Raw genomic sequence first — 103,302 nt, forward strand, 5'->3', positions numbered from 1 at the left:
ATATGACCTCTGATGTCTTTTTCAGTTCTGCCACTTTCTGTTCTTAAAAACCAGAAGTTCTCTTAGTTTCTGAGTGGTTTGGGAAGATTATTCTTACCCTGACTTTAATGTCCCAAGTCTGGGACACCCTGCAGTTTCTTGTGTACCTTAAGAAAAACTTAGTTTGTCAACAGTTGTGGAATGTATTTCTATTCTGAACAAAAAGTCCTTTTTTTTTTCCCCTCCTGATTTATACTATGTAACAGCAAATAACTTACCACACCCAAGTTTAATGTAAATTGTAAAAAGCAATGTTCTCTATTTTAGAGATTGGAGTTTCCTAATTCCTCATTCTTTCAGACTAACAAATCCTACAAAACAACCCATCACTTTCACCATAGGGAAGGACTCTGGTTAACTTGAGGGAAGACAAAAGCTGACTTAATAATACCAGAGACAACCTCATAAAAACCTTTTTGCTTTGCCAGAGATTTCTAATATTATAAAAGGAACACTTCTGTAGTAACATAGTTACTTTAAAATAGGTTTATATATCCAGAAAATTCTCTGAAGCATTAACAAAATAGCCAAAAAATTTCAGGGTTGTTTTTTTAATAATTATACATATGTTTATTTAATCAACATAAGAACTACTACCCAAAACCAAAGCATAAGGTTCTCATTTCAATTAAATATTAAGACCTTCTAATTTTCCCATTTTTATAAAGCGGGCTGGCAAACATTTTCTGAAAAGGATCAGATAGTATTTTAGGCTTTGCAGGCCTTAAGGTGTCTGTTGCACTACTCAAAGCAGCCGCAGACAACAGGTTAACAGCCCAGTGAGTGACACGCCAGTCAATATTTACTTATGAGCACAGATATGAAATTGCACATAACTTTCACATGTCATGACATATGAGTAGTTGATTTTTTTTCCTCAGCCGTTTAAAAATGCAGAAAACATTCTTAGCTTGTGGAAAACCCAGCAACAGGCAGCAGGCCAGATCTGGCCCATGTACTATAGTTTGCCAACATGTGCTCCAAAATAATACCTTAAAAATCTAGTCACCTTAGAATTTCAAATCGTTACTTCCCAGAGACTTAAAGTAATTATTCAAATCTTCATCAGTAACTTCTTTTAGATCAGCTGGTCTCCACTTTGGACTCTGGTCTTTATCTATTAAAACTGTCAAGTGAAGACATAAAAAATGTTAGTATGTTTCCTTCCGATATTACCCAATTTTAATTACTAAATTGACAGAAACTACCTTACACAAGACATATTTTCTCTAGCACATTTTTTTCTGCAAAGTTAAAATTTTTGCATGTGTTCCATTTTTCTTTTAAATTAAGGCTCCATAGGATTTGGATGGACAGTAACGTACTGATGATGACTCATGCGGTCACTTCCTACTCCACTAAGTCTGATGCCTGCAGCTTGAACACAGCCTATGAACTAATGTGGCTCAAGCCTTAGTCCTCTTCAAACAAAATTGTAAATGAAATCTTGCTGTTATAAAGCAGCTAAAACCTGAGTTGGTATGGTTTAAAGGGAAGGCAGGGGAGGGTGGAGGGCCCAGATCTGCCTTCTAAACTCCTCCGCATTGAATTGAAAGGAAAATTACTTGAAGTAGAGGGAAGGGGGTGACTTTATGCATAATTCAATGTGGATACTGCTGTTCTGCTGAATCCTCTAGTTCACACAGCTCTGAATTAAAATAGCAGACTGTCTTCAGGTTATCCTAAGAAACTACTTCTCTTATTTCGGTGTAGTCATCATTTACTGTGGCCACATAGCATCCCCATGGGATCATAAGGATGAGGCAACTGGCAAACCTGTCCTTTAAAAAGGGAAGGGGTTGTCCGTTTCCTGGTTGTGAGAGAATACTACTGTATTACAGTCATTACTGCTTGGGAAAACTTGGTGACAGGTACACAGGATCCTTCTATATTATTTCGTACAAAAAAAAATAGTGGGGGGGACTATACTTAGTATGGTTGTGGTAGAGAATTTTAACCATGCTTAAAATGTGCATAATTCTTGGGGATACCAGAGGTTTTTTTGTTGTTTTTAAGATTTATTTATTTTAGAGAGTGAGCAAACGAGGGGGGAGGAGGGACCAAGGGAGAGGAAGAGGGACTCCCGAGCAGAGCACGCGGAGGGCGGAGGCTGATGCAGGCTCCATCTCACGACCCTGAGATCTGACCGGACGCAAACCAACACCTGGATGCTTCTACCGCCTGCACCACTCCAGTGTCCCACACAGGAGGTTTTTGAGTCTGGGCTGCCTAGCTACAGGTTTCTAGCTGGTATCAGATCAATGGTAACACTGATGTTATGATCCCTGCCAATCTGACAGTTTTACATTCCCCAAACAGCATTAAGTAAAAACAATTCTGGAACATTCCTTTCTTCAAGAATCTCTTCCCTTAAAGCCCTCTGGCCAAAGCTATCATGGTATCTTCCTCTCTGACAGTCTGCTGAAGGGCAAAAGGAAAGAATATTAATAAAATCTGTATGTCGTTCTCACACAGACGGAATTTTTTTTTTACTCAGCACAGATATAACAAGTTCCTGCCATGTAGACAGCTCGGGTTCTTTCAAGTCTCACGAGGCACCCACTCAAATTCCTTTTGGTAACTCAATAGTTCTGCTGAAATCTGTATTTATTTTCTTCTATAACCAGGAAGAAGCTTATTCTAGCTGTTAAGAGTAAGAATTTTTGACAACCATTCCCCTAAATTTGCTAGTTTATTTTATCTAATTTGCTAACATATTTTATAATTAGCAAACTGTAGCCAACATTCGGTTACTATGCACGCACAGCAAACAGGCTGACCCAGATAGATGCTGCTTGCAAAACAGGGAGGCTGTGCTGAGAGACGAGGCGGTGTATTCTCTCTTCATTACAAAGTGGCTTGATAAGCTCCTGCGTTATGAATCATAGCTTTGGTGCTGCTCGGTTTCAACTGCTTCCGTCAAATAACTGACAGTGTGCATGAGAACCATACCTTTGATTTTCAAGTTTAAGAGGGCTGCTATCACATAAAATGAATGCATTAAAACCCAAGGGACACACAGGTTCTCCTCATATCAAAGGTCCAGCCTCTGAATTTGCAGGGAATTAGTGGGAAAATGCACATTTTACTTGTTTTTATAAAACATACAGCCATTTCCTCTGACTCAACTCCGAGTCCTCTAAAAGGATTTGAGCCTCTGCTTATTTCTGGCATTGGGCTGTAAGTTCAGAGAATTCTACTACAGCGACCAGTCTTTATCAAAGCTCACACACAGCTCGGAGAATATAATCCTTTATTCAGATAAAGGATGTACAGAGTCTCTACTATATTAAAGCCATCCATAAAAACATTAAAAAATCAGATATGCAAAATACATTCAAGGGGAAACTCGCTCACGTAACATAAACGGCAGCTGTTACTTATGGGGATACGGGCTTATACATACACTGTTCACAGACTTGCTGCGAACAAAAGATAAACCATTTCACTTTCTCTAAATATGCTAACTTTGGAGATGATAAAAACAAATTACTAAGAACATTAGCAGATGTTACTAATTATGTCATTTTTTTTTCAATGTCAGTGTTTAACTCTCAGGTACAGGCGAAGAGGTAACAGTAGGGAGTGGCCAGGCCAGTACTAGAGAGAGGAGGGGGAGGGGACCTGAGGCTTCTTACAAGGGAATAAAAGCAGTTTTCCAAGGCTCCAGCAGTAGAATGAGTTTTCAGACCCAGCTGTACTTAGCAGAGGCAGTCCATGCGACTGGAGAAGCAGGATTACCTCTTACATACAAATGAGGGAGTGGTGACACAGGTTATGTGAATTTTCCAAGCAATACTGATTTCAAAGACTGACATTCCCTTATGCGCCAGCTGGTAATAAGAAAGGAACAACTTTGCAATCTTTACGAAAGTGGAATTTTCACTAATAAAACAACTATTATCTTTGATTCACAGTATATGCTCACAAATCCTATTTCCATAATAGCTAGGAAGAAAACAATCATCACTTACCTGCCCTAACACCTTCATAAAAGTCATGGCCTCCCTGAAAGAAAACTGAGATTAAATGGTGAATCTCCAGGCATCCTTATTCCCAGTGCTGATCTGTCTTCTCCACTCCCATGGCCACAGCCTGAAATCAACAGAGACTGGACCGCCCGTAGGACCCACTCTCTTGGGTGGACCCGCCTCCGATCCTGGTCTGCTCAAGCCCTACAACTTTTCACCACTTTACTGTGGTCACTTTCCCCTGAAAATGCCCTCATCTCCTTCAAGGCATTTTCTCCCCTTGAGTCTGTCCTGGCAAAATCCCAGCACCACCTGCCCCTACCATTTGCATCTGCCTGCTTTCAAGGGACTAAATCTTGGTGCAGAAAAATCTGTGATTGGTTTCATTTAAAATTCATGCCCACAAATCTCAAACAGGCATGGAAAACTGCCCAATGGTCCATGTTCTCCTCAATTCCCAAGATAATGATTTCAACTGTCTTCTGCCTTCTCAACCTCTACCCCTGGCAAATTTTTCTCTCACTGTATTCTCAGCTAATGACTTAACTTCCTACTTCATTACAAAAAGAGAAGTGCTAAGCCATGAACTTTTGCAGCTTCCCACTCCTAAACTACCTGCAGCCCAACTACACCCATCTGTACCATGCCTTCCCTTTCCTGACTACAGAGAAAGCTCTTTCAAAGGCCTGTTCTCCTCCCCTCCTCCACCATTCCTACTCATCTCTCTCTTCTCAAGGACCGTGCTTGAGAAGGTCATCTATCTCTATTTTTACCCCTGGCATCATCAGTGTAGGCAGCAAAACTCAATGACTGACTGCTGTTCAAATATCTGGGATCAGACGAATGGATAAAGATGACGTGGTAGGTATAAACAATGGAATACTACTCAGCCATCAAAAAAGAAATTTTCCCATTTGCAATGACGTGGATGGAACTAGAGGGAATTATGCTAAGCAAAATAAGTCAGTCAGAGAAAGACAATTATCATACGATCTCACTGATATGTGGAATTTAAGAAACAAAAGAGGGATCATAGGGGAAGAGAGGGAATAATAAAACAAGATGAAACCAGAGAGGGAGACAAATCCTAAGACTCCTAATTGCAGGAAACAAACTGAGGGTTGCTGGAGGGGTGAGGGATGGGGAGTGGGGGGAAGGGGGGATGGGGTAACTGGGTGATGGACATTAAGGAGGGCACATGATGGAACAAGTGCTGGGTATTATTTAATACTGATGAATCACAGACCTGAACCTCTGAAACCAATGATATATTATATGTTAATTAAAAAAAAACAGCAACAAATGTCTGGGCTCACCCGCTGCCTCTACTACACAGGAACGACGTGACCTTGGGCTAGTTAACTTCTCTAATGCCAAGTTTCCTCATATGGAATGGCAATACCACACCGTCCATGGGAGGGTTATCTTACTGCACATCCCAGCACAGTGCCTGACATACAGTAAGTGCTCAGTAAATGTTAACTACTATCGGTATCAACATCATCTTTTGTCTCTACTGGGTCATTCCCTATCACTTATAAACATGTTCCAGCATCTTCCACCTTATAAAATAACAAGGAACCTCACTTGATTCCACAGTCCCAGCTTCTACCCCATTTGTTTCGAGAAGAGAAAGTCACATACGTAGAGCTTCCCCTGGTCCACATCCCATTTACTCATTTCCTCTCCAACTTGCCACACTAACTTCTGCCCCAGTGCTCCTCCGACACGGCGTGCCAAAATCCCCCGTGACTCCAGTGTTGCTGTATGTTAAAGATGTCTTCATCCTACCCTACTAAACACTTCGGTAATACTCCCTTCTCCTTGACACACTCATTTCTTGCTTTCACGACCCCACACTCTCCTGGTTCTCCCACCTGTGTCCTTTATCTCTTTCACTGCTTTTTTCTCTAATCCACTCAAAGCGCTGCACTTCCTGGGGCTCAGATCTACCTCTATCATTCTCCCTCTGCATGACCTTATCCATGCTGTACCTGACACATCAGCATCTGACTTACCAGTTCTGTTACATATAAGATGTCGCTTCTCTACTCAAAAGCATCCAGTGGCTTCCCATTTACTCAGAACAAATGCCAAGTTATATGTGCTCTGGTTCCAGGTTATATGTGCTCTGTGCAGCCCTGCTCTACCCTGTTGACGCTGACCTCATCTCTCTCACTCATCGACCCCCCTTCTCCTCGCACTCCGTCCAGCTTCCCGCGGCTCCCGGATAGGCAGGCGCACCCCTGCCTCAGCTCTGTACCTGCCTCTGCCTGGATACTTCTCCCCAGACCCTTGCACAGCTCCTTCCCTCACTTCCTTCAGGTTTTCACTCAAACAACATCTTCTTAGTCAGGTCTTCTCCGGTAAATCCCATCTGTAAGTTCAACCACACATGCCCCCCACCCCACCTGCTTTATGTCATATCCTCCTTCGCACTTTACTTTCACTCCTAGGTACTTACAGCCATAGACTGTGTACTTCACAGCCTTCCCTGTTTACGATCTCTCTCCCCCACTAGACAGTTCCATGAGGGGCAGAGATTTTGTCTATCTGGTTTACCTATGCATTCTTGGTACCTCTACCAGTGCCTAGCACATGGTAAGCTTTTTTATTTATTAAGTAAATAAATCTCCAAAGTTCTTTATTCAGAGAGAGAGAGTGCGCGCGCGCATGGACTGGAGAATCTCAAGCCGACTCCCCGCTGAGCACAGAGCCTGACACAGAGACTTGGGGCTCGATCTCATGACCCATGATGACCTGAGCTGAAATCAAGAGTCGGATGTTTAACCGAATGAGACACCCAGGCGGCCCCTCCAAAGTTTCTTTTTTAAAAAAGTGGTTCTAATGTCTTTCAGACTTAAATCTCTCACCCACACCTCCTCCAAACTCCAACTCCTAAAGGCACTCTTTCCTTCCCTCACACTCATCAGGACCTATCAGTTTGTCTCTTACACTGGTCCTCAAAACCATTCACAGGGCGTCTGGGTGGCTCAGTCGGTTAAGCATCTGCCTTCAGCTCAGGTCATGATCCCAGGGTCTGGGGATCGAGTCCCGCATCGGGCTCCCTGCTCAGCGGGGAGCCTGCTTCTTCCTCTCTCTCTGACCCTCACCTGTGCTCTCTCTCTATGCTTTCTCTATCTCAAATAAATAAAATCTTAAAAACAAACAAACAAACAAACAAAAAAACCATTCACTCCTCTCCAGTGCTACCACCTTCGTCTAAGCCACTACTACTCCACAACTGGATTACTGCAGTAAACTCGCATCTGGTCTCTCCATTCACTCTTGAACCCTTCCAAACCCATCTCCACCTAGCAGCAGCAACTACCTTCTTAGAGCAAATGCAACCAAATCATCCACTGCTGTAACCCAAGAGACTTCTCAACACACTTGTTTTTTACACGCTAGGTCACAGATGAGCTGACAACTCCAAGATGTCTTCCCTTTTTCTCTCCCACTCCCTCCTGCCCCTGCATCATTCTCTTCTATCATTAACCTGTATGTTTCCTTTGGAGCACTAATCACAATTTGTAATTATTTTACTTATTTTGTTTCCTTGTTCTTCATAGTCTCAGTAGACTATAAATTCCACAAGAACAAGGACTAGTCATTCTTTCTACAACGTAACACCTAGCACTGTGCCCGGCAACACAGCCAGCATACTCGCTGAAGGAAGGAGCTGATCAGTCCCGGCAGGGCAGTGAATGTATGGTGGAAAACATGGACTGTGGGGTTCACTGGGCAGTGGTCAGGAGAGCAGGCCCCAGAGTGAGCCCACCTGCTTTCACATACATGTGTCTGCCGCTTAAGAGCCATGCCACTTAGGCACGGTACCTCTCTGTGCCAGTTTCCTCCTCTGTAAAGTGGGGACAAGAACAGCTCCTATCATTCTAGAAATAGTGTCAAATGCAATGGAGAGGATACCTATGAAGCGCCTGTCATAGTACTTCTCTTAACAGCAGACTTCAGCTGCTACTTACATCTTACTAGAAGTGTGACTTCAAGATTAAAGTGACTAACAGAGTTTTATTTATAGTTAAATGAACTACTTTGAATACCTTAATGACTATTTCAAGATATGAAAATCCATTAGGGAGACCTACTTTCTAGTTATTAAACAAAGTATTTCCTTTAGGCCATTAATTAATCTAAGGGCCCTCTACATATAGCCCAAAACCAATGATTCTGCTTTCAAAGAGTTTGTCATCTAGAAGAAGTGTCTATGACTCTGAAATGTCTCATTAAATTAATATTCTATGTCATTGGTCTATTTCAAGTGTATTTACAATGTTATTCTCAATGTTTAATCTATTAATTAAGACACGGAACAAACTAGTAACACCCGTTCCTTCATTTTACATAGACATACACTCCTCATTTTACCAGTGAGGGGATTCGGATTTACAGAGTTCATGTTTCTTGCCCAAAGGTCAAAGAGCAGGCCTGAAAAATGGTTTATTTCTATTTTGAACCCCACCTGAGATCAGAGGCTTTCTTACACTTAACACACAAATGTAACTGTTGTTTCCTAAGAGCTCAACTCAAGAACAGTGCTAGTGTGATAGTCCCGCGCCCCTTAAGCTAGCTGGTCTGTTGTGCTTCCACAGAGCAGATTAACAAGTAGTTTTAAGGGTTTTGTTTATAGTTTTCTGTATTTTACATGCTCTACAATGAACATCTATTACTTTCATAAATAGAAAATAAATATATTTTTAAATTCTTACCATACAAGCTTGACTCAGCCGATATTCCATAGTAAATACTTCTTGCAAGGTCTTTGAAGAGCCCTCGATGAGCTGCCTTAGTGTGATCTTTAGGGATGTCGGGGACATTTTATTAATTATCTGTGGGAGAAAATTTTTTTTACTAGTCTTAGCCCAAATGTTCCTTTATTACCTATAACAAATTAGCTGAGTTTTGATATAAATCTTATTAAAATTTGCTCCTTAAACAGTACTTTCACCTGATAGTTTCATAAAAGTGAGATTATGCCATAACCTCATCCTGTCAAAGCACCAATGGTTTTCTAATCTCCTGTAATAACGAAACAAATCATTCCACCAGTGGAATAAATGCTATACCCATAAATTAACAAAAAAAAATCCATATTTTTGTAGCTGCCTGCCATAAATTATGATCCCAACTAGGTAAGCAAACAGTAATTATGCTGAAGTAAAATTAATATACATCTTACAAACAACTGAGGTATCAGAGAACATTTTACTTTATAATATAAAAAAGGTACAGTAGAAATATAGCTCTTTCCTTCCCATTTTGCGACTATAGAGAAGTGTTTGAACTGAACTACACTCTTTATCTAAAAATAAATCTGCTTACCTTAAAAGTAAGAAGAGAAAACAAGACACCACAAGATGGTCTTCTATAGTATTTAAATACTTAATAAAGGAAGAGTAACAGGCCGGACTCCTTGGCCACAGTGCCATGACCCCTTCCTTCTGAATTTAAAGATGGTGTTACTAGTGTTCTGACGCACGTGTGTGACTGTGACCAGCAGCTGCTGCATATGCTACGTAATATGCTACATAAGTCTGCTGTGTATATCTATCATGGGCTATGTAAAGCTGATGCTTGCCCTGGTCTTCATAACTGCAATACAGCTTTCAGGCCTACTGTTGAGTGATTGTCTCAAAGGCAGAAATTGCAGTTCCTGAGTTCAAAGAATTCCCCCCATCAAGATTCCAGGTTCTCTGCAGCATCCTCAAGTGTGGCATGCAGATTCAGAGAACACGCCGAACGGACAGGGCAGGATCTGACCTAACAGCTGCTGAAACTTACACAGATGACTACTGTACAGGAAAAGTTCAGGGAAGCCAGTCTCCTACCTACAGTCACAATGCTGAAGAAAAGATGAGAAAGAGAGAAAAGAAACTAAGCCTTCTCATGCATCTGATTCATCTTCATCGGAACTCACCCTTCTGCCCTCAGCACTGCATGCACATGATCTCACTTAATGCCCCCGAAGCACTCCCACTCCACGGTCTCCCCTTTCTGGTTACAGACCACGAGGATGATGGCGCCTGCACAGCAGTCTGCATACTGTGCTAGGAGGGCCCTCCTTTTCACAGGCAAGTAGACAAGGGGTCCATTTTGCTGACAAAACTGGTTTTCTCTAGCAAGAGCAATGACACAGGTGAACCACATGACCCAGGTGACCATCTGGAAGAGCTTCACTCACGGTGTTGAAAGCGGTACTTAAGGAGTGACATAACCACGTTCTATCTTTTCTAGTCTACAAAGTCAATGAAGCTATAGTTCCCTTTCCAAAAGGCTGTAGTATATATGCCCACAATCACGTACCTCAGCACTACCATTATGACTAACTGCACTCTATATACAATCTAGAATTCTCAAAACACAAACTCTCTTTGCCATACTTCCTCAGTTGGCTACCAATTACTCTCATTAAAAAGGCCACTTAACAGGAAAACCATCCCATCTACAACTGCACCAGAGATAATAAAATACTTAGGAATAAACTTAACCAAGGCGGTGAAAGACTTGTATGCTGAAAGCTATAAAACACTGATGAAAGAAACTGAAGATGATACAAATGACAGAAAGATATTCCACGCTCATGGATTAGAAAAACCAGTATTGTTAAAATGTTCATACTACACAAAGCAAGCTACAGATTTAATGCAATCCCTATCAAAATACCAGCAGCATTTTCCAAAGAACTAGAATAATGTTAAAATCCATATGGACCCAAAAAAGACCCCAAACAGCCAAAGCAATCTTGAGAAAAAAGAAGAAAGCTGCAAGTATTACAATCCCAGATTTCAAGATAATACTACAAAGCTGTAGTAATACTATAAAACAGTATGGCAATGGAATGGAAAGAGACCTCAGAAATAAACCCACACTTATATGGACGATTAACCTGTAAGAAATGAGGCAGGATATATATACAACGGGGAAAAGATAGGCTCATTAATAGATGGTGCGGGGAAAACTGGACAGCTTCACGCAAAAGAAAGAAACTGGACCACTTTCATACAGCATATTAAAAATAAGCTCAAAATGGATCAAAGACCTCAATGTGATACCTGAAACCACAAAACCCCTAAAAGAAAACATAGGTAGTAATTCTGACACTGCCAGTAGAAATATTTTCCTATATATGTCTCCTAAGGCAAGGGAAACATAGCAAAAATAAATTAGAGGGACTACAGCAAATAAAAAGCTTTTACACAGTGATGGAGACCATCAACAAAATGACAAGGCAACCTACTGAATGGGGGAAGATACCGCAAATGATACATCCAATAAGGGATTAATATCTAAAATATATAAAGAACTTCTACAACTCAACACAAACAAACCAATTAAAAAACAGGCAAAAAACATGAACAGACATTTTTCCAAAGAGGACATAAACATAGCCAACAAACACATGAAAAGATATTCAACATCACTGATCAGCAGTGAAATACAAATCAAAACCACCATGAGATACAGTATACACTTGTCAAATGGCCAGTATCAAAAAGATAAGGAACAAGTGTTGGTGAGGATATGGAGAAGAAGGAACCCTCATGCACTGTTGGTAGGAATGCAAACTGGTGCAGCCACTGCGGAAAACATTATGGAGGTACCTCGAAAAAATTAAAAAGAGAATTACCATGTGATCCAGTAATTCCACTACTAGGTACTTACCCAAAGAAAACAAAAACACTAATATGAAAAGATCCACACACCCCTATGTTTATTGCAACATTATTTACAGTAGCCAGAATACAAGAAGGAACACAAGTGTGAATGAATAAAGAAGATGTGGTATGTATATACAATGGCGTATTACCCAGTCATAATAAAGAAAGAGATCTTGATTTCTGCAACAACATGGATGGACCTCATGCATATAATGCTAGTGAAATAAGTCTGAGAAAAAGAAATACCATATGATTTCATTCATGTGGTATTTAAGAAACAAAACAAATAAACAAAGAAAAAAAAACCAGACTTAAATACAGAGAACTGGTGGTTATCGGGGGGCAGGGGTGAGTGGAAAAATGGATGAGACAGACAGGAAAAAATGGCCACAAAGTAAGGGCTCCAGGTGTTTGTGCTGTGTCATGCATACATAAATACACCAGAAAAAAAAGGGAAGAAAATTTCAATTGAAAAGCCTCACTGGTTAAGACATTTAATGAATTAGTAATTAAAGAGATTTCCTATTAACAGACACCATGTTAGAAAATAGTGCATTGACAACCCAAGGAAAACTAGTTTCCAACAATTCTTAGTATACTGGCAATCTGGCACAGAGACTCAGGGTTTGAACTCTAGAGTCCACAACTCAGTGGTAGAATTCCAGCCCCACCACCTTCTACGTGATTGATCTTAGTTTCTTCATTTCTCAGATGGAGACTGTAATACTGTCCACCTCAAAAATGGATAGTGCAAGGAGTCAGAAACCAAGCCAAACAGGGAAGGGAAGGAAGGGATGGAATATGTACTGAGCACACTTCCCTTAGCTCACAGGTGCGCACACTGTACAAACGTGGAAACCAGCCCGGTAAGAATTTATCCAAGGTCACTCAGAGAGGAGTCCAAACCCCAGCCTGACGATCCCAAAGCCTACTTCACTCTACACACAAGGTTATAGAGGTAATCAATGCCAAAAGCTGATGAAAAGTCAAGAAGAACAAAGATGGAGAAGACATCATGTCAAGTGATAGAAGTTAATAAAAACTTACTTGTGTAGTTTTGGTGGAAAGTGGGGGGGGGGAGAGACAAAGGATGGTAGCTTGAGGAAAAACTGTTAAGAGAAGGCTTTTTCTTTTCCTTTTTAAGATTTTATTTATTTATTTGACAGAGAGAGAGAGATTACAAGTAGGCAGAGAGACAGTCAGAGAGAGGGGGAAGCAGGCTCCCTGCTGAGCAGATGTGGGGCTCAATCCCAGAACCCTGGGATCATGACCCGAGCCGAAGGCAGAGACTTAATCCACTGAGCCACTCAGGCACCCCAAGAGAAGGCTTTTTCTAAGAGCAGGAAAGCTTTTGAAAATAAGGGCAGTAGGAAATGTGCATTCACCCAAGAAGGTAAAATTTTACAGATAACTGAAAGACAGAGAAGACTGATGGCCAAGTAGCTCCTCAACGAGGCAGGAAAGGATGGAATGAAAGCACAGATGGGGATGTTTCCCTCAGCAAAAAGTGAGACACAGGTCAGAGGAATCAAAAGGATGATGCAAGAGGGTTAAAGGAGCTCATGTAATAGAACCTCATTCATTACAAAGGGAACACGGAGACTATTCCAGAAAACTGGACAAATGACGAGGACTTGGATCTTCAGCTATGTCAGAAACGTGTATGGATACAATCATGTAACCACACAACCTGGTGAACATAATTCTCCTTCTTGGTAAAACACTGGTTAGTGTCGTAACTAAATTATCCGGCCCTTTAAAAATAAGCTGTCTCGTGTAAGCCAAAGAGCCAACTTCTTTTTTCCTATATATATATTTTTTTAAATTCTTTTTTTTTTAATTTTATTTTTTATAAACATATATTTTTATCCCCAGGGGTACAGGTCTGCGAATCGCCAGGTTTACACACTTCACAGCACTCACCATAGCACATACCCTCCCCTTTTTTCCTATATTTTTATCAAATAATTCACATTCTCCTCTCAATTCAGTATTAGTAAGCATCTACTATGCATCAGACACTTCAGAGGAGACAACAGTGAACAGGACATGGTTGCACTCAGAGCGTTATCAGCATTATAGTCACTGCTTTTTTTTTTTTTTTAAAGATTTTACTTATTTATTTGAGAGAGAGACAGTGAGAGAGAGCATGAGCGAGGAGAAGGTCAGAGGGAGAAGCAGACTCCCCATGGAGCTGGGAGCCCGATGCGGGACTCGATCCCTGGACTCCGGGATCATGACCTGAGCCGAAGGCAGTCGTCCAACCAACTGAGCCACCCAGGCGTCCCATTGCTTTTTTTTTTTTTTTAAAGATTTTATTTATTTATTTGACAGAGAGAGATCACAAGTAGGCAGAGAGGCAGGCAGAGAGAGAGAGAGGAGGAAGCAGGCTCCCCGCAGAGCAGAGAGCCCGATGTGGGGCTCGATCCCAGGACACTGGGATCATGACCTGAGCCGAAGGCAGAGGCTTTAACCCACTGAGCCACCCAGGCGCCCTAGTCACTGCTTTTTTGGTAAGAATCCTAGGAACTCTTCTTAAATTTTACCAAATCTTAGGGATTTCCAACAAAAGAAAAACTCAGGATACCCCCTCTATCTCTCCCCTCAGCATCTACCAGAACACTCAGTAACATACAGTTTGATATGCTTTATCCAACAAACCTATACTGATACAATTAAAAGAACAACATTTTCAACAACCCTTTAATGATACAATTAGAAAAATTATACCAAGTTGGCCTCAGGCTTCTTTGAAGGGACAATACAGACATATAAGCTCCAAATCCTTCTCTGATTTAGAGATGATCTTAGAAAAGAAGCTACAGAGGTTTTTCTTTATAAAAAAAGGATGTCACTTATGACATTCTCTAAAAGCCTAGGCTGTCAGATTTAACTCCAAAAGAAGGAACCCCGTGTATATTTGGATCATTTAAATTTACTATACTATGAACGGTGAATACTTTTCTAAATAATCTTACATATTTTGTACTTATACCTATAAATTTTTTCCAAGTGTTCAGATTGACAATAAACCAACAGAAATACAAAATACCTGAACTAAAGCAAGTCAGTCTAATTCATAGCATACTGAAGTTTCACAGAAACATTTTTATTTTTAAATATATTCTTTATCATTCTGAAGGGTCCTATTATATAAAGACCAAATAGTACTTTAAAGAAATGGGAACTGGTACTTCTTTTATCTACAGCAAAGGCTTAGAGCCAGTCCAACAAGAGTGCTTTCTGCAATCATATCTTAAGACTTTTCCAGTAATTTCTTAAAAGCCTTAGCAATTTAAATAAAATGGCAAAGATAATGTCTGAAGAATCAAGTACTGCTCTTTCATGATCTCCCAAATGCTCATGATAGTGTTTTAGGGTCACTGATAATCCATCAGTGGATCCATCACCAGAAAGCTGTTTCCTGTTTACACATATTGATGTATTTTCCCCTTTATGGTTTACTGTCCTCCTTCTCCAAAGACACAATGTACCCAGCAACACTGCCATTAAATTATTCTTACTCATAGCAATAAACAGTACAGTGTAATGGGGACCTTCAGCAAATCGAATACCTACTTCTATATGTCAAACTGTTTTTTAATATAATTTGGTATGTTATTTTGATTTTTTTTAATAATTAGCTTTACTCACATGTAACTTAGATATAAAATTCACTCATTTTAAGTGCAGAGTTCTGTAACTTTTGATAAATGTATACAGTTGTGCACTACTCCTACAATCAAGATTTGGAACATTTTTTTTCTTTAAGATTTTATTTATTTATTTGACAGAGAGATCACAAGAAGGCAGAGAGGCAGGCAGAGAGAGGGAGGGAAGCAGGCTCCCTGCTGAGCAGCGAGACTGATGTGGGACTCGATCCCAAGACCCTGAGATCATGACCTGAGCCGAAGGCAGCGGCTTAACCCACTGAGCCACCCAGGCGCCCCGGGATTTGGAACATTTTCGTCACCACAAAGTTCTCCTTCCCTCAACTCTATCCGCAGATAGCTGATGTATTTTCTATCCCTGTAATTTTGTATTCTCTAGAATTTCATAAAAATAAAATCAAAAGTAAGTAGTCCTGTGTGTCGTGTCTGCTTGCTTCCACCTGGCACAGTGCTTCCGCGACTCATCCATGCTGTTTCACCCAGCGCTAACTCGTCCCTTCCCACAGTTAAGCGGTATTCCAGTTCTTGGCCATTATAATAAAGTTACTATGAACGTGTGAGGAAAAGCATCTGTGTAGCCATATGTTTACATTCTTCCTGGGTAAATCCCTCGGGGTGGGACTGTTGGGTCTCACAGTAAATGTACATGTAACTTAGGAGGCTGCCAAATGGCTTTTCTGCCAGCAACGTGTGAGTCGTCGGCGTTCCATATCCTTGCCAACACTTGGCGTTGGTAGATCTACCTTTTACATTCTAGCCACTCTAGCAGATGCGACACCTCACTGTGGTTTTAATTTGCATTTTCCTAATGATTAAAGATCTTAAGCATTTTTGTGTGTGCTTACTGGCCTCATACATGTTCTTTGGTGAAGTGTCTAGATTCCCATTTTCTAGGTGCACAGTTTGTATTCTCATTAACTTACAAGTCTTCTGTATACACAATAAAGCCCTGTTAGAAGATATGAGTTCGGCAAATATATTTCTTCCCAAATGTGGTTTATTTTCTTCATAGTGCCTTTCAAAGAAGAAAAGTATTTAATTATAATGAAGATCAATTTATTAATTTTTTTCTTGTGTGGCTCTTGCTTTTTGCATTAAAATGTCTTGGCTAACCCAAAGTCACAAAGATTTCCTGTTTTCTTTTAGAAGTGGTACAGTTTTAGCTCCTGAATTTAGGTGCACAATCCACTTTGACTTGCATACAGCGGAGTTCAGAGCATGTTACTTTGAGACAGGACACTTAGGCATATTGGTTATTTCGAGTTAAAGGCACTTGAGAAACAGTATGACCCTCCCTTTGTTCCAGGAAATAAAACTCCTATGTGAAAGATGCCCTGTGTGTAGCAGAAGGAAGACATTTTTTCACCAGAGATAGGGAACATGCGGCCAAGACATTTATACAAATAACCCTTGTTAAACCAACCCTTACCTTCCCAGTTACTTCTTCACCATTTACTACCACTAGACCAACCTCCTTTCTCTTGTTAATTTTTCACAAATTTGTCTAAAAGGCATAATATCTTCCTGCTCTGGTTATTTGTTCATATCTTCATTCTCTTATGCAGGCTCCCATGTATATGTAAAAATTTAATATCTTTTTTATCTTTTTTCCTATCAATCTATCTGGCTTATGTCCGTTTAATTCTTAGGCTGGGCTGGATACCCTCAGAAGACATAGGAGAATTTTCTCCTTCCCTACAGGTAGAAGAGAAGAGTCAAGCACTTTTTCGTCTCACATATGGATATTCAATTGTTCCAGGACCATTTATCGATCTCTTTCCCCACTGAATTATCTTGGGAGTTCTGGACAGCCTTTACTTTAGTATTAATTTACCCCCCCACCGCCACCAACTAAAGTGTAAACCTTCTGGCTGATGGCAATATGAAGTCTCCAGACCTTTGTGAATCCTGTTAACTGTCCAAACTACTGTTTTCCTCTGGTTCTTTCCTGGTCTTGTAGAGTTTTACCTAAAAAACGTATAGATCAAGATTCTGAAAATTCCTGCAGGAAGGAAACCAAATCAATCTTAGGGCTTTTCTGTTTGTTTCCTTGCTCTCGGGAAACAGTCCTGTGCTATCTGCATTATCCAATATTAACAAACACTTGTTTCATATATTTTGTCCAGTTTTCTAGTTGTTTACAACAGAAGGACAATTTCTGTAGCACTTAATTCTTCATGAACACCTGTCACTTAATTTTTAAAAATAATACAGTACATGGCTAATTCTCAAAGCTTACAGAAAGATTAGTAATCTTTAAAATTTAATTTCTCTAATATTTTGCTGTTCTTCTTTCTTAAAATCTATACCTAATTATCCTTAGTTTTCCTTTTTCCCCAAATTTTTCATGTGTATGATTTCTTTACAGGAGCTTTTCATATTCTAAAATACTAACTTCAAGTATAAACCTGAGTTTCTTTTATTCTTCACAAAATGAGCATTCAAAAGTAAACAAATACATAAATCCCACACTGGTAATTAAAAGAAATTCCAAAGAATTTTAAAAGTTATCTAATATTTTAAAAAGGAACTTATATGCCCTTTAAGCCTTTGACACAATAGGCTATCCTCTCCTCTCCTCTCCTCTCTCATATCGATCACTAAGAATAAACACCTAAAACACAAGTCAACAACAGCACGGGTTTCCCTGGCCATTTGCTCAGAAACTCCTTCCTGGACACTAACTGGACACCCTGTTCCTTGTTCTTATTTTTCTCTCTGGCCATGGACTTCCTACTCTAGCACTAAGGACTAGTGATCCTACTGAGATACCTTTCCTGGGCGTAGTGTCCTTGCTGACACAGTTGCGCTTTGGGAGGGTAGGATCTCAATCTCTTCTACTCATCTTTCTTTGATTACTGATATCACTTGCAATTTTAAAAAATAAACACTTTCTCATTGGCACTGAAGAACATTCTTTACTTTGGCAAGCCTGCTAGTCTTACTACCAGAAAAGAGAGATGAAGCAGGAGAGCATGTCCTACGGCTCAATCGTGTTAAAAAACCAAAAACCATGTGGATGGAACTAGAGGGTATCATGCTTAGCGAAATAAGTCAATTGGAGAAAGACAACTCTCATATGATCTCCCTGATATGAGGGAGAGGAGATGCAACATGGGGGGTTAAGGGGGTAGGAGAAGAATAAATAAAACAAGATGGGATTGGGAGGGAGACAAACCATAAGTGACTCTTAATCTCACAAAACAAACTGAGGGTTGCTGCGGGGAGGGGGGTTGGGGGGTGAGGTTACGGACATTGGGGAGGGTATGTGCTATGGTGAGTGCTGTGAAGTGTGTAAACCTGGCTATTCACAGACCTGTACCCCTGGGGATAAAAATATATGTTTATTAAAAAAAAACAAAACAAAACAAAACAAAACACCAAAGACCCACTGGTACACTTAAAAGATATAAATTAAAATAAAATGGAAAAAAAAAAAACCTAACTAAAAAAAATGGGCAAAGGACTTGAACTAGACATTTCCCAAAGAAGATACAAATGGTCAACAAGCATACGAAAAGATGTTCAATCTCACTAACCATTAGGGAACGTAAATCAAAACCACAATGAAATGTCACCTCATAGCCATTAGGATGGTAGAAAAAAGATAGAGAATAATGAGTTGGCAAACTTTATACACTGTTGTTGGTGGGAATATAACATGGTGTAACTGCTATGGAAAACAGGATGGAGATTCCTCAAACAATTAAAAACAGAATTACCATATAACGCAGAAATTCTGCTTCTGGGTATATATCCAAACAAATTAAAAGCAGGGTCTTGAAGAGATTTTTCTTAAGATTTTATTTATTTATTTGAGTGAGAGACAGTGAGAAAGAACATGAGAGGGGAGAAGGTCAAAGGGAGCAGCAGACTCCCTGTGGAGCTGGGAGGCCCAATGTGGGACTCCATCCCGGGACTCCAGGATCATGACCTGAGCTGAAGGCAGTTGCTTAACCAACTGAGCCACCCAGGTGCCCTTAAAGAGATATTTGTACCCACGTTTACAGCAGCTTTGTTCACAAAAGCGAAGAGGAAGAAGCAACCCAAATTAAGTGCCCATCAACAATGGATGAGAAAAATGTGGTATATACATACAAGGGAATATTATTGAGCCTTAAAAGGTCATGAAATTCTGGTACATGCTACAACATGTGTGAACCGTGAAACGTCATGCTAGGTGATATAAGCCAATCACAATAGGGCAAATGCTGTATGATTCCACTCATGTGACGTATCCAGAGTAGTCATATCTGTAGCAACAGAAAGTAGAACAGTGGTTGCCAGGAGCTGGGGTAAGGGGGAAATGGGGAGTTGTTATTTAACGGGTATAAAGTTTCACTCAGTTCTGTAAGATGAAAATGTTCTGGAGATTGGTTGTACAACCAGGTGAATATATTCAACAAAACTGAATTACATACTTAAAATGATGCAGATGGTAAATTTTATATGTATTTTACCACAATTAAAATGTACATACATGTACACAAGAGCATGGCAACTGGAGACTTAGGTTAAATTTTCCCTAATGTGAGCTACGCATCAGGACCTCTAAATTGCCCATATAGCTTACACGGACGGTCTAGCATCATGAACAACCTATACCAAAAGGGAGATTTAAAGGTGAATAGAAGGGGTGCCTGGGTGGCTCAGTGGGTTAAAGCCTCTGCCTTCAGCTCAGGTCATGATCCCAAGGTCCTGGGATTGAGCCCCGCATCGGGCTCTCTGCTCAGCAGGGAGCCTGCTTCCCCCCGACCCCGCCTGCTTCTCTGCCTACTTGTGATCTCACTCTCTGTCAAATAAATAAATAAAATCTTTAAAAAGGGGGGGGATTAGAGGAATTCCAACCACAAGCATTAAAAAAAAAAGTACTGAACTTTGAAGGAAAATCTAAGAAAGGACATGAGGAAACATAAACTAAGGTACTATGAAAATTCCATCAGTTGTAAGGAATTTATGAGCTACTCATATTTGTTATTTTTTTTAACCCATGCTATCCTTCAGTGATTAGCAGCAAAAACTTTAGAAATCTAAAGGATTAAAAAAATTTGTTTTTATTTAATGATAAGCAAGTATGTGGAAAAGATGATGTCCTTCCCCATGGGCAATTGTGGAAAGGAACCCTTATACATAGAGAAGGTGGTTGCAATCTGGACCATAAGAAGACTAGATCCTTAGGACCTACAGAAGGAGACAGGAGTCCCTGAAGGGCTCACAGGGGTTAGGAGCAACCCTAGAAGCTTACTGACACAAGTATTAGAATCTTTTAAAAAAAAATTGTTCAAACATTTGATCTGCAAACCTTTCACTGAGGCAACAAAAGCTATTTTCTCCTTCAGGGCTACTTTTTGGCGTATGTTTCTGGCCGAGATAATTAAAACGAACCTTGCATGTAGGCTCTATCAGAGAAGCCTCAGCGGGGATTTTGGATCTTCACGTCACGTTGTTTCTAGCAGATACTAACATTCTGGAGCCACATCTGAACTACACATCAACTGAATAAAAATCAAAACCTGTCCTTCTGATGAGAGTGCTTACCATGACCCTAGCCTAGGGTGATCCTCGCTGTGATGGGCGGCTTGCCAGGTGCCCTCCTCTGGGTGCGGACTAATCATATTGCCAAAGGAATAGGAAGAATATTGAAAGAATATTGAGTTCTATCCCTCGGTTCTGGGGTAGGCCAGTGGTTTTAAAATAATATGCCATCTTGCACATCTGTACTGCTTTAAAGTGACATCATACAGGCATGAGGTAATGTGCTGCATGACTATGTTCAAACGAAAGTACTAAGTGTCTACTTAACCGCTTGGGGAGAAAAACAGGAATGCTAGTTTCTATATTGCTCTGGAAACAAAAGAACCAGCTTCACATCAGAATCCCTGAAATATAAAATGACTGTGTAGATTTATGCGAGCATTCCTAAAAGCTGTTAAAATTCACATTAATTTACTATGGTGAGTTAAGACAGCATATGACTGGGCAATCTACTCTAATTTATGCCTGGCCTTGAATGTTAATAGAATTCTAATTACTAAATAAGACCCTACGAGACTAATTTGGGATTTCCACGTTAAGAATATAGTTCACAATGGGAGGGGTGCCTGGTAGTTCAGTCGGTTAAGTGTCTGCCTTCCGCTCAGGTCAGGGGTTCCAGGATGGAGCCCCCCCATCTGCTTGGGCTGTCAGGCTCCATGCTTTGTGAGGAGTCTGCTTATCCATCTGCTTATTCCTTCTGCTCCCCACAACCCTGATGTGCAAGAGCAGCTCTCAAATAAAATCTTTTAAAAAGAGAGAGAGAGAGAGAGAGAGACAATATAGTAACAATGGGGAAGTGTTTTTATCTTCACAGGTGAAACTTCAAATATTTTGTCAGTAAGTTTTCTGACTACTGAAACGTGACAATTATATCTACAAACTGAAAAATACTATCAAATAAGGACAAGATATTAACAGCTTTTCTATAAAGCAGAAGGAAACACACTTCTCTTTGTGTAGACGTCTGAAATGTTCCGAGTCGCACGCTCACAGCTCCGAGCATGGCAGTACTCATGCACTCCTTTACACAAAACGGCTTTTGTTTTGCTGTTACCAGTCGAGTCACATTGTAGAAAAATCAAAGTGTGCCTAACACTGAGAAACACTGCTTAAAACTCAGCTCTGAGTATAGAAGGGCCTCTTACTAGTTTAAAAAGAATCGTTTTGTTTTGGTTTTTAATTAAATCTACTGCTTAGAAAGACCATATACTGATCTGTTGCATATTCAACTGAATTTATAGATTCATGGCAGAATTACATTATAAAAAAAACTATACTCCAGTAACCCAACACTTCTAATAAAAACGTCCCTAAATGCTTCTCCCCAGGACAAGGAGGGCTCCCTGAAGAAGAGGCATGCCTGCTGACGTCTCTCTCTGCTACAGTCATGGGACCTAAAAACAGCTCAACTTTGCTATCAACATCCGGCAGGGAGACAAGGCACTTGGTTTAGATACAGGTTTTGTGAAAATGCTTTCTGAGACTCAAGTGAGTTCAGGAAAAAACAAAAGACAACCCCCCGCCAAAAACTGTGCAGTGGTTCATGTCCCCGCCATGGAGCTCGGACACAAGAGGCTCTGGAGAGGCTTCCTTACCACAAGGTTTCACCACACTCAGGACAGAAAAGATCCATATATTACCTTCAACTGTTCTAGGGCAAAAGATGAACCATCTTGCTGTAAATTCTCAATTATCTGTTCCACAGTATTGGCCGAGAACCACCTATAAAAAAGGAAACACATGATTTCACCAATCTGCAAGCAATTTCTTCTTTCCAAAATAGAAATGAATCTAAATACAGGCTTTCCCCAAACTCCATTTCAATGAAAAATTCAATGAAATAAAACCTTGCTTCTCTGGGTAAGCGTTTGCAGTCCATTTTTATTAGTGCAAAATAAAGCTGAAATTTTCTCTTAATGCTTCCTTGCATCTATTACATATAAATAAATACCTTAACTGTGAAAAATTGATGCTTCTAAAATGTAGAGACAGTTGTGTTATTTTCCAATAGTTTCTATCCTTCCCTTTGTTCCTTAAGCCAGTCTATCAATGTCTCAAATCACTACACAAAACATCTTTTGCTGATCAGCTTCATAAGTCCATAAAAAATGACTTTACGAAGATAAAAGATAATTCAATTGTTATTTTCCAGCCTCCATTCCCATAAAAAAAAATGTTTTGCACTAAAATGAATCAGCGAGATAGATTATTTCACTATAATGGACTTATATTCTTCCCAAAAGAGTAGGAAAGAAGCTACTTTAAACAAAATAAATACAAGCACCATGCCATCTGATCTCAGAATGCAATGCATTATTGAACACAATGTAATTACAGTGTTAGCAAATTCAATTTAATGCAGTCCTTACAAAAGAACAGACATACTGAGACCTCTAAGTACCTGTTTATGTTGTCCATGTGTTCCTCAAGTATAAAAGACTTGTCTTGATCAATCTTGGACTGTTTAAAAAAGAAAAATCTTGTAATTTACTTGAAGCAACCTGAATCATCTAAAAACCTTTTAAAATGTTATCCTATTTAATGATACACTTTATGACAGATTATCACTTTCAGTCAAATTATATCCAACAGTCTCAGAAATAGTAACCACATGTTCAAAACTCAGGGGGTTATTCCAGACTGGTTCTCAAAAGTGCTGACAGCAAAACATGTTCTTTTATTTTTACTGCTGTATTATTCTATTTGCTACATTATCACTAAAGTATGGCAACGAATTAAGGATGTGAGGGACCGGAGAAGTGACCCTGACCAACAAATTTCCATTTGATACAGAAAACTCCCACAAGTTTCAACATGTCTGCAGCATGACCTCAGGGAGAGAAAACATGAGCGTGAGAAGGAGCTCGCAGTGCCTGAATAAACGTAATCAGGATTTTTTTTTAAATTTGGGGCCAAGTCCGTCCTCTCACGTTTGCAGTTCTGGTGACTCCCTCTTCCACTTCTTTTCTCAGGCCGCAGCTTGCTGGCCCCTCACAGTCAGGTTCTGCTTCCATGGAACCCCAGTTTACCAAGTGTGGAGCAGACACAGTTGCTACAGGTATGACTGGATCCCAGCAGAGTGTGTCTGGCTCCATGTATCTTTGTGTGTTTGGATACAATGTTTTTACTGACAGGACTAAGTCTGAGTTACTTTGGGGAAAGTTCTAGTGTCTTTTATTTTTTATTTATTTTTTTTTTCTTTTTTAAACCGGTGCTGTTATAGGCTACATTTCTCCCATGCTGTACTTTTATGAATTTGGTACTTTGGACTGAAATCCAAAATTTTCATTTATCTCTCTTGTGATCCGTGATTTAAAATAAGAAATACAAGGAAACCTGGCTGGCTCAGTTGGTACAGCATGTGACTCCTGACCATGGGGCTGTAGGTTTGAGCCCCACGTTGGGTATAGAGAGATTACTTAGAAATAAAATCTTGGGGCACCTGGGTGGCTCAGTGGGTTAAGCCTCTGCCTTCAGCTCAGGTCATGATCTCAGGGTCCTGGGATCGAGCCCCATATCGGGCTTCCTGCCCAGGGAGGAGCCTGCTTTCCCCCTCTCTCTGTCTGCCTCTCTTCCTAATTGTAATCCCTCCTGCTGTCAAATAAACAAATATATTTAAAAAAAAAAAGAAATAAAATCTTAAAAAATGAAATAATAAATATATATTCAGTCTTTGCCTATATATTTGTCCTTTATTCCTGGCTCACAGCTCCCCAAAACCTTGAAATTTAAGAAGAGCATCTTTTGTTGTATTTGATCATTTGTCCCTAAATTAAGGTGAAACGGGCCCTTTGTTATTCATAACAAGCCCCATTCCATCACAGGTACGTTAAGGAGGTGACTTTCAGAAAGCTCCTAAGAATGGGGCTGGTCTCCAGGGAAACAACCTGTGATTAGAAGAGACGAACTTTCAGTCCCACCTTCTAATCAAGCCCGCTCCAGCACTACCACTATCTCCTGCCTCCCTCCACTTCCAGTGAGGGAAAAGGGGTTCGAGATTGAGTTCCATCACCAATGGCTCATAACTTAATCAATAGTGACTATTAATGAGGCCGCCACAGAAGTCCCAAAGGATGGTGTTTGGAGAGCTCCGGGTTAATGAACACATCCACAAGAGGGGAGAGGGGCGCCTGGGTGGCTCAGTGGGTTCAGCCTCTGCCTTTGGCTCAGGTCATGATCTCAGGGTCCTGGGATCAAGCCCCACATCGGGCTCTCTGCTCAGCAGGGAGCCTGCTTCCCCCTCTCTCTGCCTGTCTCTCTGCCTACTTGTGATCTCTGTCAAATAAATAAGTAAAATCTTAAAAAAAAAAAAAAATACAAGTGGGGAGAGTAGCACATCCCACCCTCACTGAGACAGAAGCTCCTGGACTTGAGACCCTTCGGGACCTTGCCCTGTGTACCCTTCAGCAGACTATCCATTCATATCCTTTATTGTATCCTTTGTATTAAACCAACAAACACTAAATGTTTCCAAGTTCTGTGAGAAATTCTAGCAAATTATCGAACCTAAGAAAGGGGTCATGAGAACACTGATTTATGACCAATGAGAAGTACAGGTGACAAGACAGGCCTTGTGACTGGCATCTGAAGTGAGGTCAGTCTTGTGGGAATGAGCTCCTAGGGTGCGGGATCACTAACCCAAGGAAGAAAGTGTCACTCCCGAAATAAACGAATTACAGGACACCCAGGTAGTGCTGCGCTGAACTGCTCCGTGTATAGAAAAGCCACACACCTAGGGTCAGAAGAGTTGTGAATGTGGTAGTAGTGTGAGAATAACAGAAAACACAGGGAGTGTTTTTCCCATACATTTATTACCTTTCACACTGATACTATTAAACAGGTCACTCTAAACTTGAAGGGTTTTTTAAATCCATAATCCTTTACCTAATTTTTTTCTTAATTTCAAATCAATTTGATCAAAATGCTATCAACATTGTCATCCGAATTACTGGGAAAGAAACAAAAAGGCCAAGATGACTTTATCTCTAGACTAATGCCCACACATTTAGCAGAACTCTCTGGTAAGGCCCTTCGACTCCCACTCGCTCCGACCCATGCTATACAGACAACATGAAAGACTGTCAAATGCTCTAACAAAAGCTGATGAAACCATCCCGGGCTCCGCGTTTGCACTCGCCGCACTGAGGCTTTAGGGCCTCTGCCAACCCGTACTCATGTTCTTCGGTTCTGAACAAATTTGTAGACTATCTTTCTAAGTATGTCCTCCCCTTTTTCTTCTCTATTACGAATTCCTAATAATGAGATATGAACCTGTTGGAATAACACCTCTAATGTTCCTTCCTCTCCATTTTCCACCTTATTATTCTTTTTGTCCTCCTAGAGTTTTCCTCAACCTTCAACTATAATCCAGTCTGTTGTGGGTTTTTCCCTTTTGTTATCACGTTTTTTAAAAAGTCTTTGACTGCTGTATTCCATCTGTTCTTATTTCACAGATGAAATATTTTCCTCTTATCTGAACAATTATAGTTTCCACAACTATAGTTTTTCTTTCTTTTTTTAAGTGTCTTTTTCCCGGCACTGCTTGCTTTAAGTGCCTTTTTTTGCTTTGACCAATTTGTTTTTACACTTGGCATAAAAAAATTTCAGCATGAAGTACTAAAATTAAGGAGCTTCCTGTATGAAGTCCATCGCAGTAATAGGGCTATCAATTGTCTGATGCAACACAAAAGACTGGGCAAAGACCTGGATGTTCCTTGTGGAGGGGGGTCCTCAAATGTCAACCTCTACAGGTTTTTTCCTTTTTCTTCGAATGTACTGCTTAGGAGTGGGATGGTGCTACTGACCTAATGTTTGTGTCACCCCAAAATTCACGGTGAACCTCTAATACCCAAAGTGATGGTACTTGGAAGGGGGGGCCCTGAGGTGATTAGGTCAAGAGGGTGGAGCCTTCACGAAGGGATTAGTGCCCTTGTAAGAAGGACCTGAAAGAGCTCACTCTGCGGCGTGAGGACACAGAAAGAAGGTGTCTGTCCATCTGCAAACCAGGAGCAGGTGCTCACCGAGAATCTAATTATCTGACACCTGATCTTGGAGTTTCCAGCCTCCAGACCTGTGAGAAATAAGTTGTGTTGTTTAAGCCCCCCAGCCTGTGGTGATTTTGTTATAGTCGTCAGACCAAGACAGAGGGTATTAATAGTTTGGAAGCCAACTAGGAAAAGAGGCTGGAGGTCTTCCTGTTTATTATGTTCTGCCTCTTTTTCGTGGAGCACTTTCATTTCGTCCTCCCCCACAGTCAGCTGGGCCGGTCTGATCGGACCGAAGTAGTAAATTCCTACTCTTCAGCCAAGCGATGAAAGGGGAGTTGGTGCTACAGCAGGGAGAATTCTGGAGGCCCAACTGCTCCTCTCGTTTCTCTGCCCGTCTCCACGTCCCCTCTTCTGGGGACTCTGGCACCTCAGCGGGCAGAAGGAGGGAGCTGCTTGCTTCTTCCTGGCTCCTCACCGAAGGAGAAGGTAACTGCGGTATTCGCAAATCTAGGGGGGCTCTCCTCGTCCTTCTGTTTTCAAGCTTCCAAAATATTGACCTCTCATACCTACCTGCTCCTTTTCTGTTTTGTTTGTCTTTGGGGATTTGTGCCTCTTCCATTCTTTTTTACAATTTTAGTGAGGTTTTAGAAGACAGCATGTATTCTACCCATCATGTTTTACTAGAAGTCATGTAACAGTTTTAAAGATTTTTGGCTCTTAAAAGAAAACTTAAGTTACAGAACATTAGTCAGGAATTGAAAGTGAACACTGCATTAGACCTTGTCATTATGTATAGATATGCACCAGAGTTTCACGTTAGCAGCTAAACAGCACCAGCGCTGAGCCATCCATTACAAAAATGTCACAGTGCGCTGCAGGAAGTCCTTGCGAGGACCAGTCACAAGGCTACATGCTGAAATTCACCAGCAGTCAGAAGAAAGGTTGTGTTGTTGTGCTGCAAAGAAGTCATCCTCTTGGAAGGCTATCCAGCAACTCTGAAGCTCTGATCCTTCCATCAAGCTTTCACGTTAATAAATCCCAGCACCTTTGTATCCATAAACTATCATATTCACCAACTGCTAATTTTTCAATCATTCCCCCTGCCCTGTGAATTAAAATCTGAAGCTAGAATACTGACAAGATTACCTTGGCATGGTAAGCATCCAAGACATCTGCAATATTTTCTTTTGAAGGAGATTTTAGGGCTAACAAATCTTCTTCTAACATGCCCAACTAAAAGGGGGGAAAAAAGGAAGACAAATTTGAACCCCAGTATAAAACAGAGACTTTTTTTTAAGAAACCTTGTACTCTTTTTAAAAACACTTGTCTTAAAATTATGATGTGCTCTCTTCAGCTGAATCAGGCAATTTTCTCTGAAGTTAAATGCACACACATTCCCACACAGCAAATGTTGCCTTGCAAAGAACTAGACAAAGATGGAAGAAACTAAAGAGGAGAGAGACATTCGTCTTTGTTTCTCTCTATTAAACACTTGAAACGCAGTACTGCAACCAAAGATGTGAATGATAAACTTTAATTAATCTTAACTAAAATTGCCACAGGTGATAACGGGTACTACCGTCAATGCACAGCTCTGTAAAACGGCCACACTTAGCTTTCCATCCACATCCCTGCTCAGCCAAGTGAGACTTTCTACTGTTTCCAAAACACAGCTAAGTCTTCCTGCCCACTCGCTTGCTCATTACGTTTCCTCTTCCTAGAATGCCTTTCCTGACGCACTCATCTTGAAGCCCAGCTGAACTGCAACCTCTATGAGGAAACTTCCAGTTTTCTTCCTTTCAATCCGCTGAGTACTTTCTCCATATTCTTTGTCTCATATTCTTTGTCAGATGAGACAGATGGTTATTTACCTTTTATCTTTTGTACCCACCTCTAGTGTCATCCCTAACATTCATGACCCATTTCTGTTACCCTGTGCAGGGCCTGCGAGTGGCAGTCTACACACTGTAGAAATTACAAGCGGGCAGACCGACAAAGAAGGGAGTAAAGTGCGGATCAGTGCTCTCTCCCATCCTTACTAAATTCCACTCTAATAAGGGTATCCCTCCAGAGTAGATAATGGAGTCCCACGGTTGCTGCGCTTTACAGCTAAAGGGAAAGATGGGGCAGCCACCTACTCAAGGTGACTACAGACATGGAGAGAGATCTGAAACTTGAAACAATGTGATAGAAGAGTCTCATATTTTGTCATGACATTCTTTCTCCTACACCAGAACATCCCTCACTCAGGATCAGATATCTATCTGGAGATCGATGTGCTTCCTCCTGGAAAACTAAGTTCACCCCACAGTTCCAGAAACAGCACACACTAGCAAGGTGGGTTAGCTGATGTAGGTTAACTGGCTCGTGGGTTGAAGGGTAATAGAAGTCTGTTCGAGGAGAGTGAGCTCCCAGCTGAAGCAGAATAAACCCCAAATTTCTTGCTGGAAATTCTGAGATAAAACCACCTAGGACTGGATTTTCTGCTACACTAACCACAAAGAGATTCAACTACTATGGGAGGAACTACCATCCCCACTTAGAGATGGGCAAACTAGGGGACAAAGAGGCTCAATTCAAGCTAGGATTTAACTCTAAGGTGTCTATACATTCTTTGCCATAGTGCTATTCTGTGCTAAGAAAATTGGGCACACTGTTAAAAAAAAAAAAAAAAAGGACAAAGCTAATAGTATGTATCCCTTGCAGCAGCCTTTAGAAAAGTTTTTAAAACCATATTTTACAAATTTAACTCTTAAATGCACTAGCAGGGAAACTCACAACCAAGAGGACCTTTCAAAAATGTTTTTATAAAATAAAAGCTTATCTTTTCATATATAATTTTAGATTCTTCTATGTTAGAATTCCTTAAAGTAGGTATTTTTTTTAACCAAAGTGTAATTATTCATGAAAAAATATTCACTGACGGTACCAAGCAAAAACAGTCCTGAGTCCAGAAATATTTATCTCCATTTTATACATGAGAAAACATGATTGGAGAGCTTAATTACCTTCCCAAAGGTCAGAGAGCTTTAAACAGTAGATCCTGGATTCAGACCCACATCTAACCAAAGCCTGGGATCTCAACCACTGAGACTCCCTTCCCATGCAATACAAGTTATTCCAACAACAAAACATATAATCCAAGTAATTACCTTTTCAGAATCTACAAAATGTGTAGCAATTCCTGCTGCATACACATCTCTTCCTTTCAGCCTGAATCCTGTTAATGCAAGGAAGTAGCCAAGTCTTCCTCGAAGTCGTGGCAAGAAATAACCTCCACCCACATCAGGGAACAGTCCTGTTATTAAATAATGAAAAGAGATCGTAATGATTCAAATTAAAAAGACAAATAAAACTCTGAGATCAAATGGCCATTTCTCTCTGGTATTTGAATCTATACTAGAAATATTACTAAGTACTTTCCAATGCAATAAATATCACAGAAGACATCTATTAAATTGTTCTAACTTGAGTATTTTTCAAATTTTTCATGTTTCATTTCTACAGAAGTCAATAAAGTATTTGATGGCATAATGTTCTGTATATATGTAGTACACATTAAATGTTACCTAAAATTTCCTTATCACTATTTTTAATAATCTCTGAAACAGTAAAAAATGAAAATGAGTCATTGAACACTACATCAAAAACTAATGATGCAATATATGTTGGCTATTTGAACTTAAATAAAAAAACATTTTCTTTCCAAATGATAAGCAAAGAAAAATATGCATAATCTAAAGCTATATTATGTGAATATTCATTAATACTATTCAAATCATAGTTTATTCTGTTAATTATCTAGCATTCAAGATACTTTATTATTTATTTATTTTTATTGACATATAATGCATTATTAGCCCCAGGGGTACAGGTCTGTGAATCGCCAGGTTTACATACTTCACAGCAATCACTATAGCACATACCTTCCCCAATGTCCATAACCCCACCCCCCTCTCCCAACCCCCCTCCCCCCTGCAACTCTCAGTCTGTTTTGTAAGATTAAGAGTCTCTTATGGTTTGTCTCGATCCCAATCCCATCTTGTTTCATTTATTCCTTTACTACCCCCCAAACCCTCCATGTTGCCTCTCTACTTCCTCATATCAGTGAGATCTTATGATAATCGTCTTTCTCTGACGGACTTATTTCACTCAGCATAATACCTTCTAGTTCCATCCATGTCGTTGCAAATGGCAAGATTTCATTTCTTTTGATGGCTGCATAGTATTCCACTGCATATGCATATATATATGTGTGTGTATATATATATACACACACACACACACACCCCACATCTCCTTTATCCATTCATCTGTTGATAGACATCTAGGTTCTTTCCATAGTTTGGCTATTGTGGACATTGCTGCTATAAACATTTGGGTGCACGGGCCCCTTCGGATCACTACATTTTTATCTTTAGGATAAATATATAGTAGTGCCATTGCTGGGTCATAGGGTAGCTCTATTTTCAACTTCTCGAGGAACCTCCATGCTGTTTACCAGAGTGGCTGCACCAGCTTGCATTCCCACCAACAGTGTAGGAGGGTTCCCCTTTCTCTGCATCCTCACCAGCATCTGTCGTTTCCTGACTTGTTAATTTTAGCCATTCTGACTAGTATGAGGTGGTGTCTCATTGTGGTTTTGATTTGTATTTCCCTGATGCTGAGTGATGTGGAGCACTTTTTCATTTGTCTGTTGGCCATCTGGATGTCTTCTTTGCAGACATGCAGAACATGTCTATTTATGTCCTCTGCGCATTTCTTGATTGGATTATTTGTTCTTTGGGTGTTGAGTTTGCTAAGCTTTTTATAGATTTTGGATACTAGCCCTTTATCTGATATGTCGTTTGCAAATATCTTCTCCCATTCTGTCAGTTGTCTTTTGGTTTTATTAACTGTTTCCTTTGCTGTGCAAAAACTTTTGATCTTGATAAAGTGCCAACAGTTCATTTTTCCCCTTGACTTTGGTGATGTTTCTAGGAAGAAGTTGCTGGGGCTGAGGTCAAAGAGGTTGCTGCCTGTGTTCTCCTCAAGGATTTTGAGGGATTCCTCTCTCCCATTGAGGTCTTTCATTCATTTTGACTCTATTTTTGTGTGTCGTATAAGGAAATGGTCCAGTTTCATTTTTCTGCATGTGGCTGTCCAATTTTCCCAACACCATTTGTTGAAGAGACTTTTTTTTTTCCCATTGGACATTGTTTCCTGCTTTGTCAAAAATTAGTTGACTATAGAGTTGAGGGTCCATTTCTGGGCTCTCTATTCCATTCCACTGATCTATGAGTCTGTTTTTGTGCCAGTACCATACTGTGTTGATGATGACAGCTTTGTAACAGAGCTTGAAGTCTGGAATTGTGATGCCACCAACTTTGGCTTTCCTTTTCAACATTCTTCTGGCTACTTGAAGTCTTTTCTGGTTCCATATAAATTTTGGGATTACTTGTTCCATTGCTTTGAAAGAAAAAATTGATGGTATTTTGATAGGGATTCCATTAAACGTGTAGATTGCTTTAGGTAGCATAGACATTTTCACAATGTTTGTTCTTTTAATCCATGAGCATGGAACTTTTTCCCATTTCTTTGTGTCTTCCTCAATTTCTTTCATGATTACATTATAGTTTTCTGAGTACAGATTCTTTGCCTCTTCAGTTAGGTTATTCCTAGGTATCTTATGCATTTGGGTGCAATTGTAAATGGGATTGACTCCTTAATTTCTCCTTCTTCTCTCTTGCTGTTGGTATATAGAAATGCAACTGACTTCTGTGCATTGATTTTATATCCTGACACTTTACTGAATTCCTGTATAAGTTCTAGCAATTTTGGAATGGAGTCTTTTGGGGTTTCCACATGAAGTATCATATCATCTGCAAAGAATGAGAGTTTGACCTCTTCTTTGCCAATTCGGATGCCTTTTATTTCTTTTTGTTGTCTGATTGCTGAGGCTAGGACTTCTAGTACTATGTTGAATAGCAGTGGTGAGAGTGGACATCTCTGCCATGTTCCGGACCTTAGTGGAAAAGCTCTCAGTTTTTCCCCACTGAGAATAGTATTTGCTGTGGGTTTTTCATAGATGGCTTTGATGGTATTGAGGTATGTACCCTCTATCCCCACACTGAAAAGTTTTAATCAGGAAAGGATGCTGTACTACGTCAAATGCTTTTTCAGCATCTATTGAGAGTATCATATGGTTCTTGTTCCTTCTTTTATTAATGTATTGTATCACATTGATTGATTTGCAGATGTTGAACCAACCTTGCAGCCCAGGAATAAATCCCACTTGGTCGTGGTGAATAATCCTTTTAATGTACTGTTGGATCCTATTGGCTAGTATTTTTTTTTAAAGATTTTATTTATTTATTTGACAGAGAGAGATCACAAGTAGACGGAGAGGCAGGCAGAGAGAGAGAGAGAGAGAGAGGGAAGCAGGCTCCCTGCTGAGCAGAGAGCCCGATGCGGGACTCGATCCCAGGACCCTGAGATCATGACCTGAGCTGAAGGCAGTGGCTTAACCCACTGAGCCACCCAGGCACCCCTATTGGCTAGTATTTTGGTGAGAATTTTTGCATCTGTGTTCATCAGGGATATTGGTCTGTAATTCTCTTTTTTGATGGGATCCTTGTCTGGTTTGGGGATCAAGGTGATGCTGGCCTCATAAAATGAGTTTGGAAGTTTTCCTTCCATTTCTATTTTTTGGAACAGTTTCAGGAGAATAAGAATTAATTCTTCTTTAAATGTTTAGCAGAATTATCCTGGGAAGCCATCTGGCCCTGGGCTCTTGTTTGTTTGGAGATTTTTGATGACTGCTTCAATCTCCTTACTGGTTATGGGTTTGTTCAGGTTTTCTATTTCTTCCTGGTTCAGTTGTGGTAGTTTATATGTCTCTAGGAATGCATCCATTTCTTCCAGATTGTCCAATTTGCTGGCATATACTTGCTCATAATATATTCTTATAATTGTTTGTATTTCTTTGGTGTTGGTTGTGATCTCTCCTCCTTCATTCATGATTTTATTTATTTGGGGCCTTTCTCTTTTCTTTTTGATAAGGCTGGCCAGGGGCTTATCAATCTTATTAATTCTTTCAAAGAACCAGCTTCTAGTTTTGTTGATTTGTTCTTCTGTTCTTTTGGTTTCTATTTCATTGATTTCTGCCCTGATCTTTATTATTTTTCTTCTCCTGCTGGGTTTAGGCTTTCTTTGCTGTTCTTTCTCCAGCTCCTATATATTTAGGGTTAGGTTGTGTATTTGAGACCTTTCTTGTTACTTGAGAAAGCCTTGTATCGCAATATATTTTCCTCTCAGGACTGCCTTTGCAATGATTTTGAACTGCTGTGTTTTCATTATCATTTGTTTCCATGAATTTTTTTTCAATTCTTCTTTAATTTCTTGGTTGACCCATTCATTCTTTAGAAGGATGCTCTTTAGCCTCCATGTATTTGGGTTCTTTCCAAATTTCCTCTTGTGATTAGGTTCTAGCTTCAGAGCACTATGGTCTGAAAATATGCAGGGAATGATCCCAATCTTCTGGTACCAGTTGATTTGTGACCCAGGATGTGATCTATTCTGGAGAATGTTCCATGTGCACTAGAGAAGAACGTATATTCTGTTGCTTTGAGATGGAATGTTCTGAATATATCTGTGATGTCCATCTGGTCCAGTGTGTCATTTAAGGCCTTTATTTCCTTGTTGATCTTTTGCTTGGATGATCTGTCCACTTCAGTGAGGGGAGTGTTAAAGTCCCCTACTATAATTGTATTATTGTTGATGTGTTTCTTTGATTTTGTTATTAACTGGTTTATGTAAATGGCTGCTCCCATGTTAGGGGCATAGATATTTAAAATTGTTAGATCTTCTCGTTGGACAGACCCTTTGTGTATGATACAGTGTCCTTCCTCATCTCTTATTATAGTCTTTGGCTTAAAATCTAATTGATCTAATAAAAGGATTGCCACCCCAGCTTTCTTCTGATGTCCATTAGCATGGTAAATTGTTTTCCACCCCCTCGCTTTAAATCTGGAGGTGTCTCTGGGTCTAAAATAAGTTTCTTGTAGACAGCATATTGATGGTTTTTTGTTTTGTTTTGTTTTTTAATCCATTCTCATACCCTGTGTCTTTTGATTGGGGCATTTAGCCCATTTACATTCAGGGTAACTACTGAGAGAGATGAATTTAGTGCCATTGTAGTGCCTGTAAGGTGACTGTTACTGTATATTGTCTCCGTTCCTTTCTGGTCTACTACTTGGAGGCTGTCTCTTTGCTTAGAGGACCCTTTCAATATTTCCTATAGAGCTGGTTTGGTGTTTACAAATTCTTTCAGTTTTTGTCCTGGAAGCTTTTTATATCTCTGATTTTCAATAATATCCTAGCTGGATATAGTATTCTTGGCTGCATGTTTTTCTCATTTAGTGCTCTGACTATATCATGCCAGCTCTATTCTGGGCTGCCAGGTCTCTGTGAGTAAGTCTGCTACCAATCTAATATTGTTACCATGTATGTTACAGACTCCTTGTCCAGGGCTGCTTTCAGGATTTTCTCTTTGTCACTAAGACTTGTAAATTTTACTATTAGGTGACAGGGTGTGGACCTGTTCTTATTGATTTTGAGGGGGTTCTCTGCGCCTCCTGGATTTTGATGCTTGTTCCCTTTGCCATATTGGGGAAATTCTCTACAATAATTTGCTCCAATATACCTTTTGCTCTTCTCTCTCTCTCTTCTTCTTCTAGAATCCCAATTATTCTAATGTTTCATCTTATGGTATCACTTATCTCTCGAATTCTCCTCTCGTGGTCCAGTAGTTGCCTGTCTCTCTTGTGGTCAGCTTCTTTATTCTCCATGATTTGGTCTTCTGTATCACTAATTCTCTCTTCTGCCTCATTTATCCTAGCAGTAAGAGCCTGCTTCTGACTTTTTTTTTATTGCACCTCACTAATAGCTTTTTTGATTTCAGCTTGGTTAGATTTTAGTTCTTTTATTTCTCCAGAAAGGGCTTTTATTTCTCCAGACAGGCTTTCTCTAATATCTTCCATGCCTTTTCAAGCCAAGCTTGCACCTTTAGAATCATCATTGTAAACTCTAGATGTGACATATTATTAATGTCTGTATTGATTAGGTCCCTAGCCTTTGGTACCGCCTCTTGTTCTTTTTTTTGTGGTGAGTTTTTCCGCCTTGTCATTTTATCCAGATTAAGAATATATGAAGGAGAGGATAAAATACTAAAAGGGTGGCAAAGTCCCCACAGAAATGTATGTTAACCAAATCAGAAGAGACCCCAAATCATGGGGGGAAGAAAGGGGGTAAAAAGAAGTTAAAAAAATTTTTTTAAAAAAGAAGAAAATATAGATATTAGACTGGTGAATGGTACAGAGCCACCTACTTAATTTTGGGAGTACTTTGGTCTCTTAGAAGAAACTACCTCCCAAAATTTTAAAGAAAGAAAAATATATGTGTGTGTATACACACACACACACACACACACACACACACACACACACACACACACAAATAAAGGTAAATACGATGAAGGGATGAAATATGACTGTAAAGATGAAAATTTTAAAAAAATTCTAAAAAAGGAGTTGATAAGATAAGCTGGTTGGGAAAAGAAAGAAAAAGTGGAGAAAATTTGCTCAGGCTGAAGACTAGAACAAAGTCCTCTGCTAGATTTAGGGTATATTTTGATCTATTAGAAGAAGTTGTATCCCAAAAATTTTTAGAAGGAAAAAATTCCATGTGTATACAAAAAATAAAGTTAGATACATGAAGGCTAAACTATGACTATAATAATGAAGGTTCAAAAAGATTTTTATTTTTTTATGAAAGCTACTGTTAAGATAAACTAGTTTAAAAGCATTAAAAGAGGTAAGAGTAAAAGTTTAAAAAAATTAGAATAAGAAAAAAATAAAATTAAAAAAAAATTAATTAACTTTGCAAGACTAAAGAATCATGCGGAGAAAGCATGAATTCCATGCTTTGCTTTCTCCTCCTCTGGAATTCCACTGTTCTCCTTGATAAGTGAGCTTGGTCTTGGATGGATTTCTTGCTGATCTTCTGGGGGAGGGGCCTGTTGTAGTGATTCTCAAGTATCTTTGCCAGAGAGGCAGAATTGTACCACCCTTGCCAGGGTCCGGGCTAAGTAATCTGCTCAGGTTCGCTCTTGGGAGCTTTTGTTCCCTGAATGCTTTTCGCTTTCTGTAGAATTCTAGATGATGGGAATGAAAAGGTGACCTCCCATTCTCCGGCCCAGAGGAGCCGAGAGCTCGGGGCCCCACTCTGCAGAAAAAATCTCTCAATCACTCCCATCTCCCTGGTCTCCAGCCGTGCGCTGAGCTCACCCAGCCTGTGAGCAAGCGTCTCTTGTCTCTGGCACACAGCCCCGCCTGGAGTCTCCAAACCCAGCAGATCACTGCTGCTCTTCCTGGGAGGTCTCCCCATATCTGCTACTTGTGGGATCCCTACTCAAGAAGCAGAGGCCTGAAGTGCCATGGATCACAGTTTAAGGTAACCCCAAGCTGAGAGCTCACTCCTGGGCTCCATATCTGTAGCCGGCTTCCCTGCTCTAATACCTGCAAGCTCTGTGGCACTCAGACACCCCTGATCCTTCGGTGACCCATGGGACCTGAGACCACACTGTCCCCGCTAGGGCTCCACTCCCGCTTAGTCTCTGGAACAATGTCCCTCAGTGGAGCAGACTTTTAAAAAGTCCTGATTTTGTGTTCCGTTGCTCTGCCGCTTGCCCGGAGCCAGCACCCCGCCCCCACCCCGTGGTCTATCTTCCCATTGCTTTGAATTCACATTCTCCACAAGTCCTACCTTTCAGAAAGAGGTCGATTTTCTATTTCTAGAATTGCTGCTCTTCTTCTCTTTGACCCCCTGCTGGATTTGTAGGTGTTCGGAATGGTCTGATAAACTATCTAGCTGATCTCCTGCTACCTGATGTCATCTCAGTCTGCTACTCCTCCGCCATATTGACTTCTCCCTAGCATTCAAGATATTTAAAGTGATGCAATAATCTTAGAGCTATACCAAGAATGTTTATACTTAATAAAATCACTTGCATTTACTCTTTTCTTAGCCACTTTTTCTTTTTTTTAAATTCCCTTATTCCCTCTACTGGTAACAACTGAAAATAGCATATATGCAAATACATGCCAGTATATGACTTCTTCATATTTAAGAGGTCCTTAAACAACTGTGATCCTCTAGTTTTATAATCCAGATATCTATTCTAAGATTGCTTCATTTAATGAAATTGAGATAAAAATACAAGCACCCAAATTCTTTCCAGTTCTACTTGCCAAAACATTCCTAGACTTGAAAAAATTAGCAGCATTCTACTGTATGTATCTTGTAGCACCTCAAACAAGATAGTTCTAAATTTGAATTCATGACTTCCTATCATCTCTCTTCTAGTATCACTTACCTCAAAAAGTCCACAACCATCCAGTTTTGACACCTTCTCATACCACCCTTTTAACACGCCCCAGTGATTATGACCTACTGATTCCTTCTCCTGAAATTTCTCCATATACTAGCCAGAGTGATCTTTTTAATAACACAGATCTTGATAAGAGTTTTGCCTTCTACTGCTTAAAACTCTTCCATAACTATTTCTCTTAGATTAAAACCAATACTTTATCAGTCTTCAAGGCCCCCACAACCACTTTCTCAAGTATATCTCTTACTACTCATTTACCACATTCCAGCCACTCTGTTCTTCCTTCAGCTCCCCAACATTGTACACTCTACATGCATTCTACACTATATACTACCTGCCCCACAGCCTCAGTAGCGCTCTGCCCAAGTGAAAACACATTTTGTCCTGAAATACGTTCCTCTGTCCCAGGTACTACCTTCTCTCTTTCTGCCCGTCTCAATGGCCGTTTTTTTCCATTCCCCCTTGCTGGGTCTACTTCCTTTGCCTGACCTCTACATGCTGCTATGCCTAGCCTTGATCTTAGGCCATTCCTACACACACAATTCCTTAGCATTATGGCTCTAGATAACATCTATATGCTGATAAATCCCTTTTATGGACTGAGTTGTGTCCCCCACAAAAAGTTTTCACTTTATGAAAAACATTATGCTAATAAATTGTACAAATTTCTTAAAAGATGCACCCTAAGTTTGTACAAGAAATATATAATTTGAATAGCCCTACATATATTAAAGACTTTGAATTTATAGTTGAAAACCTTCTGCCAAAGAAAATTTCAGGTCTAGATGGCTTCACTGATGAATTCTACCAAACACAGAAAAAATTATACCAATTCTACAGATATTCCTCCAGAAAATGCCAGCATTACCCCCATACCAGAAGGAAGCAAGGACATTACAAGAAAACCACAAACCAATGTCTTTCATGAACACAGATGCAAAAATTCCAAATAAAATTAGAGTATATCAAACCTAACAACATATAAAAAATATAACACCTCATACCCGAGTGAGATTTATCCCTGGAATGCAAGGCTAGTTTAATGTTGAAAAATCAGTCAAAGCAATTCACCATTAACTAAAAAAGGAAAACCAATAATCACCTCAACTGACGCAGAAAAAGTTTTGGCTTTTTAGATTCAAAATCCATTCCTAATAAAAACCCTCAGCAATTCCAGAATAGAAGAAAATATCTTCATCCTGATAAAGTGTACCTACGAAAAACTTACACTTAACTTCCCACTTATTTGAAGGCCTGAACGTTTTCCCTAAGATCAAGAAGAAGGCAAGAATGCCCACAGTCACCTCTGTTCAACACTGTAATGGGAGTTCTACCCAGGGTATTAAGGCAAGGAAAATAAAGAGTATCCAGATTGAAAAGGAAAATGTAGAAGTGACTTTATTTGTAAATGATGTAATTATTTATATAAAAAATATAATACAATCTATAAAAAAAATCTACCAGAACTAATAAATGAGTTAGGAAGTTTGTAGGCCCACAAAGTCAATACACAATCAATTGTACTTCAGGTGGCAGTCCAAGATGGTAGCTTAGGAAGATCCTGAATTCACCTTCTTCCACAGACACAGTCAATCTACATCTACATGTAGAGCAATTCCTGTTGAAAAAGAACTGAACAGCTTCTGCACAAAAAAATTATGGGGGAACCTCATATACAACAGCAGGAGAGACAGAGATACAGACAGTAACCACAGGAAACCATTCCCAATGTAATGCCTTATGGTAAGGAGGGACATCAGTGAGGGGCCCTTGCACAAACTCACCCACAGTGGAGGAAAAAAAAAATGAAACAAACACAGCTGTTTAAAGAGCAATTAGAATGTAAGTGACGAAAATCTACTTACTAACCCTACAGCATCCACCAAATGGGCAAGGAACTGCTGGAACTCTCTGGGGTCAGAGGTGTCAACAAGCACCATATTTTACATTCCACCCTCCCTCGCCCCCCCCACCAATCCACCTTCACAGTGCAGACAGGAGCAGGGCCTGGGCACTCTAGCCAAGCTACTAGGACTGCCCTAGCAAGTCTCAGATTCCTAGCCCACACACATTCTAGCTGTCTGCTGAAGGTACCCACCCCAGCCACAGGTGTTCTGTCAAGGTAACCCCAGAGCAGCACACTCTTAGCCCAGCCCTGCTCCAGCTCCAACTAGCCAATGCTGCCAGGCTTACCAGTCTACATAGAGGATGCTCCTGCTCAAGGTCACGCCTCCAAGACTGAGAGAGGTTGGTAGCTATTCTGATGCACAGAAACAAACACAGAAAGTCAAACAAAATGAGGAGACCGAGGAAGATGTTCCAAACAAAGAAGAAAAAACCCTGGGGGGGGGGGGTGTGGGGAAACCTTAAGGAAACAGAGGTTAAGTAATTTATCAGGTAAAGCACCTGATAAAGATTTCAAAGTATTAGTTGTAAAGATGCTCACTGCACTTAAGAATGAAGGAAATTCAACAAAGAGAAAATACAAGAACCAGAAGTGAAAAATAACTGAAATGATACAGAAGGACAACTCAGCATTTGGCAGATAGAATAGTAGAAATTACCTAATCAGAACAACAAAAAGAAAAAATAATTTTAAAAAATTGAGGGGAGCTTTAGAGATGAAAACATCAAGTGTACATATTATTTACATTATAGGGGCCCTAGGAGAAGAGAGAGAAAGGGGCAGAAAACTTATTTGAGGAAATAATGGCCGAAAACTTCCCTAACCCAGGAAAGGAAACAGACATCCAGGTCCTAGAATCAAAGAAAGTCCCAAACAAGATGAACCCAAAGAAACCCACACCAAGACATAATAATTAAAAGTAGCAAAACTTAAAAATAAAGAACCTTAAAAGCAGCAAGAGAAAGACAAAGTCACATAAGATGGAAACTCCGTAAGATAATTCTATCATATAATTGTATCATATAATTCAACATCCATATAATTCAACAAGCTGTATCATGCTCTTTGATTTCAAACTGTACTACAAAACTATACAAATTAAAACAGTATGGTACTCACACAACAACAGACACATAGATCAATGCAATAGAATAGAGAGCTCAGAAATAAAACCACACATAAATGGTCAATTTATCTACAAGAATGAAGGAAAAAATACAATGGGGAAAAGATAGTCTCTTTAATAAGTGGCATTAGGAAAACTGGACAGCAACACACAGAAGAACAAAACAGGACCACTTTCTTACACCACACACAAAAGTAAATTCAAAGTGGATTAAGGACCTAAATGTGAGACCTGAAACCATAAAAATCCTACAAGAGAGCATAGGCAGTAATTTCTCTGACATCAGCCATAACAACATTGTTCTAGATATATCTCCTGAGGCAGGGGAAATAAAAGCAAAAATTAAACTACTGGAACTACATCAAAATAAAAAGCTTCTGAACAGTGAAGGAAACAACAAAACTGAAAGAAACCTACTAAATGGGAGAAGACATTTAAATAATCAACAAAACTAACAGGCAACCTACTGAATGAGAGAGGATATTTGCAAATGACATATGTGATGAGGGATTAGTACCCAAAATATATGAAGAACTTATACAACTCAATACCCCAAAAAACAAATAATCCAATTAAAAATGGGAAGACATGAACAGACATTTCTCCAAAGAAGACATCCAGGTGACCAACAGACACATGAAAAGATGCTTGACATCACTCATCATCAGGGAAATACAAATCAAAACTACAATGAGATACCACCCCATAGAATGGTTAAAATCAAAAATACAAGAAACAAGTGTTGGCAAGAATGTGGAGAAAAAGGAACCCTCTTGCACTGTTGGTAGGAATGCAAACTGGTACAGCCACTGTGGAAAACAGTATGGGGGTTCCTCAAAAAGTTAAAAATAGAATTGTCCTATAAGCCAGTATTTGTACTATTGGGTATTTACCCCCCAAAATACAAAAAACACTAATTTGATGGGATATATGTACCCCTATGTTTATAGCAGCATTATTTACAACAGTCAAATAGTGGAAGCAGCCCAAGTGTCCACTGATAGATGAACGGATAGAGAGATCACTGACACACACACACACACACACACACACACACACACACACGTAGAGGAATATTCAGCCATAAAAAAGAATGAAATCTTGCCATTTGTAATGACATGGATGGAGCTAGAGAGTATAATGCTAAGCAAAATAAGTGAGTCACAGACAAGTACCATATGTTTTCTCTCATATATAGAATTTAAAAAACAAATGGGCAAAGGAAAAAGAGAGAGAGAGAGAGAAACAAACCAAGAAACAGACTCAACTACAGAGAACAAACTGGTGGTTACCAGAGAGGAGGTGGATGGGGGATGGATAAAATAATGGGTGGGTTTTAGGGATGGATTTAGGAGGCTACTTGTGCTGAGTACTGAAATACTGGGTGATGTATAGAAGTATTAAATCAATATATGATACACCTGAAACTAATATAACATTGTACATTAACTTTATTGGAATTAAAATAAAAACTTAATTTAAAAAGTGAAATAAAATTTTATAAGAAAACCACAACGAGATACCACCTCACACCTGTCAGATTGGCTATCCTTCAAAAAAGCCAAAAACTACTGTTGGTAAGGATGAGGATAAAAGGGAACCCTCATGTACTGCTGGTGGGAATAGAAATTGGTGCAGCCACTGTGGAAAGTACTGGGATTCCTCAAAAAATTAAAAACAGAACTACCACATAATCCAGCTATTCCGCTTCTGGGTAGATATCAGAAAAAATGTAAAAATACCAATTCAGGGAAATATATCTGCCGCTTTGTTCACTGAGGCATTAGCCAAGACATGGAAGCAACCAAAGTGTCCATCAACAGAAGAAGGGATAAAAAAAGATGCGGTACACATGCACATACAATGGAATATTTGCCACAAAAAAAGGAATGAACTCTTGCCATTTGTAATAGTATGGATAGAGCTAGAGGTATTATGCTAAGTGAAATAAATCAGAGAAGGACAAATGTGATTTCATGTGATTTCATTTATGTGTAGAATCTAAAAAACAAAACAAAACAGAAATATAGGAAACAAACTTTCGGTTAACACAATGGGGATGGATTGGGGGCAAGCAAAACAGACGAAGGAGATTAAGTAGTACAAACTTAAACTTACAAAATAAGTAAGTCACGGAGATAAAATCTACAGTGTAGGAAATATAGTCAACAATATAATAACTTTGTATGGTGACAGTTGGCTCTAGACTTCTTGTGGGAATCATTCTGTGATGTATAAAAGTATAGAATCACTATGATGTACACCTTAAACTAAGATACTGTACGTCAATTATGCTTCATTAAAAAAATAAGTGGTATTTCTCTATACTGGTAACTAAAAGTCAGAAATGAATTTTTAAAATGGTAACAAACAATATGAAATAGTTAAGGAAAAATCTGACAAAGGGTATGTAAGACCTATAAACTACAAAACTTGGCTTAGAGATATTAAAGAAGACCTAAATAAATGGGAGATATACCTTGCTCTCAGGTCGAAGATTCTATATTGTTGTCAATTCTCCTTAAATTTTAGACAATCCTAATCGAAATCCTAGCAGGCTTTTTAAGTTGAAATTGACAAACTGACTCAGAAATTCATATTGAAATACAAAGGATCTTTATAGCTAAAACAACTTGTGGGAAACAACAAAATGGGAGAATTATCGCTACCTGATTTCTACTATTAAGCAACAGTAATCAAGACTGCAGTGTTGGCACCAATATAACACATACCAAGGTCCAAAAGCCATCAGTGGAGAAACAACAGCTTTTCAAAATGTAGTGTGTGAATGCCTGTATCTCTATGTGCAGAATCATAAAATTTGATCTATATCTTTGATCCGTATTTTACAGCATGCACAAAAATTTCAAAACGGGGGCACCTAGGTGGCTCAGTAGGTTAAGTGTCCAACTACTGATTTTGCTCAGGTCATGGTCTCAGGGATGTGAGATCGAGCTGAGCGTGGAGCCTGCTTGGGATTCTCTCTCCTCTGCCCCGTCACCTCCGCCACACTCTCTCTCAAAAAAAAAAAAAAAAAAAAAAAAAAAAAATGGATTGTAGATCTGAAAACAAGACCATTTTCTCCTAACAACCGGTGTGTTAGTGTTGCTGGTTAAATATTCTTTTCTTTTGTGTTTCTGGATCCGACTACTAAGTTAATATAACTTTCAGGTATCTTCCTAATTTCTTTTTAAGGATTCTTTCATTGCTCTATCTCAGTAAGATTCCATCAATTCCTTTAACAACAGTGTAATCTGAAATGCATCCAAAGATAATTCTAAAAGTAATCATGAAAAATTGGGGGTTTTACCTATTGCTGTTTCTGGCATCGCGAAGAGAGAGTTTTCAGTCGCCACTCGGAATCGCCCGTGAATCGAGAGACCAACTCCCTAGGAAAATAAGGCAAAAAGAGACTTTTCAGTCGCCGCTCGGAATCGCCCGTGAACCGAGAGACCAACTCCCTAGGAAAATAAGGCAAAAAGTTGTTTAAAGACACTGTAAAAAGTATATGCAAACTCATACACACACAAACATTTTAAACCAAGTAAACTATCTTTATATTCTACAAGAATTTCTTTTAGGAGATACACTGGAGAAAAACCCTAAAATACATAACTTCAGGAGTGCTGGAAAAAAAATATATGGGTGTTGCTGGTATCTGGAATAGACTGTTTTAGCTAAGATGTCTCCAATCAGCATTTCGTGTTTTGCTTAATATCCTCTTCCCCCTTCCCTCTACTTCAAATCCAGTACAGCATGACAGAACAGTGACTGTTCCCAGAACCGCTGACTGTTGTCACCGGTGGAACCTGTCATCAAAAGAGCACAACCAAGCTATTCTAGCTAATTTCAGTGGCCTCGACTAGCATATTAACACACATATTCACATGTTTCATCATTTATTACGTAGTTCCCAACATTAGTAACATCATTTTTCTCAGATACAACATTTACCAGGGTCAAATGTACAACCTCTTAAAAACTGATTATGAAACTCAAGTTTTAGAAGATAAGATTTGGCTGGAAGTCTATCTCTACTTTGTTGAATGTCACTAAAAAGGGAAAACTTAACAGCAAGCTTTGAATAAACATATTTGAAAAAAACACAGTTGAGTAAAATGAGTAAGAGTATACCTGTGACGACAAAGTACCCAGTTAACACCAGGGCTCACACTACGAACGCAGTCCCTGTATTATGTTCTTTTCTCATTACTCAGAACTTCTGTTAGACTATCTTAGTTCTTCTCACTTTTTTTTTTTTTTAATTTGTCAGAGAGAGAGAGAGAGAGAGCACAGGCAGACAGAGTGGCAGGCAGAGGCAGAGGGAGAAGCAGGCTCCCCACAGAACAAGGAGCCCGATGTGGGACTCGATCCCAGGACGCTGGGATCATGACCTGAGCCGAAGGCAGCTGCTTAACCAACTGAGCCACCCAGGCGTCCCAGTTCTTCTCATTCTTGATCCTTTTTAACCAGTGTAGTCTTTGTCAGCATAGTATTAAATGAGTTAAAACATATAAAGTGCTTAGAGCGGTATCAGGCACTTCAGATTCTCTAAGCATTAAATAGAAAGGGCCTCATTTCTATCTGGTTCTTTTAATCTTTCATCACAGTTTCATCAACGCTTTCAAGTGTTTTCATACTCAGTTCAGCCATTTAAAAGTTCCTGAAACTTTTCCCACGTTGGGTGTAGAGATTACTTAAGGGTTCTTGAAACTTTAAAACCCTCTTACGTCACAAAAACACACACAAAGTTCTTATAAATTTTATAAACTTATAAAAATTACTTATAAAAATCTAGAGATCACTTAAAAATAAAATCTTTAAGAATAATAAAAACATAAACCTTCTTGAAACTTTAAAACCTCTTAAGAAACACTAAAACATACACACATTTCTTATAAATTTTACATGCTATATGCACTAAGCTTAAATTTTAGAAGACCATGTAAATAAACAAGAAAATGAATAAAATTCTTCAGCCACTACCTACATCTCTTAGTGTTAACACTTATAAGTTAAATCCACAATGTTTGATAGTCTTCGTACAGGCAAATATCATGTCATAGGAGTTCGATGATGACACAGCCAACTGACAATGCTGACCCCAATTCAACCATATATACTGCAAGATTAGGAAGTCTTACGAATTTTAATGAAGAAAGCACTACTAGTTTAAGGATTACTTTATTATTTTAGAAGTCCTTGGTTCATATTCTCTCCACTTTCAGTTTATCACATTGTAGCTGCAAGTTATTAATGCTCAGGAATGTCCTGCTAAGAACTTAAGAGCTGGACTGGATCCCCAGTTCTCCAACTTTCTTCTTTTTTGAGTCCTAGGGCTTAGAACTGCCTCCCTGGGGCTGCACAGCTTCAGGCCTCAAGGACTGACCCTGCTTCAAACCTCCTCTGGTCATTGCCGCCCACCTCTTTTAATTAACTCTGAATTCCACAAACAGCAATGGCTATATCCCCCATTACCAAATATTTACATATAAAGGTAAAATCTGACCACAACCCCAATCCTAGCCTCCTCCCTCTTTCCAGAGAAACAGTTATTACTAATTTGTTACGTAACCCTTCAGCTTTTTCCCTATGTATCTCTAATACATATCTGAACAAATGTGGACACTTATCTGAGACACACAAACACCCGAAACTGCGCATGGCCTGTAAGGCTCTACGCAGTATGGCCAGCCTACCTCTCACTTCACCTCCCGTACGTGTACTTATTCCACTAACCACAGGGCCTTCCTGCCCTTCCTCCAAAATTCCAAGCCTTTATAATTTCAATTAATCATATAATTTTAAAGTGAGGAAGACATACGAGAGAAGGCCACTGTCTGCCCTATCACTGCCCTATATATAACCAAAGACTTCGCCCTTCCCTGAGCAGTGGCTGAGCTAGGGATGGGCACCCAAGGGCAGCCGATCGAGGCTAACCGGAACTGTAAGGCACAGGGAACAAAGGAGAGAACGAAAAGTGCACTAGGCAAGGTTCTCACTCTAAGGTATCTAAACTAAAACACGGTGGGCTGCTGCGAGTTGACGACAGCCAACGGTTAAAGCTCATTTGAAATCTGAACTGAAAAAGACATGACCGCCAAGCTAGAGCAGCAGTTACACACGGTGACGACGAATACACCGAGAAGGCTGCATCCGGCGCACACAGCACTGAGAACAAAGCAAACCTAAGGAAGCAGCAGACATAGCTCGTAGTTCAGTTTTCAGACGTCTAGCAATGCCGCCGATTTTTGTCTGTGGATTCCCATTTCATCTCTGCACCTAATAGCTGCTCCGTTCTCTTTCCTGGATCTGGTTGAGTCCGTGCTCTTTCCAGTTATTAAAGTCTCTTGCTACGTTTTCAGTTAGAACCAGACCTACATCCTGTCACGCCCCAGCGTCACACAACATAAGCTGCCCGTGCGCCTCGTCCTGCTGACACTGCGCTTCCAGACCAGCCCCTCCACCACATCTTCTGAAGCACCCCTTGTCCGGCAAGAGAACCATTTAACAGCCCAGCTTTATCTACCTCCTGAAATCAAAAGACAAAGAAACTTACGAGCCCCGTATTTTTTGACGTAGAAACTACAGATTCAGTTATCTTGTATTAAATGATAAAATGAACGAAATCAAAGACTCTAAGATTTTAGAAAGAACTTATTAATAATGAGCTTTCAGAGTAAGAGATACTTGACACAAGTACCATTAAGAGCCAATTTTAAAGACCTTTTAATTAGGAGGAAGGCTGGAAAAAATGCTAGCCACTGCCCTTGGAGGTACTAAGAATATAAATGCTGATCAGCACTGAAAAGGATGTAGGAACTCTGCAGCAGATTCAGAGCTAATTTTTGTATCTTATATAAAAGAACCCACTATAGATTGTTTACAGTAAGTCCCCCTTGGAACTTTCAAAATTTACTGTTACACACTTTTTAACCATTAATCTGAGCTGGTACCCTTTGCTAGACGAAAAAGCCTTCAAAGTCTTCAATTTTATTCTATTAATGGTTACACTGTGCAGACTCATTCCCCAAATGTAAGATGTCATTCTAATTCCTAACTCTCCTCAAACACTCTCCCCCTGCATCCCGCCGAACCCACTACTCGAATCTCCGCTCATCTAAACTGGGCATCTCACAGCATGTGGCGGAGCTGCCTCGTCCCCACTTCAGGAAACACATGACTTTGAGACACCTACTCGCCTGGTCTTCCTTCCGTCACAGGAGTTGCTCTTTCTCTTCTCCCTGACACACAGACGCGACCTGCCCCCACAAATGATCGGGGTCATCCCTCTACTCCACTCACCTGCACTCGGTTCACTCCGGATTCTCTTCCCGCGTGATGCCTTCCAAGAGCCCAGGAACTCAAGCACCATAACATTAAAGATTTAAAAATCATTTCGCCATCCTGATTTCTCTAGAATTTTACATCTAGCTGCCTACTTAATGTCTCCACTTAAACATCTAGTACTTTTCTCAATGTTCAGACATCAGAAGTAAATCTCTTGATACCTCCTTAAATGTGCGACTCCCTCGGTAAATCCCGCCACCACTCACCCAGCTTCTCAGGCCAAAAACCTCAGCATCATCCTCTTTCTAATTTCTTAATCTAACCTATGAACTGGTCTTTATAGCTCTGACCCCAAAATATACTTTGGATCGGTCCACGGTTCCCATCTGCACTGTCACAACCCTAGCTGAAGTCACTAGGATCTCCTGCCTGGGCTGGGCGCTCGTGCCTCCGCTCTTGCCACAGTCTATTCTCCACACAGCAGCCAAGTAAGATTATTAAGTGTATATTGGTTAAGGTTTTCTCCTGCCCCAAATTCTCCAGTAACTTCCCAATACAGTATTACCAGAAATTACTCTTCGTGGCTGATAAGGCCATGGCCTGAGCCCTTTCTAGCGCCCTGATCTTGGAATTTACAATTCTCTACTTTCCTCACTTGCACTCAGGTCAGCCACACTGGCTTTTAAAAAAGTTTTCTGGGCGCATGGGTGGCTCAGTGGGTTAAGCCGCTGCCTTCGGCTCAGGTCATGATCTCAGGGTCCTGGGATCGAGTCCCGCATCGGGCTCTCTGCTCAGACAAGAGCCTGCTTCCCTCTCTCTCTCTCTCTCTTTCTGTCTGCCTCTCTGCCTACTTGTGATCTCTGTCAAATAAATAAATAAAATATTTAAAAAAGTTTTCTTAATTGACATATAATACACATTCAAAAATACACAAATAGTAACAAATGGTAAGTATACAGGTCCAAGGAATTACCCCGAAGTTAACACACCCATGTAGCCAGAATGTAGATAAAAATGATCAGAAATTATTTCATGTACCCTGTCAGTCATTATTCCCTCCATCCTTGAGGCAACCACTACCCTGGCTTCCAACAAAATAAGATTTATGCTTTCTGATTTTATCTCAATATAATCAGAATCACAGAGTATATACTACTTGTCTTTCAGCCACTTCTGTGTGAGATTCATTCATGTGTGCAGCCATCACTTTTCATCGTACAGCATTCCTTTGGACGAATAAACAGCTTATTGATCTATTCTACTATAAATAGCGAGTTAGGCTTTCTGGCTTTGAGCTACTGCAAATAATGATTCAGTGACCATTCTCATGCATGTCTTTTGGTGCGTAAGTGCACACATTTTGTTTGGGTATATACCAGGGAGTAAAACTACTGGGTCAAAGGAAACAAATTCAATTAACATCTAAAAATAACAATTTTCCACAAGATGGGATTGGGAGGGAGACAAACCATAAGAGATTCTTAATCTCACAAAACAAACTGGGGGTTGCCAGGGGAAGGGGGTAGGGAGAGGGTGGTGGGGTTATGGACATTGGGGAGGGTGTGTGCTATGATGAGTGCTGTGAAGTCTGTAAGCCTGATGATTCACAGACCTGCATCCCTGAAGCAAATAATACATTATATGTTAAGAAAAATAATAAAAAAAATTTTTAAATACATAAATAGATTTTTTAAAATGGCAATCTTCCAGGGGCACCTGGGTGGCTCAGTGGTTAAGTGTCTGCCTTTGGCTCGGGTCATGATCCCAGGGTTCTGGGATCGAGCCCCACATCAGGCTCTCTGCTCCACAGGAAGCCTGCTTCTCCCTCACCCACTCCCCCTGCTGTGTTCCCTCTCTCACTGTGTCTCTCTCTGTCGAATAAATAAATAAAATCTTTAAAAAAAAAAAAAAAAGGCAATCTTCCAAAGCAGTAGTACCAATTTTCTACTTCACCAGCATTATATGAGTCTGTTATTCCCCATCCTCAAAAATACTTGAACTTGTCTTTCATAATTTTAGCCATTTTAATGAGTATATGTTAGGATTTCATTGTGATTTTAATTTCCACTTCCTTGACTAATGCAATTGAATGTTTGTTGTATTTGTTTTCTGGATATCCCTATGATATGTCTACTCTGATCTACCGTTCATTTTTGCACTGGATTTTTGTATGGACTACAGAAGTTCTTTATACATTCTGAACAGGATTCCTCTGCCAGACACTTGCATTCCAAGACTTATTTTTCAGTCTGTGGTTTGCTTTTTCACTCTTAGTGATGTCTTGGAATGCAAAGTTCTTAATTTTGAAGTCTATAATTTGTTATTTTTGTTTATGGTGCATTTATATACTATTTGAAGTAATCGTGGGGCACCTGAGTGGCTCAGTGGGCTAAAGCCTCTGCCTTCAGCTCAGGTCATGATCCCAGGGTCCTGGGATCGAGCCCTGCATAGGGCTCTCTGCTCAGCGGGGAGCTTTCTTCCCCGCCTCTCTCTGCCTGTTTCCCTGACCACTCGTAATCTCTATCAAATAAATAAATTAAAAAAAATCTTTTTTTTAAAAAAAGGCAAAATTTAGGCAACCTAAAACTTTTTCTTTTTTTTTTTTTTTTAAAGATTTTGTTTATTTATTTGACAGAGCAAGAAAGCACAAGCAGGGGGAGCAGTAGAAAGAGAGAGAGAAGAGAAGCAGGGTTCAATCCCAGGACCCTTGGAATCATGACCTGAGCCAAAGGCAGACGCTTTACCATCTGAGCCACACAGGCACCCCTAAGACTGTGTTTTAATTAACAGACATAGATGAATTTTTAGACTGCTCAGTAAAGGGGAAAGGCTGGCACAGCTTTATTTAAGGCTTTATTTTTTTTTTTTAAGATTTTATTTATTTATTTGACAGAGAGAAATCACAAGTAGGCAGAGAGGCAGGCAGAGAGAGAGGAGGAAGCAGGCTCCCTGCCGAGCAGAAAGCACGATGCGGGGCTCGAACCCAGGACCTGGGATCATGACCTGAGCCGAAGGCAGCGGCTTAACCCACTGAGCCACCCAGGCGCCCCTATTTAAGGCTTTAAAAAAGACCTTATTATAATTAAAAGCACAGTTAAATCCTTCAAAATTATGTTAATTAGCCGTTAGAAATAAGCATCATTTCTGTATTTCCAGATAATATACTATTTGAAACAAAAAGCAACATTTTTAAAAAATGGATAAAGATTTTTTAAAGCTTTACTTGTTTATTTTAGAGACAGAGAGAGAGAGTGCTCATGCATGTGCTGCTATGCACAAGAGCTCGGGCAGGTAGGGGTGGCAGGCAGAGAGAGAGGGAGAGAATCTTAAGCAGACTCCCCACTAAGCACGTGGACAAGCTTGATGCCATGACCCTGAGATCATGACCTCACCCAAAATCAAGAGTCAGATGCTTAAGCGACTGAGCCACACAGGTGCTCTGATAATTACAAGGATATTTAAAGTTAACTTAAGATAAAGTCAACCACTCCATAATTTATATTAATGGCAAGATTAACCCCCCAGTAAACAAACAAGGACATATATAGAACAATTAAATTAGGAGCTTGAAAAAGAAATGTTCCAGATAACAGTACTGGGTCACTGTTAAATTTCTTGATTTTGGTGTCCTTATTCTTAGACAATACCTACTGAACAATTTAACAACAGTTATCATGTCTTCAACTTTCTCTCAAATGGTTAAAAAGAAATTCTTCATAGAGGTAGGAGAAGAAAGAATAAAACAAATGTAGAAATCACAGGGAATATGAAGAATATATAAAAGTTCTCTGTATTATTAGTGCATATTTTCTATAAAATTTGAAGCTGCTTCACAAAAAGTTTTTAATTAAAAATAAATGTTACAAAGTAAACAAAGCCAACAACCACAGTTATGAAAGCAACTCACTCAGAAAGGCACACAATGGGGTGATGTGACTAAGGCTCATACAAAGGGTCATGGGTTTAAATTCTCATCAGGGACAATGAGGAAGCTCCTGCCCAGGACAAACACTGCATCACAGTATCAGAGTATGGGAGAGTCGTCTCTCATCATCATTCAGGATTATAAGCAGAGCTTTGAAATAGGTACACATTTTTGTTAGAAATTTAAATAGGTTTCCATCATAATTTCATTACAATATGAAAGTTAATATCATGACTATAAGTTTCATAATGTATCTCTAGGACCACATGCCTTAGATTTGCAGTCTGACCAGTAGCCTCCACAGTAAAAACAAAGACTTTATTGTGCTTCTTGCATTAATAGGCTAGTACTGCATATTAATGATACTAATATATTGATTATATAATGTTAATGTATTTTAATAGACTGCAGAGATCAGCACGAAATGAAAATTTCCCTCCTGCTGTTGATGCATACTTCACATTATATTTGGATGTAAAGGATATTCAGTAGAAACAAATAACTGAAGTAGAAATATTTACATGTTAACAGTCTACCATTCTTCAGGTATAGTTTTTAATAAAAAAGCCAGGAGGACACTTGGAAGTTGTTAAAAGAGTAAATCTTGAAAGCTCTCATCACAAGGAAAAAAAGATTATTGTTAACCATTTGTGGTGATGGATGTTAACTTACTGTGGTAATCATTTTGCAGTATATACACATAACAAATAATTATGTGACATACCTAAAACTAATACAATATTATAGGTCAATTATGTTTCAATTTTTTTAAATCCAGGAAATAGAAAAATTCTAATATGTCATACTTAAAGCATACATTTGAAATAACCTGAAAATACACATCTCCTAGATTGACACTCAAGGTTTTTTACCTCAATGAGCACATCCCCCAATATATGCATATTTATAATTATACATGTACATGTGTCCAATATAACACATACATATCACATATAAATATATATTAATGATATATGATCAGAAATTGTGCAGCTAAAAGCCAGCCTAACTCTCCCCTAATAAGGCAGAAGGAAATCATAGAGTACCAAAGGAGGGAAGGAGACTCTACCCCTCTCTAGCAAGAAAAAGAATATAATCATCTACACTTGGAGAAAGTCAACAGTGAATACAGATAAAAATGAATAAACTATAAGTACATATTCTACACACTTAGAAATATCCAAGGGAAATTTCCTAATTCTTCCTTGCACAGCCCCTGCAGTCTTACTACTATTTCATATTCTCTTTTCTAATTAGTCTTCCACTTTTAGTATAATTTTATTGCTTTCTCTGTAGAGAAGTTCACCTGTCAATATAGTTCTTTTTATTTTTACTTCCCAAGGCAAATGCACTGCAGTACCTTTCTTTAGTCCTGATGGTAACCCTTTACCTTTGCATATCAAATTCAAGTCTACTTTCATCACACTTGCAACTGGCAGCTTCTACCCTAAAACTGCAAAGGACAAATGAGAATCACAGAGCCCACTAGGTATTTATCCAAAGACTATAAAAATAGTGATTCTAAGGGGCACATGCACCCCAGTATTTATAGAAACAATGTCCACAATAGCCAAATTGTGGAAAGAGTCCAACTATCCATCAACAGATGATGGATAAAGAAGATATGGGATACACACACACACACACACACACACACACACACACACAGTGGAATATTACTCGGCCATCAAAAAGAATGATACCTCACCATTTGCAATGATGTGGATGAAACTAGAGGGTCTGGTGCTAAGTAAAATAAGAGCCAGAGAAAGATAAATGCCATATGATTTCACTCATACATGGAATTTAAGAAACAAAACAGATGAACATAGTGGAAAGGAAGAAAAAATAAGATAAAAACAGAGAAGGAGGCAAAGCTTAAGAGACTCTTAACCACAGGAAACAAGCGAGGGTTGCTGGAGGGAGGGTGGGTAGTGAGATGGGGTAATGGGGGGATGGGCATTAAGGAGAGCACTTGATGTAATGAGCACTGGGTGTTATATGCAACTGATGAATCACCAAATTCTACCCCTGAAACTAGTACTATACATGTTAACTAAACTGAATTAAAAAAAAAAAAATCACAGAGCCCGATCTGTATGTGAGTTATATTGCTATATCTGAAATTAGGTCACCCTGACATATACAAGCTGACCTAGCAATAGGAGTATCTATCATTAGACAAGAATGCTACAAGAAACAAAAATTACAGGCCAATACTCTGGGTGAACAGTGCAAAAATCCTCAACAAAATACTAGCAAACTAAAATAAACATTACATTAAAAGAATCACATACCATGATCCAGTGGGGTTTATTCCTGAGATGCGAGGCTGGTTCAAAACATGCAAATCAATCAATATGACATACCACATTAACAAAATGAAGGATAAAAGTCACATGATCATCTCCATAGATAAAAATCATATGATCATTTCAATAGATACAGAAAAGTCACATATGACAAAATCCAACATTGTTTCATGATAAAAACCGTCAATAATTTAGGTATAGATGGAATGTACCTCAACATAATAAAGGCCATACATGACAAACCCAAAGCTAACGTTATACTCCACAGTGAAAAGCTAAAAGCTTTTCCTCTAAGATGGAGAACAAGACAAGGATATCCGCCCTTGCCACTTTTTACTTACCATAGTACTAAAAGTCCTAACCCAAGGAATTAGGCAAGAAAAATAAATAAAAGGCATCCAAATTGGAAAGGAAGCAATAAAATTGTGTTTAGGGATGACATGATCCCTAAAACTTTTAGAAAACTACAGACTTCCCCCTCAAACAAACTATTAGAATAAAATAATTTCATAAAGTTTCAGGAAACAAAATTAATACATGAAAACCAATTGTATTTTTTCTACATGCTAACACCAAACTTTCAGAAAGAGAAGAAAACAATCCCATTAACAATTACATCAAAAAGAAGAAAAGGGGCGCCTGGGTGGCTCAGTGGGTTAAGGCCTCTGCCTTCGGCTCGGGTCATGATCTCAGGGTCCTGGGATTGAGCCCCACGTCAGGCTCTCTGCTCGGTGGAGAGCCTGCTTCCCCCTCTCTCTCTGTCTGCCTCTCTGCCTACTTGTGATCTCTGTCTGTCAAATAAATAAATAAAATCTTTTAAAAAAAAAAAAGAAGAAGAAGAAGAAAATACCTAGAAACAAATTTAACTGAGGAGCTGAAAGATACACTGAAAACTGCTAAGACACGGGTGAACGGAATTGAAGAAGACACAAATAAATGGAAAAATAGTCTGTGCTCATGGATTGGAAGAATACTGTTAAAATGTCTGCACTATCCCTAGTTTGGGGTCTGTTCTTTGGTACATTTTTTTTTTAATTATTTCTTATGTATATCCAATGTATAAAATAAACTTTTAGTCATTTGGAAAAAAAAAAAAAAGAAAAGAAAATGTCCATACCATCCAAAGAAACCTACAGATACCATGCAATCCCTAATAAAATTCCAATGGCATTTTTCATAGAAATAGAACAACCAAAGTTTGTACAGAAACACAAAAGACCCCAAAGAGCCAAAAACAAACTTGAGAAAGGACAATGATGGAGACATCACCCTTCCTGATTTCAATATATTACAAGCTGTAGTGATCAAAACACAACAGCACTGGCATTTAAAAAAAAAAGAAGAAGAAAAAAAAAAAAAGCCACACAGATCAAATGGAAAATAGAGAACCCAGAAATAAAGCCACATATATATGGCCCATTAATTTTCAACACAGGAGCCAAGAATATACAATAGAGAAAGGACAGTTACTTCAATAAAGGGTGCTGGGAAAACTGGATAGCCACATAGGAAAAAATGAAACTGGAACCCATCTTACAGCATACACAAAAAATCAACTCAAAATGGATTAAAGAATGTAAGACCTGAAACCATAAAACACCTAGAAGAAAACATGGGCAAACTCCTTGATATTGGTCTTGGCAAAGATTTTTCAGACGTGACACCAAAAGCGAAGGCAACAAAAGCAAAGCGAACAAGTGGGTTACTCAAACTAAAAGCCTCTCCTCATCAAAGGAAACCACGAGCAAAATGAAAAAACCTATGGACTAAGATAAAATATTTGCAAACCATATATCCAAAAAGGGCTTCATACCCAAAATACACAAGGAACTCCTACAACTCAACAGCAAAAAAACCCAACAATTTGATTAAAAAATAAACCGAAGAGACATTTTCCCAAAGAAGACACAAAAAAATGGCCAAAAGGTACACAAAAAGGTGTTCAACATCAGTAAAATGAGGGAAATGCAAATCAATACCATACTGGGATATCACCTCACACCTGCTAGAATGTCTATTATCAAAAAGACAAGGGGGCACATGAGTGGCTCAGTTGGTTAAGCGTTTGCTTTCACTCAGGTCATGACCCCAGGAACCCCAGGCTCCTGGGATTAAGTCCTGCATCAGACTCCCTGCTCAGCGGTGAACTTCCCTCTCCCCCGGCTCCTGTGCATGTGTTCTCTCTCACTGTCTCTCTCTCAAAAAAATAAATAAAATCTTAAAAAAAAAAAAAAAAGGACAAAGGATAATAAATACTAGCAAGGGTGTGAAGAGAAGGGAAACCTAGTATACTATGGGTGGGAATGCAAACTGGTACAGCCACTATGAAGAAGTGTATGGAGGGATTCACTGAGAAATTAAATTAGAACCACCGTGTGATCCAGCAATTCCACTTCCGGACAATACCGGAAGAAAACAAAATCACTATCTCCAAGAGTTATCTATACTCCCATGCCCACTGCAGCATTATCCACAACAGTCAAGTTATGAAAACATCTACCCACAGATGACTGGATAAAGAAAATGTATATGTGTGTGTATGTGTGTGTGTGTGTATTTGTGTATTGGAATTTTATTCAGCCTTAAAAAAGAAAGAAATCCTGCCATTTTTGACAATATGGATGAAGTCTGGAGGGCATTAAACTCAGTAAAATGAGTCAAAGAGAAAAAGACAAATACTGAACAGTATCACTTACATGTGGAACATTTTTAAAAATTAAAAAAAAAACAAACACAGTCTAACTCATAGAAACAGAGTAGAACAGTGGTTGCCAGAGACTGGAGGGGTGGGGAAAATAGGAAGAGACTGGTAAAAGGGTACAAAGTTTCAGTTATAAGATGAATAAGGTCTGAGGTGGGAAGCCTTTCACAATGTACTTGTGTACCAAACCATCACATTGTATACTTTAAGTATATTACAACTTTACAAGTCAATAAAAACCTGAAGAAAAAGGACAATAAACATTATGTCTAATCATAATAATTATGATTCTTATGTCTATCATCAAAATATTCCGACTCACTGGACAAAGGTTGGTCATTCTAAAATCATTCTTTTAGGGCCGCCTGCGTGGCTTGGTGGGTTAAAGCCTCTGCCTTCGGCTCAGGTCTCGAGCCCCGCATCGGGCTCTCTGCTCAGCAGGGAGCCTGCTTCCCCCCACCCCCACCTGCCTCTCTGCCCACTTGTGATCTCTGTCTGTAAAATAAATAAAATCTTAAAAAAAAAATTAAAATCATTCTTTTAGAGAGAGAGTAGCTTAGCATATATATAAGCCTTTTTCAAGGTTTTGTTAATGACTTCATATTTCATCTTTTGAAAGCTTTCTTGGATTTTCCATTTAAAAATGGCATGGTCTTGGGGTACCTGGGTGGAGCAGTCAGTTATGCATCTGCCTTCAGCTCAGATCATGATCCCAGGGTCCTGAGATCAAGCCCCACATTGGGCTCCCTGCTCAGCAGAGTCTGCTTCTCTCTTTCTCCCAGTGTGTGCGCACTCACACGTGTGCGCGCTCTCTTTCTCTAGCTCTCACTCTCTCTCAAATAAAAATCTTAAAAAATTAATTAAATTAAATTAATAAAAATGTCAAGGCCTAAGGGCACCCAGATGGCTCAGCTGGTTAAGCAGGCGACTCTGGATTCTGGTTCAGGTCATGATCTCAGGGTCATGAGACTGAGCCCCATGTCGGGCTCTGAGCTGGGCAAGGAGCCTACTTAAGGTTCTCTCTCTCTCTGCCCCTCCCCTCCCTGTGCTTGCTCTCTCATAAAAAAAAATAAATTTAAAAAATGGGATAGCCCACGCATGTCTCCGTGTTTTCATTATACAATGTAAACACATTAAAGAGTACTATATTAAATGATGGTGGTGGTGGTGGGGAGAAGTATACCCAAGTAAGGTGAACTCAAAGTTTCTTCAAAAATCTTTAGTTAATAAAATCATTGCATCTCTTTTTTCGTAAGGGCTCAGGTTCTTAAGTAACTAAAAAGTATTACAAAAAAACCAGCATTTTATAATTAAAATCATTTCTTAAAATGTCAATTCAAACATCACTAAATATCAAAAATATCAAATATCACTAAAACAGAATACCTTTTAAAACTGAAGATGCAACTATTTCCTCAAAGACCTTTGCAGGACCTTAATATAATTTAATTTCTGAGGACTATCAATTCTCCTCATTAAAAAAGGACATCTCAATGACATTTAGGAGTGATTAAACTTAATCTGATTCAGTAACTAAGCACTAGTCAATTTTCCACGTGGTTAGCTTGTGTCCCGCAAAGTCACCGGGGTATTGTCTACACTCACTATTCCCATTCCAATGTCCACTTTTCTACTACTTTGAACATACCCCTTTCTAAAGTATGCCTTAAAGCTGTAAATTTTCCAGGGTGCCTGGGTGGCTCAGTTGACTCAGGTAATGATCTTGGAGTCCTGGGATCGAGCCCCACATCAAGGCCCACATCGGGCTCCCTGCTCAGCAGGACGCTTGCTTCTCCTTCTCCCTCTCCTCCAGCTTGTGTTCCTTCTCACTGTGTCTCTGTCAAATAAATAAAATCTTTACCCCCAAAAAACAGAACTTTAAAATTTCCATTATTTTCATCACAAAGCCTTTTGCCAGCAGCATCTTACCACTTTGAGAGAGACAATACCATATTGCACCCATGTTTTGAGTTGGCTTGGGGGAGTTAACCTGATTTCTATTGTAAAATGCATTGTGAGATGCATTGTGAGAGAGGAGAAACGAAGGAATGGAGAAAAGAAGAAAGGAAGAAATCTGAAAGCTCTTTAAATCGAGTTCAGTTGAGAGGGAAATATGGGTGGTACTAAGCATATGGAGTAAAAATTTAAACACTGTTCTGTTCTATATCTACCTAAAAGTAATACTGGTTTTTAATCATTTGTCTTTCTATATATATTAACTTGAGAAAATATTAATTCAGATATTTAAAATAAAGGGCAAAGGAATTAAAAATCTTTCTACAAAACAGAATGAACTATTCTTTTGCATTTTTATTCAAAAAAATTGTTCATCTCCTGCAGAAACACTGGAATGACATAACCTTATATAACTGTGACCAACCAAGTGAAGCAGCACAAGCTGGGATGGGGAGGGAGACCAACCGTAAGAGATTCTTCATCTCACAAAACAAACTAAGGGTTGCTGGGAGGTTAGGGGGGTAGGGAGAGGGTAGCTGGGCTATGGAAAAAAATAAAAATTAATAAAAATTAAAAATAAATAAAAATAAGAAAATTTTAAAAAGAAACATTCATTTTTTTACTTTAACAAAGACCAAAATATTGAGTAAATGTTCAAATCTGAAACATAATGGAATCTAGCCATCCCATCTACTAAGCACTGTGCTATTTACTCTTCATGATAGATAACAAAAGATGGTAAAAACTATTATTGTCCTTGATAGAAAAAACTTTTTCTATAGTAAAAAGAAAAAAAAAAGCTCTATGGTGCCATCTTTTGGACTGTTCAAGTTTCCTTAACAAAATTCTTTCTTACGTTACGAGAAACAATTTATTGATCAGTATCAAGATAGGAATAAACAATTACCATTTGTACACCTTAAGCCATATTTGCTCTTATTCTATACTTCTGTATTAGGATTTAAAGATATATTTACATGAAACAATTTTATGTAACACTAAAATTCTACTAACAATTCTGAAAATAAAGGATTTTTAATAACACACTACATGTTCTCAGCACCTGTGGTAGTGGTTCCTAAAGTGAGTCACCCCCACTATCAGGAGCATCATCATCTGGGAACTTTTTAGAAATGCAAATTCTTGGACCACACTTCAAAGGGACTAAACTGGAATGAAGGTGGGAGGAGTCTGCATTTCAACAAGCCCTCCAAGTGATTCTGATACAGCTAACCCGTGAAAAACAATGTCCCAGGAGATTTTGAAGGTCCACAGATAATCCTGACCCACACACTGGTTAAGAATCACTAGTAGATCCGCGGTTCATAACCTCAGCTACACACTGGGATCACCAAAGAGTTCTCAAAACACCAGGGTCCCATTCCAGTACCTGATTTAATAATTCTGTGAAGTGAGTAAAGCCTGGGCACTAGAACTCTTAAGTATCCCAAGGGATTCTAAAATGCAGCCAAGGTTGAAAGCCAATATTTAAAGCATTGTATTTTCTTTTCTTTTCTTTTTTTTTTTTTACTTTATTTATTTATTTGACAGAGAGAGAGATCACAAGTAGGCAGAGAGGCAGGCAAAGGGTGAAGCAGGCTCCCTGCCAAGCAGAGAGCCCAAGGCGGGGCTCGATCCCAGGACCCTGAAATCATGACCTGAGCTGAACGCAGAGAAGCTTAACCCACTGACCCACCTAGACGGCCCCAAAGCATTATACTTTCAAAAGGAAGAGTTCACTAAGAGTCTTAGATTAAGCACAGTTTGAACTGAGATGTGAAAAGTTAGCCTTTAAAACCATGATACAGGGGCACCTGGGTGGCTCAGTGGGTTAAGCCGCTGCCTTCGGCTCAGGTCATGATCTCAGGGTCCTGGGATCGAGCCCCGCATCGGGCTCTCTGCTCAGCAGGGAGCCTGCTTCCCTCTCTCTCTCTCTCTGCCTGCCTCTCCATCTGCTTGTGATCTCTCTCTGTCAAATAAATAAATAAAATCTTAAAAAAATAAAAAATAAAAAATAAATAAAACCATGATACACTCAAAATACCACTACAAAGAAAAAAGAAATGAAAGAACTGGTTCAATTCAAGTCTGTAAACTTCACATTTTCAAAGGATACATAAGATGTCCATTACTTAAAGTGGAACTGTTTTAATAAATAAATAAATACTGTGCATTCCTGGTTGTTGAGATGGTTTAAATAAAAAAAAAAAAAAAAGAGAGAGAGAGAATAATGACAGCCTTTGCCCTTATAGACCTTCTAACATATTTGGGCATATTTCATAATAACAAAGTATAAATGCCAAATCTGAAGTACAGATTGAATCCAGAAGTCAATAGAGGAAGAAATCACATCTAATCATAGTAGTATTTAGGATGGTCACAAAATGGATTAGAACTTCACTCTAAGAATGAATTACATATAGAGTATTTGCAAAGCATGCTGGTGGGCAGAGTTGATGGGAGAAAAGACATATATGGGTTGTTGGGTTTCTTGGAGAGTGGAAGAGGCTGATAATATGTAATATAAAAGAACCATGTTCATTAAGGGATTTCTCATGACTTGACTATTTTGTCAACTTTCCCAAGGATGGTACATAACTGGTACCATTCTAGAAACACGGGACAAATATGAGAGAAGTTAATTCATGACATACAATGGATGCCTTGTGCCATGGTTTTCACACTTAGCATGACCCAGAATCACTTGGACAGCTTGTTAAAACAGACCACTGGGCCCCACCCTTAGAGTCTGACTCTGGGGTAGGGCCCCAGAATGTGTATTTCTAACAAACTCTTAAATGTTGCTGATACTGCTAGTGCAAAAATAACACCTTGAAAATCACTGCCTTAGGGCACTAAAACTTAATTCTCTGGTGGTATTCTCATTAAGGCTAACATGAAGTATATTTTCTTTTTTTTTCATTTTTATTTTGAAGGTCATTCATACTCATTAAATAGAGAAAACAGACCACTAGAAAGAAGCAGCATCACCTTTACTCCCTCTATTCAAGACATTACCTTGATCTGTTTTACTATAGTCTTCTCTTTAGAAATAACTGGAGTATTCTTGGAATGTGTGCAACCACTGTACCAACTGACAGATACCATGGAGGCTAAAAAGCACAGCCAATTCACTCAGATGCAATACAATAGAGCCATAACTCTTCTCAGGCTCCTATGGAAAATGGAATTTCTGCTCATTGATAGTACAAAGGGCAGTTCACCAATCCTTTCATATCAACATTAGTCTTGTGCTATTAAATTTGAGTGATCTTTTGGTCAACTAGACCAAGTATTGACTGAAATATTTTCAACAATGGTATGTCAGCAACATATTTTCTAAGCCCTTTCCTTTCTGAAAATATTCTTTTACAATTATACTAAATGGCAACTTGGTTGGGTAGGAAACTCTTGAGTCTTAATGACTTTATTTCACAACTTTCTCAATCCATTAACTTCTGGCACTTAGTGTAACAAACTCTGAAACCAGAATTGATTTACATTCCTTGGTATATAACTTGTATTCACTAACTACTCCTTCACCCCTACTCCCTGGCCTGAACACTTATAGGTTTTTTTCCCTTAAAGCTTATAATTTAGAAAAACTTACCTAAGCTTTTATCTAAATGTGGATCTCTTTTCAACCCACTGAAAGAGTGTGTTTCCCTTAATTATATATATTATATATATTATATATAGTGCAGGTTTGAGAGTTTTTTGTTTTTGTTTTTAAATTAAAGAAAGTCATCTTTATATGAGGTCATTATTTTTATTCCAAGTGCTTAATTTACTTTCCATGAAATATTCTTTTTTTGGGTTCCCAATATCCTTCTTCTGCATTCATTATCTCAAAATGTTTCTTCTTACCATTTTCATCCTTGTCCTTTTACAGTTAGTGCTTTTCAAGTTTGTCCTCCACAGATACAGCTTCATAATCTAGAATATTAAATTCACCTTCTAATCTATTGGCCTGAGGGGAATGTCAGTTTTGCTACTCCCCTCACACTTCCTTATGTTCCCTTTTGCCCTCTCCTCTGAGCTCACCGTCTCCTGATGGGCTGTCTTTCCCATTTCATGAAAGCTGTATCTTTTCACTGTTGTTCAGTATGCCCAATGTTGTTTTTATTTTCATTTTCTCCAGGTTCCTTGCACATTCACAAGGCAGCTGTTCCTTCAAATTTCAATTCTTTTCCTTCCTCCTATTCTGCAATATTTTTTCAGGAATTTTTTTTCAGTCTTTTCCTCATGGTAACATTTCCTTGACAAAGAAAGCACAATCCACTCATGTTCTGTATAGTTAACAAGCCAAGAGGTACACATTGCCCCTGATCCTGCTTTCTAACCACACCTGCTAGTGGAATCCTTTCCCATAATGACATGCAAGATCTATGCAACTCCCAGTGCCCAAGAAGCTTTATCTAGTTTGGTTCTATCAGAAAAAGAGGGGGACTTCTTATATTCCCAATGACTAATCTCTGAAACTTTGAACATGGAATCTTTGAAATTCTTCCCTTCAGCCTCCTATTACCTATCTAAATCCTACCTTTTCCTGCCACGAAGACCCATTCTGACTTTTCACTTCCTTAAAGGCTTGTCTTTGGTATAGCTAGTATCAAACAATTTTCCCCTTTCCAGTCATTATTTCATGTTTTTCCAACTCTACATCAAGTTATTCAAGGCCAGAAACATTTAAGACTTCTTTGTAATTGTACAGACATAAAAGAAATATTTTGTCAATTGATAAGAAATACAGTTTTTTCAGAGAACTTCATAAGTATCCAGACACTTTCACTAAGGCAAGATTTTGTGCAATAGACAAAAGTTAGGCAAACACATCCCCAAGATTCAGACTAAAAATCCCTTAACATTCCAGTTTCTTTTCTGAAGCTGTTGCAAGCTTATAAGTAAACCATCAATTTACTTATAAGTAGAAAAAGGACTCTGTAACAACGTAACAGAAAATTCAATCCATTCTGTTGGTTAAAAAAGCTTGCTAACTCAAGACGCTAAAGTAGTGTATAACTTAATTAAGAACATATTCTTTTGGTTGACGATCACCTAAAAGTGTTAAAAGCAAATGTTATATCCTAAACCTGCAAAGATCCAAAATCCAAACAGGATTTTGTTTCAGTGGGTTCTATGGTATTATATTCATGGCCTCCCTTCTGATCAGTAATGATTATTTTTAGTAAACTCACATATCAATGAGGAGAGTAAGATAGTCTACTTACCCCACCCATTGTAATTCCATGAATAAGAGCAACATACGGTTTCCGGCAAGAACCTTAAAAAAAAAAAAAAAAAAAAACCCAGAGCTATAATTAATTATGATGTTTAAAATACATTCAGTTTTCCAAAAATCTCATGTTACATGAACTCTGAATATTGTCTTTAGGAAATTTTTGAAAGAAATGCCAAAGAGGCTACATATATGGCTTCAGAAATATGTTCTTTTCAAAATGTCAATCCTGACACAATCTTGACTATTATCATTTAACAACTCAACACTTCAATCTAAAACAAATGAAAGCCTTTTATAGCTCAGCTATTGAAAAATGTAATTAAGATTTACCTTCTAAGCCATGGATATTTATATACACAGTTGTATTTTAAGGAACATAATTTATTTTCAATACAAAGAGAAGTGCCACATACAGTAAAAAGCAAGGACTGGGAGTTAGAAGAAACAGATTCCAGTCTCATCATTGTCATTAACTGGAAAATCCACTATATTCAATATGTATACTGGCATGAGATACATACATACACACACACACACACACACACACACGTACTGGCAATTCAATATATATACTAGCATTAGGTGTATACACGTTCATACACACACAAGTTAATGTTTATGTGCATATCATATATATGCATATGATTTATAAGTAAGTTTCCTCATCTATTAAATAATGAGATTTAATATATGGCCTCAGAAGTGCCTTTCAGCTCAAAAATTCTGTAAATTTTACTGTGTTCTTTCCCTTTTTTCTTTTTCCTCTGAGAGGGGAAGTTGCTTATAACAAAAATGTAAATCACTGAACTTCTGTTACTGCTTGTTGCCAATATTACTTCCTTACTGAAGACCAATATAAAAATTCAATTTTTCTGGCTTCAGTTTTAGACTTTTTTTTTTTTAATTGAAGTATAGTAGACACACAATGTCAGTTTCAGGTGTACAACAGAGCAATTCCTCAAGTTTATATATATTATGTTATGCTCCCCGCAAGTGCAGCTACCATCTGTCACCATGCAACGCCATTATAATCGTACTGACTATATCCCCTGTGCAGTGCCTTTTGTTCCTGTGACTTATTCATGCCATAACGCGAAGACTGTATTGCTCACTCCCCTCTTCACCCACTTCACTTCCCCTCTACTCCCCTCCCCTCCAGCAATCATCAGTTTGTTCTCTGTATTTACAGGTCTGTTTCTGCTGTTTATTCATTTTTAGATTCCACATGTAAGTGAAATCATATGGTATTTGTCTTTCTCTGACTCATTTCACTTAGAATAACATCCTCTAGATCCATCTCCATCGTGTTGTCACAAATGGCAAGATCTCATTCTTTTTTATGTCTGAGTAATATTCCCAAGCAATGTGGAAGAATAAAACTGCAGTTTCAATCCATCTAGCAGTTCTGTAAATATTTCTAGTTTGCCAAACCATCAAGTCCTAATTCTGGAATGAGTTTCACCCTAATTTCAAATCTGCAAGTTCACAACTTCCATAGCCTTCAATCATGAATTATAATTCCCTTCAATCTTGAACTTTAATTCCTTAGGAAACTGTAATTCCCTAAAAACTACAGAAAGAAATTTCTCTATTGATTGGGATAGAGATATATACACACACCCCATTTCAGCTATATATATATTTCAGATATAAAATATTAGAAGCTAACTGATGCAGGGAATAAAGCCAGAATCCATCACATTCCTTATTAAACAAAATATATCATTATAAGGTATAGAAATTAAACCTTGAAGGCTTTCCCTCTGTATATTAATATTTAACCAAACTCCTTAAACTTCTTAGAAGTTTTCTGCCATCTCCTTTTATTTAGTATATAACTGTACTAATATTGTAGCTACTAGCCAAATATAATTATTGAAATTAAAATGACAATTAAGTAAAATTTAAAATTCAGTTTCTTGCTCACACTAGTCCCACTCAAGTTCTCATTAGCCACATGAAGAAGCCACTCTAAGTAAATCTGATATGTAGAATTTCAGACTTAAAGAAATGAGAGAAGTTCATTCAAACTGGCTCACTGAGCTAAACCAAGAAATAGCCTATTTTCCCCACTCTACTTCAAATACATAGTAATTCTATGAAAAAAAAATTGTGATGTACATCCAAGTTCAAAGCCAAACAAAGGAAATCCACCAGTGCCAGACTTCGACATCAGCCAGAGCAACTTCTTCCAATACACATCTCCAAAGGAAAGGAAGCAAAAGCGATAAAGAACTTTTTATATTTCATCAAGACAAAAAGCTTCTGCACAGCAAAGGAAACAGTCAACAAAACAAAGAGGCAACCCATGGAAAATGAGACAAGGCTATTCGCAAATGACACCACAGACAAAGGGCTGATATCCAAGATCTATAAAGAACTCCTCAAACTCAACACCAAAAAACCAGATAATCATATCCAAAAATGGGCAGAAGACATGAACAGATGCTTCTCCAGTGAAGACATACAGATGGCTAACAGACACATGAAATAATGTTCATCACCATTGGCCATCAGGGAAATTCAAATCAAAACCACAATGAGATACCACTGTACACCAGTTAAAATGGCAAAGGTTAACAAGGCAGGAACATCAAATGTTGAAGATGTGGAGAAAAGGGGAACCCTCTTACACTGTTGGTGGGAATGCAAACTGATGCAGCCACTCTGGAAAACAGTGTGGAGATTCCTCAGAAAATTACAAATAGGGCTACCCTATGGCCCAGCAAGTGTACTACTGGGTATTTACCCCAAAAGATACAGATGTACTGAAAAGAAGGGTCATATGCACCCCAATATTCATAGCAGCAATGTCCACAATAGCCAAGCTATGGAAAGAGCCAAGATGCCCTTCAACAGACGAATGGATAAAGAAGATGTGGTCCGTACATACAATGGAACATTACTCAGCCATCAGAAAGGATGAATACCCAACTTTTACATCAACATGGATGTAAAAGGGACTGGAGGAGATAATGCTGAGTGAATTAAGTCAAGCAGAGAAAGTCAATTATCATACAGTTTCACTTACTTGTGGAGCATAAGGAATAAAATGGAGGACATTAGGAGAAGGAGAGGAAAATTGAATTGGAGCAAATCGGAGGGGGAGATGAACCATGAGAGACTGGACTCTGAGGAAACAATCTGGGGGTTTTGGAGGGGAGAGGGATAGGGGGATGGGCGAGCCTGGTGGTGGGTATTAAGGAGGGCACGAATTACTGGGAGTACTGGGTGTTGTACATAAACAATGACTCTTGGAACACTGCATCAAAAACTAATGATGTATTTTATGGTGACTAACATAACACAATAATTAAAAAAACAAAAAACAAAAAACACCAGCGCCAGAATAAACTCAAAATCAATAGCTGAGTGAAGCTACAGCCAGTGATTGTGAGCAAATGTGATGTTCTGAGTCAGAAATAAATTCTGGCCCACATAACTTATGAAATGGACTACCTGCATAAAAGCTCATCCTAAAGAGCTTTCAGATTAACAAAACGTAACTAGAAAAACTATCTGCTGAGCGAGGAAGTCAATAAATTCCTTCCAAGAAAGGGAGAGAAAAAGTCAAAGAAAGTGGATGTTCAAGCAGATAATAAGCACCACCACTACCACTGAATATAAAAAACAAATCACCCTTAACAAATTAGTAACAGAGGTAATATCTGTAACTTGGTGGAAAAGTGCCTACAAAAAGATTATACTAAAAATTGAAAGTTTAAAACTTTTCTATGGACGTCAGAAATAAGACAACACACAATCATTCAACATTACAATAGAGGTCCCAGCCAAAATATAAGAAAAGTCATAATATAAAGACTGGAAAGACACAAGTGAAAAAAATACATACAGATGGAATAACTGCCTGTGTAGCAAAGCCAAGAGAATCTACAGAAATATCATCAGAATAAATTTCAGCAGGGTTGCAGGATGTAAGAAAAAACTTTAAAATCCAAAGCACTTCAATATGCCAAAAACAGTAATTTACAAAATGTGACAGTAAAATTACCATCAAATATACTAATAAAAAAAAAGTAAGCTACCTAAGAATAAAACTTAAAAAAAAAAAAAAGAAAAACAGGCAGCAACTTATTTATGGATAAAGTTACAAAACATTATTAAAGGACATAAAAACTCAAATCTGGTTAAAAGTTCCAAAGTTGTTTAGGGTGATAGTCACACAAGTTTACTAAAAGTTACTGAATTATTTGAGATGGGTGAGTTTTCCGGTATGTAAATTACGATTCTGTAAGTTTTTAAGTCTGCATAAATAAAGAGATATGCTGCATGTATAGATGAGAAGACTCAATGTGAAAGATGTCAATTCACCCTAAATTAATTTATAATTGTCATCCCAATCAAAACTTCAATGGAATCTTCTGTGGAGCCAGAAAAAAGAATTCCAAAACTCATTCAGAAGATCAAAACCCCAAGAGCAGCCAAGACAATTCTAAAAGAAAACAAGGGCAACTTAAACTCCCAGACAGAAACATATCAAAGTTGTAGTAATTCTGACATTGTAGTTTCATCGTAAGTACAGACCAGTGAACAAAGTAGCCCAGAAACAGACGAGGTCACATCTTAAGAACTTGATGTACGACAGAGGTATCACTAAGATCAGTAAAAAAAGGCATGAACTTTATAATAAAAGGCATTACAACCTCTGGCTTTCTGGTTGAAAAATAAAAGTTAAATGATGTCACATGCAAAAAATAATTTCAAGTATGTTAAAGACTAAAAGTAACAAAATACCGAAGCTATTAAAAGAAATATGGAAACATCTTAAAAACCTGCGTTATTAATTAGATTTTTTTTCAAATGCAAAAAAGCAGAAATCATTCAGGAAAACAATGGATACATTTCAACTCATCAAATAAAAACCTGTATATACCAAAAGATAACTTAAAGTAGCAGAGAGAAGTGTTCTTCTAGTACATACAATCTACATAAGTGAGGAATCCAGAATATATAAAGACATACACCATCATAAGAAAAACACAAACAATCCAACATTAAGATGAACAAAGGATGAGAAGAAAATCTAAATGATTACTTAACACAAACACCTTCTATCTTATCAATATTCAATGAAATGCAAATTAAAGTCACAATATCAGACATACAAAGTTTAACAGAAAAAATGATGGAAAGACATGCAGAAAATAAAATCTTTTACTTTAGAGAATAATCTGGAAAAAACTGAAGACATATCAACTATGATCCATTCATTCTACTTCTATTATTTCTAGAGAAACTTTTGTACATAGACACTAACAGGACATACATAACAATCTGTACTAGTAAAAATTTGAAAAAACCTAAAATATCAATTAATATAGATATAGATAAGCCCAGAGGGGTATGTTCATAATACAGAATACTATGGAACAGTTACATTCCATGTTATTAAAAACAAGTTTGAGGAGCACCTGGTGGCTCAATAGGTCAAGCATCTGCCCTCAGCTCAGGTCATGATCCCAGGGTCCTGGGATCGAGTCCCAGAGCCCCACATCGGGGTCCCTGCTCAGTGGGGAGCCTGCTTCCCCCTCTCCCTCTGCCTGCTACTCCCCCTGCTTGTGCTCTCTCTCTCTGTCAAATAAATAAGTCTTTAAAAAAAAAAAAAAAAAAAAAGAAAGAAAACAACTTTGAGTGGTATATACAGTAAAACGTTACTTACATAAATTTCAAAAACAGAGTAATGGCATTTTTGTTCATAAGTATGTCACAAAAATACTAACTATGGTCTAGTTGGATACACTAAAAATTAATGACAATGATTACTTCTTGGGGAGAGATAATGGTTGCTTCTGGGGAGAGAAAAAAAAAGTGGTACTGAGGAAAGCACCGAAGTGGACTGAAGCATAAAACCTGTAGTATTATATTTTTTTCAAATAAATCTTAAAACGTCAAGCAAAAATAAAATATTAATGTCTATTAATTCTGGCTGATGGGTACATAACTATTATGTTATTCTCTGCAATTTAACATTTGAGATCAACGTTTGATAAAAGTACTTCTTCAATTCCAGTGAACTCTGGAACACCAACTATGAAAACCCTTTCATTAAGAAATGATATTTCATTTTACATAGAAAACAGAGACCCAAGTTTTTGTTTTCCAAGAAAGTCAGTCATACGATCAGAATCCATGTTTTCATACTGGTTGTAGGACAAAGAGTAATTAAATATAGCTTACTAATATTGAAGTGTGAATTGTCCGGGAATGAGCCAAATTATCAGCTTTATTTATGCCTGACATAGTATATAAAAAAGCAAACAAGAGTGTCTATTGACACATTTTTAACAATTAATACTGCACGGCTTATTTCTTGATTCCATTTTCAAAGCTCTCAGTGGAGCACACGTACCTATGGCATTGTTCAGTGTATATTCTTCTCTGAAGAAATCTTGAGCCATCTTCTGGTCTGCCTTCCCAGCTTCAGAGATTACTATAAGAAAAAAAAAAATGAAGGCAAGAAAAAAAAGGATTACAAATTTTTTTTTTGAAGATTTTATTTATTTATTTGACAGACAGAGATCACAAGTAGGCAGAGAGGCAGGCAGAGAGAGAGAGGAGGAAGAAGGCTCCCCGCAGAGCAGAGAGCCCGATGTGGGGCTCGATCCCAGGACCCTGGGATTATGACCCTAGCCAAAGGCAGAGGCTTTAACCCACTGAGCCACCCAGGCGCCCCGGATTACAAATTTTTTTAAAAGTGCTTTCTAGTGGGGCGGCTGGCTGGCTCAGTTGGTAGAGCATCCTGACTCTTGATCTCAGGGTTGTGAGTTCAAGCTCCATGGTGGGTATAGAGATTACTTAAAAATAAAATCTTTAAAAAAAAAAGTGCTTTCTAGTTAATACAGTCAAAGAGAATAAATTTAAAATATTGTGATATTAAGTACTGGGGAAACTCTAGAATGGTTTGTTAAAAGTTTTGAAGTGTCCATTCCACAGACACAGTTAGCCCTAGAGCCATCGCCTAATGTCAAAACTTCAAGGCAAAAGTTCCTAAGGACTTCTTACAAATTGTTATACCTAATTTAGAACTTACATATTGCTACAAAATTCATTTTGACTCTTTTCTGTAGCACCTGAATAAACATTTACTGGATATACATTTCCAATGGTCATACGGCTTAAGACAAAATACATTATACATACAGAAAAATATAAGTATTTGTGTGCATGTGTGTACATACACTCATAGTTCTATAATATATCCATCTATTCTTTTTTTTATAATATATATCCATCTAGTTTATTTCTGCCACGTTCATTTCACCATGAAACATTTATTGAGCATCTACTGTATTCCTATTCCAGTCAATGGTAAGACTACTATCAAACCATTCTCTTCCATACACTATAAGCTCATATGCCTTCCTGTCTTTAAATCTTATGAGAATTATTGATTACAATACAAATTAAAATAAAATATATTTCTTCTTCTATGGGCTAAAGTTACATAAAAATTGTTGACTACAGATTTTTAGACTAATTTTAGAAGTCTGATATATCTTCCTTCAAAATGTTCCAAATGTTCACTTCTTTTCCTGGTTTTTAAAAGAAAGACTTGTGTCTATTTTTGTCCTTCTGGGGCTTTCACTGATACATGCACATCCCCAAACCCCCATCTCGTTTCATATTCAGCAATTCTAAAAGGACAAGAGTGCAAATTATATTGCTAATGGAATGAAGCTCTTTTACCTCAAAAATCTTTGATTTCCTCTTTTATTCTAATCAATTAATTCCACAGAAGTTAAAATTAAATGACATTCATAATCACATTAAAAAAAAATTTTTTCGAGTGCCCATTTATCATCTTGGACTATGATCTTAAAAGCAACTAAATTTCCTGGAACCGAAGACCACTACTTTATACACTTTAACTAAAATAAATCTGTACTTTGTAACTGTACTTCCAAACATCAATATAAAGTTAGGCCTATATGGAAAAACAGCTCAGTTAGAAGAAGCTAAAAACAATACATAAGACTCTGCCCATCTGTAAACTAATAAGATCACAGACCCCACTCCAGAAGAAAAGTTAGCTCCATGTTGGAAAACAATATTTTAAAAATATTCATGTAGTGGGCAAGACAAACTCAAACACAACTCAGTTAACAAATCTAAGCAACTGAAAAATTAAAAATAGAATAAAAATTGATAGAATTAAAAATTAAAATTCAATTACCATAAATTTAATAGGTATCTGAAATTATGTCCGAAATCAAGCTTGTTTCTTCCCATCCCAAATATAACAGTAGGGACATCTGGGTGGCTCAGTCAGTTAAGCCTCTGCCTTCAGCTCAGGTTATGATCCCAGGGTCCTGGGATCGAGCCCTGCATCGGGATCCCTGCTTGGAGGGAAGCCTGTTTCTCCCTCTCCCTATTCCCCTGCTTGTGTTCTCTCTCTCTCTCTCTCTGTCAAATAAATAAATAAGTAAATCTTAAAAAAAATAACCCACAAATATCATGATTTATGTAAACTTGTAAATTTGGTATCTAGATCAATCTAAACCATACTGCCATTAACACAATATAAAAAAAACTATATTTATATATACATGTGTATATACATGTAGATATACAGATATACACACACATACACACAAACAGACACAAAATAAAAACCCAAAGAAAAAACCATTGCTGGACTCTACCAGTTCCCTAACAAACAAAATACTAAATGTTTTCAGTACACACAAAATACTGATAACCAGTGGTGAGAAGCACATGACTTTGACCCTGAGACCAAACATTCCTTCTCTCTTTTGTCTTTAATAGTTAAATGTATACAGATTGACCTAAAGAACTAGAAAGGAAAATTAATCATTTTATCCCATCTCAGCATGTTTACTTAAACAGCTGTAAAAATGTATTAACAACATTGATGAATGATGAATTCTATAATTAAGTACATCCTTGCTTTGGGATTGTGCACTAGGGGTATGCATGGGCACGGTTAAGGAAACATGTGAAGGAACGTCATATCTGGAGAATGACAAGTCACAACATGGCCAGACTGTCAGGTTATACGACAAACCGAATTGTTGAATACCAGCTAACCTAAAATAAAAAATGGACTCACACTGCATAACTGGGCATTTGTTTAGGATGATTCAGGGAGAAATTGGATATATGAAGGGTACATATGTAGTTTTTTTTTTAAATGTTATTTTCATTTTTCTAATATTAACTACAATGGCTAAGTCATTATAATAAAAAAAAAAATTCTAAGATGTAAAGCAAATTACGAAGTATTACAAAAATGTCCTGTTAGTTCTGTCAATCTATTGGGGGAAAAAAAACACTGATATTGGGTGGGGGGAGTTTTTACCTCTGATATCACCCCCAGCACAGAAAGCCTTTCCACCAGTTCCTTTTATAATGATCAGGAAAGTTTCAGGATCTTGTTCCCAATTCTAGCCAAATATAAAAGAAGACGGTAAAAGCATATTATAAATACAAACTGTAAAAAAAATCTATTCGCATATATATGCATACATATAGACATCTATATAGATAGATATATATCAGTACACACAAAGTACAAACTTTATAAAGTGCACCCAAAAGAATGGATCCCAACTTCATTTTCTTTTCTGACATAAATTAGAGACTATTTCTTTTAAAGATTTTATTTATTTATTTGACAGAAAGAGATCACAGGCAGAGAGGCAGGCAGAGAGAGAGTCGGGGAAGCAGGCTCCCCGCTGAGCAGAGAGCCCGATGCGGGGCTCGATCCCAGGACCCTGAGATCATGACCTGAGCCGAAGGCAGCGGCTTAACCCCCTGAGCCACCCAGGCGCCCCAAAATTAGAGACTATTTCGACAAGTTACTAGATGAATACATTTTGTGATCCAAATTACATGATGGCATCTGAAATCTTTACCATGACAACTTTGAGATGAAAATGAAAAAAATAATGAGCTTAAAAATGTTACAGAAGCTTACAAATCTGGTGAAAAAATAGAGCAAGAACCTTTCTATTGTGGGGACACAGGGCTCTGTCCCACTGACTAGTTTATAGGCAGTCGAGTGGAAGCACGGCTATGATCAAGTCTTGAAGTGATCTGAGGTCGGTAAGGAACAAGTAAGTACGAAGAGTCAAGAGCCAATGGAAATGCAAAAGACAAACAATAGACTAAAAAACCGGTTAACCAGAGAGAGAAAAACTAACAGGAACTCTATAAATACTACTCTTGAGAACAGAAATAGAAACACATTTGGAAGGGATGTAGCTGAACAGATGTGGCTGTGCGAAAGGCTAATAAAATACTGGACTACGTTAACAGAAATATGGCATTCTAACATGAAGTTTCTACTTTCCTCCACACTGGTCTAATTCCAATCTGAAAGTCTTGGCCCATTTCTCTTTATTACATTTAAAGACATATTATACAGTGTCCCAAACAGACACACAGTTAGGAAGAGAGACTCATCAAATGAAAAATTAAGAAACCGGTAAGCAGGGGAGAATTAGTCTCTGTGGCTGACCGTGTGAGGCACACTATTTCACTACATCGCCACAACAATCATGTGAGATGTAATCATCCCCCTTTCACAGCTGAGGAAAATGAAGGACAGAGAGATTAACATGCCAAGATACACAGTTAATAAAAAGAAATCCAAGTATTAAACAAAGTAGTTGGGCTGTGAGTCATGCTTTTCCACTACACCACGCAGTTCACTTAGAAGAGTAAGGGTTATAGCCTCCTCTAAGGCTGCCCAAGCAGTTTAAAAACAGCTGTCAAAAAGCTGTCACGTGGGGACGAGGAGGACGCCTGGGTGGCTGAGTCAGTTAAGTGCCTCCCTTTGGCTCAGGTCATGATCTCAGGGTCCCAGGATGGTGCCCCACATCGGGCTTCCTGCTCAGCGGAGAGTCGGCTTCCCCTTCTCCCTCTCCCCACTGCATGTGCGCTCTCTCTCACTCTCCCTGTCTCATATATTAAAAAAAAAAAGCCATCACATGTAAGGAAATTGATTTCTATACTTACGTCCCAAGAAAACCAGTATCACTGGTTAAAAGGTCAGAAAGTTGGAGCTATGTGAAAGTGGAAGGGGATATCTCAGGAGGCCTCCCTGTCACTAGGGAGGCTCCGAGATAATCACACAGGGAAAGCCCGGAAGACAAGAAATCAACAGGGCTTGGGTGCTGATCCCAGACGTTCTATGGAAGAGAATTCCAGAAATATTCTATTGAGATACACTTTTAAAAGGATCCATATAATTTCTTTAGGGCAATTACAAACCTTGAGCTGTGGATAAATGTGCCGGATCATACTAAGATTCAGTGCATTTAGGAACTTTGGTCTGTTTAGTGTTATCACTCCTGCACAACCTTTTCTTTCCAACAGTACTTCTGCGGCATCCGTGTGCTTAGACATTCTCTGTGGAAAAAAAAGAATAACTTTAGGATAAAATTCATTCGGGTTTTGTCACAAGCCAACATCAAACCATATACAGGTACACCTCAGAGATACTCTGGGTTCAGTTCCAGACCGTCACAATAAAGGAAATATTGCAATAATGTCAGATGAGCTTTGTTGTCCAAATGCATGTAACTGTTACTTCTATGCGATACTGTAGCCTATTAAGTATGGAGTAACACTAGGTCTGAAAAAACAATGTACAGATCTGAATTTAGAAGGAACTTATTGAGAGGAAGATGGTGAAGGAGGAGGAGGATCTCCAGGCTCATCTTGTCTCACAAACACAACCGGGTAACTATCAAGTCATTCTAAACACCCCAGAAACCCACCTGAAGACTGACAGAACAAAGTCCACAACTAAAGGGGGAGAAGAGGCCACACCGAAGCAGCCCAGTGAAATACATGGTAAAACAGCATCAATTCCGGAAGTCTAAACCTGCCTGATGATTGTGCTGACCTTGCTTTATGACTGAATAACGCTGACCCTGGGATAAGAAAAAAAAAGTACTTCATTGCTACTAAATGCTAACCGGCATCTGCACCCCCAGTGAGTGAGTCAGACTCCTTTCGCTGGCAGAGTCTTGCCTCGTGTTGATCGCTGCTGACTGCTGAGGGCGGAAGGCGCTGAAGGTTGGGCGGGGGCTGTGGTAATTTCTTAAAATGAGACAACAGTCAAGTTTGCTGCATTGACGGACACTTGCTTTCATAATTTCTCCGTAGCACGTAATGCATCTGTTAACATCGTACCCACAGTAGAACTTCCAAATCAGAGTCAATCCTCTCAAACCCTGCGTTGTTTTATCTACCAGGTTTAAGTAACGAGTCTAAATCTTTTGCTGTCATTCCAACAACCTTCACAGCATCTTCACAAGTAGATTCCATCTCAAGAAACACCTTTCTTTGTTCATCCATAAGAAACAATTTCTCATTCATTAAAGTTTTATCATGAAATTGCCAGCAACTCAATCCCATCTTCAGGTTCTACTGCTTACTCTAGTCAGCGCATCTGCAGTTGCTTCCCCCACTAAAGTCTTGGACCCCTCAGGTTTGGATCAACTTCTTCCAAACTCCTGTGAACGTTGATACTTTTACCTCTTCCCATGAATCATGAATGTTTTTAATGGCATCTGGAATGATGAACCCTTTCCAGGAGGTTTTCAACTTACTTTGCCTAGATCTATCAAAGAAATCACTCTCTATAGCAGCTAAAGCCTTATGAAATATATTTCTTAAATACTGAGGCTTGAAAACCAGAATTGCTCCTTGACCCAGGGCTGCAGAACAGGTGCTGTGTGGGCAACTCCACAAGAGCTCGTGGCGGACCAGGTGCGTCGACAATTAGCAGTATTTTGAAAGGCATCTTCTTTTCTGAGCAGGAGGTTACAACAATAAACTTAATTGTCAGTAAACCACACTGTAAACAGATATGCTGTCATTCAGGCTTTGTTGTTCCATTCATAAAGCACAGCAGACTCAGCATAATCCTTAAGGGCCCTAGGAGTTCCAAACCGTCAATGAGCACCAGCTTTAACTTAAAGTCAAGAGCTGCGTTAACCCTGTCAAGAAAGTCCGCCCGGGGGGACGCCTGGGTGGCTCAGTTGGTTAAGCAGCTGCCTTCGGCTCAGGTCATGGTCCCAGCGTCCTGGGATCGAGTCCCACATCGGGCTCCTTGCTTGGCGGCGAGCCTGCTTCTCCCTCTGCCTCTGCCTGCCACTCTGTCTGCCTGTGCTCACTCTCGCTTCTCTATGACAAATAAATAAATAAAATCTTTAAAAAAAAAAAAAAAGAAAGTCCGCCTGGGGGCCCCGGGGTGGCTCGGTGGGTTAAAGCCTCTGCTTTCGGCTCAGGTCATGATCCCAGGGTCCTAGGATCGAGCCCTGGATTGGGCTCTCTGCTCAGCAAGGAGCCTGCTTTCCTTCCTCTCTCTTCTGCCTGCCTCTCTGCCTACCTGTGATCTCTGTCAAATAAATTTTTAAAAAAAAATTTAAAAAAAAAAAAAAAGAAAGAAAGTCCGCCTGTCCTCTGAAGCCAGCCACTGACGTCTCCTCTCGAGCTGCGCAAGTCCTAGACAGCCTCGTCCTCCAACAGAAGCCTGTTTTATCTATATTGAAGATCTTGTTTAGTGCAGTCACCTTCATTATCTTACCTAGACCTTCTGGATAACTAGCTGCATCTTCCCAATCAGCATTTGCTGCTACACCTTGCATTTTTATACTACGGAGATGGCTCCTTTCCTTTAATCTCATGTTACTAACCTCTGCTAACTTCAAACTTTTCTTCTCCAGGTTCCTCACTTCTCTCAGCCTTCACAGAATGGAAGAAAGTTAGGGCCTTATTCTGGATTAGGCTTAGATTAAGAAAATGTTGTAGCTGGTTTGATCTATCCCAATCAAAACTTTCTCCATATCAGCAAAAGACGATTTCACTTTCTTACTAATGTGTTCACTGGAGAAGCACTTCTAACTTCCTTCAAGAACTTCTCCTTTGTATTCACAACTTGACTAACTGGTGCAAGAGACCTAGCTTTTGACCTACTCAGGCATTTGCCATGCCTTCCTCACTAAGCTTAAACATTTCTAGCTTTTGGTTTAACGTGTGAGGCATGTGACTCTTCCTGTCACTTGGAAGACCACGGTGGGATTATTAATTGACCTAATTTCAATGCTGTTGTATTTCAGGGAACAGGGAGGCCTACAGAGAGGGAGATGAGAGAACAGGATAAATCGATGGAACAGTCAGAACAGACACAACATTGATCAATTAAGGTCATCATCTTATTTGGGCACGGTTCGTGGTGCCTTCAAAACAATTACAACAGTAACATCAAAGATCACTGATCACTGTTCACCAAAACAATAGTGAAAAAAATTGGAAATATTGTGTGAGAATTACCAAAATGTGACGTCGAGACACACCACAAGCAATGCTGTTGGAAAAATGGCACAAATAGATTTGCTCTACTGATGTGGCTTGCCACAAACTTTCAATTTGTGTAAAACAAACAAACAAAAAACCCAAAACAAAAAACAGTATTTGCAAAACACAGTAATATGAGGTATGCCTGTACATCAATGCAAATCTTTCACACAATGGTACTTGCCAAATGGATTACTAGGTACATCCAATAAAGATTTCTGAAATTACTTAGATTCTGTAGATAAGCAAAATATGCATACCAAAAGTATATACACAGTATATACAAAGTATACACATATTAACTTTTAACTTTTGAATGAATGGAGCCAACTGATTTAGAATAGAACCTAGTCCTAGAATTACTTGGACTACGAATAATGAAGACAGTGTGTGTGCAATGCTACCCACCCACTCTGTTCATGGGCACGTACATATCTACATGTAGAATGTATCTCTAGATAGATACACAGGATACTGCAAAAATGGTTGCCACCAGGAATGAAAATCAGACAATGAGTGTGGGGTGGGAAGACTTTTTGCTGTTTGGACCCTTTGAACTTGTTTAGTTTTGTACCATATATATTTACTACCTGTTCAAACCAATATTTTAAATATTTTTATAAACATAAGAGTAATAAATTAGACTTCAAAGGTTCTAAGCCATCTCCAGAAGGGAACTTCATTAATATGCTTTATTTCAGAGGACTTCCTTGTTTGACTATGGGGTCCCCTGACCCCTAGTAATGATCCCCATGTGTGGGGAAGTTGAGAAGACAGGATAACACGCATACATGTGTGCACTGATAGCAGCCCCTATTTCCTGCTAAACCATACACTGGCTTCAGGGAGCACTCTAGAAGGTTTTAAGGAAGGGTTTTCATTAAGGAAGGCCCAGAGAGCCATGAGCATCCTTGTTCTCCCACTGGAAATTCAACTGTATATAAGGAAGAGCAAATGTTCAATCATTTAAAGAGAGCTATTTTTCATAGTTTCCAGTACTTAAATTTGTTTTGGTACATGTTATTGTAAAATAGCGTTCTTACTTATCTTCTTACAAATCTGTTGTTGTGTTGATTCATCCTCTAAATTCACCTTCAGAAATAACAAAAGGTCTATTTTTTAATCTGTTAAAAAAATACTAAGCCATATGACTTGTTTTCTTACCTTACTGGTACTAAAATAAAAAAAAAAAAAAGAAAAGAAAAAGAGGTAAAAGAAATCTATACACAAAAATCAGAAAAGAAACCAGATCAAAAGGGATACGAAGTCCACGAGCAGACACAGCCTTCCCCAGACTTCACCTTCTCCTTCGCAGTCTGACTCTACAGCTGTAGGTGTCTGACTTCCCAGGTTTTCTTTGAAGTTCCTACTGACCCACTAGTGTTTGTAGGTGTGTAGGAAGACGGTGAGCAACTTTTCTGACCCTTAATTTCTCCTCTAGACTCTTTCATAGCCTCTGTCAGTATTGTGGAAGATCTTATTCCCATAGTCTTTTATTCCATAAAACTGTAGGGGAGGAAAAATAAGTTTCCCTCTATCTTTCCAGGTTCTTAACTAAGAGCCCCCCAGAAATAAAGACAGATTAAGAGCAGAAGATGTTCATTTCTTAAGGGAGCCCCACAAAGATGTGAGATCCAAAGGCAGCCAGGCAACTGAGGCTCATAAACCATCCTGAGCTAAGGAAAGAAACAGGGTCTGATGCTTCAAAGGGGAGGAAAGCAATTCACTAGGAAGTAAAAAGAACAAATGTTTGTAAACAAATATTTGCCCTTCCACGCAGATAAGTCTCAAATATAAAAAGGTTATACTGTATGCATCCCTGATCTCTTCCTGGTACAATCCCTCTTTTTCTCATTTCTTTCAGGCAGTTGAGAGGGAGGGAAAAAACATTTCCTGAGTCTGCTGGATCTTGATTGCCTTCAACTCAAAATAATTCACATGCCAAAGTGAAAGATTTTAAGGGTGGTATATTCTGCTCCCCTTTGAGACTCTTCTTGCTTCTTGAGGTAGGCCTGTGTTGCTATATACTTTTTTTTAATGATTGCTTCCCCTGCATCCCTTAGATTTTTGGACCACCGTGTTTTCATTCTCATTTGTTTCCATGTATTTTCTTATTTCTTTAATTTCCTGGTTAACCCATTCATTATTTAGTAGGATGTTCTTTAACCTTCATGTACTTGTGGTCCTTCCAAATTTTTTCTTGTGGCTAACTTCAAGTTACATAGTGTTGTGATTGAAAAATATGCATGGTATGATCTCACTCTTTTTGAACTTGTTGAGGCCTGATTTGTGACCAGTATGTGATCTACTCTAGGAGAATGTTCCATGTGCATTCAAAAAGAATATGTATTCTGCTGTTTCAGGATGAAATGTTCTGAATGTATCTGTAAGATCCAACTGGTCCAGTGTATCACTCAAGGCCCATGTTTTGTTGATTTTCTTAGATGATCTATCCATTGTTCTAAGTAGGGTGTTGGAGTCTCCTATTATTGCATTATTATCAACAAGTTTCCTTATGTTTCATTGGAAAATCAATTCAGTGATTTATATATTTGGCTGCTCCCAGGTTGGGTGCATAAATATTTACAACTGTTAGATCTTCTTGTTGGATAGAACCCTTTATTATGATACAGTGCCCTTCTTCATCTCTTGTTATAGTCTTTGGTTTAAAATCTAGTTTGTCTGATATAAGCATGGCTATTCTGGCTTTCTTTTGATGCCCATTAGCAGGATAGATGGTTTTCTATCCCCTCACTTGCAATCTGCAGGTGTCTTTAGGTCTAAAATGAGTCTCTTGTAGGCAGCATATCGATGGGTCTTATTTTTTATCCATTCTGATACCCTATGTCTGATTGGAGCATTTAGTCCAGTTATATTCAGAGTGATCATTGATAGATGTGAATTTAGTGCCACTGTATTACCTGTGAAGTTGGTGTTTCTGGAGCTTTTCTCTGTGTTGCTTTTGATCTTCCTTTCCCACTCAAAGAGTCCCCTTTAATATTTCCTGCAGGGCTGGTTCAGTGGTCAAAAATACCTTTAGTTTTTTGTTTTGTTTTGGTGGGGGGGGGGGGGACTCTTTATCTCTCCTATTCTGAATAAAAGCCTTGCTGGATTAAGTATTCTTGGCTGTGTACTTTTCATTCAGCACACTGAATATCCCATGCCACTGCCCTCTGACCTGACAAATTTCTGTGGAGAGATCTGCAGCTTACTTTACTTATCTTCCCCTGTAGGTTAAGGATTTCTTTCCCTTGCTGCTTTCAGGATTCTTTCCTTATCTCTGTATTTTGCAAAATTTACTATGATGTATCTTGGTGTTTTTGTTGATTTTGATAGGAGTTCTCTGTATCTCCTGGATTTGGATGTTTCCTTTCCCAGCTTAGAATCATTTTCAGCTATAATTTGCCCAAATAAACCTTCTGCCTCTTTTCCCCTCTCTTCTTCTTCTTCTGAGACTCCTTTGATACAAATGTAATTAAGTTTTATGGAGTCACTGAGTCCCCTAAGTCTACATTTGTGATCCAATATTTTTCTTTCCCTCTTCTTTTCAGCTTTTTTTAAAGATTTGAGAGAGAGAACACATGCACACACATGTGTGCACATGAGCAGGAGGGGCAGAGGGAGAGGGAGAAGCAGACTCTCCACGGAGCAGGGAGCCTGACACAGGGCCCTAACCCAGGACCCTGAAATCATGACCTGAGGCAAAGGTAGTCACTTAACAAAATGAGCCACCTGGGTGCCCCTCAGCTTCATTATTTTCCATAATTTATCTTCTATATCACTTAATCATTCCTCTGCTTCTTCCACCCTTGTGATTACATCCAGTCAGTTTGGCATCTTGGTAATAGCATTTTTTATATTGGCCTGACTAGTTTTCAGGGCTTCTATCTGTTCAGTAAGGGACTCCCTGGAGTCTTCTATGCTTTTCTCAAACCCAGCTAGTATCCTTATGATTGTTGTTTTAAATTCTGGTTCAGGTATATTACTTGTATCTGTTTTTATTAGCTCCCTGGCCCTGACCTCTCTTGTTCTTTCTTTTGGGATGAATTCCTGCCTCTTGGCACTTTGTCTAGTGTGTGTCAGGAAAACCTGCTATGTTTCCTGCTCCTGAGAGTAACAGCTACATTATGAAGAAGTCACACACTGCCCAGGGCCTGACACTTCAGAAAGGGTTTCTGGTGTCTGCTGTGTGCACTCTGCAGTTGTTTTCACTGCTCTTTCCTTCAGGTCAGTCCCCTGCAGAGTTCCTCCTTGCTTGCAGTGGGGAATATTTCGGCCTTGTCTACCGTGTAGCAAGTGTTAACTTGATGTGTTCTGGTCTGTTCCTTAAAAGCAGCCAGATCCTAACTCCCCTAGAGCTGAAGCTCTGCACTTTATGGTCAACACTGGTGGGTGAGAGGCTCGGGAGGTGGCGGGGGGACTCACTGCTGCTCTCTCAGGCACACTTGCCCTAGTGAGAGAAGCAGTGCACAGGGAGGCAAGGCTTGGTGTATGTGACTGAAGCCTCCACTGTGGGCACTGTGCTACTCACTGAAGCCCATCTGTGCTGATGGGTGGGGATAAAAATGACATCAGCCAGCTCTCTTGTCCCCAGAGAGGGGAGTTTGTGCCTGCCACTGTTGAGCAAACACTCACAAAAGAGAAAACAATCTCCGCTCATCTGTCCCAGGCTTCCCTCAGATCCCTGCCTTCACCCTGTCTTTGTCCAAGCTGTGTGCCCACCAGTGGCCCAGTACTCCCCTGTTCTATCTCAAGCATGCTGGCTGGGTTTCAAAACGCCACACTTTAGGGACACAGCATGGTGCTAACATCCGCTGATCCTCTGGGGGAGGATCTCACGGGGCTGTGGCTGGTACTGTTTTCTCCCAGAAGGGCAGATACATTGAACGCACAGGGGTTTGGAGCTTATGGTTAAACACAGCAAAAAGCCAGCATCCAGGTTAGAGGCCCTCAGCAGCTGTTTCTTTTTTTTCTTTTTTTTTTTTTTTTAAAGATTTTATTTATTTATTTGACAGAGAGAGAGAGAGAGATCACAAGTAGGCAGAGAGGCAGGCAGAGAGAGGGGGAAGCAGGCTCACCGCTGAGCAGAGAGCCCGATGAGGGGCCCAATCCCAGGACCCTGAGACCATGACCTGAGCCGAAGGCAGAGGCTTAACCCACTGAGCCACCCAGGCGCCCCATCAGCAGCTGTTTCTTATGCTAATGAACAGAGCAGCTCAATGGAGTCCACTGGCTCATCTGTCCCTGGAGGCAGTGCCATGTCTCCCAAATACACTGCAAGAAGGGGGACTGTCTCCCAGCGCAACCCAGGGGATCCTCAAACCACGCTGTCCACAACTGGGCCTCTGCCCTCCTCCTCCACAGAGCACCTCTACACCTGCCAGGCCCCACCCCAGTAACGGCACGGACTTCTGCAACTTCAGACTTAGAGCTCTGCTGCTTGTAAAAACCTGCCATTATCAGGCCCTCTTGTTTGGGGGACGTGTTCTTCTTGTGCAATGCCCTGCACCCTGTGTGTGCACTTGCATTCACGCTCAGTCTCATTCTCTCCTCTCTCCCTGATCAGGGTTCCCTCCCCTACAAAGCATCCATGATTCTTTTGTCCCCAAATCAGGTCTCCACACCTCCTATCTTCTACTACATGGCCTCTGTTCTCCCTCTAGTTGTGCAGTTCATTCTCTCAGTCTTCAGATCGACTTCCTGGGTATTCGGAATGATTTGATATCTCGCTGCGTTCAAAGGACAAGGCAACTTCTCCCCTTCAATACCCATAGTGGTTCTATTTCTTGGATCAACCCTTACTCATAGAAAAAGACAGAAAATACACTATAAAAGCTGCAGTTTTAGATATCCACATCATTTTCAATCTTAAAATACAGAAAAAAGTTTTCATATCATATAAACATGTTAAATACAAGTATTAATAAACTTTCTCTCCATACTAATTAAATTTGTTTGAACCAAGTGCAATTTACCAGGCCCCTGTCAAAAAAAGTTTCATGATCGTTTTCACTGAACAGTTTATATAAATTATCACGCATTACCAGAGGCAATCCTTTAAAGCTTTATTCTTTGGCTTCAGAGATGCTAAGAGCTGAAAAGATAGCTCAGAGATGTTGAGAGATGCTCATCGTGACCTTGTAACAAGAAAAAAGGCTGAACAGACTGCAAAGTAACGCTTTCTGGTAAGCTCAGTCAGAGAACTGAGGTGACAGGGCAAATGGCTGCAGTAAAATCTGGAGAGTGGCAGGTGCCTTCAGGGAGACACAGGACCAGAATATTTGCTAGCTGCAGGCAAAAGCTTTCAGGAAGATTAATTAGAATTTTTGAGGACTTGCTAGAGACCAAGTGTGGGCAAATGTGATAGTATGAAGCTCCTGGGAGTTACAGTCATGCAGGGATTTCCATCCTGGCTGGCTTTTCCTCCTGGAACCCAACCAGGCTCTCCCCCGGAAAACTGAAGAGAGCTCCTCTGTGTGGTGTTGGCTGGGGTAGAGAAACAGCAGGTGCAGCTAAATCCTTTCCCCTCATCTTCCATAAAAAACAAAAAGGCTAAATTTGCAGGAGAGTGAGGAAGGACTTCAAAGCCTATAGCCCAGGGTTCTAGTGGAGCCTCGCTGCAGTGGGGGGATGGAAATGGCGGCCTGTGAGATAAAAGCCTTAATCTCCAGGGAGAAGCACCATAAAACCATTGCCAAGGACGTCAGTGTTTACCAACCACAACTGCAGGGGGCAGGGGGTAGCAAAGAAAAAAAGCACCCTAGCCCTGGAGGAGGGACAGGAACACTCGTAAGGGCCACATCCCTGAAACTCTGGTTCAGAGTGTCTTTCAAACATTAAAGCTTAATGGAATACAACACCAAAAGCATGATCCATAAAAGAAAAACACTGATAAACTGAATTTCATCAACATTAAAAACTTCCATTCTGCAAAAGATACTATTAAGAGAATGAAAGACAAGCCAGAAATTGGAAGAAAATACTTGCCTTTCACATATCTGGTGAAGAACTTGCATCCAGAATACATAAACAACTCTTAAAACTCAGTAAGAAAGGGGCACATGGGTGGCTCAGTCAGTTAGGCATCCAACTCTTGATTTTAGCTCAGGTCATGATCTCAGGGTCAGGAGACTGAGCCCCGTGTTGGGACCCATGCTGGGCATGGAGCCTGCTTAAGATTCTCTCTCACACTCTCCCTCAGTCCCTCCCCACCAACCATTCACTCTTTCTGTAAGGAAAAAAAAAAAAAGAGAGAGAGAGAGAGAGAGAAAGGAATTAAAAAACACCTCAATAAGAAAAACAACCCAATATTAAATGGGCAAAAAAAAATCTGAAGATCTTCACCAAACATAGAAGGATGACAAACATAGGAAGTGCTCAAAAATCATCAGAAGATCATTTGCAAAATGCAAATTAAAACCACAATGAGGTAACACTACACACATTAGAAACCAAAAACAGACAACAACATGCAGCCAAAGATACAGAACAAGAGACACGCACATTCTTTGTTGATGAAAATGTAAAATCGTACGACCACTTTGGGAGACAATCTGGCAAATTTTTATAAAGTTAGGCAAAGACTTGCCATACAAACCAGCTGTTCCAACACACGCATTTACCCAAATGAATTGAAAAGTTATGTGTACACAAAAACGTGTACAAAAATGTTTGGTAGCATAAGTGATAAAAACTGGAAGTAAGCAAAATGCTCCTCAACACAGAAATGGACAATTTATCCCAAAATGGTATACCATTCAGTGATGAAAAGGACCGATTTTATCAATTCACATAGTATTTTGACAAATTTTGACAAAATGCATTTTGTCAAGTGAAAGGATCCAAACCCCAGAGCCCGTATGTCGTGTGACTCGATTCCTAAGACGCCGTGCCAGGGGCGAGACATTAGCGGGCAACACAGACCAGTGGCTGCTAGGGCGAAAGAACCACTCGTATCGTCTTGGGTGGAAGATGCAGGATGTAGGCGTCTGTCAAACCCACAGACACGGATGTCACAGAAAGTAAACCCCCTTCTTTGGTCTAGTCTGTATACCCTGAAGACGGCTACGATGCCATGGGATTCCAACACGGAATGCAGTCCAGGACAAATCTAACTGAATTACACACGTGTGACGCCACCTCACTGAGTAACCCTGGTGGTAGCTGCAGGGGAGCTGCTCTACGGAACTCTGGAAAACAGTCGTCTCAATACAAAAGGAACTGTACGTCAAGACTGTGCTCTGCTTGGTAAATTCGTTTTTCCTGGGGTGGTTCACAATCCTGCACTAAGGTGAAATGAGCCACAGAGCAAAGTTACGATAAGCAAGAAGGAGCTAGAACGAGCCCCGCCCTGTGGCACTGCGGATGTCATCAGTACGAACTCGGGCGAAGCTCAGACAGACACACGGAACAGGGAGACGACCACAGACAGGTACACTAGGGTTAGTGTGCCGTGTTCATATACTCTGCTCTACACACACACGTCACCCTTGCCCTGTCCCCTGGAGAAAGCCACCATCCCCCAGTATCAAAGAGCACTCCCAAGGGGCGCCTGGGTGGCTCAGTGGGTTAAGCCGCTGCCTTCGGCTCAGGTCATGATCTCAGGGTCCTGGGATCGAGCCCCGCCTCGGGCTCTCTGCTCAGCGGGGAGCCTGCTTCCTCCTCTCTCTCTGCCTGCCTCTCTGCCGACTTGTGATCTCTGTCTGTCAAATAAATAAATAAAATCTTTGGAAAAAAAAAAAGAGCACTCCCAAGGCGCAGATCTTGATTCCAATAAAGACAACCAGGGCTCCTTGAAGAAATGGCTGACTCCTGATAAGGAAAACGTGAGGAGCCCAGAGCACACCTTCTAGTACCAAAAGTAAGGAGGTGTTAAAAATATATAGCTATTAAAAGGACAGGATCATATCAAAAGGACACAAGAACCAAAAAGAAGGAATTCCTAATGGCCAAAGCAAGAAGAATCTCAGTAATAACACAATATAATGTGATACTGGAGTATAACCCAAAGAATAAAAGTCAATGAGTCCACTCTGATACAAATAACTGAATAAATAAATGGAGAATGATCTTCCCTACAGAAGATTTCTAAATAATATATGTAAAAATCCCCCTCCCAGTAGGCAGAGCTTACTCCCCTCACCCTCTGAGTGTGGGCTGAACTTGCTTCCAAAGAACAGAAGGTGAAAGGGGGAAAATAACTTTAGAAAGGAGAAACCCAACAAACACAACTTTAACCGAGTAATAAAGGTCAGCATCACCAGCTGTGTTACATGACTGTCACTCATCCCAGATGCATCCATCAAAACCCACAGATACTCTATCACAATGTGATGAGAAGGGCTTTTGCTTTGTGATACTCTCTTCAAAAAAAAAAAAAAAAAAAAAAAAAAAAAAGCTTTTAACTGCAGTCTGATGATTAAAAACAAACAAGAACACCAGACACAGCCCAGATTAGAGAATATTCTATAGGCTAATACTCCCCCCACAAACATTCAAGGTCATAAAAAGTAAGACTCAGAAACTGTCACAGACTACAGAAAACTAAGGAGACATGACAAAGAAATGCAATATGGTATTCTGGCTTGGATCCTGGAACAGAAGTTAAGGGAAAAAATGGTGAAATCCAAATAAAGTTTCAGGTTAATAGTAATATACCAATGTTCTTAATTTTGACAAACCTGGCATGGGGGCTGTATTCATTTGCTAGGGCTGTTGTAACGAAGAACCACAAACTAAATAGCTTCAACAACAGAGAGCTACTGTCTCACGGTCTGGAGGCTAGGAGCCCGAGATGAGGGTATCAGGGACCACACTCCTCTCAAGATGGCTGGGCCAGGATCTGTTCCAGGCTGTGGTCCCAGCTTCTGACAGATCCTTGCCTTGCAGCAGCTTAATTCCACTCTTCACATGGCCTCCTCCCGGTACACTGATCTCCAAATCTTTCCTTTATGTAAGGACAACAGTCATACTGGACTAGCCCAGTAATCCCTACTCCAGTCTGGCCTCCTTTTACTACGTACGTCTGCAATGACTCATTTCTGACTTGGCTGTCAGAATACACTACCTGCCATGGGCCCTGAGGTCTCCTTGTACTTTAATGCTAAGTACGTCATGAACCCAAGGGCCTGACCGTGCTCTTTGCACGGTCATTTTCAGGGTTGTATTTGCTGAAAGTAACTTTAAAAAAAAAAAAAGGGGTGATGTCTCCCTCTGGGACAGGAGAGCAGGTTCTTGCTACAAACCAGCAGACTCCCCATATTCAGCAGTGCTGTCCTATAACGCAATCCACTGCATATGTACGCATTCATCTGGGCCTTCCGTGTCACCCCGTAGAACTTGGGGAGCAAGAGAAAACCAACACAAACATGACGTTCAATGCTGCTCCATGTGCCACTAAGAACAGAATCCTTGGGCTCTAACTCAAGAGCTTCACATCTTCTGCCAACATCCATAAAATAGTAAAAGGCTAACTCTTAGTTTGTAAGCGGGGTAAAAAATTAAATCCCAAACCCAGTGTTGTCCAGCCACCCTAAAAGCCCTTGGCCCTCTACCCTACCCATCCCAATCCCAGCCCTCTCCCTTTCTCTAAATATATAACTATCCTAGTTTTTACAGTAAACACTAAGTGTACATGCAAAAACACATCATCTTTTTTTTTAAATAGATATATTTTTAAACTTTTTTTTTTTTCTTGAGTGAGAGAGATGGGAGGAGGGGTGAGGGAGAGAAATGATCTCAAGCAGGCGTCATACCCAGCACTGAGCCAAATGCAGGGCTTGAGCTCAACAACCCTGAGATCATGCCCTGAGACCAAAGTCAAGAGTCAGGCACGTAACCAACCGAGCCACCCAGGCACCCCTGTTTTTCGAGTCTTTTAATCTACAAGCTCTCCCTTCATTCCTCTCTTTTTCTTATAATCTGTTGAAAACAGGCCATTTAACCTACAGAATTTCTCAGGACTTTACTGAATGCACATGCCCGCTACCTATTTTGAACAGCTGTGAATCCTCGCACACCAACTGAGTCAGTACCCTACTGATAAACACGGAGTGATCTTCAACTTCTGCTATTACAGGGATGCACGAGTATTTTTAAGCATGGATCTCCAAGAACTATAGCCAAGTGTTTTTGTAGGACTTTTACAGAGAGTCAGACTTTGGGGAAAGAATATTCCAGAATCTCCTGTTAATGCTACTAGAATGACGGAAATGAATAGATGAATAAAAGGATTTTTTTTCCTACCTGGAAAGATTGATGGCCTTCTCAAAACCTAAAAACAAATATTAGCGCGGGCGCCTGGGTGGCTCAGTGGGTTAAGCCGCTGCCTTCGGCTCAGGTCATGATCTCAGGGTCCTGGGATCGAGCCCTGCATCGGGCTCTCTGCTCAGCAGGGAGCCTGCTTCCCTCTCTCTCTCTCTCTGCCTGCCTCTCCGTCTACTTGTGATCTCTGTCTGTCAAATAAATAAATAAAATCTTTAAAAAAAAAAAATATTAGCGCACTAAACAAAATTATTCAAGCAAAAGGGTAGAAGAAAAAAAGATGAACTTTCCAGTATTAGCATAATTTATGTTAATTCCGTAGAAAAAAAAATCCCTTTTCCAAAAGTATTGCAAGTTTTTAACTAAAACCTAGAAAAGGTTTCTCTGAAGAAAAATTTATCAAATTAGGAATTATTACAGACTAGAGTGAGAAATGAAATTCTCGTACAACTCAAAGTTGGGGGGCGGGGAGAAGGGAGCGACAGAAGGGTAAAGGAGAACACAGAAGGGAAGGAAGAAATGCTTCTAGCCAGGGCTATTTTAAAGAAGGCAAAGTAATTTAAGGTGGGAATTAGAACTTTCTTAAATCTTTATTGTTCATCCAGGAAAGACAACAGGTTCACATTTGCTTTTTTTTTTTTTTTAAGATTTTATTTATTTATTTGACAGAGAGGGAGAGATCACAAGTAGGCAGAGAGGCAGGCAGAGAGAGAGGAGGAAGCAGGCTCCCTGCTGAGCAGAGAGCCCAAAGCAGGGCTTTTTCAATCCCAGGACCCTGGGATCATGACCTGAGCCAAAGGCAGAGGCTTAACCCACTGAGCCACCCAGGCGCTCCTTGCAGGCTACATTTTGGAAAACACTTCAGAGCCTTCATAAACATTGTGAGAAATGAAACTTTCCTCTGAGGAAAAACCAGGACCTGGTACATAGGCGGCATTGCAAAAATGTTTAATAAGCTGAATGAGCAATTCATCATTCTAGTGATGCAGTCCTGCTGTGACATAAACCTAGAGCAAGCTGCACTGTCGATACCCAAATCCCAATCTTACACCTTTCATTATACGTAACATCTGCTGCCATCAAACCAGGTTGCAACCAAAGACACACCCAAGAAAATATCCTACCTGAAGCAGAACACAGTTTCTTTTGACATCTGACTTTCCTCTTTATCCCCATCACATAGCCTTCTCACTCCTAAGATTTTCATCAATTGCCAGCTAATGTTGAATGCCACTGAATTTAAGTTACTGTAACCCAAATAAGACACCAAGCACTATATAAGCAAGAGTCTTAGCACCAAAGAGCATTTCGTAAATGCGGACTATTCAAGCTTCACTCAGTCCTTCCTGACTTCAAACTGGGTCAGTAATTCTTCCACACGGCAATACTCTATTCTCTCACCTTTTGTGATACCTTCTCCTTTACATCTTCAATGATTACCTCTAAGCGCCTGGCTCAAACCTTCATCTGTATCTTTACTTCTCCAGAAGCCCACGCCCCTATTTCCAACTGCCTACTAGAACTACAGGAGCAACATGTGCCCCATGATCAATTTGGTAAAAACCAAATTTACCAACATATCTCTCCCCAACAAATCTATCTCTCCTCCTCTGTTCCCTATAACAGGTTAAGGCATCACCATTTTCTCAGTCAACAAAGCTCAAAATGTTGGCGCTATCCCTGACTCCTTCTTGTTCTCCTCCCCTCTCTGCCAACAATCTGAGGCAGTTACCAAGTACCAGAGAATCCATTTCTAAAATGGACTCTCTTATCTATTCATACTGTTCTATTCCCATATTGTAGCCACACAGGATCATTACAATTTTCCTTCCTGGCAGATTTCCAGAACCTCTGCCTGACAGTCTATCCTTCACACTGCCATCAGAGCAATTTTGCTAAAACACAATTGCAATCCTGTCCCTGTCATTCAGAAATGGTCTATGACTCCCTATCAACTTCAAAAACATCCACACAGTCTCTCCACATCCGATCCTGGGTAAACTCTTCACAGCCATCACTGCACCGCACTCTGTGTAACAGACACTCAGAAAGCCCTGAATGTGGCCTCCATTCTCCTATGTCACCATTCTTGCTGCCCGGAACAAGCATACTGTGCAACAGAAAACAGACTTTTGGAGTCCTACAGACTCAAACATTAGGGCCACAGAAGGACTGCATGGGGAACGGCCTATTTCTGAAGGGCATCTAAAAGCCAATACTGGGACCAAGACAATTCAGCCCTTAGGCCCTGATGAAAGTTCAGTTTACCTTCCTTCCTTCCATGCAGTTTGTGCCTTAGGTAACCACAGTCCAGGTGAACTGGATTCTGTCTTACCGTTCTACTCTACCTGGGGGCTGACGCGTAAATATGAATCAGCAGCATTGTTTTATGTTCTCTTTCCAGGAAACTCCTCAGTTCCTATGCCTACGTACTAAAATATCAAGGGGAGGAAGGGGGACTCCAGTCTTCACTTGCTCGTCTCCACTCAGGCCTGAGACGCATCCTACGATTGGTACCGAACACCCACTCTAGGTCAGCTTCAAGGGAGCGCAGCAGGGAAGTCTACAGAGCCAGACTCGACTCAAATCCCACTCTTATTTACCAGCTGAATGACACGGAGGCATATTACACAGCCTCTCCATCCCTCCATTTCTAACCCATTAAATAGGGATAAGGCCATAATCCCTTAACCAAAACCCCTTGGGTCTGGATGTGTTTTGAAATCCAGAAAATTTTCTTAAGATTTTGGAAAGGTAACACAATACGTATTAAAGAAAATAAAAAATCCCAAGTGGAACCTGGTCAGCACACTGCGATAAAACGCTTTAACACTTCTGCATCGAACTATGAACATCTGCACTTGTTAGAATAAAGAAAAAAGCTTCAAGTACGTTCAAGTCAGATTTTTGTCACAAAATGCACTTATCACAAACTAACCACAAACCTTTGATTCTGAGGTTTCAGAATTGCAGATAAAAGATCTGTAGTGCCAACTCTACAGGACCACAAAGAGAACCAACTGAGCAGTACTCACCAAGTGCTTGGAAGAGGACGTGACCTACAGTAAGTGCTACGGCAGAGTGACTTATTTTTATGTGCAAGGCGCTTGTCAGACTGTACGAGAGTATCTTAGTCCGTCTGCGTTGCTATAAGAAAAATATCACAGACTGGGGGGGCTCAGTACAACATGTCTCACAATTCTAGAGGCTGGGAAGTCCAAAATCAAGGGACCTGTTAATTCAGTGCCTCGTGAAGTCCCTCTTTTTGGTTCACAGAAGGCTGTCTTTTTGGGATCGAGCCCTGCATTGGGCTAATAAAATAAATTAAAATTAAAAAGGGGCGCCTGGGTGGCTCAGTGGGTTAAAGCCTCTGCCTTCAGCTCAGGTCATGATCCCAGGGTTCTGGGACCGAGCCCCACATCGGGCTCTCTGCTCAGCAGTGAGCCTGCTTCCTCCTCTCTCTTTCTGCCTGCTTGTGATCTCCGACTGTGAAATAAATAAATAAAATCTTTAAAACAACAACAACAAAAACAAAGAAGGCTGTCTTCTCACTGCGTCCTCCCTCATCAGTCAAAACAGGTGAGGAAGCTCTCCGGGGTGTCTCTTATAGAGTCACTAACCCCATTCATGAGAATAGCACCCTCCTGACCTAATCATCTCCTAAAGGCCCCACCTCCGAATACCATCACATTGGGCATTAGATTTCAACATATGAATTCTGGGATGGTACAAAGACTCAGTCCATAGCACAGAGAAACAAAAATGAATAAAAATTATTTCTTCCTCATAAAATGATAAACTAAAAGTATCTCTGAAAGGGTACCAAAGGCATCTAAGCTCCGGAAGACTATTTTAAGTACAACTGTAGCTAGCAGGTATGAAATGATTACATGCCAAGCACTAGATTTTTAAATGAAGTATTTATTATTCATAAGCACTCTAAGATAGATATTATTATATCCACCTTATGTCTAAAAAGAAGTTGAGAGAGATGAGGTAATCTACCAAAGATTAAGTAGTAGACCCATTATTTAAACCCAAGCATTCTGACTTAAAGGTCCATGCTCTTATGCATAACCTTACACCATCTCCTAGTTATGTGTCAAGCCTTGACACTATACAATTGGGAACCATGGTGCATGAAGGACACAATCTGCCAATATTCCTCTACTTCCCTAACAATGACATTTCACATTACACATCATAATCTAACAATGACAACAAAATAAAATGCAAACTTACCAAATGCTGCAGTATGACATTAGTCCTGTTCAATGAATTAAACCTGAAACAAATGTAGAATACAATGTCTCAGTGCATAAACACCACATTTCCTTTCGTTTTAGCCTCTTCTAAAAGGTATTAGGAAAAAAATGAATTTGAAACAAAAAAGGGTAGAGATTCTTTTCCCCTTCATTCTGTTCAAGGTATGTCCCCCCAAAACAAATTGGAAAATATGGTATAAAGGAGAAAGGACCTCAAAAAAAAAAAAAAAAAAAAAAGCAACTGAACACGACGTGGGGGAGGTGAAAAGACTGCAACTTGCTCCCAGGGCATGGAGAAAACTTTAGAAGGTTAGACTCCACTAGAATCCATCAGTCATTTCTACTTCTTCCTCCTCTCCCTCCTCCAAATCATCATCACCTTCACCCCCTTCATCATTACATCAAGAACCAAGGAGCACTGTAACAGATTCGGCCAAATACCATCTCTGATGACCTTCCCTGAACTCACCTGCACCTCCATCAGAATCATCCGCAAGGGGCACCTGGGTGGCTCTGTTGGTTACAGGACTGCCTTCACCTAAGGGCATGATCCTAGAGTCCGGGGATCAAGTCCCATATCGGACTCCCTGCTCACCGGGGAGCCTGCTTCTCCCTCTGACCTTTCCCCTCTCATGCTCTCTCATTCTCTCTCTCAAATAAATAAATAAAAATAAAATCTAAAAAATAAAAATAAATAAAAATCAGTAAACCAGAGTAAACTCATGCTCTCTCTTCCTTCTGACTTTACTCTGCATCTAACTTTAACATTCTGTCAAATCCTTTCTAGATTTCCATTTGATTTCAATGGACTTTGAAGATGGATCACCACTCTGATTTGGATGAAATTCTTGGGAAAGAACTTTACTTTCAAAGTAATGTTTTCCATCAAAATAAAGATCTATTCTGTAACCTGATTTAATATCTTAGAATTCTGTCACTTCAAATCCTGTCAAAAAATGCACTGCAAACACTTATGGGTAAGTGACAAATGTTAACCCAAAAATGTAGGATTTGGGAAATCAATTCCAACGTCTTCTTGGTAAAAAAAAAAAAAAAAAAGGTAGTCAGCAGAGTTATACGTCTGTTCTGCTTTCAAAATCTCATTGGCTTGTTCAAGTCTACTGCATTCTGTACGTCATTAATATATTCAACTGCTCCTTGCTGTTCTTCTTCTGCGGTGATGGGCTCCACTGTGGTTAAAGGTGAGTTCCTTTTTACTGACCTTGGGGTTGGGGGTGGGGAGGCAAAGGCTGCAGGCCGCAACTTGGTCCAGTCACCTCTAGTGAGATTTTATAAATGGTCATCTACACAAAACCGTTACAAACCCAACAAAAATGTTTAAAAATATTTAAGGGGGCGCCTGGGTGGCTCAGTGGGTTAAGCCGCTGCCTTAGGCTCAGGTCATGATCTCGGGGTCCTGGGATCGAGTCCCGCATCGGGCTCTCTGCTCGGCGAGAAGCCTGCTTCCCTCTCTCTCTCTCTCTCTCTCTGCCTGCCTCTCCATCTACTTGTGATCTCTCTCTGTCAAATAAATAAATAAAATTAAAAAAAATATATTTAAGTAATACTTTTGGAAAATAGTCATGATAGAAATTATAAAAAGAAAGCAAACTATAAAATAAACATAACACCTCTAAGTTTGTTTCAAAAGTGTTTGGCTAGGCATACAAAGCTTAGGACACAGCTTGGCAAAAGTGATTAATAAGAACAGAAGTCAAAATGGTAGAAGGTGGGGGAAGCTGGGAGGGGGCAGGAGGAAATCTGGAGTGGTAAAAATTATCTCTATCCAGATGATGGTTACAGGACTGTATACATATGTGCAAAAGTTAACTGAGCTAACAGACTTCAGAAGAGCACTTTTCAGTACTTCGTGAACACTACAATTAAATAAGTAAAAGCGCCACGGGAACGAATGGGCAGTGACTAGAAGGAACATGAGGAAGGCCTCTGAGATGCCTGTACTATCTTTTTCTTTTTTCTTTTTTCTAAGATTTTTATTTATTTATTTGACAGAGATCACAAGTAGGCAGAGAGGCAGGCAGAGAGAAGAGGAAGCAGGCTCCCTGCTGAGCAGAGAGCCCGATGCGGGGCTCGATCCCAGGACCCTGAGGTTATGACCTGAGCTGAAAGAAGAGGCTTTAACCCACTGAGCCACCCAGGGGCCCCATCGTACTATCTTTTTCTCTTGTTCCAGGTGCCAGCAAAATGGATAGGTTTAGTTTGTGAAAATTCATCAAATTGTAATTTTATGCTTCAAGCTTTTTTTTTAAATGATTTATTTATTTATTTGACAGAGAGAGATCACAACTAGGCAGAGAGGCAGGCACAGAGAGAGGGGGAAGCAGGCTCCCTGCTGAGCAGAGAGCCCGATGTGGGGCTTGATCCCAGGACCCTGGGATCATGACCCGAGCCGAAAGCAGAGGCTTTAACCCACTGAGCCACCCAGGCGCACCTATGCTTCAAGCTTTTTTAAGATTGTTTTTATTCGACAGAAAGAAAGAGTGCATGAGAGCACAAACAGGGGCAGCAGGAGAGGGAGAAACAGGCTCGCCACTGAGCAGGAAGCTTGATGCTTTGGGCTCCATCCCAGGTGGGATCAAAAAGTGAAATTGAAGATTTTTGAAATAAGGTCAAAGGTGGAAATCTGTAGCAGCAGCCTGATTAAGGACTGTGCATGCGGTTTGATACATATACTACCTGAGGGAAATTATAAATCATCAACGCATTAATTTTTCAACGATACTTTGAGCTTTGAGGGGCAACTGTTTAGCTGAGGCACTAAAAAAACATAATATAGGGTGCCTGGGTGGCTAGGTGGGTTAAAGCCGCTGCCTTCGGCTCAGGTCATGATCTCAGAGTCCTGGGATCAAGCCCCGTATCGGGCTCTCTGCTCAGCAGGGAGCCTGCTTTCTCCTCTCTCTCTGCCTGCCTCTCTGCCTACTTGTGATCTCTCTCTCAGTCAAATAAATAAATAAAATCTTTAAAAACAAAACAAAAAGGGCACCTGGGTGGCTCAGTGGGTTAAGCCTCTGCCTTCGGCTTGGGTCATGATCTCAGGGGCCTGGGATCGAGCCCCACATCGGGCTCTCTGCTCAGCGGGGAGCCTGCTTCCCCTTCTCTCTCTGCCTGCTGCTCTGCCTACTTCTGATCTCTGTCAAATAAGATCTTTAAAAAAAAAAAAACCCACAAAAAACGTAATATGCCCATTGTCACCACTGTAACCACATTTTAGGTGACTGAATTTATGAAAAATATTTGTAATACATCTCTCCAGAATTCTTTTTACCTTCTTCTTATATTGCCTTTAAATTGAATACTACTATCCCCCCAAAAAAGGGAAAACACTAATTTGTTTAAATCTGTCACTTCACATTTCTAGACTAGCATATTTTGAATTTGTCTTACCACAAGTAAAATACTTATTCTAGCCCAGTAATTCCACAACTTGTCTGCACATTAGAATCACCTGGAAACTCCAGTAAAACATTCCAAAGCCCAGTTCATACCCAAGACCAATTAAATCAAACTCTGGGGGTGGGACACAGGCATAATTAAGCATTTGTTTGAAGCTTCCCCAAATGATTCAAAAAAGTTGCCATTAAAATCAGTATTTTAGGGGCGCCTGGGTGGCTCAGTTGGTTGGGCCTCTCTGCCTTTGGCTCGGGTCATGATCCCAGGGTCCTGGGATCACACCCCACATCGGGCTCCCTGCTCAGCCAGAAGCCTGCTTCCCCCCCTCTCTCTGCCTGCCTCTGTCTACTTGTGATCTCTGTCTGTCAAATAAATAATTTTTTAAAAAATTTTTTTAGAAAATCAGTATTTTATGAAAAAATTAAACTTAAGTGACAGATACTAGCTTATTTAGGGGCATTTTCTAAATAGGGATTTCATATAGGCTTTTAAAATCTGAACAATATTTACCCTGAAGCACCATTTTTTTAAAAAGATTTTATTTTTTTATTTGACAGAGAGAGATCACAAGTAGGCAGAGGCGCAGACAGAGAGAGAGGGGGAAGCAGGCTCCCTGCCGAACAGAGAGCTCAATGCGGGGTTCGATCCCAGGATCCCAAGATCATGACCCAAGCCGAAGGCAGAGGCTTTAACCCCCCTTAGCCACCCAGGCGCCCCCTGAAACACCATTTTAAAAAATTTTTTGAACTTAAAAACCTCCAAAAAGATAAAACTGAATTAAGAAGGAAAAATTTAAGCACTAATTTCTTTAGATCCAGAATAACCCTGAACTCCTTAATGAGACCAGTACCCAAATGCCAGTTCTAGGTCTTATCAACAGTTTAAGCACCACCTGTGGCACAGAGAACCCAAACCTAGCTTCAAGTCCTAGTTTCACTCACGAGACAGAATTGTAGCTCATTCAAAGAAAGTTTATGTATACCTACAAAGTGCAAGTGCACAGCACCGTGAACAGAATTTTAAAGATCCCAAAAGCTCTGGACCAATTGCTACAAAACCGAAAAACCGAAGTACAAATAAGTTCCTTACCAGACTCCATATAATCACATTAATTTTACTTGTTCCAATTTCTACTCAACCGTTATCTAAAATCTGCTATTAACTTTAACATCTCAAAAAGGTATTTGACTATTCAGTCCCCAAATAATTCTGAATTGAAGGTCTTCTCTTTCCTTCCTGGTGGCTCCAGCACTGCCATCTGGTGGACATGACAGGGACACGCACCTTCCCGCTATGGCTAATTTACTGAATCACTTCATCAGACTTCCTTCCTCCAGGTGGTGCTCAACTTGCCTGCTGGGAGCAGCTGTTCTCAAAGTGTGGTACCTGGACCAGCACCATCAGCATCCCAGGGGCACAGGTCAGAAACGCAAACTGTCAGCCCCACCCCAGACCTACTGAATTCAAAACTTCGGGGTGGGCCCAAAAATCTGTGCTTAACAAACCCTCCAGGTGATTCTGATACATGCTGAAGTTAGAAACAACTGTCGTAGAAGGATGAGAACGCTAGGATTTAGGAGATTTCTGCAAATTACTCAATAAATCACACATGAGTTTAAAAAATTAAACTTTTCATCGAACTGTTTAAGATGAAATAATGAAAATAGTGCTTGGGGTGCCTGGGTGGGTCAGGGGTTTAAGCCTCTGCCTTCGGCTCAGGTCATGATCTCAGGGTCCTGGGATGGAGCCCCGCATCAGGCTCTCTGCTCGGCATGGAGCCTGCTTCCTTCTCTCTCTCTGCCTGCCTCTCTGCCTACTTGTGATCTGTCTGTCAAGTAAATAAAATCTTTAAAAAAAAAAATAGTGCTTAATGAAGGTTATAGCTGAAGTAGGCAAGGTAGAAGGTGAATAGAACAGAAAATCAAGCCCAAGACCAAGAAATTCAGGCATGAACTGATGAACAGCAGCTGTGGAAACACAGGAATGATTTCTTAGGAGATAGTATGAAGTTCAAAGTCAACGGAAAGGAAAAAAATTTTGCTAAAAACAATTACAAGAGTTCAAGTTAGGATAGCTAAGAGCCTACACGTACTGAAAAGGCTGGCAAGGAAACGAGGGGGTTTGTAGAATGAAATGTGAAGTCCGTTTTCAGTTTCTTGAGACTCTACTGACATAAATGGAAACATTCAACAGCAAGTAGAGAGACTGCAGTTTGAAAGAGAAGTCAGAACTGAAGCTAGGTCACAAAGTCACGCACAAAGATAACCGCTGAGGTGTAAGGACGTCTCACCCGTCCTTGAGGAATGAGGGAGCTGTAGTTGAAAACCAGTGGCCTGAATGCTGCCCGGGGCTACTCATGTATTTTGTCTGGTCAGCAGTGTTTTAAAACTAGACATTTAAAATCAAGAGATTTCACCAAAAAATTCAGTTTCCCAGAAAAAAAAATAGTTACAGAAAGCTTGGGTCTCCATTCTACAAGGGCAACAAGGCCTGCCCAGGATGAGAAGCCAGCTCCTTGAGACAGAGCACTTTCTCTAACTCACAGGTTCCCTACTAGTCCCCACCCTGCTGAGGTCTAGCCAGCATTCCTCAACGCTTCCTTCTTAGCCTCTGCCCTTGGGTCTGTGGCTCCTAACACAGAACAAAAGGTAACAGAATCAAAGATTGAGCCTCCGGAAACAACAATGTAGAGAAAAGTAGCCAGCTCAAGAAGCAAGAGCCGAAACAACGTAGTTGCGCAGTTGCGCAGGGCAGAGCAGATGCAGAAAGCCAGGAGTACTACGGGCAACTTAAAAGATCAACCTGTTGGAAGAGCCTCCCCCACCCTCTCTTTCATTTCCAAATCTCTTATACTTGTACTTTCCCCTCAAGACACTTATCGGGAGTTTGTAACTAAGTATTACCTTTGTTTAAATATTTGTTTCTTGTCTGCTTTCTTTTGGGACTTCAAGGGTCTTGCTAAGGAACAGTAGCAAGTAGCCCAGGTTGGCTACAGGTAAGAGAAGTGTCTAGAACTCCCAGAAGCTAGAATACAACCCTAAGTATTACAGAATCCGTGAAGTAAATTCGGGTCAAATCCTTGAAGTCGGGCTAGGAAATTCTTATTTAATTCCATAAGTAGGAGAGCACCTCTAAGAACTTCTTAGCAAAAGGATGGCAGGCCCTGAAGTGAACTTTAGCAAGACCACCTGGCAGGCACAGGCAGAAGCTACTCGACTCAGAAGAAGTCCACGAATCAAGTTTCTGCAAGACGAACAACTGGGGAATCGGAGAGGAATCAGCAGGACCCTTCCCGCTGATTCCTCTCCGATTTCCCACTTGGGAGGACTGGGAGTGCGGGGGAACTCAGAGAACTTCAACAATCTAGAAGAATAACTCCAAGACGCTGAAAACACCGATGAGTGCGGGTTACACTTGGGTGCAGCTGAGGAGCGGATGACCCGTGCGGGCGGTGGTGACTCGCACTCGGGGCAGATCAAGACGAGAGCTGTCTTCCGGGCGGTACTCGACCGGGGACGGCTCCCCAGGATGCCCAGGAGCTGCAGTGGCGCCGCGACGGGTAAGAATGAGTGGAGGCACAGGGACAGAGCCAGAGCGCGCAGGGACACAGAGTTCAGGAGGAGTCCAGGCGGCTCAGCAGTGTCCCCGCAGCGCAGAGGACAGACCTCCTCGCACACCACCCTGGGGCCCCCTTTCCTGCACACGTCTCGGGTCAGGCTACTGCAGACGAGGCGACGCCGGGCTCAGGTCTCTGCTAGGGCCGTACCCACCCCGGAGCCCTGGCACAGGCGTCCCCGATGAGCCCCGCGCCGTCCCGCACTCACGCACCGGCGGCTCCGTGAGGGCAGCGGAGGCTGAAGCCAGGCCGAGCTCCGGGGGTGGCCGATTCCGTCCCCAGGCACCCGATGTCATTAACGGGTCGGTCTTCCCAATCCGCTTCTCCAACAACTTGGGGTTCGCTCGGCACTTCGGGGAGCAACACGGACCCGCACCGACCCTCCCGAGCCGCTCGCACGCGCGGGGACACCGGACCTCGGGGTACCGGGACGCCGACCCGGCTCCCCTCGCTCCCCGCTGCCGGGGGCTGGTCTGCGGCCACGCGCCTCACCCGGCGCGCACTCGCCTGCGGGGAAGGACCTGGTCCCCGACACGGGAACGCCCACCTCGGCCCCGACGCGGACCGCGGCCCACCGGACCCTGCCCTGCGCGCCCCGCGCCCTTGAAGCCCCCGCGCCCGGACCAGCGCAGGCGGCCGGCAGACGCGAGCCTCGGGGCCGCCCAGAACCGGCCGCGGACGCCCCGCACGCCGAAGCCCCGCGGCCCCCACGCCGCACCGCACCGCACCGCGCCGCGAAGGAAGGGGCGGGGCAGGCGAGGCCGAGGGAGCGCCGGAGCGGGGGGACGGGGCGCGGCGGGGCCTGCGCTCGGGTCCGAGTCGTGCTCCCGACGGCCGCCGGGGACTTCGAGGCCGGGCCGTCCCCCCGGGCGCGCGACCCTCTGTCCTTCGGCGACAGCCCGGGAGCCCGCGCTAGGCCCCTCGCTCGCTCACCCGGACACGAGCCTCCACGTCGGCGACCCCATGGCTCAGGTACGCGCGCGTGGAAGGTGGCAGGGGGCGTTGCCCCGCGGGATCTCGCGATCTCGCGATCTCGCGTGGTCTCCCGTCAGACCCGCCCACCGCCGCCCGGCTCCGCCCTGCGCCGCGGGACACAGAGGACGAGTCCTCCAGGCAGCCAGAGAGGCCCACGACGGGCTTTCCGCCCCGCCCCCTCGCCGGCGGCGCGACGCTGAGGGGCGGGGCGAGAACTGCTGCTGGCGGAAATGGGTGGAGGGCGGGGGGAAGAGGATGGAGGTGGGGCTTGGTTAGGGGGCGGGGCTGAGGCGGAGGAGGGGTGGGGCGGGGCGGAAGGAGCGGCCTGGAGCGGAGCCTGGACAACTGGGAGGAAAGAGGTCGCTCCCAGGAGGGGCCCGGGGCGGCTCATTGGGTTACTCATGGGACTCTGCTCGGCTTTGGCTGGGATCGGGATCTCAGGATCAGGGTTCCAGCCCCATGTTGGGCTCCCCTCTCAGTGGGGGGTGCTCTGGAGATTCTCCCTCTGCCCCTCACCACTCTATCAAATAAATAAATAAATCTTTAAAAAAGAAAAAAAAAATTCTTTTTTGTTTCCTAGAGGCTCTCTTGGGCTGGACCCGACCAGCAGGCATTGACATGAAAGACTTTGCATGAATTTTAAGATTTTTTTAAC

At 40.2% G+C, this 103,302-nt stretch overlaps 1 protein-coding gene across 6 annotated transcripts; it reads right to left on the reverse strand.

The window, feature by feature from the left end:
- Positions 1-582: 582 nt before the first annotated feature.
- On the reverse strand, positions 583-102,848 carry HIBCH (3-hydroxyisobutyryl-CoA hydrolase). 6 transcript variants are annotated; one of them, XM_047720587.1, is made up of 15 exons: positions 102,606-102,845; positions 94,623-94,665; positions 76,532-76,687; positions 76,023-76,160; positions 74,107-74,191; positions 71,137-71,217; positions 64,756-64,808; positions 44,651-44,729; positions 30,033-30,178; positions 28,026-28,112; positions 23,294-23,352; positions 22,533-22,614; positions 8,738-8,857; positions 4,014-4,047; positions 583-1,165 (listed from the first exon to the last, which is right to left on the reverse strand). In XM_047720587.1, the coding sequence occupies exons 3-15, from the start codon at positions 76,604-76,606 to the stop codon at positions 1,050-1,052; spliced, it is 1,155 nt and encodes a 384-aa protein (XP_047576543.1). In that variant the 5' UTR covers positions 76,607-76,687; positions 94,623-94,665; positions 102,606-102,845; the 3' UTR covers positions 583-1,049. The 6 variants fall into 6 exon arrangements, with proteins under 6 accessions (XP_047576543.1, XP_047576542.1, XP_047576544.1 ...); XM_047720586.1 differs by lacking the exon at positions 76,532-76,687 and having other exon boundaries at positions 102,606-102,836; XM_047720588.1 differs by lacking the exons at positions 76,532-76,687; positions 102,606-102,845 and adding an exon at positions 101,885-102,373.
- Positions 102,849-103,302: the final 454 nt, after the last annotated feature.

Source organism: Lutra lutra, chromosome 3 (genome assembly GCF_902655055.1).
Source record: "Lutra lutra chromosome 3, mLutLut1.2, whole genome shotgun sequence".
NCBI lineage: Eukaryota > Metazoa > Chordata > Mammalia > Carnivora > Mustelidae > Lutra > Lutra lutra.

What these genes read in the sequence shown, in the direction of transcription:
- HIBCH (XM_047720587.1), bottom strand. Translation starts at nt 76,606, where the DNA reads ATGTATTTCACTGGGCTGCTTCGGTGTGGCCTCTTCTCCCCCTTTAGT. An exon ending in ATGGAATTACAATGGGTGGG is followed by an intron (nt 44,730 to 64,755) that starts GTAAGTAGACTA and finishes TTATTTTCCTAG; the next exon opens with GGAGTTGGTCTCTCGATTCA. An exon ending in ATTTTGTAGATTCTGAAAAG is followed by an intron (nt 28,113 to 30,032) that starts GTAATTACTTGG and finishes CCCCCCTTTTAG; the next exon opens with TTGGGCATGTTAGAAGAAGA.